General features: G+C 40.3%; 1 protein-coding gene across 8 annotated transcripts; it reads left to right on the top strand.

Moving 5' to 3' along the window:
• The first annotated feature begins 33,430 nt into the window (after positions 1-33,430).
• TRIM9 (tripartite motif containing 9) lies at positions 33,431-141,987 on the top strand. 8 transcript variants are annotated; one of them, XM_032344206.1, is made up of 14 exons: positions 33,501-34,446; positions 94,791-94,886; positions 97,122-97,244; positions 108,659-108,769; positions 109,889-110,042; positions 117,333-117,490; positions 118,935-119,073; positions 131,088-131,276; positions 133,837-133,878; positions 134,301-134,324; positions 135,185-135,488; positions 137,715-137,877; positions 139,624-139,681; positions 139,923-141,987. In XM_032344206.1, exons 1-14 carry the CDS (start codon positions 33,625-33,627, stop codon positions 139,952-139,954), a joined length of 2,415 nt encoding a protein of 804 aa, XP_032200097.1. In that variant the 5' UTR covers positions 33,501-33,624; the 3' UTR covers positions 139,955-141,987. The 8 variants fall into 8 exon arrangements, with proteins under 8 accessions (XP_032200101.1, XP_032200102.1, XP_032200097.1 ...); XM_032344210.1 differs by having other exon boundaries at positions 33,431-34,446; positions 139,624-141,987; XM_032344204.1 differs by having other exon boundaries at positions 117,345-117,490; positions 139,624-141,987.
• The last annotated feature ends 2,192 nt before the right edge of the window (positions 141,988-144,179 follow it).

The following is a 144,179-nucleotide window of genomic DNA, read 5'->3' as shown; positions in this document are numbered from 1 at the left end:
CACCATGACTATAGTTCTCTCTCCAATGTAGGGGTCACACAAGGAAAGAGGAGCAGGTCCCATCCCACCTCGAGGTGCCGTAAGCACCCAGCCCGAAGGGAGCAGCTCAGATCCTCTGAGCAGCACCCGCAGAGAGAGGACGTCAGACCCCAAATAACAACTTTGCTGTGAGCAGCAGAAGCAATGCACAATTCTGCTTATGATATTCAAAGACTGCAACACAGTCTATGAACCTGTGCTTCCAGAGCACTAAAGAGAAGTCACGCTTCAGGGGTCAAGTGCTGGAGGAAGGGCCAAGGCAGAGGCAGTAAGCTCTGGCAGTTGCCATGGTGATGGCAATAGGCCTAGAAAAGGTTTCCAGATACAGGTCTGTCTCAAGAGTGTATGATGCAGTCCCACACTGTCTGTGTTTACCATGTCAGAATGAAGGCAGAGACAGTCCGTTTTCCATCTCCCTTAGTCTGTTTGCATTACGATTATCTGATGAAATTCTGGAGGGGCAAGTGTGATGAGCTGTCTGACCTGGGTCTTTAAGTTAGTGGGCAGTAAAGAAGGCTCGGGCGTTTCTTCCTGGCTTGAGCAGGAAATGTAGCATAAGCCAATCGCTGTGGCAGGTTTAGCCTGGTTTGCTGAAATTTCCAGTTACACTAGAACATTTACCAATCTCCACCTGCAAAATGATTGATCTAATATTAAAACTGACTTGGTCACCGGGCACATGGCTGGCTCAGTCCGTAGAGCTTGACCCTCGATATCAGGGTGGTAAGTTCAAGCCCCATGTTGGGTGTGGAGCCTACTTCAAAACAAAACAAAATAGAAATCTGATTTGGTCACTATGTACTATTATTTGGAAATATTAAGAACTATTCCCAATAGTACAGGCGAATGTTCTTTGAATCTGAATTTATTTCAGAGAAAGCAACAAGGGAATATTTCTTTTTCTCCTTATTCCTTTAAGTGACTTGCAGAGGACAATTAGGCTTTCATTGCAGAGGTCAACTCTTTCCCCGAGACAAGAGGCCAGACCCTGAGATGTGGGTCTATTCTCTAGATAAATTTTATCCTTCCCACACCCCAGAGAAGATCAAGTTACTTTTTTTCTTGTGGTAAAATATATATAACTTAAAATTTACCACTTTAACCATTTTAAGTGTACAATTCAAAGGCATTAGGCACATGCACAATGTTGTGTAACGGACCATCAGTATTACCCATTTCCAGAACTTTTTCATCATCCCAAACAGAAACTCTGTACCCATTAAAAAATAACTCCCCAGGGGCACCTGTTGTGGCTCAGTTGGTTAGGCAGCTGGCTCTTGATTTCGGCTCAGGTCATGATCTCAGGGTCCTGAGGTAGAACCCCGAGACAGGCACTGCGCTCAGCGGGGAGTCTGCTTGAGGATTCTCTCCGTCTCCCCTAGCCTCTCCCCATGCTTAGGTGCATGCTCTCCCTCTCAAATAAATAGATAAATCTCTGAAAATAATCATTCTCCATTACTCCCTCTCCTCAGCCCCTGGCAGCCACTGTTGTACTTTCTGTCTTAGTGAATTTGCTTATTCCAGGTACCTTATATAAGTCATACAATATGTGTCCTTCTATGGCTGGCTGTCAGTATAATGCTTTCAAGATTCTTCCATGTTCTTGCCTGTATCAGAAATTTCCCTCCTTTCAAAGGCTGAATGATATTCCATGGTATGTATGTACAACATAATCCCATTGTATGTGTATTACGCTGATCTCTTCCTCTGTCAATGGACATTTGGTTTGTTTCTACCTTTTGGCTGTTGTGAATAATGCTGTTATGAATTTGGGTGCCAAGTATCTGTTTGAGTCCCTGCATTCAATTATTTGGGGTATATACCCAGACATGGAATATGGTAATTGTGTTTAACTTTGTGAGGAACCACCAGGCTGTTTTCCACAGTTTACATGGTGGGGCAGTGCATGTTGGCATGACCCTGGCTCTACCATTTTACATTACCACCAAATGTCTCCTTTGAATGCCTTTGGGAAGATAAAACCTCTTTGTTACTTTCCCAAATTTCAAAGTGCTGGGGGAAGATGGCCAGTAGAGCCAACTCCATGAGTCAATGGTTAATACATTTCCTTGATGTTACACCGAAACCCTGATAATTTAAAGCCAGTAAACATTTGTTGTGTGCCTGCTATGAGCAAGGCAATGTACCAAGCATTAGAGATAAAAAGAGCTCATAGCTTAGTGAGGATGACAGACATTTATGTGCAAAAGTGTAGTGTGATGAATCCAGTAATAGAAGGATGTGCAAGGCAATAAAAGGGCAGGAGAAACTTTGCAGAAAGGATCACTGCGCTCAGTTTTGAGGGATGAATAGAAGTTTGCCAGGTGGGAGGAAGGAGAATAGCCCAAGTAAGAAATAGTAAGTTCAGAGAAGATCCAAGAGAACATGGGATTCTCAGGGAATGAAGTACATATAGTTCCTTATCGCTGCTCCCTGATACCAGGTTGCTCCCTGGTATCTGACCTATTGGGTGTCCCCTCAGAAACTCTAGATAGGGGAGGAAGATATGTGTATTTGGAGGCATGTGCTCGTATATGGACTTGTATCTCAGGGAAGGAAGCAACGGGACTTCATCAGGCAGTGTCTGTTCTGGTGATCTGTGGTCAAATGTAGGAGCAGAGAGGTACTGAGTTAGGAAGGTGACTGCTGAGTGCTTTCTGACTCCTTGAGGCATTTAAGTGGTTGTTACCAAACCAAACTTTAAAGCACCTAGAGATAGGAAATATGGCCCACTTAGATCTTAAGAAAAATCTACTTGTGATTCATCCCATTTTAGCAATATGGTAGACTGAGAAACCTGAAAAAACTTCACTGCAGCTCCTAGAAAAGGCTTATCAAATACAATAAAAATTCTTATGAAAGCAAAGTCAAATTAACACATACACAACATAGGCACATTTCCTGTGCCAGAAAAGGGGTCACTGGCAGCCAGAGCAGCAACCTGAAACCGTAGGCCATGTAGGTCAGGGACAGGGATGCAGGATGGACTGTGAAGGAAAAGGCAGAGTTTACTGGCTTTTATAAAGCCAGCAGGAGACAAAGAGAAGAATTAGCAAAGGGGTGTTAGCTAATGTAACATAATCATGGGAGTGACATCCCATCACCTTTGCCATATTCTGTTGATTATTAGTAGGTCCTAGGTCTCAATCACACTCAAAGAGGGGGTTGGGATGGCATTTATAAGGCATGAAAACCAGAAAACAGGTATCATTGTGGGTCACTTTAGGGTCTGTCCACCGCCTGGGTACAGACATTCTGTAATGCTACATCCCAGGTGTATCTATTAAGAGATTTCTCCCCAATGTCAGAATATTGACTTCCCATGTCACCTTTGGTGTGCTAGTGACACGATTTGTCCTATAGCCATTGACTCTAAGTATAGAGGAACACAAGATTTACTAGTTTTTTCATTTGTGTATTTTATAAAAGTATTGCATGGTTATGGAAACGTTCCAAACAGGACAGCTAAGTGCAAGTACATAGCAGAGATCCTCCTTCCCCTTCATAAATTTTCCGGTACTACTCCTCCTCAGAAGTAATTTTTGGAAATAGTTTCTGGACATGCAAGTGATTGAGACTATCGCCATTTCAGTAAAACAAGAGCACCAGCTGTCAAGAGAAAATAGGAGTTGTACTGGGCAAGTGTAGCTATTTAGTTTTCTGAGGTACCCAAGGTGAAGGTGAAAGGGTGAGAGATTATTAAGGGGGTCAGGGTTACCGCAGGGCAATGACAAAAGTAGCTTCCATTCTGCCCTGGGGTGCTTTGACTCAAGAATGAAAGTCTAGTAGCAGGTTAACGAGAGGTTAAAACCAAGTATTTAGTTATAGAACAAGAGAATTAAAAATTAAAAGGAACAAAATAATGACATTTACATAGAAAAAAAAAACCAAGCTATTTTTTTAGGAGTAAAAAAGAAAAATAGTAGTATGGAAAGAGTGCAAAGTATAAAAATAAATAAAGGTCAAAATTTCAAAGAAATCACATTGAAAATTAAAAGTTGAGGGGCGCCTGGGTGGCTCAGTGGGTTAAAGCCTCTGCCTTCGGCTCAGGTCATGATCCCAGGGTCCTGGGATCAAGCCCCGCACTGGGGTCTCTGCTCAGCAGGCAGCCTGCTTCCTCCTCTCTCTCTCTCTCTCTCTGCCTGCTTCTCTGCCTACTTGTGATCTCCGTCTGTCAAATTAATAAATAAAATCTTTAAAAAAAAATTTAAAAGTTGAACCAAAGTATCACAAAAGTTAGGCTTAATTCTTTAAAAAAAAAAATGTGGTAAAGAAACATACTGAGAATTTACAAGCACTATAGATGGCCTGTATCTGTGAAAAGAGGGGAGCTTCACTCCATTCAACCAAAACATTTAATAAGAATCATGAGATACTATTTCTCATCTGTTAGATCAGCAAAGATTTAGAAGTTTGATAATGTCCAGTGTAAACTTGAGGAAAACAGTTAGTCTCTTACACCATGCATGGGTGGGAATATAAATTTCTGTGGCCTGTTTAGATGGCAATTTGACAATATCCATAATAACTTATAGAGCTACTTAAATTAATAAATCCAATTTTATGGATATATGTCTTAAGTATGTTTGCATATGGGGTGTGTGTGTGTATGTGAATATGCCATTTATCTTTATATGTTATAAAGATCCCCATTAAATATTATTCATTACCACAATATAGCTTTCTCCCACCTGAAAGTGGGCTTCCTTCCCTTCCTTTTCCTCCTTCAGGAAACCTCAGATTATTCCATATTTTAGTAATGGTTTCTTTAGTAGCTGCTAAGGTATTACCCACAATACCAATTTTCACTCACTTTTACTACCCTCAGGTGGTAGATTGATTGTATTAATGGTATTTAATGTCCCAGTCAGTGACCACTCTATATGCGTGCTCTCTGCCTTATAACTCTGTTGTTCTTGCTCAGTTTAAATCTGAATTTTGTGGCCATGTGACCTGTTTAGATCAATAGGAAAAAAGCAAATCTGAGACACATACACACGCAGACTTGCAACAAGAGTGTGCACATTTCTGCTTCCTCTGTGTACACATTTCTGGTGGATCACTGTGATTGCCAAAAAACATGCCTCAGCTAGACTGCTGAGAATACGTTATGTGGAGTGGAGTCCAGTATCCCGGCTGAAGCCATCATACACATTGCCACTTAATAATTGTCAGGCCAGTGAGTAAAAACAATACCACCCAATCAACATGTAGATTCATGAGAAATAATAAGTGATTGTTGTCTGAAACTACTGAAATTTGGAGTTGTTTGTTATACAGCAATAGCGTACAGCATCGTTTGTTATATAGCAATACACCCGCCAATTAACTTTTTCAAAAATATGTAGGTTTTCCCAAGCTACTCATGCTTCTTAATTAGCGTTCACGATCTTAAAAAATATTCTAAAAATATAATCTACCCTTAAGTTCAGGATACTCTGCTATCTTTATGGTTGTTCAATTATTATATCTTTTACAAACCTAGATGTTTTTTTCTTTTAGAACCTAGCTGTTTATTTCAGTCTTCTTAAATCAACTTCCATTAGTCTTTTTAAATTTTTTTTTCCCTTTTTAAAAAAATTTTTTAAGTAGGCTCTAAGCCTAATGGAGTGCTCAAACTCACAACCATGTGATCAAGAATTGCATGCTCCACTGACTGAGCCAGCCAGGCGCCCCTCCATTAGTCTTTTTTAGAACAAACCACATTATTTTCAATATTGTGGCTATCAAGAGGTTGATGGTTACGAACCAAGTAAAGAGAAAAACCTTTGGAGAGGAGTCCCTAAAGTCACCAGTTTAGGGCCTTCTTTTTTCTCCCATCCTGTCCCCGTTTCCTCAGTAGCTTAGGACTTCAGCCGACACAGAACTGGTTTCAAATACAGGAGAATGATGTTATACCCACAGCCAATCAGCCATGGTAAGAGAAGATTTTTTAAAAGCAGGAGCCGTTTAGATAGAGATGAATATGCTTTTATTTTGATATGGAAAAAAAAATTTAAGCATTTTTTTTTACATTGCTGCATAACACAAATTGATTTAATCCACTTTTATACTTTCAAAAGCCTATAGAAAAAAGACGTTTAAATCCATCAGGTTTTGTTTTGTTTTGTTTTTCCTGCTCAGAATCTTTTCTAAAATCTGTCTTTTCCTTGAATTCTGATTTTTTTTCCCTTAAACAGTCTTCAGCTTTTCAAAACAGAGGAGGATTGATTAGGACCTTCATTCGTACTTCAGGGACTCCATTCTCAGAAGATGAAATGCTTCTTCAAAAATCCTTTGCAAACAAGCTCTCAAGTCAATTACTCTCCTTTTCTGGGATGTAAAACAAATTGTACCATTAGTCATTTAACACAAGCAAAACATCTCCCTCTGTGGAAACCACCAAGTCATTTGGTTTAAAAAACTAAAGGATAAATCACATTTACCTAATGGGTGAAACTTGATAATTTATCCATATGTCATTACTAAAATTGACATGGCAGAAGTTGCCAAGAGGAAGTGATAAACAGTAACTCTTAAGGAAAGAAAAATAGTTATTGAATCCTCATTAAACATATCTTTGTTTTAAAGTTTGTTTCTGTTTCCACCAGGGCATCAATTGACATTTTCACTTACTCTTTTACCTACAACTGAATAACTTTGAGAGAGCTGTTTTCAAAATAACTGTTCCCAAAGCCAGTCTATGGAAAAAGCAATATTCCCAAGTAACTTTTTATGGTCCTTAGGTTATCAATGAATGGCTCATGCCCTTCTTATACAAAAAAAAGTACAAGAAGATGCTCACTTCTGCATCATTTGTTTTTTTAAAATAGTAGACCTGGGAACTGGGTATCACCAGTTAGGCAGGAAACCAGAACCCTCCATAGCAAAATACCTTAAAATTTGCTTTAAGTCTAGCCTTGATCTCCTGAGGCCATTGACAGTACTCAAAAGGTACCCTCACTTCTGGCAATTATGTCGTAAACGAATGGAGTTCCTCTAAGAAGCTGAAAACTCTTATTAATTGACCTTAATCTCTTTTTGCTATTTGGCAATGGTTTCCCAAAAAATTAATTGAGAAGGCTGTAATTTCAGCCCCACATCACTCTTACTCAATGGTAGAATGCCACCATTAAAAATACATTTTTAGGGGGCGCCCGGGTGGCTCAGTGGGTTGGGCCGCTGCCTTCAGCTCGGGTCGTGATCTCGGGGTTCTGGGATCAGGTCCCACGTCAGGCTCTCTGCTCAGCAGGGAGCCTGCTTTCCTTCCTCTCTCTCTGCCTGCCTCTCTGCTTACTTATGATCTCTCTCTGTCAAATGAATAAATAAAGTCTTTAAAAAAAAAAAATTTTTATTTTTTTACCCTCACGAGTCTCCTTTGTTATCATTGTTAAAGTAGATTGTTTGTTTGCTTGTTTGTTTTTTACCCATCTGGGCACATCATGGCAAAATAGTTGTGTTTTTTGTGTGTTTTTTTTAAATAATCGTTTTTTAATAATAAAATCACATTCATTTTGTGGTTCTGCAAGTGGTGGATGAGGTCCCCTTCTATATCCACTAAAGAGAGGTATGATTCAGGGGCTCCTGGCTGGCTCTGTCAGTGGAGCGTGTGATAGTTGATCTCAGGGTTGTGGGTTTGAACCTCACATGGGGTGTAGATTACTTAAAAATAATAATCCTTTAAGAGAGAGGTGTAATTCAAAGAGAGGGAAGTATAAACTAGATTATGGTAACCTGAACCAGGTGCTTTACATATGTTAGCTTATTTAATCCTTGTAACCACTTTGTAATGTAGCTATTATCATTTCTGATTTGTAGTTGAGGAAATTAAGGTTCTCTAATGGATGACATAACATGCCCAAGGCCACATATGGAGCCAGCATTTGATTTCACATGGGTCTGGCCCCAAGGCCAGTGATCTGTTTCTTCTTATTACCCAGATTTTAATATAACCTATTTGAATGGCATTTAGGAGAAACCACCGAGATTTATCTGATATAATTTCTGGATCTAGGATTGTTTTCTCCTCTTTTTTCAATTTAATCCACAATTTGCTTACCTTTGACCCCTTTTAGGTGACCAGAATGTAAGTAACAAAATTAAACAACAGTCCCTTATTACACAACCCAAAACTTCCCATGACTTCCAGGCTAGACAGGCAAGCTCTTTGCCCGCAGCTGGATTTAAATACCTTCATCAAGCAGGCCAATATTCAAATTCTCAGGGGGTTGTTAAGGACTAAAAAAGGTCCTGTATGTAAGCCCCTGATAAATATGAGACAAACAGTAAATCTGACAACTATTTACTGAGTGGCAAACAAAGCTGACCTGACTCCTGCCCCCCATTAGACAGCCTTGGAAGGGGAGAAAAGGAAGGAAAAGTGAAGGTGGGGGAATGACACAAAGGGGAAGGGGCCTCAGGGCCACGTAGTCAAACGCAGCTGGGAGTGTGGAGACCAAACCTCCCACTTTACAAAGTCAAGGGCTGTGGCTTTTAATTGTATCTGGGGCTTGGTAAAGCTTTCTTCTCCATTAGAGAACCTTCCAATTCCCATCTCAGAGGGAAGCAGTCAAGCTTGGCAGATAACAAGCAGCTCTGTGACAACAACAATGCTCAGACATCAAGCCTGTTGACAGAACAAACTGACGGGTTCATACCCTCTATGCGGGATTGCTAATTCTCAAGGGTGTTTTGCCCCCTTCAGGTGTGGACAGATGTATTTGGGGGGAAAATTACTTTATTGCAAGTTGGGTTTTTCATGTGTTGCTCAGTAGCCCCTGTAGTTTTGACAGGTGCAAGAGAGATGGTGGAGGTAGGTTTGCAAATCTAGCCACCATGCCTCAATGCCTCCCCCAGTCACATGACGTGGATAGTCACCAGGATGTGCTGGCGTTTACCCCATCAGGATGTAAGTGACAAGGGATTGCTTGGAAGGAGCCGTCCTAGCTAAACTCTTCCCACCTCCATCTTTCAACCTTTATAGTGAATTCCTCTAGGGAGCTCACCGTGTGCCAAGTACTGTTCAAAGTATATGTAACTAATCACTTTATCTTCACATCAGCCTGTGAAGCAGCCCCTGTGTTTATGCTATGTCACAATCAAGGAAACAGAGACACAGAGCAGTTAAGGATCTTGCCCACGGTCACCCTTGTAAATAAGTGGCAGTACCATGTTTTGAACCTAAGCAGCAAGATGCTGGAGTCCACGCCATATGCAGGACCTTGCACTGAGAGCCTGGGGATGGGGATTCAGCCTTCACTCTGCCACTCTGTCATAGCAAGTGCTACATTCATGGAGCTAATGCTGTGGTCCAGCCCTGTGCTAAGCACCTTCAGTACATTTCTCACTTAATACAACATCTGTAGGAAGTGAATACTATTGTTATCCTTATGAATGGGAAGATTGAGCCTTAGGAGGGTAAAGAATTTGCCCAAGTTTATAAAACTAATGAGAGTTGAAGCCAAAATGAACAGCTCAACCTCTCTGACCCCAGATGTCTTAACTACAGTGTCCTGCCTCTGTCCCATACTTGCTGTCTGGAGTATTTGACCTCTCTAAGCTTCACTTTCCTCATCTGTGAACTGGGCATATTAATTACCATCTCAAAAGACAAATGTGAGGCTGAAGCAAAGGTATGAAGAGGTTCTGTAAACTATAATGTACTAGACAATTCTAGATACTATCATCTTTTCTGAATTGCTCAAGTATTGAACCTTAGCTCTTTCAAATACTTACCTAACCCCAACAAAATGCAAGTTTCTCAAGGGTAGAAATAATGACTTCTCTGCTTGCAATTTTATCTCCCATAGAATTTGGATATATGGTTAGGTACATAGTTAGAGCCCAGTAAATGTTCTTAAATAAGTGTAAGCATGTGGGACAACAATGCCAGAGGTTTTATCTTAGAGGAAGCTTGGTTAACCCATTTGGCAAAGGCTATATCAGGCTTTTAGCCAATAGTTGTCTTATTTATTATAATTCTGAAATACGTATATGTTCTTTTACTTTAAAATGATACATGAACTAATGTAAATCAAATCAATATGGGAAAAAACTAAAAAAAAAAAAAAAAGCCCCATCATTCCACTAAATCCCTTCATTTGAGGTGTCTGTCCCTCCACAGCTGTTCCAAAGGATCATGTAATTAGAAGAAGGAGAGTCCATTTAGTGGGAAATATGTGATTTATGTAGGAGGACTAGTGAAAATGACCTCCCTTTCCTTGGATTTCCTAACCTATTCTCTACAAAGATAAACTCTAAATTGTATTGATTAAGGTATTCTCTCTACTCTAATGTGTGACCATTATATTATCCATACGCGCTTGCTATAAGACACACTGTCATTCACATTCTTCTGCAAGCAAATTAATTCAATCCTTCTCAAAGCCGAAGGCTTGGGCATGTGTGGTCTCACTGATTTATATGAACTGAGACAGCATTCAGAGGGTAGAGGAGGGAAGAGAGAAAAGAGAGGATAGACCACTTGCCTCTGTCTTCCCCACCAGGTGGTTTTGTGCAAGGGAACCCCAGACAGTCCTGTGGCATGGCCATAGCTTTAGTCTTGAACAGGGTAATAGCAAATAACTGAGCCTTTTCCCTTCAAACATGACAACTTCTTTATCTATCAGGGTCTTCACATTTTGTTGCTCCTTCTGTCTGTGGTGCATGTCCCCATATTCCCCCACAGCTCCGTCTTTTCCATCTTTCAGGTTCTTTCTCAAGAGGCCTTCATTCCTGGCTAAAGTAGTCTCCTGCTCCATCCTACCCAGTAAGCCTGTTAAAGCATCTCCCCAACATCTCTCTGGGCCTGAAGATATCTTATTTGCTTATGTGTTTATTACGTAACTCCATCAACTTGGGCATAAGCTCCTGGAGGGCAGGCAGCTCGCATCCCCAGATGCTTGGGACACTGCTGGTGCTTAATAAACATGTGTGGACTTAACTATGGGGAGAAAGGTCCTCCTCCCTGCAAACCTCACCCCTACCCCCTCCCCAGTCTCCATGCTGGAAAGGCCTGGTACTGAAGAGTACATCCAAGGGAGTGGTGCTCCCTGGCCCTTGGCAGTACACTATAGCCTCCTGACTATAGCTTTGTCTGTGGTATAGCCTCAGCTCAAATCCTGATCCACACACCTGGGGCATTGTTTCAGGGAGTCAATGTCATGACTGCCAGGGTACAAATTCCTGTGCCAGCTCTTAGCAGCTGGATGATCTTGGGCTAATTATTTAATCCCACTAGGCCGGAATTTCTTTATCTTGACAAATGGGATATAAAGCACCTTGCCTGCAGAGTTGTGAAAATTCACTGAGATAATGTATGTAGCGGGCTGTGCCCAGGGCCTGCCACAAGGTAAGCTCTGAATAAATTGTAGTTCTGAATTTATTAATGATAGAAGATAATTTATACTCATGCCACTAGTCCCTCTCCCATGGTGGACGCCACTAATTGATTATACCATTCTTTCTCTTAAAAAAAAGAAAGAAAGAAAAGGTTTCTCAATCTTCATGTAACAACACCCTCTCCTAGAGGGTCACTACCAATCAATCATTCAGTGTTGGTGTGCAAATGGAACCCTATTAGCCCGTCCTGACTCAGGAAACTCTTAACAAGCTGTCAGACAGGATTATTAACACTGAGCTTGATGTTCAAAAAGAGATTGGTAAATTTCGCTTCTCGACAAGTGGTATATTCAGCAATATACATCCATGAACAAACCCATTAACATGGAAAAAAGAATAGTAATGGGAGAACCTGTTCTTGATAATTGAGAGTGGAGAGGAAGACCCTGCCTCTTCCCATTCGGTCTGGCTCCCAAGATATTATAAAATCAGGACCTTCAGAAGGCAAGTTGTGAGCAGTGCTCTAATTTACTCTCTGGTATATTCCTTTAGATGTAATCACTCTGACCAAAATTGGAAGAAATTATCCCTCATGATTGGCTCCCTTTGAATTTTCATTAAATATTCCAGATGCCTCCTAACAATTTCTGGATTCCAATCAATATCAATAGAGAACTATAATTTTCATTAACTTATTTTTAAATGATAGAGAGTCCAGCAGATTAATACCTTTTTGGTACCATTTTAGAAGTGACAATGAGATTATTAAGGAGCTTTTCCCATAGCTGAGGAGCCCGATGGTTTGGATGGATAGCAATTTGTTCAGAACAAAAATGTGAAGGAGCTAAAAAGATAAACTATAGAAGTAAAAATTGAAAGTGAGGCTTGTGTTTAATTTACTTCTGTCAAGTCTGACCCTTCCCCCAAAAACAAATTAGGAAATGCCAACTTTCCCACATTCCCACTTTCTTTTCTTATTCCTACTTTCTTTCTTATTCCCATTTTTGGTCAGTTTTATTTCCTGAAGGACCAGTGCCCCAACTTTCTCCTTTAGTTTCATCATCAAATTTTCCCCCAGGAAATTAGTTGGGGTAAAGCTAATTCATACAGAGTAGAAATGTCTCGTGTGTTAATATTTCCTCTTATAAACAATACACAGACTTCATGGCTTAAAGACTTATGGCCTGAATTATGTTCCCACCAAATTCATGTGTTGGAGTCCTATCCCCCAGTAACTCAGAAATTGGTGTTTTGGGAGATAGGGTCTCTAAAGAAGTAATCAAATGAAGTCATTGGAGTGAGCCTTAACCAATATGAGTCATGTCCTTATAAGAAGAGATTAAGACACAGACAAACACAGAGGGCAAACCACTTGAAGATGGAGGGAGAAGATGGCCATCTACCAGCCAAGGAGGAAGTTAACCCAAACTGACACTTTTTTTTGGTTTTATTTTTTGTTCTTTTTATTTGTTTTTTTTTTTTTTTAAGATTTTATTTATTTGAGAGAGAGAACGAGAAAGAGAGAGTACGCATGAGAAGAGGGAGGGTCCGGCAGAGAAGCAGAATCCCTGCCAAGCAGGGAGCCTTATATGGGACTCGATCATGGTACTACAGGATCATGACCTGAGCCAAAGGCAGTCACTTAACCAACTGAGCCACCCAAGTGCCCCAAACTGGCATTTCAATCTTGAACTTCTAGCCTCCTGAACCGCGTGAAAGTAGATACTTGTTGTTTAAGCCACTCAGTCTATTTTGTTATGGCAGCCCTAGCAGACCAATACAAGCAGATTTGGAATCAGCCAAACTTATGTTAGAATCTCAACTCTTCCTGGGGCGCCTGGGTGGCTCAGTGGGTTGAGCCGCTGCCTTCGGCTCGGGTCATGATCTCAGGGTCCTGGGATCGAGTCCCGCATCGGGCTCTCTGCTCAGCAGGGAGCCTGCTTCCTCCTCTCTCTCTCTGCCCGCCTCTCTGCCTACTTGTGATCTCTGTCTGTCAAATAAATAAATAAAATCTTTAAAAAAAAAAATCTCAACTCTTCCATTTAATAACTGTGAAATCTCAGGCAGATAACTCTTGGAGCTTTAGTTTTCTCAACTATAAATGGAGATGACAATGCCTACCTCATGGAGTGCTTATAGGGACTAAATGAGACACTCTACGTTACTGGTAAGCATAGTACCTGCATGGTGTCTGGCACTTAGCAGTTCATCAAGTATTATTATCATCACTATCACTACTTTTATACTGGAATTTTAACTGGATACAGATGGATAAGATTTGTACTTTTATACCATCATTTGTCTTTACACTATTGCAAACACTCACCGAATATTTATGTCCTGGATCACACTGCCCTGGTGGCTTCTCACTTCTAAGTGGCCCTTAATTCCCTTACAAATGACATTGTAAGCTACAGGTGACCTTGATCTTCAAAATGTTGATAAGAATTGTGTAAAAATATAAGCAAAGTCCACCCTGCAATAAAGGAGGTGAGACGAGTCCGCACCAACAAATGAAAATAAATTTTAAATGTATAGAGCTATCAGTGATTATGGTTAGACAAATTGTTTATTAAATGATTAATACTAGTAAGGAAGAAACTTGTTTCTAAATAACTTTCGGAGAAAGCCTCTTAAATGTAGGTTCTCAGATAAATGTCTTGACTTGTAGAATATTTATGTGATAATTATTGTTTCAAGTCAGACACATTAAATTTCTTTTTTTTTTTTTAAGATTTATTTATTTATTTGAGAGAGAGAGTGAGAACATGAGCAGTGTGGAGGGGCAGAGGGAGAGGGAGAAGCAGACTCCCCAGTAAGTGTGGAGCCCATCATGGGGATGATCCAGGACCCTGAGCTCATCACCTGATCCGAAATCAAAAGTCAGATGTTCAACCAACTGACCCACCCAGGTGCTCCCAGACACATTAAATTTCAAAAAAACATTATGAATTTTGACATTTGAAGTACTTTTAGTATATATGGCTTCTCTAGCAATCAAGGGAAGGGAAGACCTCAGTAAAACTAATACCATATCCCTTACCCTACAGTTTCACAAAAAGTTTATAAAACAGATCACTCAAAATATTTACGCACAAAGCATTCTCCATAGTCAATACAAATGTGTCAAGTTGCCTTGCATTATACCAGCAAGCAGGAATAGAACCTCTTTGGACCTCTGGGTTCTAGGATTTTAGAAGCAAGCACAATAGCATCAACTGCATATTTGAATGCTTTCCCCCAAGATTTTAGCAATTAGTGGAAGTAAGGCTGAAATTGAACCAGCCAGGTACAGAACACCAAAATATAAAACTAATATAACCTTCCTTCTGAGTTTCATTCCCCATGTGCACACTCTATCCCAGGCCGTTCCTTGCTAGCATCAGTGAGCTGTCCCCTCTTTGTCTCTCTACCCCAACTGTGGCAAGAAATTTCACCATTCACTTATCTTAAGTCCATGTTACTAGCCCTGCAGCTGTATTTTCTAGTCTGTCCCCCTTGTTCCTGTTGCTAGGCCCTCTCCTCCACTCTCTGGTACCCAAAGCCCACCACACCCTCCTCTTCTCAATTATCTATCTCTTACCTATTTCTGGTGCAATACAGCTGATCACACACTTAAGAAATCCTGAGCAGAAAAGCTGAGAGGAGGGGGGACCTGGGTCCCACTCTTGTATCAAGCCTCTGGGGAGTTCCTGCAGCATAGCTGATAAGAGTATATCATTAGATTGTCAATCAAAACCTCCACGGATCTAGAATTGACCCAAATAAATACACATTAAACTCTTTGGAGAAGTAGCCTAACAAAAGAAAAATAGAAAAAAGTTTGATATTTTTGGACTTCTTTTTAAATATTCATTTATTTATTCATTTATTTATTTTTAGAGAGTATATGCATTGTTGGGGGAGGGAGGGGCAGGGGGAGAGAGAGAATCTTAAGCTCCACGATCAGTGTGGAGCCCAATGTAGGTCTCAATCTCACGACCCTGAGATCATGGCCTGAGCCAAAATCAAGAGTCAGACACTTAACCAACTCAGTCACTCACATGACCCGTGATTTTTGGGGCTTCATTTACAGTTGATTTCCTCTTCACGAAGAATAAGAGCAAAACTTCCTTTGAATTGAAGTGAAATTCTCTGTTGTGAATGGCTATGTACACAAGACTTGCCGAAAACTGTTTCTCAGCATCTCCATCAGCACAGAAATTACCACAGGGACGTGTTCTCTAAGCGTCTGTTAGGGTGGCACCTTCCCATTGTCCAGTAGAGGAGAAAAGAAAGACTGCCTTGTGGTTATTATACATGGTATAATGGAAACGTCTTTGCACATGTATTTTTGCTCACGAAATTGCTGGGCCCAGCAAAGAACTAAATTTTTTATACTTTTCTTAAGTAATGATAAATCAATAGATTTATTCAGCTTAGCTTCTCTGTGTTCACAGCTCATGGTAAATCATGGAGGTGGTAGACAGGGCCACACTTCATCTCCTTTGTGTAGCCTCCTTTCATCTCCAAGCTTTTCTGCCGCTTCAGGTGAACTCACTCCGTAGGCTAGCTTTGTTATTCATGGGTAAACTAGCTTTGCAAGTGCTAGCCACTAATCTTTGATTCAGCAATTCCCCACATCTCTGATTTTGTATCTGACCTGACTCTACTGGCTGTCTCTTTCATCACATTGTAATTTGTCAATCAATTTTATCGACCAGTGTGTTTTATTTTAAAAATTCTTTTAGGCTATACTGATGAGAGAAGACAGAAGCTGATAATGTTGCAATCCTCTGGATTCATGGAGGAATTTGGATTGATACCGCTGGATGTGGCAGCTTCCGTGAGCATCGGGGACATCTCTTGCAGGACCTGGTAAAATCTTCTCATGCTTTCACAGGCAGATCTATTCTATTGTACATGGGAAAGAAACCACTGGAGCATGTAATTTTGACTAGCTTAGTCACAGAATTCCCAGAATAGTAACTAAAGGAATAAAAGCAGAGTTTAAAAATGACATTAAAAGCAGCAAATATAATGCAATGCTCCCCATAAACATGTAGTAGATACTTGTTAACAGATTAAGAGACAAAGAAGGTACCAAAATGTGACTCAGTGCCCACCTTCAGAAAATGCAGTCACTGACCGGCTGCAGATACTCAGGATGCAAGACTTCACCATCCCCTGCCCCAGATGATGGGAAGAACTTGAACGAGGCAAGTGTCACTTAAAAGAGAAAGCTTCTTGGAGCACCTGGGTGGTGCAGTCTGTTAAGCATCCTACTCTTGGTTTTCGGCTCAATTCTTGATCTCAGGGTCTTGAGATCAAGCCCTGTGTCGGGCTCAAGACAGTCTTAAGCCGACTCTGCCCCTCCCCTCACACACACATGTGTGTGCTCTCTCTGTCTCTCTCTAAAATAAATTTTAAAAAATTTTAAAGGGGAAGCTTCTTTCATCTTTAGTAGTGGCAACATCGATGGAACTTCTTTCTATCTGTCTTAAGTTCTCCAAATGAAGCAAATACATACCTATTGTTTGACCTCAAACTCTGCCTTGTCACCATGAACTGGAATGCACATACTTTCAATAGAGATGTTTGGTCTTCTGTTTAACAATGTGTTGACTCGGGGCACCTGGGTGCCTCAGTGGGTTAAAGCCTCTGCCTTCGGCTCGGGTCATGGTCCCAGGTCCTGGGATTGAGCCCCGCATTTGGCTCTCTGCTTAGCAGGGAGCCTGCTTCCTCCTCTCTCTCTCTCTGCCTGCCTCTCTGCCTACTTGTGATCTCTGTCAAATAAATAAACAAAATCTTTTTTTAAAAAATGTGTTGACTCTATTTTTGCCCTTGTAGAAGAAAATGTTTACCTAAGTTTGGCCCTAGACACTACTGTCTTTGAAAAGTTTACTTATTCTAGTACTTTTAAAAAACTAAATAGGCCAGATTTTAGGAAAGATACCATCAACTATTTGGGCTCTCTAGACCTGGGGCCAGAACCTGTGACTGATATTGATTTACTGCTAAGGGGAATAGAGGTTTCCCCTGTCTAACTCTGGGGACAGAAGAGGACAGCCCATTGCCAGTCATCTTTGAACAGGAATACAGATGGGACTTGCAATGAGGATGAGAAAGGAACTTTTCCTTTCTCTTGGGCCAGAGATTGGACTGGCCATCTAGGGTATGGTGGCAGTTGGAGATTTTAATTTTTGAGGTTGAGCCAACCTCTGTGACTCAAACATCTATCCTGCCATGGGCCTAAGAGTAGCCACTTTTGATGGCATAACTAAACTACTCTCAAAAGTCAAGTGATATGCACAAGGCAAAGCTTCACTATATCGTCTTTGTCACTTGCAAATCTTTTTCTGAATCTAAAAGTAGAATTAAGTTTTTTATTCACTTTTGTATCCCTAGCATCTAGCTAGCTCTTAACACACATTTTATTGGATTGAATAGTCATAAAACTCAGTGGAGTTATCAGTATAGGACAATAAAGGCAGCAAGCCCTTAAGTGGCTTACTTCTCACTTGATCTCCACCCATGGAAAAAGTCTGGTTCAACTAGCCTGCTTTCATTTTTGTTAAACTAAGTTGGTTGATCCTGTCACTGAAAACAGATGAACCCACTGGTATTCTCACAGGCCTACAGTGGAGAGAAGCATTGATTCATCCCAATGTCATTCTGAGCATCATCTCCATTTCTCTCAATGTAGTTGCTTGGCTAGGCCAGCAAAAAGCATCAAAGCCAATAAATGGTTTGTTTTCCCAATCCATTTAAAGTCACATTTTCATGATGTTCTTGGACCTACTGAAATTAAGCCACAAATTCGTTTTTTTAAATTTTTTAATTTTTTAAATTTCTTTTCAGTGTACCAGAATTCATTGTTTATGCACCACACTCAGTGCTCCATGCAATACATGCCCTCCATAATACCCACCACCAGGCTGACCCAACTTCCCACCCCCCTTCAAAACACTCAGATTGTTTTTCAGAGTCCATAGTCCTTCATGGTTCATCTCCCCCTCCAATTTCCCTCAACTCCCTTCTCCTCTCCATCTCCCCATGTCCTCCGTGTTATTTCCTGTGCTCCACAAATAAGTGAAACCATATGATAATTGACTCTCTCTGCTTGACTTATTTCACTCAGCATAATCTCTTCCAGTCCCGTCCATGTTGCTACAAAAGTTGGGTATTCATCCTTTCTGATGGAGGCATAATACTCCATAGTGTATATGGACCACATCTTCCTTATCCATTCGTCCGTTGAAGGGCATCTTGGTTCTTTCCACAGTTTGCTGACTGTGACCATTCCTGCTATGAACATTGGGGTACAGATGGCCCTTCTTTTCACTACATCTGTATCTTTGGGGTAAATACCCAGTAGTGCAACTGCAGGATCATAGGGAAGCTCTATTTTTAATTTCTTAAGGAATCTCCACACTGTTCTCCAAATTGTAAGCCACATATTCTTAAAAACCAGTTATATAGTCATAAAAATAAAAAAGGAATTAATTAATGAAAGATATAGTTTGGTGCACCTTGATCTGAGAATGTAAAGAATGTCATGTTTTTAGAAACCTAGTATGTGAGAGGTACTGTACTATTTTCCTTAGCATTTTCTTTTCTTTTTTAGTATACATTTATTTAATTGGTTCTCTTTGGTCAAACATTTATATTTTGAGACTTCTGTGACATACTCCCACACTATTCTTACTTTCTATTTCATCATCAACATTTTACAACAATAAAAGAGGTTAATTTCCTAATGGAGGCCCCACCCCAACTGGGTATTATATAATTTTTTCCTACTACATTGTTATCTCAATTGATGTTAGTAATTTATGTGACCTATTGCACTAGCTTCATAAGTTATCTTTTCTTCCTACACTCACTATCAATAAATTCTCAAAACAGTAACTTTTAAATTTTAAACTATGAAATATTTTTAACAGATTTTAACTTAGATATAAATTACATATAAAATTTTCAATTTAAAGTATATGATTCAGGGGTGCCTAGGTGGCTCAGTGGGTTAAGCCTCTGCCTCTGGCTCAGGCCATGATCTCAGGGTCTGGGATCGAGCCCTGCATTGGGCTTTCTGCTCAGCAAGGACCTTGCTTCCCCCTCTCTCTCTGCCTGCCTCTCTGCCTAGTTGTGATCTCTCTCTCTCTCTGTCAAATAAATAAATAAAAATCTTTAAATAAATAAATAAATAAATAAAGTATATGATCCAATGGTTTTTATCCTTAGCATTTTCCTGTGTAATTTCTCAATACAACTCATAGATTTAGGTATTACATTTTCCACTTGATTGGAAACCTGAGGAAACTGAGGCTCAAAAAGGGTCATTAATTCACTTCACAAATATTTATTTTATTTTATTTTATTTATTTATTTGACAGAGTGGGAGAGAGAGAGAGAGCATAAGTAGGGGGAGCAGGAGACGGAAAAGGAGAAGCAGGCTTCTTGCCGAAAAGGGAACCCGATGTGGGGCTCCATCGCAGGATCCTGGGATCATGACCAGAGCTGAAGGCAGACGCTTAACTGACTGAGCCACCCATGTGGCTTTAGTACTCATTATATTCCAGGCACTGTTCTAGATGCAGGGGATATATAACAGTAAACAAAACAAGGTCCTCATGGCATTTATGCCCATGTCCTTGTGGCTAGTTAGCAGATTTACATACAGATCTGTCACATCCCAATATTCATGCTTTGTTTGCTGCACATGGCAACTGGAATGGAAGAAATCAGAGAGCGAAGACTGCAATATTTGAGTAATCGGAATAAATGTTATATGGTGCTAAGGGAGAGTACCCAAAAAGTAAATTTCGATTCTTGGTTCTAAATTGTGTACTTTTTAAAATAATGAACCTTATTTTTTTCCACTAACAAATATATTCTTAAGTTCCCTTTTCCTGTCTAGACTCTGGGGAATATGAGATTTTCGTTAGAAGGAAGTATTCTGAGTTTTTCAGAAGATGCTAAGAATCATAGACATGTTTCTGCCCTTTTGGAAAAAGTCCAGCTGCTTCCTCCATCCATATGCTGTTCTGTCTTCTACAGTAAAATAATAATTCAGGACTGATTCCCCTTTACTACAAATTGTGTCTTCAAAACCCCACACTCCAACTTCTCTGTTTACTATGTACTCTGCTGAATGTTCTTTCCTACCCTAGCTCTTTCTTTTGAAATCCTACCAGTAGAAGCTTCGTGATCTCACACACACATGCTGCCTCCCTCCTCTGATCCCCCCACCCAGTGACATTCTGGAACACTTTTCTGGTATTTATGGCCTTATACTGTAATCATGAGTGACTTTTGTCTTATTCTCTAACAAAAGATTAACTCTGAGAGGGCAGGGATGCTTTTCTCAAGTCTCTGATAATCAACAAATCAGCAAAAAATACTTTTAATTGATTGTGTTGTTTTTTATCATTAAGCCCATAATTATCTCTACTCAGATTTTTTAAACTGCCATTTTAGAGAACCAGCTACTTTCAAAACCACAAGGAAACATGCCTCTCAAATAAAAGCCCCATGTTATAGTTAATTTGAATCTATAAGAATATAAAAGAGGATTTTTCATTCAATCCATTATCCATAAGTATTTATCATTTACACTGCATAAGGAATTATTGCAGGAGAACTGGAGGTTGCACTGAAGAACTAATGTACACCCAAACTTGTGAAGTCTTATAAAAATAATTTATCAATCAATTAAGAGGTGATTATAAACAATTCAAAGGGATTTGAATCATGGGTTTGGGGCAAGAAGAATGATCTTGCTCATTCAGGTTCTTATCAGAAGTAGTTCAGTAAAATTGAAAAACCTAGGGCTCAAAAACCAGAAATAAAAGAGATTATTCCAAAATCTGCATGAAGGTGTTCTAATACAGTATCCATTGGCAGCATCAAGGAAAAGAAATATGGAGCAATAAGTAATAGCCATTTCATAAAAATTGGTGTCTCATTTTTCTCTGTAACTACCCTATAAATATCATTGAACCTGAGACAACATTGCACAGGAGAATGCTACTTCTACAAATTATGACAAAACGTTCTCTTGTGAGCTGCTTTGGTTACCCACATGTATGACCTGAGTTCTACTCCAATGACACCCGCATGACCAAGGGGACCCACATAATCTCTCAGAGCCTCTGCTTTTGTAAAGATAAAGTCATTTACTCACTAGGATCATGAGACCCTAACAACCTCAAATACATGAAAGTGAAAAATCAGGTTAAACTAATGTGTTTGTTACATTTAACTTTTACTCACAGGCATTAATAGGTATTTTCTGCTTGAGAAATTAAATAAAAATTATTATCGAAGAATAGGAATTAGTAATAAAATGACTAGTAGTAAGTACTACAGCTATCTTGGAGTGGTTTTGCTCTCCCAAATGAGTTTGGGCTTTAATTTATCCTATTTAGATCATGTAGCAAGTGTTTTGACCTTCACATATTACAGGAACTAGTACAGGGTGCTGTAAGTACTATCCTCATTATCATCAGTGTAGGAAAAAATGATCTATAACTTTTTTCCTTGGAGACTACAGAGCAAATTTTCTTCTTTCTCCTTCTCCTCCTATTCCTTCCCCACCTCCTTCTCTTTTCCCTCCTTCTTCCCAGAAATAGAATGTGGATGTTAAAACCAGAATCTTCTAGAGCTTCAAAGGACCCAAGGAACCATTTTGGCATTCTTAAGATTTAGAAACTTAGGATCCACAAGGTAAGGACCTGAACAGGATCCACTCAAGATCATATAACTCATACCGTCTTTAGAAATCTAACTTTGGAACTGGAATCTGGGCTTTCCATCTTCAAGGAGCAATCAGATTGAAAGAATCAGTCCATTCAAGTCTTCACATTCAAGTCCATGATCTTTACAAATTCTCTTACCTTGCCAATATTAAGAAACATATAAATAACAGCATTATTCTTGCTTCTCTTCTAGTTCACCATAGGGAAAAGAGAATTGAACTAGACATCAGAAGTTTGGGCCTGAAAGCCTAGCTCTAATCATTACTTGGTAACCTTAGAGAAGTCAGTAGACTTGGGTCCCAGTTTCTGTACCTGTAAAACTAAGATGCCTGCCTTTTATTTTGCAGACTTTTAATAAAGAAGGTAATAAATGTGAATATTTTCTATTAGTTATACAGTTCTGAATGAACACAGTCATTTTTGTTATATATTCTGTGATCTCCTGAAAGTTTTTTAAAATTTAAAAGAGAAAATTACATTATATGTGTTGGAAACACAATAAACTAAATTCCATTTAAAAATAGAAGATAAGAATAATGTCAGAAGGATAACAGAATTGGAAGCTCCAGCCCTAGTTTCCCACAAAGACACTGACTTAAAAACAATATATGGACCAAAATGCCTTTATGAGAACTCTAGAAGCTGGTTAAGTCATGATACTTTGCGAGTGCAAAGCCAAGAACAGCTTGCGTTAAAATGGGTAAGAAAAGCCATTGCATTCATTCGGTGGGTGCAGAGCCAATAACCACAGGCTTATTTCACTGAAACAATGCTTCTTTCTGTACAATGAGTCTTTCAGTTACCATCTTCTTTCCTTATGCTACCAGTGTTTTGTAAGTTATATGCAGAAGCATAAAGGAATAACTGTAGGCTTAACTCACTGAAAGTACACTGTGTACAATACATCCTGCAACTAACATCTTCTCTCATTAGGTTGTAAGTGTTTCTAAATATGTGTGTAGAAGCATATGAGAATGTGTGCTGAGCTCATTGCAACTACACTTCCTGTATTGTGTTCTTGAGCTAACTTCTGCTTTCAATAAGATACAAGTCTTAGTAAGTGTATGTGTAGAATCATATGGGAATGGCTGAATGCTTCACTCATTGGAACTACACTGTGTCTAAACCTTCTTTTAAATAACATGTTGTTTCAGTAGATATAAGGCTTTTTCCCGAGTTTTCATTTAAATTCCAGCTAGTCCACATATAGTGCAATATTAGTTTCAGGTGTAGAATTTAGTGATTCATAACTTACACACAAGACCCGGTGCTCATCAGAGCAAGTGTCCTCCTTAATACCCGTCACCTGTTTAACCTATCCCTCCACCAACCTCCCCTCCAGTAATCACTAGTTTATTCTGTATAGTTAAGAGTCTAGAAAAGCCTTTGAATTTTTTTAACTTAAATTCAATTAATTAACATATAGTGTATTATTTGTTTAAGAGATAGAGGTCAGTGATTCATTTTATATAACCCAGTGTTCATTATATCATATGCCCTCTTTAATGTCTATCACCCAGTAACCCCATCTCCCCTCCAGCATTCTATCTGTTGTTGCCCCTCTCCGCCCCTAGAGGAGAAAAAGCCCAACTCAGGACTTCACCCTTAGAACAGAGAGAAGAGTAGAATGTGCATGAAATGTTCCAGCTGCCCAAGAGACTGGTTTCTGTCTTGCCTGATTTGGAGTGATGATGAAACCAGCAAACTTTGGATGCAGGGGCCAGAGAAGAAGAGAGGGTACTGGGGCTTGCTACTACCCCAGAGAACCTGCGGTTCCACAAACAGACCAGAAGGAGCAAGAGATTATATACTCCTAAAAAACAAACTAGCAAACCTTTCTAATTGGGAAATTATGTGCACAACAGAAAAGACACATCCCAGAAGAAGTTTCAGAGGTCCCCAGAATCTCTGGCCAGCCTGACTGGGGAAGGTCTTCCTCTACACAGAACTTCCCATAAAGACTTGAAGAGGTGGCAATTTTCAGGGAAACAGGGCCTAATCAAAGGAACAACAACATCAGAAAGCTGTAGAAGTTGACCATAAAGAAATGGATCTGTGAATTACTTGACAGAGAATTCAAAAAAGGTCGCTTTTTTTTTTTTAAATAAGTAGGCTCCATGTCCAGTGTGGACCCCAATGTGGGGCCTGAACTCACGACCCTGAGATCAAAACCTGAGCTGAAATCAAGAGCTGAATGCTTAACCAACTGAGCCACCTAAGTGCTACCAAAATAAGTGTCTTAGAGAAGTTCAAGTGTGCTTAAAACACAGACAACTAAATGAAACAATAAAAATAGGGGCGCCTGGGTGGCTCATTGGATTAAAGCCTCTGCCTTCGGCTCAGGTCATGATCCCAGGGTCCTGGGATAGAGCCCTGCATTGAGCTCTCTGCTCAGCAGGGAGCCTGCTTCCCTTCCTCTCTCTTTGCCTGCCTCTCTGCCTACTTGTGATCTCTGCCTGTCAAATAAATAAATGAATAATCTTAAAAAAAAAAAAAAAAGAAAGAAAGAAAAGAAAAGAAAGAGGCACCTGGGTGGCTCACTGGGTTAAAGCTTCTGTTTTCGGCTCAGGTCATGATCCCAGGGTCCTGGGATCGAGCTCCACATCGGGTTCTCTGCTCAGCGGGGAGACTGCTTCCTCCTCTCTCTCTCTTTGCCTGCCTTTCTGACTACTTGTGATCTCTGTCAAATAAATAAATTTTTTAAAAATCTTTTAAAAAAAAGAAACAACAAAAATATGATGCATGAACAAAATGAAAATACAAACAACTAGATAGAAACTAAAAAGAACAAAGGGCAAATTCTGGAGCTGATATTAGGTGGTATAAAAGGCATAATGGGCAGAGCATCACTAAAAATGGAGGAATAAATGATAATTTCACGAGATGAAGCTTCCCTTCATGGTCTACTTATGCATTCAAAATAGTTATCTTAGTTTGGAGTCCTCTGAGAAACATATCCAGGGACATGAATTTAAGTGTAAATACCTTATTTGGGGGATGATCCCAAGGAACATAATTAAGGAAGTGAATAATGAAAGACAAGAAGCTATAAAGCCATGTTAGGTATCTTGAGCTGATCGCCTGGGGACTCTGGGAAACAAGGTAGGAATATGCCTCAAAATGATCCCAACTAAGAGATGTTAGGAACCTAGGTATTTAAATGCCAAAACCTTCATCTACCCAGCATCGTTTGTTGGGGCAGCTTCCAAGGGCATTGACTCTCTAGCAACTCTGGTTTGCCCTGTGTCTTGACTGAGCATGCTCCCTCAGAGAGATAAAGCCTTCAAAAACCCACAGATTGTTGCACAAAGCTGCCTTCAGCACAAAGAGGTACATACTAGGAGCACCAGCAGCATCTGCCACAGTGAAGATCTGAATATGTAAGCAATTAAAATGTGACTAACTGAATAATTTGATTTTGGTCTTTTGAATGCCAAGAAAACAGGCACCCTTTTACCCAAGAAAAGTTAAGTATATTATAAAGATACTGTTAGGTTTGTGAGCAAAGTAATAAAGAAACCAAAGCAATGCCAGGCCTAATGGGAACTGTAATGAGATAAACAGTGTAGTTGTTTTGTCTCTTTCAAGGGCTGTGTCTCTGCCTGTCTTCCACTCATCTCCCTTTACCATACTGTATCAGTCAGGTTAGGCCATGCTATGGTACAGCAACACACCGCTCTCATACCTCTGGCTTTAAAGTGACAAAAATTAATTTTTCCACCATTGTTTGCCAGGCAGTGAAACAAATCTGATAACTGTTTTCCCATGTGGTGATTCAGTCATCTGGGCAGCTTTGATCTTACAGTTCTGCAAAATCTCAACACATTTTCCATAACAGTGAAAAGCAGGGGCCCTGCTTTATGGGAAGTTCACTGACTCCATCTGGAAGTAACACACATCACCTCTGTACACATTTCTTTGGCCAGAACTGGTTACAAAGTCTTCCCAACACAAAGGGTTGGGATGCAGTGTCTTCCATGTGCCCAGGAAGGATGAGATACCTACAGATTGCTAGGCATTGGCAATATCTACCACACTAGACATGTTCCTTGAAACTTTAGCTTCTGCATAGTCATATTGATGAATTTGGCCTCTAGTACACTTCTCTCCCTTTATGCTTAGCCGCCCCTCCCTCCCAACTAATGTATTCAGTCTTTCCGTTCTCAAATTTCCAAACCATGAAGAGAAGAATTCCTATAGTCAGTGTCTTCTTGCATGACCAAAAGTAGGAACAGCTTAATTTAAAAGAAATTGTGATGGGAATGCAAACTGGTGTAGCCACCTGGAAAACAGTATGGAGGTTCCTCAAAAAGTTAAAAGTGGAACTACCCAGCAATTGATGGAAAAATACTGATTTGAAGGGGCACATACACCCCAATGTTTATAGCAGCAATATCCACGATAGCCAAACTATGGAAAGAGCCCACTGACAGATGAATGGATAAAGAAGATGTGGTGTATATATACAGTGCAATATTACTCAGTCATCAAGAATGAAATCTTGCCATTTGCAGTGCATTGGATCGAACTAGAGGGTGTTAGGCTAAGTATTATAAGTCAGTTAGAGAAAGACAAATATCGTATGATTTCACTCATATGTGGAAATTAAGAAACAAAACAAATGAACATGGGGAAGAGAAAGAAAAATAAAAATAAAATAAGGTGAATATTGAGAGAGAGGCAAACCATAAGAGATTCTGAACTTCAGAAACAGGGGAGGGGTGGTGGGGGGGTAACTGGGTGGTAGGCATGAAGGAGGGCATTAAGGAAGGCACTTGATGTAATGAGGACTGGGTGTTATATGAAACTGATGAATCACTAAATTCTATCCCTGACACTAATTAAACATTTTTTCATAAAATAAAATTTCTTTTGATTTCTTCTTTGAAAAAAGAAATTATGGTGTGAATGACCTGTGCCTCTGAAACTTAAACATCTTCTGGAGCCTAGGGAACTGTTCACTGAGCACCTAAAGAAAGAGGATTCTGCCAGCAACTTTATTTTTCTAGCAAGCTATCTTCTTCTTAAAGTCAGGGAAAAAAAATATTTGAAAACTTACAGAATGTAGGGAAATTCACCTGGAAGACAGCTCCAGAGAACATTATAAAAAACAATGGCATGGAACTGTACTGCAAGGTTTAAAGGGAACGTAGGAGTGATATCTAACAGAGACAGAGTAAGTGGTGTAAAGTCAGGTTAACATCATAATAGCATATGGAAAGTAGAATTCCAAAATACAAGAACAAGAATGTAAGAAGTACTTCCCAAATTCTGATATGTGACAATAAAGATTAGATAGGAGAAAGGGAATCCCTGAGAAGTGCTCACACTCCTTCAGAAATTCATTCAAAACTCTTCTAAAAGTAATTTATTAGATATTTTTTGAATTATAACACATTTGTAACATACGCCTGTTATAAAAATTGAAATAACCCAGTACATAGGTATATAAAGTCTAAGCCAATCATTTCTCTCTTAGCTTCTTTCCCAGCCCCAACTCAGTAGCAGTCCTAACGATAAGGTATTCTGACACTTTCTCCTTGTTCATACATATACCTTTGAGAGAATACATTTATACCTACTGGTGTGTGGGTTGGTTGGTTGGTTGGTTGGGTTTTAACAAAGGAGAATCCTAATGTGCACAATAGCCGATAATTAACTCTTTTTCATTTTACAGGATATTGGGATAACCATATATGTCAGTATCTATACATCTAGGTAATTTTTCTTTAAAAATGTACGTGTGTGCATATAAAATACATAAGACACTCATAAATTTTGTTTACGTTAGTGGAATATCCTCTGTGCTAGGGGAGTAGAATTGGTACATTTTTAATGACTTCCATACTCTCCCTGCAGCTCTACCTACAATCCATCTCCTGACCTCCCCTGGTAACCATAGTTTACAACAGGTGTACATGCTTTAATGAGTTTCTAAGTGTTTATATAATCATATGCAAACATATTTACATAGGTATTTTGAGCAGCGGTCATTGTCAACCTACCAAAAACAAAATCAGCTTGTGTATACTCCTATGTATCTCCCTTTTCTGAAGCAGCAATACTTATTGGAAATCCCTGTAAATCAAGTAAATGCTAACCAGTTCAGCTCTTTTGCCTTTAATTTCTCTCTGGAATGTTTTATAATTCTCAATGTATAGATCTTGCACATATTTTGTTAATTCAATTTCGTGTTTTTTGATGATGTTGTAAATGGTACAGTTTTTAATATAAATTGCTTATCATGTACAGCTAGTATTTATAGATACAATTGATTTTTTAAAAAGATTTTATCTATTTATTTGACAGAGATCACAAGTCGGCAGAGAGGCAGGCAGGGAAAGGAGAGGAAGCAGGCTCCCTGCTGAACAGAGAGCCCGATGCGGGGCTCGATCCGAGGACCCTGAGATCATGATCTGAGCCAAAGGCAGAGGCTTAACCCACTGAGCCACCCAGGCACCCCAATACAAATGATTTTTGTATATCCAGTGAGTGCTCTTCACTCTGGCTGATGGGAATATGAATGACTTCTGGTCCCATGTGTACTCTAAAAATTGTTTGTATTACAATTCCAGTAATCGCTCTTTCCCTGGAAGTTGTTATTGCCCGACCTGGTGGTGGACTTCACCCTATACATACCCACATTGTATTCAATCAGAGACCCAAACAAATCCCTATGCTGAAACTATATCTCGTTCTTTCCTCTTTGCAAAGTCTAGCTTCCTTGACCTTCCCCAAATCCAGTCTGTCTCAACTCAGAGAGATTGGTGGGATTTGTTTGGGTTCCTCTTCCCTGTACCACAGTCTAGCAATTACCACCTGGGAGAAAGCCTGGCTGAAGATAGGACTCACCTCTTTGCCCTCTCTTGGGAATGACAAGGCTACACTGCCTATTATCCAGTGTCTGATAATAGTTGTTTTCAATAGTTAATCCTGTTTTTTATGGAAGGAGGATTATTCCCATATGGTCCAAAGAGAGAATTGTGTTCTTTTGATTTTTCATGTAATAAATGGTGTTGATAGTTTTACTGACATTAGATTCCTGTGAAAATCCCTACTTGGGCATTTTCATTAATCTTTTGCTCCAATGCTGAAATCTGTTGGCTAATACCAACACAAATAAATAAAATAAACACAAAAAATAAACACAAAAAAATAAAATAAACACAAAAGTGTTTAGCACTTTTCCATCTATTACTGTGGTGATTTTGACCTATAGTTTTTTTCATTTTATTGCATTTTCTGTTAACTATATTATCAGATTTTATTGGGTCACTTGGGAGGCTCCATTGGTTAAGCCTCCAGCTCTTGATCTCAGCTCAAGTCTTATTCTCAGGGTCGTGAGTTCAAGCCCCATATTTGGCTCCATGCTGGGTGTAGAGACTACTTAAAAAAATATATTATTTAAGTTATATGGCTTTACAAAGCAGACTGGGTAACATTCTATATTTATCTTTAATTCAGATTATTTCAATAACATTAAAATTACTTGGTTTTTAAAAAAGTTTTTATTTATTTGAGAGAGAAAGAGTGAGCGGGTGAGAGAGAGCGGGGAGGGGGTGATTAGTTTGCAGGAGAAGCAGAGGGAGAGGAAAAAACAGACTCTCCCCCCCATCCCCCCCCACCCCCCCAATGCAGGAAGCCTGACTCAGAGCCCCAGGGCTCCATCCAGGGACTCCAGAATCATGACCTCAGCCAAAGACAGATGCTTAACTGACTGAGCCACCCAGGCATCTCTAAAATTACTTGTTTTTTAAATGTTAACTGTATTTCAGCCATGCAACCATCATATCCTTTACAATGATTAATCTGAAATTATCTTTCAAATTTTTTTTCTGGAAGTTGGTCTACTCAAGCTTTCTACATTGAGAGCATTTGAACATCTTGTTTTGAAGGTTCTTTTTATTTTTGCAACGTCATTCCATATAAGACCAATAAAAACGTAAGAGTCTTAACAAGTTTACAATAGAGTGTAAAATAAAATCTTTTCTACAAAAAACATCATTTGGGTGCATAGTTGAGTAAGTTTTAGAGAATGATAAGACACTTTACACAAATGAGAACATCTGCAGTCACCCCAGGAATGATAAAATTACAGGGCTATCAGTGCTCATGCTTCTGGGCATGGGCTGATCACCAGCTGGAAGAAGGAAGATATATTCCCTACAGTATTTATATAATACCATCAATTACATTCAGATTTTTTTATTTCCCTTTAAATACAACTCCTTGGAGGACTTAAATGTACATTATGGCCATGTAGTGCTACATGAGGGGAAACCTCCCAAAGTTGACAAAAATTTTTTAGAGAAATGAATTCCAGAAAAACCATAAACTCTCAGGGAAGGTAAACGGAATGATATAAAAATTATCAAAGATCATTTTGAGTATTTCTTATACACAGAGCTTGACAGAAAACTAGGCATTTGTTGAATGAATGAAGGAACGAAACAACGAAGGAAGGAACGAATGAACGAAAGAACAGGGAAACAAAATTACATGTGCCTGGATTCAAATCCCAGCTTCACCAGTATTTGACCTTGTGTACTTCATTTATCCTCAGATTACTCATCTTTAATATTAGGATAATTATGCCCACCTCTTTTTGTTATCACAGGGACTGAACTAGGTAATCCATGTAAATAAATAAACCCACTGCCTAAAACAGAATGAGCACTTAACAAATAACAGTCATTTTAAGAGTTCTCCGGGGATTGATTTAGCTAATTCCTAGCCAAATAGCTCTAACTATTAAATCACTTCAATATATTTCATAATAGGTCAATTCTTCATGTATTGATTATATCATAAATCTATATTCCATTAAGTCTCTGTGAAACCAACAGCATATTCCACCACAGACATTCCCTAAAATCATCCTTTATTTTTAACTTAAGATATGTTTTCTGCTAATTAGCAGACCTCTTAGATGGTGGTTTTGGCTTTTTAGGCTGCTAAAACAAAATGTCACAGACTGGGCAGCTTATAAACAATAGAAATTTATTTTTCACATCCTAGAGGCTGGGGATTACAAGATTGAGTTTTCCACAGATTTGCCCTGTGGTGAGGGTTTGCTTTGTCATGGACAGTGGTCTTCTCATGGTAACCTCACACGGTGGAAGGGGGCAAAGAAGCCTTCTTGGGCCTTTTTTATAAGTGCATTAACCCCATTCATGAAGGCTCTACCCTCATGGCCCAATCACCTCCCAAAGGCCCCACCTCCTAATACCATCACCTTGGGGATTAGGATTTCAAGATGAGAATTTTGGGGAGACACATTGAATCTATAGCAGATGGAATTCCATGAAAAGCAAGTTCAAACTCATAAAGGGATATTTGCTGCTCACTTTGAAATGTACATAGCCCTGGCCCAAGGCTACTGTGACTCAGCCAAATGCATACAAAAATCCTGGAAAGGATTTTTATATATTAAATTATGCATGGTACTGACACTCTTTCCTAAATTTCTCAACAATTAACTATTTAGAATTAGCAAATTCTCTTGGGACCCATAAATTGGATACATCCTTCAGATACAGATAATGTTCCAAGTCCCCATGAAGAAACTGTATGGCTGTAAACAGAGTACCTATGCCTTTGGACGCTCTGGATTTAGCTAGTTAAAAACCATATTAAAAAAGAAATCATATAGCATTTATGGTTAGCATAATTTTAAATAAAAATGAGAACCATTCCCCCAAGAATAATCTAGTGCTGTTTTCATTGCAACTGAGGAAGATTTTGGAAAGATAATGTAGTTTAGTGGACTATTTCCCCAAGGGCAGGATTATGGGCCACTTTTTACTGGGCAATAAAATGCTTTTAAATTCTAAATGGTGCTGCATATAATCAAGTTATCTCTTTTTTGGAAGACGAAAAGTGGAAGATTTCTTAGACCTTGGGAAGAGTTTTTGCCATTTATTTATGAATCACTCAGCAAAAGGCAGTACTATTTCAAATAAGATGCTATCTCAGAATGTCACCGTCACTTGACTCAAAGATTTTTCTTTCTTTCTCTGTTTTTTCTTTCTTTTTTTTTTTTTTTTTTGGCGGGTTGGGGGAGGAGCTCCTCCTCCTGCAACATCAAATCAACAGTTCTGTGGGCAAGGGACAGGACCAGATTATCTCCATCAATATTTGGTACGAGGGAGAAGAAGGGTGCTTAATATATAAGGACTAACACTCGATCTCGCCCCCATGCCCCTCTGCACCCCTCCACCAGCACCATCACCCAACGCACTTCACTGGAGCAAACAGAAACAACCCACCATTCTGAAGCTGTGGTAAACGCTCAGGCCACGTGACACTGAATAATGCTGTTTGCATTCAAACACTGAGACTCCGCAGTGACACAGTAATTCATCTGCAGCTAGTTACTGAACTGTGGGCACTGAGAAATAGGCAACCCGTACTGAGCCAAGGGTACCGCTGGCCTCGCGAAAGCTCGGCCGGATGCAGAGAGCGGGGTGACAGCACAGCTTTGGGAGGCAGGGAGAGTGAAGAGGGGAGAGAGGCACGTTCACACCATAAGGTTCACACCGCGCTCTGAGAAGCCTCTGGGCCGAGCCTGAATTTAAAGCGGGAAATGAAGGGGCTGACAGAGATTTTAATATACGGAGCCTTCACATCGGTCGCCTAGCTTCAATCTCACGGCAACACTAAGAAATTGGTATTATTACTAATCCCCTCTTAGACCCTAGGGACTGAGGCTGAAGGAAGCAAAGAGGCTCTTCCTGGGGCTTACGCCCCGCGCGCCAGACTCCCAGGAGGCGGGAGCGCCCGGGACGCGCTGCACCGCTTTTCCGGAGGGGGGAAATGCGGGGCTGCGGCACAAAAACCTAGGCCTGGGTGAGGCGCCAGCCCAAGCTGCCAGCGCCGGAAGGAGAAGGGGGGTCTCGCAGGCGCGCGGCCCTCGCGGGTGGTAGGTCGGCGCGGAGACCAGAGCTGGAAGGCAAACGCAGACAGTTGGCGAGAAGCACTAGCCCCCTCCGCCCGCCTACTCGCTGTGGGGAGGGGTTTCTCACGCCCCCTGCTCCTGGGTGACTGCACCGGAGGTCGGAAGGAAGCGGGGCGAGGGATGAGTCATCCCGCCTGATTCCTCCTTCCCGGTCCCTCGCCTCCGCACGCCTGCCCCCTCCAGAGATGGAGCAGCCGAGAGCGAAGACTCGCTCTTCTTCAGAGTCCGCTACCAAACCCCCTGTGGCCTGCAGAACAGAGGGGAAGGACGGGGCGTGTGGCCAATGAGAGCTTCGCCCTCTCGCCGCCGGCCAATGGGCCGCTGTTTATAGGGTAGGGCGGGACTAGGAGGGGGCGGTCCGGGGCTGGCGCGCGGCGTCGCGGTCCCGTGGCTCACAGAGAGAGTGGCTCGGTGAGAGAGCGCCTCACCGGGAGTCGGCGCCTAAGCGACGCGGGAAGGCGCCACCGCCGCCGCCGCTGGCCAAGGTGCTGGAAACGACAGGCCGGTCGGCCGCTTCGCCAGCTCAAGCACCCGTTGCAGCTGCTGCTGCTTCGCTCCAGCTCCGTCCTCATGGAAGAGATGGAAGAAGAGTTAAAATGCCCTGTGTGCGGCTCCTTCTATCGGGAGCCCATCATTCTGCCCTGCTCTCACAATTTATGTCAAGCGTGCGCCCGCAACATCCTGGTACAGACCCCGGAGTCTGAATCCCCCCAGAGCCGTCGGGCCTCAGGCTCCGGGGTCTCCGACTATGACTATCTGGACCTGGACAAGATGAGCCTATACAGCGAAGCGGACAGCGGCTACGGTTCCTACGGGGGTTTCGCCAGTGCCCCCACTACCCCGTGCCAGAAGTCCCCCAATGGCGTCCGCGTTTTCCCCCCGGCTATGCCGCCACCGGCCACCCACCTGTCACCGGCCTTGGCCCCGGTGCCCCGCAACTCCTGTATCACCTGCCCCCAGTGCCACCGCAGCCTCATCCTGGATGACCGGGGGCTCCGCGGCTTCCCCAAGAACCGCGTCCTGGAAGGGGTAATTGACCGTTACCAGCAGAGCAAAGCCGCAGCCCTCAAGTGCCAGCTCTGCGAGAAGGCGCCTAAGGAGGCCACCGTCATGTGCGAACAGTGCGATGTCTTCTACTGCGATCCGTGCCGCCTGCGCTGCCACCCGCCCCGAGGGCCCCTAGCCAAGCACCGCCTGGTACCCCCGGCCCAGGGCCGCGTGAGCCGGCGTTTGAGCCCGCGCAAGGTCTCCACCTGCACAGACCACGAGCTGGAGAACCACAGCATGTACTGCGTGCAGTGCAAGATGCCTGTGTGCTACCAGTGCTTGGAGGAGGGCAAACACTCCAGCCATGAAGTCAAAGCTCTGGGGGCCATGTGGAAACTGCACAAGGTGAGTCCTAAGAAAACCTACCCCTAACTCCCCTCGCCTCCAGTCCTCGGGTTTTGCAGTCAACCGTCTCCCTTTTGCGCACAGTGCATCCCAGTAGGGGCGCAATGCAGGTTCTCCTGTATCTGCTTCCCCCGTCTGGTGCACTGCAGAAGCGCAGGGGGACCTTACAGCTAGCGCAGGGGAGTTGAATATCCCCAGAGTTGTTGCGGGGATGCCTGAGAACAGGTCTCCCGGGGGGCCCTGCCTAACCCGGGGCGTCCCCTCTCCGCCGCGGAGGCGCACCCTGAGGTGCCCGCCAGAGTACTGGAAAGCGCTGCGTAACTGGGCAGAGGAACGCCAGCGCCCGGGACTGCCAGGAATGCTCCAGGGCAGATCCGGCTGCGGTCCCCAGGGACGGAGTGGGGGCGGTGGGGCGGCGCTACACGCCTAACGCTGGAGCTGCGGGATAGACTGGCGCTGTGATTCGCGGCGGGGGCGGGGAGAACTCCGCGGGTGGAATACTGATGAGCCCGCGCGGGGCCAGACCGGGGGTCCGCGCTGGAGCGGTTGCGGGACCCGGTGCTTTTGCCCCCGGGAGGCGGAGGAGTGGGGAGTGTGTTGCGGGGGGGGGGGGGGAATACTGTGGCTGCCAAGGCAATAAGGCTTGATGGGGGCTAGGGACCTGGGGCTGAAGTAGCAGGACCAAGGTTACTGTGTGGTCTAGGTCTGAAACCTAGGCAGATGCGTCTCCCAGAGTGACCCCATCCTCCCAACCACCACAAACGCATTTGTCCAGGATTCAACCCTTTTTCTCTTTCAGTAGTTGTCTTTGACAGCTTTGAGGCACCTGTTACCACCAGATTTATCTTTCTGGTCTCTTTTGATGTGCCTTTACCAATGTTTAGGTAAGCTTCTCCTCTGCTGGGAATCCTCCAATTGTCCCCGCATTTCTTAGACAGACCCTAGAATGGTCTACCAGGACCTGCTTGACATGTTCACTTTTGGCCTCATCGACCTGACCTCATTTCCTCCCACTCATATCGTTTGTTCCAGCTGCACTGTCCCTCAACCAATAGCAGACGCCTTACAGCTCTGCCCCCCCCCCCACCGCCCCCGGGGCCTTTGCATTCGATGTTCTTTATGCCTGGGACATTCTTACCCAATACCCTGTATTCATTCGCTGGCTCATTCTCTTGCCTTCTTCAGATTGTTGCTCAGATACCACCTTTGCAGTGAGACCCTTCCAAACACAGTTGCTGCCATTAGTCTCAGACACCCCTAACTGGCATGCTGTATGTTTTAATTATCATGTTACTTTTGTTTTTATCTATTGCTCCCCTCCACTTATACTAGAAAATAAGATTCATGAGGAAAAGGATTTTATAATGTTATGCCCACCCTGCTTAGAAGGAAGGGAACAACTCTTGAGGAGATGTGTATAAATTTCAGTTTTAATTTTTAAATAATTTGCTGGATTGGGATGCAAAGGCTAGGGCAGGGATTCAGGATTATTGTAGGGAGATTTTCCTCACCTCATTGAGTTTCAAGCCCAAGGTTCAGGTACGACAGTAAAGATGGTGTTCAGGCCTAGGCTATGCCCCACTAAGGGTTTCCCAGCATTTCTTGGAGACTAGAAAGGCTAGCTTCTGAGAGAGTACATGGAGTTAAGGCTGAAACATTGGTATTTTATTTACAGCAAGAAAAGAAATAAGATATTAGCATTTTCAGCAATCCGGGAGGTTTTCTCAATTCAGTATTAATTGAATGTGATCCATGTTTACAGTTTTTTGTGTTCTCACAAGTAACCTATTAAATCTTATTTGTACTGATGGAAATTTAAGTCAGCACAAATTTGAGCCCTACTAGGCACATGCATCTATTTTTAAGACATTTCAACTTAACTTTTAAAAAAAATGATATTTAATTTTGAAAGGTTTCAAAACTTGAGTTCACAGCCAATCTTTTTCTTCATGTTATGATTTCACTCTTAAACTGCTAACTATAGCCCATGATAAGTTGCCTTCCAAAACTATCCTTGGAATTAAGAAACTAATCACCCTGTCTCAAAAAAGAACGGAAGAGTCACACACTAATTAGGATGGTCAAACCACAGCGTGGCTTTTTCGTGAAGAGTCTGTACTTTATCCATACAAACCAAAAGCAACCCTTTAGTCTTTGTCAAGCCCTGTATAGATTTGAAATTGTTAAATCATTCGTTTTATGGGTAATAGAAATTGTGAGTGGACACTGGTGTGGACTGGGTTGAAATTTGGATGTCTGTTAAAAAAAAACAATCATGTCAAAGCCCTTAAGACATGACATAAGTAAGCTTTTAGAAAAGGAAGGTTGGTTTGTTGAAGAAAAAAAAAAAACATTTCTTATCTGATCTTTTGCACACTTTTTCCAAAATAGTGGATAGGTATAATTTTTGTTCAGTTAATATCAGAATTATTAAACTGCCAAAAAAATGACAGAATGATGACAGATTTTAACATTTGCTTACCATCTTAGGAGAACAATGAACATTTTTCCCCATCTTATCTTCTTAATAAGGTTGTTAATGTGTCAACCCTGGATTTTCTCATATAGTCATTTATGTTCTGTTTCCACAAAATCTCATGGGCCAGAATTACTATGGGCCAGAATTTATATGTCTTTCAAAACATAAGAGAACAAAGAATTACATTAAGTAGTTTTCCCAAAGTTGGGCAATTAGTTTGTCAACACATGTTATTACTAGACCTAAAAGTTTCCATTAATGTTCTACCATATTTATTAGTCATTTCTACTGATAAAAAATTCTGTGAATAAGTATTTCCCTCGAGCACAAAGTCCTCAACTTACACATTCAAGACAAAATGGCTGAAATTTATTTTTAAAGAGGTTATAAAAGCATCTGGTTGAAATTCATTAGTTGTCAATTGACCTAATTAAAATACTTCTTGCACATATATGACTTTCAAAATCCATGAAAAGTAATACTGCATAAAGTAGCTGTATAAGACAAATATCTGGGGCTCCTGGGTGGCTCAGTGGGTTAGAGCCTCTGCCTTCGGCTCAGGTCATGATCCTGGAGTCCTAGGATCGAGCCCCGCAGCGGGCTCTCTGCTTAGCGAGGAGCCTGCTTCCCCCTCTCTCTCTGCCTGCCTCTCTGCCTACTTGTGATCCCTGTCGGTGAAATAAATAAATAAAATCTTAAAAAAAAAAAAGACCAATATCTGATAACAGTTTTCATTTAGTACCAGCACTTGCCATATTCCTTTATACAACTTAGGTTGGTATAAAGAATTGCTACACAAAAAATCATTTTGTAGATACTTTCAAACAGGCAATTGGAACCATTATTACTACTTTGTAATTTTAGCAATTCACATTTCTAAATCTAACTTTATTCTCAAATTCCAGGTGATTTTTTATCAATCACTCAATCAATACATTTGAAACTATTCTGTTGTATTTGTGCCATTGAGCAAAGATTTTCTTTTCTGTATTAAGTACTCTGAATCTTGACTCAAAAGTTATTTTTCTTTTACTTTTTTTAAGTGAAGATTTGCAATTTAAGCAACATTTTATTTTTAAAAAGATTATATTTATTTATTTTAGAGTACCAGTTTGTGGGGGATGGGGCTGGTTTAGAGGGGGAAGGAGAAGGACAAGAAACTCCCGCCCTGAGTGCAGAACCCCTGGCGGGACCCAGTCCCACAACCCTGAGATCATGACCTGAGCTGAAACCAGAGTCACATGCTCAACTGACTGAGGCATCCAGGTATCCCAGCAACAATTTAAAAATTTAATCAGTTATGCTTTAATTTTCAAAGTATTCTGGAAAAAATATCTGCTTTGTGGTATGTTGGTATTTCTTCAAATATTTATGTAGCAAAGTGTGTTATTTAATATAACTAAAATGGTAGTTAACTATCAGCAGTAAACGCAATATAATCTAGATGTTCCTATGATACATATAACAGGTAGCAGATATTCATGTTTTTTATATTTTTAAAATTTATATCTAGTACAATCAGAACACTCTGTGCACAGTGGTACAAATATTAAGGAGAATGAATCAGAGAAGTTGATTGTTCCTCTTTGTACTGAGACATAATAGTAAGAGCTAGATAACAGGGGATCCCATTCCAGACCTGATACTGCCACTTACTTGCTAATAACTTGAAGCAAATCTCATAACTTCCATGCTTTCTACACACATATCTGTATTTGTGGAAGTATTTTGAAAAAAATAATTTAAATGTTTATAACTTACTCATTTCAGTTTGGCACAAGAGAAGAGTTTTATGTAAAGCAAAAGTTATTGTCTCACTAGTCAGTAATTATTTCCTAAAAACCTCATCCCCCAGTTTGGGATATTTTGCTTGTTCCTTTCAGAGTACAGGATGCAGTAAAAAGCTATTCTTGAAGGTGGCCCAAAAGGGTGAACTACACCTTCATGGGTCCAGAGAATACTCAGTTGAAGTAAGCACAAAGAATAAAAACACTACACAAAAATTTATTTATATATTGAACAAAGGCATTTTGTTTTTCAATAACAATGCTAAAATGATAGTTGGTATCACTGTTTTGTCAGATTATCCAAAGAAGACAGTGTTCTCACTCTGAAGTAACAGAACTTGTTCTTCCCATATATACCATAAAACAGTGTTATTAACTGAAATTTCAGGCAAGTCGCAGTTTACATAAAGAGAAAATTATCATAGCTACCTGTTATTGGCTAATAAGAATAATGCACAAGAATTATCCTTACTTTCAGTACAGTATATTCTCTCATCTAAGTATTTCTCAAAGTGTGTGTATGCATATAACTCAACCTTGGCATGGAGGAGGACAGACCCATTACATGGTAAAAATTAAGAACAAAATAATTCTAAATAGTATCATTGTTATCTATTTTACCAGGGACTCTTAGTTATAAGGAACAGAAAACCCACTTAGGTGATCTCAGAGGATTTCCTGGAGAATGAAACAAGTCAACTCTCAAGGAAAGCAGAACTAGAAAGGTAGAAACTAAGTTTATTTTCTGTATCAGACAGGTTGGACCAAGTTATGCTACAGTAACAATTTCCTAATCTCAGTGAATTACAACAATAGTATATAATTTCTCACCCCCCCTCAATGCCCACTGGGAATCAGCTGTGGCCCTTCTCCACATCTTCCTATTCTTGAACTTAAGCTGAAAGAGCATGTTTGGAACATGTCAACCTTATAATACAGGGAGGAGAACAAAGCAGAACTATTCAATAGCACTTCAGTTTTCTACTCAGATGTGGCCCGTCACTTCTGCTTATATTGATTGGCTAAAACAAGTCATGTGGCCACACCTGAAGGCCATACTGTAGCAAATACCCACAGAAGGACACCAGAAAAGGACCCTATAATGGGGGCTGGAGAATATTTAGAACAAATAATATAATATGCCACATATTTAACTCTCTCATCTCTGCTGCTTTCTCTTGCAATGGGCCTCTCTGTCTTGCACAAGCCCTGACAGGACTCCTCCAGCCCCAAGGCAGCATGGCATTTTAGTACAAGTTTCCACTGTCATCTAGCTAGAGTGTCTCTTCACATTTTCAACTTTAGAGAAAGAATCTGATTGGCTCAGCTTGCATCAGGTAATGACTGATGACTATCCAGGCCATGACCCAACCCCTTTGGTGAGGTAGATGTAGAAGCCTAGGCCGAGACAAGTGAGGTACTCACTTCAGCAGCATAACTTAACAGGGCACCAAAACTCAGCAATCAAGATAAAAAAACAGTGTAATGCCATTTCTTAAAAAATAAAAATAGGGGTGCCGGGGTGGCTCAGTGTGTTAAGCTGCTGCCTTCGGCTTAGGTCATGATCCCCAGGGTCCTGGGATCGAGTTCAGCATTGGGCTCTCTGCTCAGCAGGGAGCCTGCTTCCCCTCCCACCCTCCGCCTGCCTCTCTGCCTGCTGTGATCTCTCTCTCTCTCTGTCAAATAAATAAATAAATAAAATCTTAAATAAAATAAAATAAAATAAAAATAAATGCAAGAAATCCATGATCAACAAAATGTCAATATTTTAAATAAGGGCAAGATCAGTAACAGTATGGCCATGCTGAGCCATACTAGACCCTGAGTCAAAAGGAAAAACCAAGATCAGTCCTGTCTTTGTTTCCTATTTTGACTTTTGTTCATCAAAGCATCCTTACATTAATTTTTATTTTTAAAAAATGCCACATTAAAATAGTATTGATGTTGATTCCTGAGGTTTTTGGCACTCCCTTAAATTCTACATCTGAGGAGAGTGCCTCACTGCCCTCCCCCAGCCCTGGCCCTGAGGGACAGAGTCATATGATACAACACCTGTTTTACTGTACACTCAGAGAGAAGCCCCATGCAGAATGCCTCAGAGAGCAGCAGCGGTAGGGAGGCATTGACCAGAATTCTGGTACAGTCTCAGAAGAAGCCATGCTAGGTACAGAAGAAAGCATTTTGCTGTACTTGGATCTTCCACATTTCAGCTACAGCACTAATCTCTTGAGCTGCTTTGACAGTGACGCAATAGAGTTGATGATGATGAAAGGACAGGAAAGTATAGAGAGCACTGAGAGCTGGAGCTCAGTGCTTGCTCTCCACAGCAATGCTCCACCACCAAGTGGTTTGTGTTATCACTGTCCTGTACTCTGGTGAACATGGTCGTATCAGAGCAAAGCAGTCCCTCACTTCGCTTATGTTTGAGAAGAGGAGGAGGACGGAAGATGCCATAACATGATTTTGTACTCACTATGGTTACCTCTTTTAAAGTCTGTGGTTGGACTGGGAGTGGGAGAAAAATAAAACCACGGTTTCCTGTCAGTAATTTTGTCTACTTATTAGAAGGAAAGAAGAGTGTTAGTAACCATGGAGTTCAGTGTTTTGTGTTTTTTTGTCTTTTGGCTTCCTAACAGCAGTACTCTTCTTGCTCTAGTTAAATGCTTCCCCTTACCACCTTATTCCTACCTCTGCCCAGTCCCTGTGGTGGGCTGCTAATCCAGGGCCCTGCCTTACCTGGCCATGTGGAAGGGCATGGGACACAGGCCTGGCCAGTCATCATTTCCTATCCCCCTGGTCAGAGTGATTAATTTAAAAGATTAACACCTACTCAAGCTAGTTCAGTTGGAGTCCTTTTCTGAGGTTTATATATACTGAGTCAGGGACAGAGGAGTCTTGCTTTCCTCTGGACGTGGTGTAGCTGGAATAAAAAAAGCCAGGAGCTGTCTGTGTCCATGCCTCTTCCTCCTACCACTACATCAGTAGAAGAAAATAAGGCAACCCACAGAAATACAGAGCTGAGAAATGGAGAGAGAATTCTGAGAACAGTAATTAAGCCTTTGGAACATGTCACGAGTGCAGCCAGCTACCTCTTCCTGCCTTCTGAGTTACCCAAGTCAGTAAACCTCCCTACCTTTTTTAATTTAGCTAGTTTATTTCAGCTACTTTCAACTGAGAAGTCCTCACTTGTAAAAGCATATGAATTAACACATGTGAACATTTATATTTGAAGATATCCTTATTCATTCTAGATATTGTCTCTAAAATACTATACTTAGAAGGCTGCATTCTGATGCCAAAAACAAAAACAAAAACAAAAATGGAAAGCAGTTTCGATTCAATGAAGCAGAAATCATATGATATTTAATCTAACCCATTCACTAACTGCGTAGCCTGTACTAGCTTATTGGGCAATAGGCTGGACAGAAGAGAGCTTCTGAAATCAGACTTCTGCTAATAATCAGTTTTATTTGTTTTCAAAGGCAGGAAACCTCTGAAGATATACATCTTATTTTGACCTGTTCTTTAGGTCATAATTTCTCAAATTGTGTTCCCGCAAAGTTTCCATACTTAAATAATTTTGAGACTCTCTGCTCAAACATGCTCCTGGTGGTTCATGTTGTACATTATTACATCAGTGTACTGATCCATTCTGCAGCAAAGAAAACTGCTAGAATCTTTTTTTTAAAGATTTTATTTATTTATTTGATAGACAGAGATCAGAAGTAGGCAGAGAAGCAGGCAGAGAGAGAGGAGGAAGCAGGCTCCCTCTGAGCAGAGAGCCTGATGCAGGGCTCAATCCTAGGACTCTGGGATCATGACCCGAGCCGAAGGCAGAGGCTTTAGCCCACTGAGCCATCCAGGCACCCCTAATCTAGAATTTTCTAAACTTATTTGACTTTGGAAACTATTTTTTATTTATTTTCTCATTTTTTTCCCAGCTTCATTGAGATATCACTCATATGATATCTATACATTATAATATAATATATATGTTAATATATGTTAATAATATAATAAATAATATATATGCGTTATATGTATGTATATGTATACATATAACATATATATAACATAGGTAAGTTAAAGATATACAAAGTGATGATTTGATATGTGTATATATCTGAAATGATTGCCACAATAAGGTTTGTTAGCACCTCTATCCCCTCACATAATTACCTTTTTTGTAAGTGTGTAGAGATAACTTTTAAGAATTATACTCTTAACTTTCAAGTATATAATACTGTGTTGTAAATTATAGTCACCATACTGCATATTAGATCCCTAGAACTTATTCATCTTATAGCTGGAAATTTGTACCCTTTGACCAACATCTTCCATTTCTTCAGTCCTCAGCCCCTAGCAACCACCATTCCATTCTCTATTTCTTTGGATTCTGCTTTTTTTAGTTTCCACATGTAAGTGAGAACATACAGTATTGGTCTTTCTCTGACTTATTGCACTTAGCTTAATGGCCTCCAGGTCCATCTATGATGTTGCAAAAGGCAGAATTTAAAGGAAAGTCTTTAAATTCTTTAAAATTTATGGCTGTATAATATTCCTCTCTGTGTGTATGTGTGTACCGCATTTTCTTGATCCATTGATTTATTCATCCGCTGATGGTCACCTTAGCTGTAGAAACCCTTTTTTGGTGCTAAATGAGTTAAGGAAACACTATTCTAGACACTGATTAGCTAATAAGCCAGTAAGAAAGTAAGCATTCTTAATTTCTGCTATATGCAGAATAGACTACTCTAAAACTCCAGCCTGTGGATAAATGTCCCAAATAAGACTAACTTTAAATCAGGCTGCCTGGGTGGCTCAGTGGGTTAAGCCTCTGCCTTCAGCTCAGGTCATGATCTCAGGGTCCTGGGATCGAGTCCCGCATTGGGCTCTCTGCTAGGCAGGGAGCCTGCTTCCTCTTCTCTCTCTCTCTCTCTACTTGTGATCTCTCTCTGTCAAATAAATAAAATCTTAAAAAAAAAAAAAGACTATCTTTAAATCTTATGTTAATCTTTAAAATAAGTATTAAAAGTTAAATTTATGTTACTTTGAACATTAAAACCAAAGATAGAGGTAAAAGCAATTAATATAAGTTTTTTAGTGTTTATATACATATACTCAATATATGTTGCTTCCCTTTTTATTTTAAGTAACTGAAAAAATTAGTTTAGGCATCAGTGATACCAAGGTAACATAATTAGAATTAACTGCTTTGGTCTGTTTTTGCCTATTTTTAGGCATTGTGTACATGATTCCAAGTGACTTATTTGATTGAGTTTGCTGTTAAATTGTGGTAGATAGAAATAGATTATTTTTAAAGTACTCATTAAAACAAAAAAGATGATTTAGCTTGAAGGTTAAAACTCTAAAGGTGCTCCTGGGACAACATATCACAACTTATGAAAGTTAAAAGAGCAGAGCTTTGCTTGGTACATTCCAGGCTTTGCTAATATTTTCAAAATGACATTTGGAGTCAGTTTGTAACCTTGGAAGAAGAGTTAGTGATAAAATGGCCCCCAGCAGTGTACCTAGATTATTAGAGACGATCTAGGTTTTGTCAGCAGCATGTCTATTGTATCCCAAAAGACATTTCAAAGCCAAAAACACTTACTGGGGGTGTTCTTGCAAGCAGTTTCATCACAACCATAAACTGGGCCCTTGTCTTAAACTGAGAACTCTCTCTCAGAGTGACACTATTCAGAAAAACCCAAGCAGAATGTCCAGAATGCACTCGACACATCATCAGGGAAGTCATCACAATTTCACTTCCCCTTAGGATATATTACACACGCTGCTGACAAAACCCAGCCTGTCTGCGAGCCCTGTCCTCCAGCATTTTCTTAAACTAGACCTTCAATCAACTAAGCCAGCCTCACCAGCCTTGCAGCAGACTAGCCTGCTGTTGGGAAGCTAAGTGCTGCTCCCTGTTCCCCAGAGTCACTCCTGCACCAGCAACACTCCCACCCCAGCTGGGTCGAATTAGAGATACTTTTTTCCCTTAACTGTAGAAAGAGAGTTTTTTTCATTTTGACTCACTCATTTTACGCTGACGAAGCAAGAACACTTGTCTTGAGTTTCTCGTCTTGAATAAATAAGCATCACTGACTTCTCTCTTCCTCAGCATGCCTGTCCCTAAAGACACACTTACCCATCATCTCAACTCTTTGCACCTGAATGTCTGAAACAGATCCAGTCATCTCAGTCCCAGTCCCTTTCACAACGTGCTCTCAAACTCTTGTATCTTCTGTCCACCTCAGCTCCCATCTCTGAGTTCCAACACTGAGCGCCCCCCCCCCATATTATAATTTCATGTTAGAATCTCCCACTGGACCCTACAAAGACAGTCATAGATTATTTCTTATATATCTTTGTTTCCTCCATAATGCTTTTAGTAGATGTTTGAAAAGGTTTAATAAAGAAAAGAGTCGGTAAGAAGACTAATGATTAGCAAATACTCTAATATTCTAAATTTCTCATATTAGCCTGGTAATAATAGTGAAATTTGGAGCCATCAAGTGTATACTTTTGTTTAAAACTTACTGAGCACTTATTCATGCCAGGAACTGTTCTAAGCTGTTTCCAGGCACCTTCTCGTTTAATCTTAGGAATTCACACATTCTTCCTATGAGAAAACTGGGGTACAGAGAGATCATAGAGTCATACCAGTTTTAAGTGGCAGAGCCAGGGTTTGAATCCAGGCTGCCTGACTCCAGAGCTCACATATTAAACTGCCATTCTGTCCTACCATCTGATAATCACAGGAAATGCATGACCTAGAAAGTGCTGTTTTATGGTCCTATAAATTACAGTAGTATAACAAATAAACTGAGTTCCTTTAGTTCTCATGCATGCAAATTACTGAAAAATTAAGTCATTTGTCCCCTATGTTTCCTTGTGACAAAATAAATTTAAAGAGGAAAATACAGGGCAGGGGGAAGAGAAAGACAAGTATATTGAGTATTCCCTAGACCAGATCCTGGGAGGCATACGGGCTAGGCCAGATTCCCTTGGGAGGGGTCTGTCAGAACCTGTCAAGGAGCAGCAAATAAACAGTGGGGTTCTATCAGCTCAGCCACTGATTCATTGTCCTCATGTAATAAAATCACCATCTTAAGATTTATAGAAAGAAATTACGTAAAAGTTTAGGTTGAGGGGTGGTTTTTTTGGCATTTTCAGCATCTTTATTTCTGCAGATCTCAAACATTTATAAGTCTATCTTAGAAAACACAAAAATATGTTGAAACCTGCAAGCAAGTATCTGTTCTGTTTCTTTTCCATTTTTTTCTTGGACCTTTTGCTGAGGTGGTTAAAGAAAATACATACATTCCTTTTCAAGAATATGTGCCTGGCCTGCCTTTTCCATAAATACAAAAAGGAGTATATGAATCGGAAAAGCCTATTGTTTAAGAATGAGTTTAAGCACTGCCAAATGAAGTTTGTTTTTCATAAGCCTCGCATAGAACCAGAACTGTGTGTTTTATACTCAGAGCTCTGCTCAAAGAAGAAACTGTTCCTTAAAGAATTAGCTTTGGAAGTAGAATGCTGAACATTGTTCTTTGGTGTGGGAATAGCCACCTTCTGTCATTAGCCAGTACACATAGATGGTTAATTCTCATCTCCTGCTGATTTATTCATGTGAAGCTGACTTTCCAGCCAGATAGCATCAATTCCGCTTTATTGAGATTTTTGTTCATCCTCTCTTTACTCTTACTTTGCTTGCAGCTTGCATTTTAAGAAGCAACTGTTTGACACCAAATACTTACTTCTCTCTCCCCTGCTCCAGGAAAAGCCGGGGAGAGGGCCATGTTGCTCCGACCCATGCTGTACATCAGTTTAAGACATTATTGAATCTCTGAAAAAGCAGGCTGCAGAGGGAAGTAAATGTGAACGGGGGGATCGAACAGTTTTTACTTAAGGCAGCTCTTCTTCACAGGCTTTTTGGTTTTGTAGGGAGCAAATGCTTGGAAGGTCAAATATACATAGGCTCAACTACAATTACAACTCACCTAAAGCCAGAGGGAAATAACTCTATAATAGTATCTACCATTTTTTGTTGTCTGTACTGTAATTTCTTTTCATGACTACAAACAACCAACAGCTGATTTTACTCTGGATATGGGTAATACACAACAGAGTGCTGCTGGGGCTGTTTTCGCCATCACCCAAATATACAAGTTCACGATAACATGGATAACATGATAAAATGGTGTTGCCTCTGCCATTCCCACTCCTGCATCTATGAAATGGGATCCTAAGAGCATAGTCACATAGAATCAAACATGAAGTCAGACTCTTAAACAATCTGATAAATCTTACATGGTACAGATAAATCTGTGGTGCTTTTTACAAGCAGTTGTTATTGATTTCATTGGCCATCAATCATCTGGCCCAGACTTAGCAAGGAAATATGATAAAGAGCTCTCAGAACACAATCAATACTGTGTGAAGAAGCTTAATGTTTACATTCAACTGATGTTATCTGGCTGTCTTCTGACTTATGGAAGCAGATCTGCCATTAGTGGAGCTAAAACATTGTTCCATATTAAATAAAATATTCTCTACTTTCTACTTTGAGAAAAAAGAAATATGGAAATATGGAAATTTGGATAAGCACTCAATTTCCAGGCTGGCCTCAACAAGCATGATAAGCAAAGGTACCGAGTGTAACTACCATTCTGTTAGTGTTCAAAAATGGCACCTTTGCAGCTAGACTTAGGATGTGGACTTCTGATTTCCCTGGTCACTGCATATAAAAGTGTTGTGGAAAAATCTGAATTGGTAGGGAGGTCCTATTATGTACATATAAAACATAATAATAAATATGTGTTGTTCATTGGAAAATCAACACATAAATGTTTTATATTAATTTTTAAAAACCATCAAACCAAAAAGAAAATTCATCCTGCTGGCATCGATAACATCCTTGATTCTTGATTTCCAAAAAGACTGCATCATCTTACATTCCCACCAGCAATATATGAAGGTTCTAATTTCTCCATTTTTTCACCAACACTTGTTATTGTCTGTTTTTTTTTTTTCTAGAGCCATCCTAATGGTTGCAAAGGGATGTCTCATGTGGTTTTGATTAGCAATTCTCTCATGACTGGTGATATTAAACATCTTTATGTGCTTAATGGCTATTTTTGTATCTTTTTTAGAGAAATGTCTATTCAAAGGCTTTGCCATTTTTAGTTGGGTTATTTTTCCTTTATTGTTGGATTTCAGATCTTTTATATATTCTGGACACTTATTCACTCATTTAAAATGGAAAGGACACAGATGTAAACCTCTCTTCTCTCAGAAACACAGAAAATAAAAAGCAGACACATAGTTGAGGGTGAGGAAGAAGTTAAGACTGGCCTACCACAACCTACTGCTTATTTCTTGCCCAGTCACCTCTGTCAACCAGTTCTGAGGCAGAGCTCAGATAAGTTCTAACAGAAGTGGCTCCTGATGACTAGGAAACATGGGAAAGTCCAAAAGTAGGAGGAGGAAATAATCTGGTTATCAAGGTACCTGGATATGGTGGCTGTGTTACCAAGTATAACTTGAGTTATACTTCTGCCAACTTTGGTGATAGAGTGCATTTATATATTTTATATATTATAAACTTCAGTTATAATAAAGTTCCAGTGGTGCTCTGGTTTCTGTTACAGGTTACCATGGTATTTAAAAAAATCACTTCCACGTGTCAAAATGGTAGATTCTTCCCCTATAGTTGAGAGTTATAAATCGATAGAATTGAAATACTGGATATTTGAGACTACTTGCCAACCCTGTCCAAAATCAAAGGAATAAATCCCAGAATACTTTAGTAAATCACAAAAATTACATAGGATGTATCACCGTAAAAACACATTGATTTCTTAGAACTTATATTAAGAAGGCAATATCCAAGGACCCATTTTTCAGTTGCTTCTGTGTGTGTGTGTGTGTGTGTGTGTGTGTGTGTGTTCAGTGAAGCTCAATTAAAACACCTATTCTCTTTTGGAGGTACTCCCATGCCCCCAAACAACCATAATCACAGCTTTTTTTCTCTACTCCATGACCATAGCTATCAAAGTTTACTTGAACCTTGTTGTTCTCTCTTTAGGGGGAAATTATATATGTCTATACTCTTGAATTAATGTTCCTTTATTATATGTATTATTATTTTTTTAACACTGGCCCTCAGTAGACAGTGCCTTTACTCAAAGGATAAATCAATCTCATGTGGGAGTTTCAGCATAAAGGCTGGAAAGGGAAGCATTTGTAGAAAATAGGCTTTGCTTTGTCCCTCGCACAGGGAGAACTGCTGCATTGCAGCATGGCTGTCCCCTTGGATTGGTTGTCTGATTGGCTCCTGCCCTAGCCAAAAGCACGAAAGAAGTTTATAGGATGAAGCAAAAGATAGTCTCCAGTTGCTCCTCTTCCCCTTTTGGTACACTGCTTGCCAACTCTGTTGGCATCTGGCTGACCACCAGCACTCTCTACTCCTCCCCTCCCACAGGGGTCTCCTCTGAATCTTCTGGTTTCTGCCTACTTCTCAGCAAGCCCAGCTTTCCTTCTGATGTATGTGCCTTTGTCTGGTCATCTCCATACTTTGCTTTTGCCACTGTGTGTCCAGTCTGTACATCTAGCTCCATACCCTTGACCAGCCACTTCCAGGGAGTCTCTCTGCCCAGCCCATCTGGATTGTGCACCCTCTCCCTCCCTGGATTGGCTTTCCCCACGCTGGCTTCCTTCCTAGTGAAGGACCCAGTGCTGACAGCTCCTCAAATCATACCTCGTGGGTAGCAGCCCCAGAGCTGGCGCTGATCCCAGCAAGAGATTACTGTCATGTACTTGGCCCATCACCTGTAATGTTAAAATAAGATTATAACATATACATCTGGGTTGTATAAAAATGCACTCACATAACTCTTTTCATAAAATGATTTAGCTAAATACAAACACAGAATCCACTGACATATAGCCACCACTGAAATGAAATACGACAGATATTTAGCTGGACCTAGAAGTTCTACTTATGTTGAAGGCAGAAAGTAAAAAAAAATTTTCAAATTTCATCTGCAAAACAGGGAAGGAATGAATTAGTTAGTAGGAGATTATTACCCAATTTGGAGGCTAGCCAGAGACTGGTCGATTATTGTCTTCTGAGTAGAGCCAAATGGTTCAATTATATTGCAGTCTTACCTCCATAGATCTTCTGTTTACTTACATGAAAACAATGGCATCAATTTACCATTTGTATATTATTTAATTTGTATGTTATAATGGCTTTTAGGCAATGATCAATTATTGAGTGTTCTAAAATTATATGTACAAAAGGTTATTATTGTGAACTATAGGCTCAAAAATTAACCCAGTGGTTTTTTGTTTTTGTTTTTGTTTTTGTTTTTGTTTTTGTTTTAAGATTTTATTTATTTATTTGACAGAGAGAGATCACAAGTAGGCAGAGAGGCAGGCAGAGAGAGAGAGGGGAGGAAGCAGGCTCCCTGCTGAGCAGAGAGCCCGATGCGGGACTCGATCCCAGGACCCTGAGATCATGACCCGAGCCGAAGGCAGCGGCTTAACCCACTGAGCCACCCAGGCGCCCCTTAACCCAGTGTTTTTAGAGAAATTCTTTAACTAGCATATATATCTAAGGAGATTGATATCAAAATTATATAAATATTAGGTTTGAAAATTAATTTAATGTGGTATTTGTTCATATCTCATGATTTTCTTCAGGGATTAAATCATATTTATCAGTAGGGTACTAAAGTCACGCTCTTCCTTCCTGTCCTGTTCTTCTTTAATCTTCCCAGCCATGTTAAGGGATTTAGATGATCAGTATTCAGAGCTCCATCCTCACGTAACGACCACAAGGCCCAGTGTGGGCTGCATGAGGCCCTTCCTTCTGCTGATTCAAGTTCAGGTTACTGGTGGTATAGCATAGAACACTGGCCGTTTAGCTGGCCCTGAGCTCCAGCTTCATTCAGCTGCTGGGGGAAATTCGCACAGTCAGGGAGATTTCCAGTTTGACCACATAAACAAAGCACTTTTATGTGCCCAGAAAGAGGAGTGGATAATGGTTACACAGATAATAGCATGTGACCATGTCAGTTCCCAAGCACCCCTAAGAAGAACTTGTTCTCAAAATGTGTTAAAACCAAGGTCATGGAACAGCTGGTGCTAGAACAGGATTTGCTGTGTGAACTGTGCTGTGAGATGTGATTTTGTATCTGTGTCCTTTCCACCATGATCTCTTTGATTTAATAGCAAGGATCATTAGAACTGGGTTAGGAGGGCTTTGTGCATTTTGAAGCTGAGACCAAGGGCCGAAACTTAAGTCTGACAGCTCATGAACACCTTCCCTCCAAGCTTAAAACACCCTGTCAAGGCTCTCAAGTCTCCTACAGGAAACGTGGACTCCTTCCTCCCTGTTCCTAAAAGTAGTTGATCATGCCCGCCACGGTGAAAGTGCCACATCAGTGCCTGGCTGGCTGAGGGAAAATGGTGACAAGCATTTTGACTTTAAGCTAAGAGACAGCAAGAATTCAGGTAACAGATAAAATAGTCAGAGAAACAGGAAATAGAATGTGCGTGGCAGAAACACAAGAACTAATCTCTGGGTAAGCCCTTTTATAGCAAGTCCTAAAATAAGAATTAGCCAAAGGACTAGAGTCTTGCTGAAAAGGCCTTTTTGTGATAAAGCTATAGTGTGTGTAGCGTGGTATTGTGCAGCTCACTGGTATGGGGGCCCAAAGAGCTGGGGTCTGTTCCTGGGTGCACTATTATCCAGACAACACAAGGAAGGGCTGAGAACACAGGCCTTACATACTACCTATGTTTAACCCCTGGCTTTTAACCCCTTTTAACCCTACCGCTTAGTTGTGTCTGTGCCTCAGTTTTCTCATCTGTAAAATGGAGATGATAATCAGACCATATAGAGTTGTTGAATCACTGTGTACCTGAAACTAATTCAACACTGTATGTTAATAATGCTGGAATTAAAAAAAATTTTTTTTTAATCAGACCAAACCCCAAGGATTGTTGTATGGATGACAGGTATGGTAGATACAAAGTCACTGGAACACAGCCTGGCCAAAACAAGTTCATGATTAATGTGAGCTATTATAACTTATGAAATAGGACTTGAAATTATAGATATAGATTAAACTTATATTTAATTTATAATTATAAAATATAATTTGTGTTATTTATATTAGATATATGGTTTATTATACAAAATTGGCTCATGTAGTTGGATGCTAAACCTGGACAGAAGCAAGTTAGTGGTGTTGTTCAGTCTGAATCTGATGGCCTGAGAACCAGGGAAGATGATGGTGTAATTCCCAAACTCAAGGGAGGAGAAGACTGATGTCCCAGGTCCACAATCAGTTATAGAGAACAAATTCTCCCTTCTTCCACATTTTGTTCTTTTCAGGCCCTCAATACATTAGATGATGCCAGGCACACTGGGAAGGGCAGTCTGCTTTACTCAGTCTATGAATTCAGATGCTAGTGTCATCCAGAAACATCCTCATAGACACACTCAAAAATAATGTGTAGCCAAATATCTGGGCAACCCGTGGTCCAATCAAGTCAACACACAAAATTAACTGTCATATTATTTTAGTCAGAAGTTGGCCAAGAGCAATGAGAAATTGAGATAGATCGGATTCCTCCCTCCAAAGTCTTGAGAGCTAAGGCAGCTCAACAATCTATACTGCCATTTATTTGTTCTTGCCCAGGGCCTCCTCTGAGGCTTCCTCACTCGCAGTCACCTCTCGGTATTTGCAAAGAATTTGGGCAGTGATTTCTAGGAAGGCAGCAAGGATGGAAAAAAAGATTGACAGGCGACAAGTTGCTCCCGAAACACAGCCCCAAATAGGCATGTGCTCCTAAAAACTTGAGTAAGTCAATCCGTATTTTGAATGTACCAAGACATTTTCAATAGAAGGAAGTCTGGTATATATTTTTCAAACATAAATATCTATTATAAAGCCATGATGCCTAGATTCCAGGACATCAGCAAGTTAATAATAGCTTCTTAAATTGTTTTCTAGAAAAAAAAAGAATTTTAAAAAGAATTGGAATGTATATCCCAATTTCAGAAGCATTAACAGGGAGTAAGAGTGGGGTAGGAATCCATCAAGAAACTGAGAATGCTTGTGGCTACATAGAATAGAAAAAACAGGAGACAGGGAGCTAGGGGTCTCTCTGTTTTGATCCTACATATACCTCTTGGGCAACCCACTGGACACCCCTGGGTGTCCAGCTTCTCATGTATAGGACAAGGGTATAGAATCAGATGAGTGCTAAGGTCCCTGTCAGGGGTGAATTTAATTGGGATCTACATTTATTGATGTTTCTCTGGCTCAGTTCCTGAGAAGAGTTTCTTGGATAAAACTGTCTGCTACCTGCTGTTTGTGCCTTTGTGAAGAGATACTTTAATTTTCCTCCTGTTTCAAGTTTCTCAGTTGGGGTTTCAACATTTGGAAATCAAAGGAAGATGGACAAGATAGCAGCAGCATCTTCCATCCCCCTCATTTTACCCAGGCCTTGGCAGCGCTCTGGGGTGCCAGAGCCACGTGGAAGGGGCTGACAGCACAGGCGGAATGGGCAGAGGCAAGCACATGCTGCCCAGCTTTGGCCTCTGCTTCTCCATTTCAGATGGAACAACCCACTGGTGGACCTGTAATGACCTTTGTCCACAGATGATACTCACTATAATGGGGATTTTGAAGATATGAACCTGGCCTAGAGTTCCTTATCTCAGGGGAAGAGCTAGTTTGGTGCCAGACTTTTAGGGGGAGTAAGATATGCTCCAAATTCCTTCTATTTCAAGTGATTATTATTTATGCAGAAGAAGTAGATAGTTGGTTTCTTGTTGTTATCATTGCTGTGATTCAGTGGTGCTGGTAAATATGCAAACCCTTGATTTGCAGCATTTGCCATGGCTGACTTCCAGCTACCCTGACATGAGGGCACTGACCTTGAAGTTGAGAAGGGAGTCAGAACAAGCCAGCTCCGGCACACCACCACTTATCATTAGTTCCTTTGCTTTTTGTCAGACTGGAGGAAGTGCCAGATTGCAAGTTTTCTAAAATTACTTAAGCCTGCAGCTGCAAAAAAAAAAAAAAAGAAAGAAAGAAAGAAAAAAAGTTACAGAAATTTTTAGTGTAGAAATCATTAATGCACAGCTCAGTGAATTTTCACAAATTGATCACACCTGTGTAATTAGCAAAAATCAAGAAACACTATTATGAGACTCCCCCTCCCCTTGCAGAAGCCCTCCCTGTGCTCCCTTTCTGCCAACAGCCCCACTCATCCCTTCCCCGGGTAACCAGTACCCTGCCTTGGAACAGCACGTTAATTTTGTCTGGTTTTTTGTTTCACATGAATTTACGCAGACAGCATGCACTACAGCATGGCGTCTTTTGCTCATCTTTATGTTCATTAGATTCATTCACATTATTGTATGTAGTTTTAGATCATTCCTTCTCATTGTTTTATAGTATTTTATTTAAGGGATATACCACAACTAATCCATTCTACCATTGGCAGGCATTTGGGCAATTTCCAGGTTTGGGCTATGACGAGTGGGGCAGCTGTACACACTATAGAAGATGTCGTTGGGTGCACAAATGTAAGCAGTTCTCTGGGTTACACGTCAAGAAGGGAGATGGGCGGGTCATGGAGTACGTACAAGGTCCACCTTAGAACGTGCCGCCTAACAGTGTTACCCAATGGTGGTGTCATAATAGATTCCCCCAGCAGTGCTCCTCATTGTTCCCAGCATTTGCTATGAATTGTTTTCATGTTAGCTGTCCCAGTGGGTATATGGCAGTGCCACGGTGTTATGGTAACCAGTGGTAGTGAGCACATTTTCATATGTTCTCTGATCCTTTTAGACTTCCTCTTTCATGGGGAGGCTAAGTAATTTGCGCACTTTTTCATTGAGTTGTCTGCATTTTTCTTACTTACTTGTGTTTTAGATCTCTTTTTTCACCCACAAATACTTAAAACAACAACAACAACAACAACAACAGTTTAATTCTGAAATTAAATAAGCTGCTTTTCCTTATGGACCAAAGGTACTACTTAGAAGAGATTTGCCCCATCTGTTTTCTTGTCATTTTTTTCTCAATGTAGAGTTTCTCCTGCTCTTTATATCACTCTTTATCACGTCTCTATCAGATTTTATGCTTATTTCATAGCTTCACTTAGAATATTATAAAGCAAGTTGGGGGGAAACGGTTTTTAAGAACAAACAGTGCAAATGCAAATGCATTTTCGAAAGCGAACAATTCTTTCTTAAATGAAAGTAAGAGCTGTTCAAATAGTTTGTAAGAAAAAAATAATAAATTGAAGTCTTAATTACCTCTAAAAAGTAATTCTAAAAAGTAATTTCATATTGAATATGAATTTTTAAACGTTTCCAGAGGTAGGGCTTCATTTTCCTTTCTCTTGTCTCAATAGATAAACCTTGTTACTTATCTATGTCCTTTTTTAAAAAACCATGTTCACTAAAAATTGAATTTCTCCTATGTATTTTGTGAGCTATCTTATTTTAAAATCCTTATTTAGATATGGAAGTGCAATCTATTCACCCTAAACTGGTTCTATGGCAAGAATATAGAAAATGTTAAAGAATAGTTTACTATTTCAGAAATTAAGGAACTTTCCTTGGATGGCTGAATATGGGTCAAACATACCAAATAGTTTCTTCATAGAAGTCTAATTGCTTTACCACCTTTATTGTTCTTTCTCATATAATGAAATAGAATAAAGTATTAAGATTACTATTTCAGGAGAGTTAAGTCTCCCCATGAAGAAGGGAAAAGAAATCTCCTGAGATGTTCCAGAAAGAACTGGGGATATCTTTAGAACCACCTCAAGGCCTAGGCAGATTGTCCCATAGGCTGGGCCTGACTGGTCCAGCCATGTGTGCCTTTTCACTGCGCATAGCATGGGTAGCCCAGAGCAAAACTGGGAAGAAGGGAAAATTTCCCTTCTGTGCATTCTGCTTCTCTTGTCCCTATGCTGTCCCTTCGTGGTGCTTCCTCACATTGCTGAGACCAGAATTGGCAAATACAAAGCACCTTGCCACTCTTCTGTTCTGGACCCATGACAACTATCATCGTCAGTCATGGTGCTTTTCCCAGTGAGTCCAGATGTAACACAAATGCAGCTGAGAATTCTTAACACAGCACACTGAGAGAGAGACCAATACCAATCTATCAGAGTTGGCATTTAAGATGGTTTCTACTTGGGACATCTGTGTGGTTCAGTTAGTTAAGCAAACAACTCTTGGTTTTGGCTCAGGTCATAATCTTAGGGTCCTGAGATTAAGCCCCATGTGGGGCTCTGCACTGAGTATGGTATCTGCTTAAGTTTAAGGTTCTCTTCCTCCCCCTCCCCCTTTGCTCCTCCCCAACTTGTATGAGCACACACACTCTCTCTCTTTAATAAATAAATAAATAAATAAATAAATAAATAAATAAATAAAATTTTCAAAAAGTTTTTAAAAGATGGTATCTACTTGCCATCATTTATTCCATCTTCTGCAGCGGCCCAAAAGTGTAAATGTTTTACTTTTCCCAAGATTATTTACATTACCTTGTAAGATGGTTCTTATGGTCTGAATCTCTGACCCATCATTTTCTATCCTGGTTCTGGACATCTTCTATCCCAACCGAAAAAAAACATAAAAACCTAGGATTCTGAGTCAAATGTCTACAGGGACAAGTGATACAGTCAAGGTTTTCATATTTATTTAGTCCAGCGCAGTGATAGCCTTCACTTTCAGAAAGAAATACACTGTTCCATTTTTCAAGTAACATGTGACCCTTGTCTACCTTTGATTTATCCACATTTGAAAAAGGTATATAATTTATTCTCATTATTCAAGATATTTATGTTGTACAAAGTTACCAAGAACATTGAATTAGTGAATATTGAACCATTGCTCCTATGGAAATTTAGGGTTAGGTTCCTATGAGTTTTGGTCACATTTTTGACAAGTAAGTGATCAATACATAAACTTGTCTTATGTGCTTTTCTATTTACAGGTCCCTTGTTTAATACATATTGTTAATTGATTATCATTGAACTCATGGCCAAGAGCATTACAACTCATATATGAATGAAGCTTATCTAATGCATACGTTTTCTCCATAAGGCACATCACAGCTTTCTTGTACTTAAGAACATCAGACAGCATTTAAACACTATACTTTGGGGTCATTTGAAATACAAGATCACCAACAAAGCATAGAAATGCAAAAACCATAGCACTAAATATACATGAAAAGGATAGTTGTTTATAGTTTGAGTTGACAGAAGAAGGCAGAGTACCTACCTCAGCTAGTATGTGTGCATTGGACAACTCAGATTTTTTCACTGCTCTGTCCATGTATGACCATGAAAGTACTGTAAGTATTGATTTTCAGGTTACAAGTTAATTTTAGGAAGTAGGCAAATTTACCAATGTGGAATCGGCAAATAATAAGGATCGATTGTATCATTGCACCATGAGGAAAATAATGGTGCGAGCACAAAGACAAATGATGTATGAGTTTGGTCTCAATGAGAAGAGAGAAAATGGGATCCATGAGGCTGGCAAACCAAGGAAGGCACAGTCAGTTATAGTCAGATATCACCCAGGAGAAATTTGGAGCCAGAGTTGGCAGATCTTCCAAGAGAAACCTGCCATCTGGATCATTTTAATGTGAACTCTCCTGGTTTTAGATGTTGATCTAAATTAAAAACAACAGCATAGAACAAACTAAACACATCTCCTTACCTTGTCTGACTTGCCTGAGGGCCTCTGGTTTACAATGTATCCCTGTAGTCCAAGGAGAGTTTCTCAATCTCAGCACTGTAGACATTTTGGACTGGGTATAATGACATTTGGACTGGGTAATTCTTTGTTGGGAGGTAGATGTCCTATGCGTTGTAGGACATTGACAGCATCCCTGGCCTCCACTATTTAGATACCAGTAATGAATCTGTCTCACCACCTACCTCCAAGCTGTGACAACCAAAAATGACTTTAGGTATTGCCATATGGGCTTATGAGAGCCAAAATCACCCCCAGTTGAAAACCACTGGTCTAGACTGAGACAGATAAAGGCACTTCTGACTCAAAATTTCTCTATTCCTAAGACTGCCACTTTCCTGATTATCTAGACCTAAATCCTCCAGATACTTGGATATTTCCCTTCCTCATATGGATTCCATTTCTAAACTTATCAAATCTTACATTCAACTCTCCCTTTATTACTAAAATCATTACCCCAGTCCCCTATATCCTCCCATCTAGACTGCTGAAATAGTCTCCTAATGGAGCACCGCGTACTAGTTTACCCTTTCTTTATTCCATCGGATCATCATTCTGAATTAATACTCTAAGACACTGATTTTTTTTTAAGTTATCATGTTGTTAACTTCATACTATTCCAGCCCTCACTTGAAAATGTTAAACAGTGCTTCTTTTAACAGAAACCATTGCTAAACACCCAACAATTCCTGTAAGAGCTTATCAGAAGAGGCATGGAAGCATGACAATAGAATTAACAGGTGTTCTAGAATGCCAGGAACCCTGGACTATGCCTTGGCTCCATCACAGGCTAGCTTCTTATAATTCCTCCCCTTCTAGTTCTACCCAATTTCCCATCCTTCCTTTTCCCCTCACAACTCACCCATGGTGGTAGAACAGTGACTGGCTAGGTGCTTGGGTTTCAAGATATGCAAACTAAGGTTAAAATTCGCAAGCAATTCCTTAATCTATCTGAGCCTCATTTTTGTCATCTGTAAAATGAAGATTAAACATAATACATATAAGGTTGTTGTGAGACTTAACTGATATTTTCCATGTAAAATACTAGGCCCATTATAGGTACACAAGAAGCTCTTAATAAATGTCATATGGTATTTATTTCTATTGTACTTTCCTCTTGTGAGATCTTATTGCTCTTACCACTTATGCTGCCTATTTGACATCTCACCTATATTGACTTTATTTTATGTACACGTGTGCATGCATGCATGTGCACACACACATATACACATAAATGCTCTTTATTTAATTTATTTTTTTAAGTAGGGTCCACATCCAGAGTGGAGCCCAATGCAGGGCTTGAACTCATGACCTGAGATCAAGACCTGATCTGAGATCAAGTATTGGATCCTTCACTGACTGATTCACCCAGGTGCCCTTAAACTGTCTTTAATTTTTTGTTTAACTAGAGTTGTGCTTACTGGGGGGCCAGACCCTGTGTTTACTTCTTAATCCTCATGATCCTAGCATAGTGCTAAAAAGATAGCTGACAGTCAGTAAATATTAGTCCAGCTCTCAAGGTGTTGTCTTTAGACCATCTGTTGGGAACTTGTTAAAAATACAACCTCTTGGGTGTCACTCCAGACTTATGCTTGAGAAATTCTGGGAGTGGGGCCTAGCAAACTGTTTTAACAAGCCCTCTGGGTGATTTTGATGTACAATAAATTTAGATTACCACATAAACTTTAATTCATTTATTCAGCAAGTATTGAACACGTACTATTGTCAGTAACTTTTAAGAACTAGGGCCACAGCAATAAATAAGAGTATCTCTGCTATCATGAGGCTTACATTCTGTTGGAAGAAATAGACATAACACAAACTCAAATAAATAATGTATTTTTGTATAAGGGCAGGCCTAAGAATAAAATAAATAAAATAGTATGAATAAAATAAAATAGTAAAATGAGATGGAGAGCAATTGGAAAGAGGTAGTGAATAAGGAGTGGTTTGTGCCTGGTTTTGGTTGCTCTCCAATACCTTAAAATACTTTTTTCTTTCCTTTCTTTTTTTTTTTTTTTTAAGATTTTATTTATATATTTAGAGAGGGAGAGAGAAAGTATGTGTGTGTGTGTGTGTGCATGTGAACGAGTGGGGAGAGGAACAGAGGAAGAAGGAGAATCTCAAGCAGCCTCTGTGCTGAGCATGGAGCCTGAAGCAGGGCTTGATCTCAGGACCTTGAGATCATGACCTGAGCCAAAATCCAGAACTGGGTGCTCAACTGACTGAGCTACCCAGGTGCCCCTAAAATACTTTTCAAATACATATTTTTCCTATGGTTTATAACTGATACTTGCGCAAGGGTTATTTCATAAAAACTATTCCACCATTAGCAAAGCTGGCACTTCTCTTGTTTTGTTTATTTGTTTAATGCAATCACTGGCATATGAACAAAAATTATGAGACATATGAAGAATCAAGAAAACATGACCATGGTCAAGACAGGAAGCAATCAACATAGCAGACACAAAGATGGCACAGATACTTATATCATCAGGGATTTCAAAATAAGTATGATAAGTATATGACAAGATTTGGTAGAAAAGCTGAATAACATACACAAACAAATGAGTAATTTCAGCAGAGAGAGGGAAACCATAATATATATATTATATATATATATTTCATATGTATTTATGAAATAGTACTATTGTCATAATGAAGGATTTATTAATTGGGCTTAATAACAGACTGGACATAGTAGAAGAAAGAATTAGTGAACCGGAAGAACTAATTATCTGAACTATAACACTAAGAGGAAAAATAGGGGAAAGCAAACAAACAAAAATCCAGAACAGAGGGTCTGAAATTTGTGAGGTAATACCATATGGCCTAACATACCTATTACTGAGCTCCAGAATAGTGGAGAAGGGGAATGGGACAGAAGAAATATTTGGAGAGATGATGCCTGTGAATTTCCCAAATTTGAAGAGTTGGTTCAACCCATGGATTCAAAAAAGCTAACAGAAACTTAAGTGGATAAATGATGCTAAAACAGCTGGCTACTCTATGCAAAAATATATTAGGTAGATGATAGGTAGATAGATACATAGATAGATTGATAGATAAAAACAATGTAAACCTCAAGTCTTATATCCATCTATATACAAACAACAGTTTGAATTGAATCATAGGCCTAACAGTATACATTAGAATCATAAAACTGCTAGAAAACATAGGATAATGTATATTTGGAAAGAGCAAAAATTTCTTAAAGAGAACATAAGAAGTGTTAACCATAAAGGAAAAAATATATAAATTAACTTCATCAAAATATTGAAATTCCTTGGATAAAGAAGATGTGGATATAGAAGATACTATAGAATACTATGCAGCCATCAAAAGAAATGAAATCTTGCCATTTGCAACGATGTGGATGGAACTAGAGGGTGTTATGTTGAGTGAAAGAAGTCAATCATATGATCTCTCTGATATGAAGAATTTGAGAGGTAGGACTTGGGGTTGTGGGGGCATAGGGAAGGAAAAAAATGAAACAAGATGGGATCGGGAGACAAACCATAAGAGACTCTTAATCTCACAAAACAGACTGAGGGTTGCTGGGTAGGGATAGGGGGGTAGGGATAGGGTGGTTGGGTTATGGACATTGGGGAGGGTATGGGCTATGGTGAGTGCTGTGAAATGTGTAAGCATGATGATTCACAAACCTGTATCCCTGGGGCAAATAATATATGCTAATAAAAATAATATAAAAATTTTTTTTGAAATGCTTACAAATCAAAATTCACTAAGACAGAGACTAGGAAAAAATAAAATTTGTGCCAAATAACTTGAACTTTGCATATATGCAATTGTAATAAAAAACAAACAATCCAATTTAAAAAATGACAAGACTTGAGGGAGATATAGATCTCCAGTTATGGAAGGAATAAGTCATAGTATTAAAAAGCATGGCATAACGAATGCAGCCAATGACACTGTAATAGTGTTGTAAGGGGACAGATGTTAGGTACTTGTGGTGAACATACATAATGTACAAACTTGTTAAATCACAAAGTTGTACACCTGAAACTAGTGTAATATTATGTGTCAACTATACCCAAATAAGAATGATAATACTTGAGCAGACACTTTACAAAAGAAATAGGAATGTCAATTAAATACATGAAAAGGTGTTCAACATCATTAATTATCAAATAAGTGTGAATTACAACCACAGTAAGATACTATTTCATATTATACATCAAATTTTATATCATATTTATGTATTTTTTAATTAAGAAGATTGAAAATACCAAATATTAGCAATGATTGAAAATACCAAATATTCCCTAGAACTTTCATCCACTGCTGTGGAGAAATAAAATGACTTTTGGAAAACTGGCAATTTCTTATAAAGTTAAACATTTATCTATACTATGAATCAACAGTACTACCCAAGAGAAACATATGTCCACAAAAGGCTTGTATAAGAATGTTCATGGTAGTCATACTTATATTAGCTTAAAACTGTAAACAACCCAAATGTCTATAATAAGATCATGGATAGACAAATTGTGGAAAATCTACATAATGGAATACTACTCAGCAATTAAAGGAATGAACCTGTGTTACATATGAACGAATCTCAAAAACTTTATGTTGAGTAGAAGCAGTTGACACAAAAGAACGCATACTGTATGGTTCCATAAGGATAGGAAAAGGATGATGATATGGGCAGAGAATGCTATGATGTTGATCTTGGAGTACTGAGGGCGTAAAGAGGTGAACTAGATCATTACAGGAAGATGGGCCGATGAAGGACTTCGAAGGGTAGGGAGTGAGAATTGACTGAACAAAATAATAATATTTAGATTCTTGATAGATAAATAATATGATAAAAATGTTTCTGAAATATCTTCACAGCCATGTGCAATTTGACTTATAGAAGGAAGAAACAGAAAAGTAGAAAACCCATACCACATTCTGATGTGTTCTAGCTAAGAGATGATTTTTCTGTGTATTCTGCTTTGATGGAATTCTTTTTCAATGAAAGGCCTATAAAAATCTTCAAGTTATGATAAAACATTTCTTTTAAAAAATTTATTTTGTATTTTCCACTTAATGTGTTTTTTGGAACCAGTTTAATGTCCTTGCTAGGAACTGGTAATTTACAGAAGCCACATTGAAGGTTTAGATGTTCAAAACCAAAGAAAAGAATAGGGCTGTATTATTTTTCCCATTTTGTTCTTGTGAATTTTAATTTGAGTATTGGTGAATAAAATTAAAAGTAAATGTTGAAAAATACATCATGTAGGGCGCCTGAGTGGCTCAGTCAGTTAAGCATCTGACTCTTGGTTTTGGCCCGGGTCTTGAACTCATGGGTCAGGATCTCAGCCCACTTGCAGGCTCCGTACTCAGCAGGGAGTCTGCTTGAAGATTCTTTTCCACTTCCCCTCCCCCCACTCCTGCTCTGTCTCTTTTTCTCTTTCTCTGTCTCTCTCTTTCTCCCTCTCGGATAAATACATAAATCTTAAAGAAAAATACATCATGTGTATTTTTAACAGATAGCCCCTATTTTCTATTAATAATGCAGGCACCTGGGTAACTGCTATGCCATGACTGCTGTTTCTGTAGAAATTAATTCAAAAGTCCTGTGGTAACCATGGTAACATGAGGCAAAGTTGTAGAAGTGGTGTTTAGGAAAAATGAAAAATCTCTGCCCTTCCCCTGCTCTCTGATCTTCTAAGCTCCGTTGTTTTTCTCCTTGGAGGAAGGAGTCGATTTCCCAAGAACCACCATGGGGACAAAGTGGGGATTTGTGCTGATATCGGGCTGGTCCTAGGCCTGGACTACTAAACCTCCCGTTCATCAGTTCTTCCTTCATGGACGTGTTCTAACCTGCCCTAGAGAATGCGGAGAACTGTGTAGTCAACCCAAGGGTTCCTGAATCTTTGTTTATTACTACAGTCTCTGAAGAAAAGTGCAAATGATCACAAGAAAATTCTTCCTTATATGTGGAGAGCTAAGAATATAACCTATTTCAGCTTCTGAATCAGCAATATTTTTCTTATTATTCAAACATCTTACAACAAATCCCATCCAGAGTCCTCAGGGCCGTTGTCATTCTGACTTGGTATGATAGAGACACACCACATGGAACTGAATTGAAGGGGCTTCCACAAGACAGAAATTTCTTTCTTTCAGGTGAGCGTCTGAGCTGAGTGTATCTGTTACGCTGAAGCAGTCATTGGGAATGCAGGTGGCTTTGGTCTTGTTGCCATCATCCTTGTGGCTCAGGTTGGCTCACCACCCTACCTGCATTCTTACCACCACAGTGGGAAAAGGCAAAGGTAGGGCATGTTCTGGAGGATGCCTTCCCCTTACATCCAGTGGCCAGAATTTTTCTACGACCACACTCAGCAGCAAGAGAGGCTAAGAAATAGTCTTTATTATAGAGGGTTTATATACAGCTGAATCACTAACCAAACTAATATATACATGATCTCAGTTGGTCTTCCCAACCAATAGCGCTGAAGGAGTAGGCAAAGGCAGAAATAATTCTTTCCTTTCTGTGGGTGCCAGGCACCCCCCAGCACCTGCATATTCACTCAGGGGGCACTCATGTATTAAGTAGTTATGTCTAGCCTAGACTCTGGTTTGAACTCTGAGTTCCCGTGCACGATTGTGTTGTGCTGTAATCTTGGGACATTCTCAGGTTACTGTGCTAACCAAGGCCCCTGGATTCCCTGGAGACTTTTCTTTCTCTCTCTCTCTTTTTTTTTTTTCATTTTCACTTGTTTTTCAGTCTCTTTATTGATAGACTCTCAGCTGTTGTTTCTTCTGTAGTCTTTTTATAGAAGTGTTACTTTCAATAAGTTGTAGACTTAGAAAGTAAATAAATAAGGTTGTTGGAATTTAATTTAAAATTATGGTAAATAGGCTTGGCATGAGAACCCAAAGTTCTGTCCTTCAGGTGTATTATATTTAATCAATTGTTAGTGGATGAGCTTGGATATCACCTTGGCTCCACAGGCATCATTTCCACTCACTTCTTCCTTACCTGAATTCCAAAGAGAAGGTTTAGTCTTATAAAAATGTTTAGGTATCAAAAGAATTTTTAACTGATAGATTTTGTAAGCTTGGCCTATTTTTTAAGTCAATAAAATACATTCCTAGAAAAAAGATGAATAAATCAGATGAAAAGATCATGATTTTGATTTTATAACAAAAATAAAACGTGATTTTCATACCTTCTGAAAATTGCTGAGGTACAATGCTACTCTTCCTGTGGATGTTATATTTGTAGTGTCTCAAACATAAATAAGCAGATTTTAAAGGTGAAAAAAATCTAAGAAAAAATTTCAAAATAACAAAGCAGTCTTTTAAATGGAGTGTTTTATTTTAGCAGATACAGTATTACTATACAAGGGGGCTCTTTTTAATAATCTTAATTGTGATGACTTCCAGAAAACAAATCGTTTCATCCATAAGAGGAAATAGTATGACTTTCATTATAATCATCATCATTGAAGATAACTAAAGGAATATTTAATTTGTAAACATTTGTAAATTTCTTTGGGTTATTTTAGAAGACAGAAACATTTTAATTCTGTAAAAAGAAGAGCACTCCTGATAATTAGGCAGTATTAGAACAATTCATTAGCTAAGTAATTGCTGTCATGGCCACCCAAGCAATTTGCTTCCCATTGAAAATGTGAGCAGCAATTTCTACTGAAGGATGATGGGGTTTTTAGAGTATGGCATCAGTGGTGATGCAGATAGAATATGTCTGAGACCTTATGCTGGCTACCGATATGCTCCAGAAAGTAAAAGGCTCCAGAATGGTTGTGTTAATGAGTAGGAGATGGGTTCATTATTCATTCTCCTATCTGCTAGGCAGAAGCTAAGCCATGCCATGCCAGATGAATATTAACAGGTATAAGACATTGCCTTGAATCTCTATTTCACCTTAATAAATGTTTGCTTCTTGATCCCAGAAGCTGGACACACTGACCTTTGATTTGAAGGAGGTAAGGGAAAAGCTTGGGCAAATTATATTCCATATGACAAGACAGCAATGATAGTGGAAACAAAGAAATGAAAAGAAAATTACTGGTTGCAGAAAAATCAAGATCTTGGACCAGTTGCAATTAAGATCCTAGAATTGTGAAACTGGAAAGGATAATGGCGTAAGAAGGCAAAATACAGAATAGCCTTTTTTGATGGTTTGCTGAGCTGTTGATCCAAACAAACTGCCCGGGTCATCTGTTTTGTATTCAGAGCGCTTTGCCGTCTGATGGATAGCTTGCTGTGCACATGTGAGGTGACATTTCCAAACTGCCTGAAAAATGCTGGACTCATTTGTTTAATGTCAAAGTTTTATATGTGAGATTATGAGATCTGGTGTCTAGAGTGTGGCATGTCTGGTGTTGGGAATTATTTCATGATGAGTTTGTTTATTGTTTTGTTGTTAGAGATTCAGCCTTGGATTTGGGCAGTGTGGTTGAAAACTATTCATTTGTTTAGAATTAATGTACTATGTACTGGGCTGAAGGTTAATAAGAATTTGGTATATTTAAGATATTTAAAACCTAAAAAATGACAATTAATATTTTTCAGTCCATTGCATGATATTCACTAACTATAAAACTAATTTCTGATTAAGAGGTTTTTTTGTTTATTTGTTTGTTTTTTGTTTATTATTTGACAGAAAGACACACAGCAAGAAAGGGAACACAAGCAAGGGGAGTGGGAGAGGGAGAAGCAGGCTTCCTGCTGAGCAGGGAGCCTGATGCGGAGCTCGATCCCAGGACTCTGAGATCATGACCTGAGCCAAAGGCAGACACTTAACGACTGAGCCACCCAGGCACCCCTGATTAGAGAAGTTTTAATACTTCTGGAATCTTCTAACTTCTTAGCTAGATCAAGGACTCTGAATGCATAAACATAATTTTTGTCCCATTGTAAAGATTTGCTTTTACATGTATGCAATAAGTAGAATTGAAGAAAACATCAGAGACATGAAAGGAGTATTGAGTAATGAAGTTGGATTTTGAACATACAATTTATAATTTATAAATCCTAATGTATAATTTATGCATACTAATGAGAGTTATCCCCTAAAGCAGAGGAGTGCCGTAATTAAGCTTTTCAGGATTGTCTAAAACTATTTATTTATGAATAATAGTTGAAGTCTCATGAATTTTATCTACCTAGTGAAAGTTAAATATTACAATTTCAAATTTGTTCAAGTTATATTGTATTCATTGATCCTAAGATGTACATTATACTAGCTTCCTAGCCCTGCTATAACAAATTATACAAACTTAGTGGCTTGAACCAACACAAATGTATTACCTTTTATAGTTCTCTAGGTTAGAAGTCTGATACAGTTCTCTCTGGGTAGAAATCGAGGTAGCAGCAGGGCTGCATTCCTTTCTAAAGGCTATAGGGGAAAATCCATTTCCTCGCCTTTTCTAGCTTCTAAAGGCAAGTTGTATTTCTTGATTCATAGCCCCTTTCTCCATCTTCAAAGCTAGCAATACTGCTTCTTTCTAACCATTCTTCTGTAATCACAGCTCCCTCTCACATTTCTGCCCATCTTCCATTTTAAGGACCCTTGTGATTACATGGTGATTATGATCCAGGATAATCTCTCCATCTGCTGATTAGCTACCTTAAATCCATCTGCAACCTTAATTTCCTTTTGCCATGTAACCTAACATATTCATGCATTCTAGGGATCCAGATATGGATGTGTTTGGGGCCATTATTCTGCCTACCCCATCTTATTTTTCACCTTTTATCATGCCTATGAACAGAATACACCTTACAATCAATGTGATAAGAAAATATTGTTTCTTAGTGTCATTGGCAATTTTTTTCTTTCTTATCAGAACATAAAATAATGGTGCTTTTTACAATTGAATGAAATTCAATTATTAATGAAATAATTTACGGTGGCTTCACAGTAATAAACCAAATGAGTATAAGTAAGATTCAGTTCTTTCTCTTCTGTGTGAGTCATAAATCATATGCTCAGAATGATGTCAAAATGATTTCTAGAAAATGATTAATAAATTCCGTGATCTTCTCTGGATTTCAATTACTGAATTTTAAAATAATGAATCTTTAAAATTCAGATTGGCCATTCATCTATCTTTAGAGAGAGTAGCTGATTAAATTGACAGTTTCCTTTGTTTAAAGATAGTAAGATAGCTGAACCTTATAGGCTTATCCTTGCCTATAAATATTTCCTTTACATTTTTATAGTCTTTATCTTTGGATAATAATGTAACCCGTCCCACCCATAAGAATACCTATTCTGATCAATTCTACAGTTGAACTTGTTTGTCTGAGGCACTCCCAAAGAGCATAAAGTGTGCACTACAAACTGAGTGTTGAGTGAACTCTTCCACATTTGAATTGAAGCATCCCCTGTTGTCAGTGTGCTCTGTGTATCACTTCCCCATCATCAGACACACACACACACCCCTCCACAAAGACTCAAGCCTTTAAAGAAAGTACTAAGAGAAGCAAAGGATTACCCTCAGGACCTTGGGAGCAGATGAGCATTTATTTATTGACTTTAACTCATCCTAGGACTCTTAAGAGCCTGATAAATACTAAGAGAGTGCCTAAAATAAGCTTATCTTATCATTTATAAAACATTTCATAAATATGAAGTAACACTGCTTTGTGCAAGGCATTTTTCAAGATTCTTTTTTTGATTCTGAGTTTTGTTTTCTTTTTTTGCTCTAAAGATACTAAAATGACATGTTCCCTCTGTCAGAGTCAGGAATGAGGTATGAGGCTTTGTACAGTGGTGTGACCTGTCCAACCCAAACCCTCCACACGTAGAGTTTATAGGCAACAATATCTGTATCTGGAGTCTGAAGTGAGGGCAGAAGATATCTGCTTATGTAATAGAGTCTGAGTGCATAGTGGTTGCAGCTAAATGGAGTGTCATAATCTTGGCAACCTCTCTGCCTACATCAGAACTCCTACTTTGAAATGAAGGACTCATATCATTGAAGGGTGATGATATGTCAGTTCAATGGTGTGCTTCAGGCAATCCAAATCATTGTATCCTTCCCATTCAGAATCAAATTTATAGGGATTAAATATAAATTAGCTGTTGCTAATAGCAACAGTAGCCAAAATACTGAGGAATGAGGCTGTTGATGATCACATTTAATTCCCAGAAGAAAAGAAATTCCAGCAGACACACAATAGGAGGTAAAAAGGTTTTGAGGAGTCATTATTAACTAAAAAGTGATTTCTAATCTTATTTACAGACCTTGGCTCTTTTGTGATTTTTCAAGGGTCTCTTCAAGTGTTAGGGAGTCGAAAACTTGCTTTACAGCATTAATAGGCCTTTTTTTTTTTTCACCATATTAATGATTTTGGAAAAATATATGTCAAAAGAACGAATTTAATGCCCAGCCTGAGAAGGATATTAATAGAATTCAGTAGCTGGATCATTGTGATTATCATATAAAAGACACAGTATGGATTGTCTAACTGCCATCTTTTCTTCAGGGAGCCCATGTTTATACCTGACTAACAATCCAAGTTTAGGGCGATTTAGCTATTTGCATTATACTTCTCTGCCAAGTATACCCATACTAGCAAGTTGTGTGAACGCATCTCTTCCTGGGTGCTTTGTGTAAAAATCTCTGATCTCCTAATCCCAATGTGCAACAGGCCTGCCAGGTAAGAGTCAGCTTGCCTGCACCCCACCCAACCCAAATTCCTCTTTGATTTTTTTCTCCACAGTGTTGGTTGGGCTAAGAGAATCATGTCCCTCTGAGTGGCCTTGGGCAGGACACTGAGATAAGAATAACCAAGAGAAGGACAGGGAGCCAAGAGGAGTGAGGGAAGAGATAGAGCTAGAGAGAGAGGCCATTAAAGAGAGAGCAAGGTTAGAAGAGATGAAATAAAGATACAGGAAGAAAAAGAAGAAATATATAAAATATATTTATAAAATATATAAAATTTTTAGGGACAAAGAGAGTTTCCTTTGTTATCTGGTTGTGATGGTTTTATTTTTTTGTAACTGGTAAATCAGAGCGTATCAATTCCTTACTAAAAATACTCCAATGACTTCCATCAAACTTAGAATTAAATTCAAGATCCTTACCATAATCTACAAAGCCTTAAATGATCTAGCTCTTAGGTACCACTTAGTAACTAAAAACAGTTCATTATCTCTCATAGTTTCTGTGGATCAGGAATCAGGAGTGTCTGGTTATTCTGCTGAGAGTCTCTCCTGAGATTGCAGTCAGCTGTTATCTAGTGCCAAAGGCCTTGTATGATTTGAGGAGGTTTGGAGAATCCATTTCTAAGGAGGCTCGTGCATATGGCCAGCAAGTCAGTGCTGGCTGTTTGCAGGAAGCTTCTGTTCCTCTCTACATAGGTCTCTCCAAGTAGGCCAGTCTCCCTTACAAGCTGGCAGCTGGGTTCCAATGGTGAGCATGCAGGGAAAGAAAGAAGGAGGGGAAAAAAGGGAGGGAGAAGGGAGAGAGGGGGGAGGGGAAGATGGAGAGGAAGAGAGAGAACAGGAGGAAGAGAGAGAGAGAGAGATTAAGATTGGAAGCCAGGCAAAAGTTTTATCCTTTTTATGAACTACCCTTGGAAGGTACATAAGATCACCTCTGTCATACTCCAAGAGCCTCTCCAGACTCCACAGATTCTTTCTCTTGGAAGATCATATTGTTAAAAGTACATCTAGGAAGAGATAAATATATAGATATGGCCAACTTCAGAAAATATAGTCTTCCTAAGGGAGAATTTCCTATGGTTAAGTGGTTATAACTCTTTTATATAACTGGTAAATCAGAACATATCAATCTGTTCGATGAGTTCTTATCAATGACTTCCAAAATTTCTACCTATAAAGTCTTACATGGCCTAGTCCTTCACACTGAACCCCTTTCCTACCACACCCCCAGCCCTTCCAATCACTCTCTTTTCACCACTTCTCACACATATCAAGCTCATTCCCTCTGCCTGAATGAGTTTTTCTCCCAGATATTCACATGATTTGTTTGCTTGCTTCATTCAGTTCTCTTATTAAAAGGTGCCTTTTGAGAAAAGCTTTCCCAGTGACGCCACACTACCTAGTGTGCTCATGCACACACTTTCTTTCTCTCTTCCTCCCTTTCCCCTTACCCTGCTCTATTTTTCTTCAAGGCACCTGTCACTAAAGGAAGGAACTCATTTTGTTCAGTGCATGGAACAGTGTCCACCCCAGAGTAAGTGCTCAGTGTGCAAATTGATGATAACTCTTTCTGAAGGCCATTCCCAGGTAGCTCTGACCAGGGGTGGCAGCACTGCAGTGAATGTGTCGGAGAGGATTAGGCAGGGCAGGACTCCAGTGGGAGCACAGATCCTAGCTGCCAAGAAGCATTGACATTATTGCAAGTCATAGTGAGACCTGGTATCCTCTTTTCAATCCTGATGAATGAATAAGAAAGGCCCATAATGGCGCTCACATGAACTATGCTAGTGGAAATAATAAGACTGAGATGGGATGACTTTTAATCCGTGGATTCAGAATCTAACCCAGCAATTTGTTTTTGAATGTGTTCATCATTCATGCCAAAATCAACAGTCTTTGAGGCTTTTTGAAATAGTGGAGTGCTATCTTAATGATGCTATATCAAAGGATTGAAACTTCAGGGTAAATAGGATTCTATAATAGATTTTAAAGCAGGCTTGCCTTGCACATCCCTGGGTACAAGGTAAATTGTACTGCTGATGAGATGATAGGTCAGACCTTTTCTGAAAGCCAGCAGCATAAAATCAAGATTAATGCCCATGCTTGCTAATTTGAGAAATTTAGCAACAACTTGATCAGCAATGTCTGTGCTTCCTATGGTGGCAGAAAAAACATCAAGGCATCTCTGGACTGTGTCTCCTCACTGCCCTGCTACAGCCCTGCTGAACTGCTCACCATTCCTGCCAACCCAGGCCATCTCACACCACCATGCCTTTGTTGACTGGGCTCCCTGTTTGGGAGACACTACAACTATTGAGCATACCTCCTCTGAAGCCTCTCTTAACCCACACCCACTTCAGAGTGGAACTGGATACTTCCTTCTCTTGATTCCATGGTACCCTGTATGCACACTTCTCACAGAAGTGTAACAGTTTTTTACATTTAACATCTTGCATGCCTGCCCTTTCCTGGATCACCGGGATCTCGAAGGCAGAGTCTGGGTCTTATTGGTCTTACTGTATCTCCACCAAGAAGACATTGATTTTTGCATAGGACATTTTCAGCAGGAAGATTTGATGCATAGATAGATAGATAGATAGATAGATAAACATAGAGACAAATGTGTGAACTTTCTTAACAGTGCTCTACTAAGAAGGGTCTTGAAAGTATGAGAGAAGATGTACTCATCCTGATATCCTACTCCCTGGAGGCTCTCTTCCTAGACTGTCATAATGAATACAGCTCCTGTCTAGAAGAGCTGTGAGATGAGAATTCTCAGGACTGGCCTTCAGGGCCAGAGCTGTATGGTATTCAGTACGCCCTCTACATCACAGCCAAAAACTCACAAGGCAAATTTTACCAGAGCAGTGGTTCTTCTGTACGCTGCCAGACAACCATTTTAATTCTGAAAACCTCGGCACTGCACAACCATTCAGGAATTTAATTTGCTAGATAGTCATTGTTCTAAACTTAACAACAGCGTCTTGTGGGAGTAATATTCAGAAAATAGCATCTTGGATCAACTATTAATTAGGAAGGAAAAATGTTACCTTTTGGTGCCCAAGTGAAGACATATACTACATGGTTATAACATTTGCTAAGGGGACTTTTTTAGAGTAATAGATTACATAAGAATATATATACTCAAAATAGAGTATTCTTTTATGTTAGGGGTTTTTAATTAGAATAAAATATAATTTTTGGTTGAAGACTATATATTTCCCTTAAAAATATTTTTTATATAAAATATTGTTAAAAGCTTTTGTTTCCATTGAAAGTGGTGTTCTTGTTCTCTAAGATGTGTTGTGTTAGTCTCACTTGGAAAAAAAAAGGCTCTCTCAGATTCACCCATAGTATTTGATTGTTACCCTTTCTTTTTTTTTTTAAGATTTTATTTATTTAACTGACAGAGAGATAGAGAGCACAAGTAAGCAGAGTGGCAGGCAGAGGGAGAGAGAGAGAAGCAGGCTCTCTGCCAAGCAGGGAGTCCGATGCGGGTCTCCATCCCAGGACCCTGAGAGCATGACCTGAGCTGAAGACAGAGGCTTTAACCAGTGAGCCATGCAGGTGCCCCTGATTGTTACCTTTATTTGGCCATTTTCCTTACCAGACACAGATCCTATGTGCAAGTCTTTCCTATACTAGACCATTCCTCCCTTGAGTATGTGCCTTATCCTGTTTGTCTTTGTACAGCAGGGCCTAGACTAGTGCCTTACACACATTAGGTGCATCATAAATATTTTAATTAATTACCCATCAAATATCTTGCTGCAGAGTATCTGTTGTCCTCTCTTGCTTCCTGACTTCGCAACATCTCTGAAGATAAATCAGTCCCATCATTTCATTATCCTACAGAATGGTTTTCTAAGCATTATGTTTATTTCTCAATAGTCAACCATTGCATAGTGTACCCATTCTTGCCGTCAGAGAGCTCCAGTGAAATAAACAGTCACAGAGGCATGAGTGGATGGACAGATGAAAGTTCTGTCAGAGTGCTGACTGATGGTCTCATCTGGGGCAGGGTAATCAAGGACAGCATCTCACAGGAGGTGTGTTTGAGCTACAGGGCTTGAGAAATAGCACTCTATGCTATTTCTCAATGGCATAGACAAATGGCGATCCCTGTGTGTTCTTGCCCAGGGAATCCCCTTCCCCATTGCCAGAGGTATTTCTGTCCTGAATTTATATTTATCATTTCCATGTGTTTCTTTATAGTCTCACTGTATACATATGGATTCCTATTTTAGTATCACCTATTTTCAAACTTTATATCAGTGGTATCATAGTGTTCAACAACTTACTGGGCACTTAAGATGTGCCAAGCACTGTTGTGGACATTGTACATATCTCAAGTCAGTTTATTCTCACAATAACTCAGTAATGTGGGTATTACTCTTATCCCATTTTACTAAGAAAGAGACTAAGGTTCAGAGTTTAATTTGTCCAAAGTTTCACAATGATAAGTGGGAGAGCAATCTGGTTCCAAAGCCTGAGTTCTTTTCCCCTTGACTTTAAAAGTAATATTATTAGTGAGAATCACACTGTTTTTCTGTGGGGGTGAATTTTAAAATTTTCTATCCTTGAACAGGAGATCAAAAATATTTTCTAGGTTTATCACATTTGAAGCAATGTTTCTTTCTTCCTTTTTAAATTGAGAAAACTGGGGTGCCTGGTTGGCTTAGTCGTTAGGTGTCCGCCTTTGGCTTAGGTCATGATGCCAGGGTCCTGTGATTGAGCCCCACATTGGGCTCCCTGCTCGGCAGGAAGCTGGCTTCTCCCTCTCCCACTCCCCCTGCTTGTGTTCCCTTTCTTGCTGTGTCTTTCTCTGTCAAATAAATTAAAATATCTTAAAAAAAATAAATCGAGAAAACAATGAATTCATATGCAATTGTGGGAAATAATATAGAGAAATCCCTTTTATACTTTTCCCAGTTTCCCTCAGTGGTAATATTTTACAAAACTATAGTACAATATCACAGGGTATTGACATTGAAATGGCCCACCAATTTTTTTTCAGATTTCCCAATTTTACTTTTTACTTACAAATGTGTGTACATTAAGTTTTATACAACTTGAGCACTGTATAAGTTTATATAGATGCCACCATAGTCAAAATGATCAATAGGTCCAACCCCACTAGGATTCCTCACATTGCTCTTTTAAAACCACACCTTCTCTTTCACCCCCTCAACCTGCTCCAACCTCCCCTCCCAACCCCATCCCTAACCCCTGACAACCGCTAAACTATGATCCATTTCTAAAATGTAATCATTGCAAAACCTGAATTTTTAACCCACCCATTATATTGCAATTTGCTTCTTTTCCAATAAGAATTATATTTCCAAAATCGATACTTTATGTTGATGTATATCACTCTATTCATTCTAATTGCTATGTGGGTATTCCCTGACTTCTTTATCTTTTCTTCTGTTGATGGACATTGAGGTTGGTTCAAGATTTTTTCCCACCATTACAAACAGTTCATGAACATATCTCTTTGTACATGATGTTGCTTCTTACACTTGAATTGGGGTCTGCCCTTGATGACCAAAGAAAGATGAATGAGAAAAGTTTATTACCAATGATGGATCTGTTGCTACAATCATGCTCACAAGATGGACCTAATTGCTAAAATCTTGCTCATCATCCTTTATCAGGACTGCTACCCTCTTTCAAATGAACATCCAAATTACTACATCATCCATATTATAGCATATGTCAGTACTTTATTTCTTTTCATTGCTGAGTAGTATTCCATTGTATGGCTATGCTACATCTCATTTATACAGTCATTGGTTGATAGACATTTGGTTTGTTTCCACTTCTGGACTTTTATGAATAATGCTGCTACGAATATTTCTGCACAAATTCTTATGTAGACCTATGTTTTCAGTTCTCTTGGAATTAAAGTGGAATTTCTAGGTCTTTTTGTAACTCTATATTTAACTTTTTGAGGAAGTTGTTTTCCAAAATGGCTGCACCAATTTGCATGCCCACCAACAATGTGGTTCTAATTTCTCCACCTCCTCTAACACTTGTTATTGTCATTTTTATTATCCTCATCCTGGTGGGTGTGAATCAATGGGTTTCAACTCACATTTTGGTTTATTTTTTAAGATTTTATTTATTTATTTGAGGGAGGGAGAGCCTGTGTGTGAGCAAGCAAGAATGGGGGGAGGGGCAATGGGAGAGGGAGAGAGCCAAGCAGACTCCCCACTGAGCATGGAGCCTAACTCAGGGCTTGATCCCAGGACCCTGAGATCACGACCTTAGCCAAAGTCACAGGCTTAATCGACTGAGCCATCCAGGTGTCCCTGGTTTGATCTTTATATGCATAGTGTTCTTGGTCATGAAAAAAGACTTATTTATTCTAGAATTAAATGTCTTCAGAATCCTTCTTACCTTTCTGTATCAGTCAGGGTCCAATCAAAGAAGCAGTACCACTAGGCAATATAGCTGGTTAGTTAGTTCATTAGTTAGGTGGCTTGTTACGAGGATTTGCATTTGCACAATTGTGGGAGGAATGGATTAAGCAGTCTCTGTAAGGCTGTTGTCTTCACATCTGATCCTGGAGCATGAAGTTCACAGGGCAGCACTAGAGAAAGCTAAAGTGCACAAGCATGAGCTGGAGCCCATGAGGTTGACTGAAACCCATGTTGGTTCTTGCTTCTGTCCTTGGAGATGTGATGCAAGTGTCCTATAGAATCTGGGGCCTTTTGTCATTGACCTAAATACACACACACACACACACACACACACACACACCTGGCCCAAGAATTGGAGAAGCTGAAGGAGGACCCCAGAGAAGGTGGAGCAGTTGCTGGTTCAGCTGCTGCCTCATGCCAACAAGCTGAGACAGCAGATGTGACAGTGGATGTGGGCTACAAAATGACTGATAATTCACTTCCCCTTCAAATTCTCCCACAGGAATTTCTCCTGTGGCCCGCCCTAACTATACATGCAGGAAAGGGAATTCTGGGGGATGTACTTCCACCTACTTTGACACATTAGGAAGCTACCACCTCTCTGGTTTCACTGTACAACCATGAGCTAAAAAACATGACTATAATTAGTGAGCTGCCTACTTCTGCAACTCTGGTTGCGCATCATATCTGTAAGTTATATGGTGGGAGAAAAAAGAATCACTAAGTTGAAGTCCTAATATTTGGTTTTGTGTCCAGATTTCATATAACTTCTGTGGCACCGCTGGTCCCTCAAGGTTAGACCCAGTTGACATCACTATGCCTAGCTTTCTGGGTCATCCATGGAATTGAGCAAGAGTGCTCTGGAGATCACAGGCATTTCCCTGCCATCCCAGATGATCTGATATTTGATCCTAACCTGTTCCCCATCTTCCCTCTGTCTATCTCTTTACCTTTCTCTTCTTTCCATTGTTCCTACCATTCCCTGTTTCCTTCCTTTGGCTAACATTCCTTCCCCTAGCTTGACGTATCAGTTGTACTCTGCTCATGAAACCACATATTCTACACACTCTCATTTTACCTTCCCCAGTCCTCACCTCTTGCCACACCTAACTCTCATTGATTAGTCGCTTGCATATCTGAGTTCTGTCATTTTAAATATATAAGTAGAAATAGACAAAGGTGATAGTCTAAATATAAGACATTCAGGAAGATGCAGTCTATAAAATGAAATAAAATTGATGCCCTCCAGTAACAACATTCTTTATTAGAAATTCAGACGTAGAAACACAAGAGGAAACAAAATGTATGCATTTTCAGACCTCCTGTAAGTAAGTTATGCCATTGCCATTATTAACTATCAGCTTAGATCATGTTTTATGCCAACACCTATAGCAGAGGAGGCCACCCCATTGTTTACCCAGGGAAGGTTGAGGAGAGATCTGTCTGTACCAGGTTAGGCTTGGCTCCTGGGAAAAGCTCCTAAGGAAGGGATCAGTTCCTCTACTCGTACCTTCTGATAGAACTAGGCCTCCAATGACTCAAAGGGTTGCTCTTACCTTAGGGAGAAGATGCCCAATAGGAAGGGTGGGAGGAGAGAGACTTCATTCTAAAAAGATGATATCAGGATTGCCTTTGTGGCCAGCAAGGTAAAATTAATGTAATTTCAAGGTCCCCTTTCCTAAGCAAAATCGTTCCCATTTTTCTCAAAATTACTAAAAATTTCCTTAACTGCAAAGTCTTTCATTTGACAACTAGAAATGAAAAATGTAAAAGGGAAATCTTTGGTTTAGATAAAAATTTAATATGCATGAATTTCAATGAAAGGTTAATGGGCTACTTGGTCCATCATTCTTAAGTGAGTGGTATTAGATCCTTCCTAAGCTTTGAGCGGAGGAAGAAAAAGGAGAGTTAGCATCAGGGGACAGCCTGAGGAAACAAGGAAGGTGTACAACATGGAAATGCAGATTTTACCAGACTTAGCCATAATTACCTTCTGCTGAGTGAGGATAGCGACAGGCTGGGTACTAAGGGATTTCTGTTGCATGTTTGAAATGGCTTTTAAAAACGAGCTCACTGGGCGCCTGGGTGGCTCAGTGGGTTAAGCCGCTGCCTTCGGCTCAGGTCATGATCTCAGAGTCCTGGGATCGAGTCCCGCATCGGGCTCTCTGCTCAGCAGAGAGCCTGCTTCCCTCTCTCTCTCTCTCTGGCTGCCTCTCCGTCTACTTGTGATTTCTCTCTGTCAAATTAATAAATAAAATCTTTAAAAAAAAAAAAAAAAAAAAAAAAAAAAAACGAGCTCACTGAGCAAAATGCATCAACGAGCTGGGGTGGGAGGGAGTTGATTTAGCTACTGAGTTTGCACTTTGGGAGCAGTCTCATCACAGTTCTGAATATTTGCATCCTTATTCAAAGCCGCACATTCTTCTCTGCTGAGGATACCATCTCCTGCAGCACAAGTTCCTACTTCAGCAGTGAGTCCCACTGTTCAGAAGGAAACCTGGCTTACTGGATCCAGGAATGGAACTAATTGAAATCACTTTAACTATATACCACGAGATTGATAGCAATTATTTTCTTTTTTTTTTTTTTTAAAGATTTTATTTATTTATTTGACAGAGAGAAATTACAAGTACACTGAGAGGCAGGCAGAGAGAGAGAGAGAGAAGGAAGCAGGCTCCCTGCTGAGCAGAGAGCCCGATGCAGGACTCGATCCCAGGACCCTGAGATCATGACCCGAGCCGAAGGCAGCGGCTTAACCCACTGAGCCACCCAGGCGCCCCGATAGCAATTATTTTCTTATGGATCAGAATTAACTGTTATAATTTCTATAAAATGTTATTAGGAAAATATGTTTGTAAACCATTATTTGAAACACTTAGCATCATGTTACGTTTTAAAATGAAAATTAGGGGCATCTGGGTGGCTCAGTGGCTTAAGCCTCTGCCTTCCGCTCAGGTCATGGTCTCAGGGTCCTGGGATCCAGCCCCACATCGGGCTCTCTGCTCAGTGGGGAGCATACTTTCCCCTCTTTCTGCCTGCCTCTGCCTTCTTGTGATCTCTCTCTCTCTGTCAAATAAATAAATAAAATCTTTAAAAAAGAAAATTAAAAATCTGCAAGTATTTCTATATATTTTTAATTAATAAATACGACAGATTATTAAAATAAGGGGAAATGATAGTGAAGAGACAAGAGTATTCTTATACGATAGCAGCACCTAATTTAACAGAGAAATAGACAATAAGCAATTAAATTCATATCATACCGGATGCCTGAAGCACAGCTCTGAGAACTGTGTCCTTTCAAGGAACAACAGTTTCTGGAAATAAGACAAAAGACTTTCAGGGATGAACACTTACTATGTCATTTGCTATGAGGTGCTCTAGAATCTATTCCCTCCACCTGGAATTAAAGCATCATTGAAATTCATAAGAGACCAAGCTATGCAGCCCACACATGATGGCTGCAGAACTGAGCAAGCTGCAGCTCAAAACAAGCACTTCCCTGCACATCGCCCCATCTGTGTGAGGTTAGCAGCAGATTCAGCAGTCACCTCGCATAACCTACCCTTGCTCAGGCAAGCTTCTAACAGGCTTTTCTTTGGAAATGATTGCACAGTTATTTAGTCGTTTACAGAATCAACCAATTCCCATGATGAGATTTATTTCTGTGGGAGTCAAATTGTAGATTCTAACTAGCAGAGCGAAAATCTGTTGTCATGGAAACCATTCCCTTTTCACTAGGCTGGCACTGCAATTGACTTGCATAGAGATGGATTGACAGAGATGCAGAGGGAAAGGGTGAAACGAAATCAGACATGGCTTAGATCCATTTTCCTGAACGATATTGATGATCACTATTAATTTTATGTTGAATGGAAATTGACCTATAGGTACTGGATCTTAACAAATCTTTCAGTACTGCAGGGAGAAAAAACAAAATATGTTTTAGAAGCCATTTAAGATATCCCCAAGAGTTTCTCTTTCGGCAAAGAGGATCATTTATTAGACAAAGATTGTGTTTTACTTTGTTCTCAGAGTAACAGAAGCAATGGTAGTGAAAAGGAGAGTAATATTAAGGCTAATTTAATTTCCTTATGCTTTGGACTTTATAAATGAAATGTTAGGACTCTCAGAGAGGAACAATGTGGATTTATCAGCAAAATGAGAGGATTCATGCCTCTCAAACTCGTAGTCAAACTAAAGGAACCAAGAACATCTGAACACAAGTTCTTCCTACAACTTATGGCATCATAAGTTGACCAAAAAGGGTACATTTGCATTGTGAGTCTTATGGCATCTGTGCCTTCCCGAAGGATAGGACATCTCTGAGGGTGGGCGAAGATTCTGGCAGAGGTGGTGAGTGGCCTCCCATTTCTTACTGAATGGCGCCCATTATTCCTGCTCCCTCTGAGGAATTGCCACTTTTCAAATTAGGCCTATATTTCCACCTAAATGACCTTTACCAGATTCATCTTTTTTTTTTTTTTTAATTTAATTTTTTTTTCAGTGTTCCAAAATTCATTGTTTATGCACCACACCCAGTGCTCCATGTAATATGTGCCCTCCATAACAGATTGATCTTTAATATTAAAATCATGTCATTGAGAGGACATGCAGACCAGTTAGCAGTGGCCAGGTAACTCGATTCCAGGGGCTGCTAGGTATCTGCAACAGAAGAAAAGAGTCAACACAACCAGGGCAAAGGCATGAAATCATCCAAGGCAGTAACACCCTGTGAGTGGAGGTCTCCCAGTATCCAGTTTTCGGTGTCAAATCCAAAAAAACATTGCCAAGACTGATGTCAGGGAGCTTATCCCCTGGGTTTTCTTCTAAGTGTTTTATGGTTTCAGGTCTTATGTTCAAGTCTTTGAATCCATTTTGAGTTAATTTTTGCATATGGTGTAAGATAGTGGTCCAGTTTTCTCAACACCATTTATTGAAGATATTCTCCTTTCCCCTAGTATATTGTTGGCTCCTTTGTCATAAATTAATTGGCTATATATATGTGGGTTTATTTCTGGGCTCTCTATTCTGTTCCATTAATCCATGTGTCTGTTTTTATGTTATTACCATACTGTTTTGATTACTATAGCTTTGGAGGCGTATGATGCCTCCAACTTCATTCTTTATTCTTAAGATTGCTTTGGCTTTTCAGGATCAAAGATATCTATTTTTTAAAAGCATGAATTATCTATAGTAGAATATACAGATTTTAAATTTATAGCTCAATAAACTTTAACATATATATGTGTGAGTATATATTTACATACATACATACATGTATGTATATACATATGTGTATATACATGTGTATGTACATATATGTATACATGTATATGCCTATATACACACATATGCATGTATATACATATGTGTGTACATACATAATGTATATACATATATATATATATATACACACACACACACACACACACACATATATAATTACCACCCAAATCAAGATATAGAATATACCCCTACCTCCAAGACTTTCTTTACAATACCTTCCGGTTAATCTCCCCATTTTCCTGACTTCTCTCATTGTAGATTAGTTCTTTAAATCGCCTCTTCTTGAAATTTACATAAAAACAATACGTACTTTCTTGTGCTTGACTTCTTTTACTCAATATGATTTTTTAAATTTCATGTATGTTTTGCATATATCATTAGCTTGCATTTTTTAATTGCTTAATAGTGTTCCATTATATGAATATACAAAATCTATTCATATTACCATTGAGAGTCATATGCAATGTTTCCAGCTTTGGGGCTATTACAAATAAAGCTGCTATGAACATTTTATCCAAGTCTTTTGGGACATAGGCTGTCATGTAGGGTAGGTATACATTTAACTTTATTAGAAAGAACCAGTTTTCCCAAGTGGTTGTACCATTTTAACTCCTGCTATCATTGTGTGAGTCTCCCCATTCTCACCAGCACTCAGTGTGGTCAGTCTGGTGGTCTCTCCTTGTGTGCCTTTTGTTTTTAAAGACTCTGTGGGGGTACTTGCCTGACTCAGTTGATAGAATATGCAACTCTAATGCTTGATCTCTGAGTTGTGAGTTTGAACTCCATGTTGAGTGTGGAGTTTGCTTAAATAAATTTTAAAATCTTTTAAAAAAAGAAAAAGAATCTGTGCTAATATCTGCATCGATAGTGTAGTGAGGTCTGGAGGTCGGAATTAAAATAAAGATATTGCAATTAATGTTTCCCAATCTGCTAATGACCCCCATACTTTTGAAAAATCTAGCTTTTTTAAGATAAGTTCAAGTAAGCTGAGATTTCATTAAAAAATATTCTGAAATTATTGAATGCTTAGATCTTAAGAACATTTGTCAGAGTCATCCTGGATATAAGCACTTAAGTGCAAAAAAGCCACCTCTGTCTTTTATGATCCATTCCTTTTTTTTTTTTTTTTAAGATAGGGAAAGGGACAAAGGGAGACAATGGAGAACCTTAAGTAGGCTCCAAACCCAGCATGGACCTCTATCCAGAGCCTGATCTCACAACCTTGAGGTCATGACATGAGCAAAAATCAAGAGTCGGACACTTAACCAACTGAGTCACCCAGGCACCCCTGATCCATTTCTTCTATGTGCTATCTAAGAACAGTATTTCTAGAGGGATCAGTGTTATAGTATTTGAGTTGCCTAGCTAGCCCCAAAAAATCATATTAAAAAAGCAATATATTTTCATAAACTGATTCTCCTCATTATATATAGAAAATTTGTAAATGCAGTTTTAATTTCCTGTTTGATCTAGGAATTGTTTAAAATAGTATTTCTTAATTTGCAAGAGATTAGTAAACATTAAGCGAAGCATTTGGGGAAATGTTGAGAGTTAGGACAATCAAAGTTACTAGTTAATGTTGACTTAGCAATAGAAAAATGAAGGTTTACCTAAGATGAAAGATACGATGTTAACAGCTTGCAAAATAGAAAAACATAGCAAAATATCCAGATTAATTGGTGAACAGTTTAAGATATTAAAAGAAATGTGATAATGCCACAAAAATTTTTAAAGGAAAATGGATTGTAATAGAAATATATACAATAAAGACGGAATAAAGCCAACTATATCAATTAACACATTGTTAATTGATATAAATAGCCCAAATTTCCCTATGATAAGGTAAAAAATCATCAGATTGAGTTAAAACAAATGTAGTTTAAAAAAAAAAAAAGATGAGCAGGGGCGGGGTGGCTCAGTTGGTTAACCATCTCACTATCTTGGTTTTGCCTCAGGTCACAATCTCATGGGTCATGAGATCAAGCCCTGCATTGGGCTCCATGCTGTAGGAAATCTGCTTGAAGATTCTCTCCCTCTGCCCTTCTCCCCACTATTTGTCTCCCTCAAACTTTCTGTCTCAAATAAATAAGTCTAAGTAAAAAAAAAAAAAAAAAAAAAAGGATAGGCAAAGTTATTTGAGAAGGAGAATGAGGAGAGGATGTACATAATAGTATCAGAAAAAATGAAGTTCAAGGCCAAAAGAATTAAGTGAAACATCTAAGGAGATGATCTATTGTTAAAAGGTATAATGAATGCACAAGAAGAACAAACAGCAAAACCATAGATTACATAAGACAAAAATTCGTAGAAGTAAAGAACATGATCAAAGTATTATCTTTGTGGGAAATTTATGAGACTGATGCACTACCTACTGCGCTAATGAGGCACCTTCTTTGTGGGAAATTTAATCACCTTTTAATTTTAGAATGTTATAGGCCAAAGAGACAAATAATAAGAAAAAATGTAGGGTGTCTGAACAACCCCGTTAACAAGTTTAATTATGTTTACACGTGTGTTATAAAAATTTATATTATGCATATTATCTTTATATTATATAAATGTATATATATTCTCTCCTAGAACATATTCTTCTCTTATGCCCACTGAATGTTTACCAGACACATTATTATGTGTCCACAAAATAATAACTATAAGTTCTAAAGAGTAGAGATTTTGTGAACCAGACGTGCTGACCAAATTCTACTGAAACTGTTAAGCCATAACTTTTCACTTCTCTGGCAGGCCACCTAAATTTTCCATGTTGTTTTTCAGTTTTTGGTCCCTAAGGCTTTCTTGATAAGCAAACAAGTGTCCTCAGGCCGGCCTTATTCACAGATAGTCATCAACAATGAGAAGAAACTAATTTCCTTGACAAACACTTAAGTAGTCCAAGTAGCACTCTGCTGGCTAGGACTTCTCCTAAGTGCTTTATAAATAATACCAGTGGGAATTTCCACCTTAACTAGGAAAATATCAATAATAAGCTTTTGAAAAAAGTCTCCCTCTCCTCACCTTGGTAATGTAAAAATGCAAATTTTAGAAATGAGATTCCATTCTTTGCCTCTCTGATCTTAAAAAATAATACAAATGATAATATTTGCAGGTATTACTTACATCACCTTTATCAGGAATATAAATTAAATGACCACTCAGGGACATTTTGATAAGATGATAACATTTAATGTGAGTAAATACAAAATTTCATTTCTGAAAATGAGAATAATCAAGAATGTGTTTAAGATTTACTCCATGAAATTCATGTCAGTTGTTTGCAAAAAATGGAAGCAAATTGAATGTCCTAAAATAGGAGATTAGTTAAATAAATGATGCTGCATCAACATAGTGGGTTACCCTTCCGCTTAGTGGTTACCAGAATAGATTCTGGTCACACACTTTTGTGAATTTGGATTCTGCTCTGCCTGACAGTTTTAAGACTTTGGACCATATAACCTCTCTTGCTTAATTCTACCACTTTTAAAAATTTTGAATATTAATAGTACCCACCTTGCTGGGTTGTTGTGTGAAAAAAATGAGTTATTATGTATAAAGCATTACAGGCAGTGCTTGCCACAGAGTAAATGTTATCAAATATAGCTATTACACAAAAGGAGGAAGTAGCGTATTTTTAGTCAGATGGGAAAATATTTATAGCATATTAAGTGAAAAGAGATTATTATTTTTTTTCAACTACTAAGTCTTTTATTTTCTGATTTTCCTGAAAGAAGCATGTTCTGTTTTTGAAATATAGGGGGAAAGTTATTTCTTAAAACGTCTTGCTCCCACTAGTTATTTTGTCATTCCAGCTTTAGCACTTAACACTTGAGTCTCTGAAAGAGCACAGGAAAAGCATTTCTGTATGAAAAGTAGTTCGGTGATTTCTTTCACTTCATATATATTTCTTAGAGCATGTTTTTATTATTTAGAGAAAAGTCCTCATTTGAAAAATGAAACTTTCTATCTGGGACACTTAAATATTATAGAGAACTGAATATGTATTGATCTCAAATCTGTTCTGCTTATCTTAAAACTGTGCCTGGGCAGTATCAGACAATATGGAATGCTATACCACCTGGAAGGACATGGCAGACCAAAAGGAAGGACATGGCATGACCTAAAGGAAGCCAAAGGGATCTGCAGAGAAGACAGCTTTCTGGGAAAGGATTCAGTCTGCTGACTAGGGCCTTAGAATTATCCACAGAAAAAAGGCAGCACACACACAAAGGAGATGTATCCTGTAGTCCATCTCTGGGATGTAAAATCCAATATTTACACAAAGGCTTAGCCCAAGGAAAGCATATTTTTGATCCTCAGCTGTAAATGCTTAGTAACTGCCTAACAACACACGTGTAGTGGTTTTAAATATCCATAGAAAGGCATGCTCTCTGACAGAGCCTTGGGCCCAGTGGTGTTGACCTTGCAGCCTATATGCTTGCCGCTTTATTAAAGTTTCATGCCTTCCATCACAACAATTGCTGCATGAATTCTTTCACGGCTTCCAGCACCCTGCAAAAGCCATAGAGACATGGCAAATTGATTTTCCCCCAAGAAACTATGAACATTGGGTGAGGCAACAGTTTTTCTTTTTTCTTTTCTTTTTCCCTTGCTCTCTCTTTCTCTCTCTCTCTCTCTCTTTTTTTTTCCTGTGCCTTGAGGCAAAAAGTGACTTCTATCTCCATGAAAAAAACTCCATGTTGATTTGCATCTCCAGCTTGAGAGTTTCCTATCTATGGCAGGAACTACTTTAAGTTTAGTAGATAAAGGCCTTGCAGAGTATATCTAGAATTCAAACTCTAGCCAGAATTGGCTGTGTCTGGTGAGGAAGCAGATACTTCTCATTTGCCCTGAGAGGTGGAGAAGCTTCATTTCTGTTGTTAGTTGTTGGAATAGTCTAGTCTGCTTCCTCTTCATTAGAGAGTCCATAAGAGAGAACTTTCAAATGGACATTATAAAGCTCAGAATGGTGGTGGCTTCTGAGGAATGATGGTTCCTTGAAGGAAGGGATTGTGTTTACTTTCTTTATCATATAATTATATATGTAAATAAAATATATAAGTATATATTTTATTTAAAATATATAAAAATCAAATAAATAAATAAAATATATATAATTATATAATTATATAGTTGATTATATAATTATATAATTAATTATATTAATTATAATTGTATTCGTCAATTTTGCTAGAGTAACCAACAGTCCCTAAAATCTTGGTGACAAAGATGTATTTCTTTTTCTTTTTTAAGATTTTATTTATTTATTTATTTGACAGACAGAGATCACAAGTAGGCAGAGAGGCAGGTAGAGAGAGGTAGAAGCCCAGGCTCCCTGATGAGCAGAGAGCCCAATGCAGGGCTGGATCCCAGGACCCTGAGATCACTACCTGTGCCGAAAGCAGAGGCTTAACCTACTGAGCCACCCAGACGCCCGCAAAGATGTATTTCTTGCTCATGTTCTATCACAGGAGGTAGTCTGAAGTTCCATTCCACCTGTGTTCTTTCTGGAAGTCCATAGCCACTATGTGGGATATGCCCAGTGGTATGCAAGTATGCTGATCAGCTCATACCCACTCACTGTGAAGAGCTGATAGTATACGTCTTTTCTAACTCCACATTCAGTGATGTATGTTGGTAGCCTAAAATCAACCTTGGAAATTGGCAAACACTACAAATTAGAATTGGGGCTTTTCGAGAGCCAGTTTATCAGCACACCGCTGGATTCATGTGATAAAGAAGAAAAGCCAATGAGCTGGCAGAAAATCACAGTGTTGTTTTGGGCTAAAGCAAAGCACATGGCCAAGAATGACAATGGGGTAGGGACGGATGCTCCACCTGCAGGAGGCACCACAAGTCTTATGGCAAAAATGGGGAGGGAGCAAATAGTTGTGAACAATACTATAACCTAGTGCAGTATCTGTATAATCATCAGTGGTCAAACCCCAAATTGGGACCTGTGGTGTGACAAAATGTTTTAGTGATTTATGTATTTTTTTACATAATTCTTATTATAAATGCTTGCAATATTTACTAAATGCTTACAATATGCCGGATGTTGCATAGATGAACTTTATATATATGATTTCAAATAATCCTCACTACAGTCCTCTGACGCAGGTACTATTGTTATCTCCATGCTGCAGACCCAGGAAGTTTAGTGTTTTAGACTGGGGCTCCTGGACACAGACTCAGAGAGTTGTGAAGGGATGGTTAGCTGCTGAGTTATCTTAGTAGAAGAAGTGAGAAGGCCAGGAATGAGCAGACCTGACTGGCCCCAGCCCCGTCTGCTGGGAGTTCTGGAGCTAGGATAGCCCTTCGGGTTGTTCTCAAGTCCTGACAAGGAAGCCCTAGCCAGTCACTTATGGGACACCCTGTCCCCATAGACAAAAAGACTCCTAGTGTAATCAGTTTATCAACAGTGGTATTCCCAGCAGCTAGAAGGACGCAACAGCCTTTTTTTTTTTAAGATTTTATTTACTTATTTGACAGAGAGAGAGAGATTACAAGTAGGCAGAGAAGGAGGCAGAGGGAGAGGGGGAAGCAGACTCCCCGCCGAGCAGAGAGCTTGACACGGGCCTTGATCCCAGGACCCTGAGACCATGATCCGAACTGAAGGCAGAGGCTTAACCCACTGAGTCACCCAGGCGCCCCAACACAACAGCCTTTAAAAGAGAACTTGGACAGAGCACCACAGTATCCCCTACATTAGGTAATATGCCCATGCATGGTTCCACAGCAAGTGAAAGGCTGGATTTAAACCCAAGTCTGTCTGACTGGAAAGCCTGTCTTCTTAATCCCAATGCCAGGTTACTGCCCATTGCCCTCTCTATCTCAGTCAGTTGCTACTACCTGGTGAAAAAAATAGCATTGCTGGAGCGCCTGGGTGGCTCAGTGGGTTACGCCGCTACCTTCGGCTCTGGTCATGATCTCAGGGTCCTGGGATCGAGTCCCGCATCGGGCTCTCTGCTCGGAGGGAGCCTGCTTCCTCCTCCCTCTCTGCCTGCCTCTCTGCTTACTTGTGATCTCTCTCTGTCAAATAAATACATAAAATCTTTAAAAAAAAAAATAGCATTGCTGGCCCATGTTTATGGTTTCAAGAATGACTGAAACAGTATTGGGTTTGAATTGTTATTAAAAAGAAGGTCAGTGGCATTACACATTAGCTTTTAGTGTGGATGTTTGTGTACTTGTCTGTGCAGATCTAGCCCTGTGGAATGGGAAAGGAAATTATATGGAACAGTGTGTTAGGGACAAAATGTCTTCTTCCTTTTTCTTCTGCACAGCTTATAGCTCACATTCACAGTCAAAATGGTAAGATTGGTTTAGTATATGAGAGATGTGCCTGTTCAGGCAGGGGAATTTGGACGTGCTTCCTTCCCTACCCTTAAAGTTAACCTGGGCCGGCTGAAGGGTCAGCTCATTGCCCAAGATTACCACAGCTTTCCCTAGGCCAGAGCCAGGGTAGCCACTATCAAAGATAAACAGAGTGGACACCAGTTACAGTGGTAAGGACAGATTTCAATCAGTAATACACTATTGCAGTAGGGAAAGGAGTCCAGGGTAACTGAACTCAACTTCAATTTGTACGGAAGTGATTGGGTGTTTTGGAGAGGGTTTTTGTTTTGGGGGTTTTGGGGGTACAAAATGGTAGTTTATTAAAGCACGTGGACAAAACGGGGGTGGGGGCAGAAAGAGCTGCTGCACTGGGGTTGTGACAGGTAGCTGATTATATACTATGGGGTTGGGGGAGGTAGAGAAAAAGGGAGATTTCAAAGGCCTTGGCAATCAAGTTAAGGTTGTTTTTCCCCTCTAGCAAGTCATTAACATTAAGATAGTTGGGAGATTCCTGGAAGGCAGTCACACGCAGTCCCACCCAGAAGTGGGGGTTGGGGGGAGGCTGGGGCTTTGTCTTCTGCTTGCCTTTGTGACTGGGCTTTTTAAAGGAAGATTGGAAGAATGGGGAGGGGATGAGCTGAGGCTCAGGAGAGTCCCGGAAGTGAGAAATTACAGAAAGTGAAAAGGGGTTGGCCCATGTGGAATGCATCTGGGTTTGCTAACTGGTGTTTATGGAGTTTGGACTCTTAACCTCCTACAGAGACTAGGAGACAAGGGCTCTATCTTCACGTGTTGGCTGAAATAACCAGTAAATTCTTTTGGCAGCCTTGAATTTCCTCAGACTGACACTTCAAGGGGGCTAGGGTCATCCCAGGGATGTGGCCATGACCCATTAGAAACTATGTTAGAATTTTGTTCAAGCCTTTGTGGGCCAAAGTTGAGAAGAGGGCTCAGAGGAACCTGAGTGCGTTTGGCCACAGAGAGGATCTTGGTCAGAACCAATTAGCAGTAAGCAGCAACTGAGTGGACCCAAATCAGCTGCCCATAAGACCCCTCTGATACCCGCCTTATCCAAAGCCAAGAGCTTCCTGGTGCTCCACTGATGTCTCATACACACATGTACTCTGGCACACATTCTTATACACTCACATTCTCTGTGCTCATACTTGCTCACACATATACATTCACTTACACACACACACATGCCAAGATTACTGTTCACAGATCACAACCTGTTTACTACCCCTGCTCTGCTGCTGGCCCTCATCTCCAGGCAGGCCAGCCTGTGGGGCTTCCTGCCCATCTAACTAGTGAGCTGGGCCTGGGCTAGATCCAGAGTCTTACACCATCAGAGAAACCAGAGGAGAGATCCCTTTGTGGAAGAAAGGAAAGGTGCAAGGAAAGGTATAGACCAGAAACAGAAGTTTAGCCAGAAAGAGAATCAGTCCCCCTGGGAGTTCAGCTCAAAGGTTCTCCAAGTTCTAGTTATTCAGTGACTTCTCATTCCTTTACCTGATTCCATCCTCAGCCCAGTCCCTCCCAAGGTCTCAGGTCAGTGCATGATAAAGCCAATGGTGGACCTCAGTCCAAACCTTTTGGCCCTCTCCCATGAGACCCATGGATCTCATTGACAGGTCCTTTTCAAATTCACAAAAAAACTTTATGCAGGAAAAATCTAGGTTTGACTAGCTATGCTATGGATTACATATTATCTGCCTGTTGAGCATAATCAGATTTCCTCATAATCAATCATAGCCCCCACCACCTCACCTTCCTTGGTTTTGCATGCTCTCACCATGGCTGGTTTTTATTTCTTCCTGCATGAGTGAGAGACTTCTCTTCTTTGGACCATGGAAGCAAAGAGCACAACTTTGGAGTTAGACGAGGGTTTGTGTTCCTGCTCTTTTATATGTGAGTTGTAAAACCTAAACTCGAGTATCCTCTCTGAGCCTCTGCAAAATGGCAGGGTGGTGATTGGGATTAAATGGAGTCCCATTAAAAGCACCCAGCAGTCCCTTGCTAATAAGAAATGACCAGTATCTCTTAACTATTAGAATTTCTTGCCTTTACTTTTTAATTAGAGAATGACAGTAATGTAGTAAGACTTAGAAACCAGCACTCCTTCCAGAAAAAAATTGTTCTTATTCTAAGTTCTTCCTTCAAAATTACATCACATCAATTGTCACTTTGCTCCTGTATTTTGTGTTGACCCTGGTACTTGGGAAGGAGGGGGCCTGGGCATGGTCCCCAAGTGGAGTGTGCTGTGACAGAGTCACAGGGGCCATTAAGCCAGTGTTGCTTCATCTATTTTGTACTAATTCTTTAGGGTTGACCCTTTTGGACCTGTCCCATAGCTGTAACTTAAGATCATAGACAGCCAGGAAGCTCTCCTTCCTTTGTCCCAATTGCCTCCATCCAATATTCATAGTAAACTAAGGGAGAAAATGACACACAGATCATGTTCACGGCAGAGCGAGGAGAGGAGACACCATCCTCCGTGTGGGCATCCTCTGCAGCTAGGCAGATGCTGAGCCAAGGGAGGAGCTAGTTGAGAGGGACTGAATCCCATACCCATCTACTGAACCTACGTCATAATGGGTTGCAAACTGCCCTCCCATGGCTTCCAGGTTGAGCTCCTGATCCCTTATAACCTCAGTCCTTTGGAAGGTGAGGGGAATCTGGTGGAAATTGGAGGGAAAAAGCAGAACATGGAGGAAGGAGGAGGGGGAGTGTTTTGTTTCCCTCCTTACAGCTCTGAGCAACTTGCTGCCTTTCTGGGCCATCTTGGTGATTCAGAGCATGCTCTGAGCTCTGGCGTCTTCGGCTACATTAATTCCCCACTCTCATTCACTTTCTGGTCATGACACCTTTTCAGAAAATTGGAAGACAACTATTCAGGAAATCAGAACGTCATTGCTTAGGCATTATAAACCGCTTCTGATGGCTACTGGTACAGCCGAAGGTGCTGTAAAGAAAACATGCACTAAGTATTTGCATCTTTGGTGGTCTGCTATACATTCGAAGGGCTGCTCCGTGGTCCTGAATGCAGACAGAACATTTCTGTTAGCTCACAGCAGAAATTTAAATGCTCCTGGGAAACAAAATCAATCAATAATAATGTTCTTCTGTGTCAGATGTAGCTTATAAATGTGATCAAAAGACTATCCTATAAAAGCACATAAATCCTTATAATAAGGGCATTTTCTAGTAATAAATGGTTTCCAAGATTTTTCATTGTCTCCTGCTCAGTTTCCACAAGCTGGCAAAGCTTAAGAGAAAAGGTTTTTAGATCTTTATCTTATAATACAGTTGTTTATCAAATACCAGAACCATTAGCCAGGTAGAAGGTATTCTTGGGATTGAAAATAGACACAAAGGGAGGTAATCCGCAAATGAATTGATTTTTTCAGTTTGCTTACAGCTTTCCCACATGAAAACCTGGAATGGATGAGGCCAGTACTCTTTGTATCCTACGAAATAGTTTCTTTTCTAAGGAGCTAATGGTATCTTGTTGAAAATTCTTTATGGGTGTCAGGTCTAATTAACTTACATTATATATTAAGTACCAGGTGGGGACACAAGAAATCAGGTAGCTTCAGTTCTCTATAGCTGAATGAACTTGACTTCTATATTCCAACATCCAAGTGTGGTTACTAAGGCAGATGTTATAATAAAAGGGGGATGAAAACTGTAGTAGCCAGCAAACTTTTGCTCATTCTGAAAAAGAAAGATGTGAATTCTAAGGTAATAATGAAAAATGTCTCCTTTAGAATATGTCTGTCATTGTATTGTCTGCTTCTCTAAATGAGATCCTCCTATCCTTTTTCGTTCCCTGGGCTCTTAGAAAAAGTTCTTAAGGAGAAAACTTTTATTACAAATAATAGGTGCAGCTGGGACCTGGTAATAAATAATTGGGTAGCCCTTCCAGCATCGTAGGCTCACTTTGTGCTTTTTCTTACGTAGCTGTGTTGGTTTAGCCTCCCTGAGTCTGAGTACATAGATCAGAGTAAAAGTGATGAAGTATATTCTCCAACAGATCCTCTTCTAAGAATCTGTTCTGCAAATCTCCCCAGTCAGTCTGCAGGTGTTTGTGAGCAGGAAGGAAGAAGGTGAAAAGAGTTAATAATAACTAGGGCATCTGGGTGGCTCAGGTCATGATCTTGGAGTCTCAGGATCAAGTCTAGCATGGGGCTCTCTGTTCAGCGGGGAGTCTGCTTCTCCCTCTCCCTCTGCTCCTCTACCCCCCGCCACCTCATTCATGCACACTCTTTGTATCTCCCTCTCAAATAAATAAAATCTTTTTTTAATTAGTAATAACTAACATTTATTAAGCATGTACCATACAACAGAGGGGTTCTGGCCTTTAAATTTCATTTCATGCAATGCCCATGACACCCAAGAATAGTAATATTCTTCTTATTTTATGGAGGAGGTAAAACTGTGTATAAAAGTTGGCACTACCAGTAACTGGTAGCATTTATGAATTCAGAGTAGTTCCCTTATCCATTATACATAGCTAGCAGGAGCTTTTTCATTGGTGAATGCACTAAACCCTCACAATGACCCAACTATAAAACATTATTATGCTTCCCATTTTTTACACTGGAGTAACCCAGGCACAGATAACTTTCCCAAGGTCACATTTAGTAAAGGACAAAGGCAGAATTTGAACGTTTCCAAGGCCTGTGTTCTTTCTACTACCCCACATTGCTTCTATCAAGCATTTGGTGTGCATATTTTTAAAGAGATCCAGTGCCCAACTTTATATTTAATAAGGCAAATATAAGAAGAAAAACATTCACTTAGCCTTATACACTCTAGCTCCATGTGGTTGCAAATGGCAAGATTTTGTTCTTTTCTATAGCTGAGTAATATTCCATTGTACACACACACACACACACACACACCCCACATCTTCTTTATCCTTTCATCTATTAATGGACAGTTGTGCTGCTTCCATACCTTGGCTATTGTATATAATGCTACAATTAACATAGGTGTTTGTGTATCTTTTCAAATTAGAGTTTTTTATTCTTTGGGTGAATACCCAGTAGTGGAATTACTGGATCATATAGTAAGGTGAAGGGGATTAAAAGTACCCTTAACTTCATAAGCACTGAATAATGTATAGAATTTTTGAATCGCTCTCTTGTACACCTGAAACAAATAAAGCACTGTATGTTAACTATACTGGATTTACATTTTTTTAAAAAGAGGCAGAGAAACATTCATTAGACCAAGAGATATAATCTTAAGATTCTGCCCTTTTACTTGAAAGAGGAGAGTGGTTGTGGTATTGTCTTGGCAAGGAGGGGAGTAGGCTTTAGTTTTCAAAGAAGGTGTTGTGGGAAAGGAGTTTGTCTTTGTAATCTCCTGGAGAGATGGGCAGTTATGCCCAGGCTTGTAGGAGAAGAACTTTTGCATCAAGTTCAATGGTAGTGGCTGCAAGTAATGGAAACCCCAGTATGGGATCTTAACTAAGTCAATTAACTAATTAATTGATTAATTGATAATTAGTTAATTAACTAATTGAATTAACTACTTAATTTAAGTTAATATTCCCCATAGACAAGAAGCCTAGTTGTAGGAGACTTCAAGTGTTGTTTGGCTGCTCAAAGCTGCCCCTGGAACCCAGGCTGTTTCTTCTTCTACCCTTCCTCGCTTACTATGCTGGTCTTCTCAAGGAGAATCATAAGACATCTGCCATAAAGTTGGGAACACAAGGGCAGAGGCTGCACCAGCCACACTGGTCTCAAGTGAACAGAAAACCAAGAGCTTCCTCAGACTACTCTCCACCCCCAGCCAAGCTCCACTCCAGTCTCATCAATTAGCAATGTGTCTCTTTGCCACCCCAACAGGCAGGGAGGCCGGAGAAAAAGCAAGGTCTTACCTGCACCCTTGGCCCCCCAGCAGAATTGCATCCCATGTGGACAGGACAGTGTGCGAAATTGGGAAGAGAGCCTGCCTTGGTTTGGGAGTGGAGAGGAGTTAGGGCAACAGGGCTGTAATTGGAAGCCAAAAGGTGACCTTGGAGAGGAGGAATGTGATCGTGGCTTTTGTATCTGTCATTACACTGAAGTGGCCCCAGAGCATCACACCAGTGCTCTAACCCTTCCTTCCCTCCTGCTGTTCTTGACTCTCTATTCTTCCAGCCCCAGGCCCAAAACAAGAACACTTAAACCTAAATCATTTTGACAATTACCAAATCATCTAACTCACAGTTTTCTCTTAATTTCAAGTTAAATAAATTATTGCTGAATTAATCAACAAATTAATGAGATGAGGGAATTCCAAGCAGATACAGCTGGTGAGGGCCTCCGCAATGGCCAGGAGTTGACCCTGCTTCAGAGGAGAAAGTTCTCAGGGGCCTGTGGAAGGGGTCTGGATGCTGTTAATACCAGAATCCTCATGTACAAATGTTGGCTAACTGTCCCAGGCTCTGACAAAAAGAATCTGAGGAGGCTGAGGACCCTTGGGTCTTGGATTGAAATGACTCTGTACAACCTCGTTGCTACTTCCTGTGATTACAGCTCCATGGTTTCCTTCTTTATCTTTGCAGAGCCAGCTCTCCCAGGCGCTGAACGGGCTGTCAGACAGGGCCAAAGAAGCCAAGGAGTTTCTGGTGCAGCTCCGCAACATGGTCCAGCAGATCCAGGTATCGGCAGCACCTGAGACAGAAAGCAAACCCCATGGGTTCAGATATTGCTTCATCATGGGGAAGTTTGTTTGTTTCTTCTACTTATCTGTGTTGTGGGGGAAATTCCAATTATTTTTCTGCTCTGTCTCTTCGAAAACAAGCAAATGTACAGACCAATTTCAAATGTACTCCCTTCTTAAGGTGGTTATATTTTGCCAACAAGCCAGCTACAACAACCTGGTTTTCCAAATAGTTCCTGTCCTTGGCACTGAGGTCCTAATTCTCTACTACTCTGGATTTAGAAAGAGGCCTTTTTGTGAAGTTGGAGTCATAATTGCTTAGTTTTTTAAACTCTCCAGGCTCCCAAAACATCTTGCCGTAAGTGTATCTTGTCCGATGGTTTCCCTTTCCTTTCTTCCCTTCCCTCCTTCTGTCTGTCCTTCCTTCCTGCTTGTAGTAATGCTTCTTCTCCACTTAGATGCTTAAATATTTTCCAAACAAGATCCCCCCTGGTAGCTATAATTTCAGATTGCTCTACTTGGACATGACCCACAGATCAGCTGGCATTTGAGAGTTTGTGAATTCTCCACTATTGCTAAAGCAAAGAAGCCATAAACTACATGAGATGCTTAAATAATGACCTTCTGCTCTGTTTACTGTTCTTATGTTTTGAGGTTGCCTCACAGAAATAACCTTCGCTCTGGCCTCTAGTAAATTGCTTTCTGAGTTAATGTTTAACCCATGTCAAGGTAGAAATATCTTTTTAAATGTAAGCTAGTCTTTCAAAGCATCTCACACTGATTTCCTCACCCTTTTTTGCATGCATGCTCATGTTAAAACTTTGATTGCCTAACAACCTAATACCCATACACTTCCTTCTGTTTTCCAGAGCAACAGAGGTTATCAGTCAGTCCCTCCTTTGCTTTTGCCTCTGCACCCCACCTCTTCATCAGAGCAAAGCTTTCTTTCTGCTCTACATCAGAACCTGCAAGAAGGCTGCACTTATCCTCCCAATGTTATCCTGCATGGGACATGGAGAGCTCTTAAATGATGTTTTCTATAGGACTTCTTTGAGTACTCAAAAGCAATTGTCATGAAAGCTGAAATTTCATATGTAGATGTCATTGCTGTAGCAATTACTAATGCACACTTTAAATGAAAAAGGACTTGCATTTGAGAAGTTATCAGATACCTATCAGTATGTCCTCATATTAAGAGACACAGTTCTTTTTGACTTTGGGAATAAATTAAAATTTGATAGGCTAAGCTGTTCTTTCCTTGCCAGCAAAAGCTTACAGTTGACCCAGTTGGATGCTATTTTTTCAGTGCTATTTGTGTATATGTGAGTATTCATCTTTCATTTGCTATAAATTACAATTGTTTTGCAGATTATGGTTTCACTCTCAAAATTACATATGTAACTTATTGAAAGGATGATTGTTCATGAATGCTTATGAATTGGGAGAGAACTGCTTGAAAAAAATGTCTACAGCTTGTATAGGTTTAAATAAAAAATAGTGAGATCTGGCATTCAATTTAAACATCATGAAGAAGCCATAATTCATTTAGAACATGGTTTACTTTCTCCAAAAAGCGGTTGGTTCATGGCTTGACTTTTACAGCTGGGTGATGCCTGTTATATATACTCATTGTTCTTGACGCCCTATGTGCATTAACTATTTGCCTTCTTTAATGAAAGGAGCAAGTACTTTTGGCCATGATTATTCTTTAAACTTCTACTGTCATTGGACTACTGTTTAATATTGAAGACCACTGCTGTCCTCTTTCTTCTCTCTCCTCTTGAATTTAATAGTTCTTTAACTCTCATGCCTCCACCATACCCAACACGTTCAGGCAGCCAACCTCTCCAAATGCCACCTTCCACCATCCATAAGTGGACATACGCCAGCTCTCAGAAGGATTTATGTTCAACTCTAACTTTATGTTCAACAAACTAAGCTTTATTTTACACGATATAATGTGAACCATGAAGATGATTTCCTTTTGATAAAAATAAATTTATTAAGTACTATTTATACTTTTCAATGTAAAATTCAAGGGAACACTACCACTGTGGAGTGAAATTTATCCAGTTACTTAAAAAAATGCCAAATGTGCATTGTAGACAGAGTTCCTTTCCGTCTCCTTCGGCAGGGATTTCCATCACACAAATGGACAGGGGAGCTCTGTTTTTTTCTGGCAGCCCAAGGAGCCCAGGTACTCTGGGACTAAGACATGTGCTCTCTCACACAGGAGAACAGTGTGGAGTTTGAGGCTTGCCTGGTGGCCCAATGTGATGCCCTCATTGACGCCCTCAACAGAAGGAAAGCCCAGCTGCTTGCACGTGTCAACAAGGAGCATGAGCACAAGCTGAAGGTAAGTGCTGTGCTGGGGGGAGGGCAGAAAGCTGAGGAGCCCAAGCTCCCAGGGCCAGGCTGGACAGGCCAGATGAGTAGGCCAGATACCCACAGTCTTGGGTGGCCAGTGGCCCGGAGGGCAGGCAGCCAGCAACCCTTTATTCACCATGAACACCCTTATTTACCTCACTGATGTTTATTGAGTGACTCCCCAAGAATTGCTCTGGGTATAGACATAATTAGGTAAATAAAAATTACTGCCCTCATGAGGCTTATATTCCACCAGAAGGGATAAACATTAAGCAAGAAAGTAAAATATGCAGTATTTAGTAACAGGCACTGAGAAAAATAATAAGGAATAGAGAAAGGGAAAGTGCAACTGGACAGCTGCTTGGATTTTTGTCATCACTCTGTGAAATCAATTGATTACAAGTCTTCCCCCATTGGCAAAAACATTGGTCCTCTTAGAGACATCTGATACCCCATCCATTGCCTCTTTAGAGCAGGGCAACAAGATGTGAGAGCAGGCTGAAGAAATGGGAAGGACCCAGCAGGAGGGAGCTCAGAAGCAGGCAGTCAGAGAGGTCCACATGCTCTGCCATAAGCCCCAGGGTAGCTACCAGTAGGAGGGGGATAAGGGGTATGCAGTGCTGGTCTGATGAGGGCAGAGGGAGAGGTGAGGTCTGACTATAGCCTCTCTAGTGCAGTTAGGCAGTCAACATCAGAGAGCTTAGATAGTGGGCAGCAGAGAACATATACAACCTCAGGGGAGCTTGTGAAAGGCCCCATAAGCATCAGGAGATTTGAACAGGCTGTAGTCGCTGAAGAACAGGGAAAGGCCCCATTTCTAAACGAATGGGATTCCAGTAGGAGGACCAAAGAAGAGTTTCAAAATGAAGAAATAAGAGAACACAGCTTATAAGATTTGAGGCTCAAGGTTGGTGGCGGGGAAGCTTCAGGTTGGGCCAGTACCCATTTTGTGGTAACCAGAAACAAGACAATAAACTAGTTGCTAACTAGGGCACGAGTCCTGGGCAAGACCCATGGTAAGACTGGCAATGCTGGGCCCTGAGCGGCAGAATCACCAACCTTCAAACTTTACTCTGTGCTTCAGCCACACACCAGGACCGCAAGCTCTGGGGTGGGTGTGGGGGAGGTCGCTGCCAGAAGGCAGGGGGCCAAATGGCCAGATACAGAACAACCGCTCCCCAGGGAAGCTTAACAGTTTTCTCCAACAGTTAGAAAACCCCAATTTAGCTTCCTCTTCTATGAGGCTCCCTCTTCCACAGCCCACCTGCTGCAAAATACAGAGCATGTGGCTGGAATAGAAACCTTTCTCCCCTGCCTCAGGTGTCCCTCTGAAAGGACCTGTGGAACTGCACCAGGCAGGAGGCAGAGCTGGGATAACAAGGTCCAAGCCTGGAAGAACTCCTGGGGGCTATGCCACGTGATGAAGCTTATTGGCCTGACACCCTCTGGGGCTCGATCAGGGCCACGGCTCTCTGAACGGTCCTGACAAGGCAGCTGCAGTGCCCTTTTATCAAGGAGAGGCACAGCAGATGCCTTGATAAAGAAAATGGCATGGCTTGAAGTTAAATCTGAAGCAGGAGTTGGGAAAGGAAAGTGCACAGGGCTCTAACGTTCCTAGAACATCAGCCTGTTGGTTGGACAGGAAGCCAAGGCCGGCAATGGTGACACTCCTTCTAGAGACGCCATTACTGTTTCTTAGTGGTGCGTCTAATTGGAAGATCCTCTTAGGCTCATGTTAGAACAAACTCAAACCTGTTTCCATCACCTGCTCTAACATTACTAAGCCCTTCATTTCATACCCTTCAGAAACCTAGATCCTTTTTGGTTATGGTAGAGCTCAAATATCACTTGAATCCCATAGAGCTCTCTAAAGGAAAACCCCAGCTGTCTGCAGGAAATGAGCTGGATGGCTGGATTTTCCCTCTAAATAGTAGACCAACCATTTTTGATGTAGTCACCAAGTGTTAACTTTTCCTCAGTAGAAATCTCTTTTTTAAGTTGTTGCAGGCACTTTCTTGGTATCTTTAAACCATTTGTGATCAATCTCACAGGGCCTATGGTGGCCACTGCAGGTTTTCTACCTGGGAGAGCCAGAAGGGCAGTGATCTGGACCGAAAAGGGAATCACAGATTGAGAAAGCATCATTTATGCATATCAAGCAGCAGAGGGGCACGAGAGCCCCCTGAGCCCCTGCTGCCCCTGTGGGATGGGACTGTATGAAAATCCGTTGAGGGTTGTGCCGGGGACACAGAGAGAGAGAGATCCCTCAGGAACAGCTGCTGCTCATTGCCCAGGCTCCACGTGGGGCGACAGTCTGTCCGTCCAGGTGACCCGCCCCAGCGGGACACATGGATGCACCCGGGGCCGCTGAGCAGAGGCAGCTGCCTGCTCTCATGTCGCCCTGCCCTGCGTGGAGTGCGCTGCCCCAAGTGGAGTGTCCTGCCCCAGATCCCGAAGGGCCGAGGAAACAAGAGGCAGGTGGCTGGTTGTCCCCCACGGCAGCAAAGCTGTTCTGTTTTCTGTCGTGAGCAATTTGTTTCTCCGCCGCTTTCAGCAGATTGTATGTCACTGCTAAAAACCGCCAGCAGCGCCGACACCGGGACCGTGGACGCCAGCCTCCGAATCTCCCTCCCTCTGCTTTTCTCTTCCTGCCATTCCCCTTTCTTGTCATTTCTGTTGCTACTCAGATCTGTGAGAAAAGACTGGCCTTTTATAGACAGCCCTCGCCAAGCACAGTACTTCTTTCTGTCTTTGTTGGCCGACCCATCACTCACACTTGGGCAGGGATAATCTTATGGTCTTCCGCTCCCCTTTGGCAGAGTTCTCTAGGGGCCTGCTTTTCACTGACAAAGAGGAGAGTTGTGTGTGTACTTTTCTGGCAACTTTCTCTTCTTGAGCAATCCAAAAGGCCTGGGAGGCTGGAAAGGGAGTATGTATAAAGAGTCTTTATGATCTCCTCAGGCCCCTCTCTGAAAGCACTCATTGCTGGAGCAGATTGGATGGTTCTGGTTCTGAGACAAGCCAGAGCTGAGAGGTGAAGAGCCCAGCTTCTGTGTCACAGAGAAGGGGGTGGGAGGACACACTTCCTCACTTACTAGGTCTCCAACTGTGAGCAAGTCTCTGGCTCAGTTACTTTCACCTGCGGGTAAAATCAGGCCAGGAGCAGTGGTCACCTCACAGAGCATTGCCCAGCACTTCCGGCAGTCCTTGGGAAATGTTGTTAGACCTGAGAGGATGCCTAGAAATGTGCTGGCACCCAGCATATTAAAAAAGTGCTCCTAGGGACTTAAGGTCCATAATACCAGAGTATGTCATGTAGAAATCGTCTATACACAGGTGTGATTGTCTCTGAAACTATGAAAGTAGCTTGTGTTTTTAACTGATCATCCTATGAAATGGTTCATGAAGTTTGGTGAGCTCTTTTTAAAATAGTAAAAACAAAACAAAACAAAACAAAAGGCTTGGAGACATATGTATGCAGCTGTGACCATATTTTAGGAATATTTGAAATATAAATTTTGTTTAATATTATTCTGTGGTTTGAAAAAAAAAACACTGGGAGACAAATATCTAGTTTTGGGATGTGGTAAACTAATCAAATGTCAGAAAGCTACTGAAGGGGAAGAAATGCTTTCGAGCTTTGAAGAAATACTACTGATTCGTGTTTGGGACAACATGGGCAAAATCCCCATAATAAGCACTGTAAACCCAATCCCCTGGTGTCTTGTTTGAACTGTATGGTTTGTGACCATTCTTCCTGAGCCTTTCTGACCTGAGTAAGGCCTTAAAATATCCTCATAGGGTATTTGTGACAACACTTAAATGTGCCATTAATGAGATCCGTGTTTTTCTCACGAAACTTACAAACTTACAAATGAAAAGAATGATTTTTATTTATGTAACACTCAGAATTTGAAATAATTCTACAACCATCTTAAATGTATATTTGTTCCAGTATTTTAGAGTAAATTCATATGTTGAATTGTACAAGGTGACAGGTGTCTTCTTGGTTACCTTTCAATTCTAAGATTTTCTGGAAGAAAAAGTTATAGTTATTTAAAAACTTCTGAAAAAATTTAATCTTTGATTTCCACATGTGGGTGGCCAATGAGTGTACCAACAAAATTATCCAGTGAGAATGCTAAAAGAAAATGATAAAGTTTGCTGTTTCTTACAACATTTCATTTTTACAGATGACCTCCACATCCAGTTGTAACCATATACAAAATGTTTGACTTTGAATCCAAGTATATTGTTGGGTTTTGTTAGAATTGTTATCATTATTAGCATCATTGTCTTTATTATTATTATTTACCATGTATTGCCTGTCGTGTTTCCATTATGTTTATTTAGAAAAACGAATTATATGGTCATTTCATTCAGAGTACAGATTTGCACTAGGGACGTTATTGGCTTGTCAAATTGCTTCCTTAGGCTATTTTGCCATTGCTTCAAAACAGGCTAGTAATCCTTTGACTTAGATTGGGCTGGGAGATGGGAAAGAAAGAAAGAAAGAGAAAAGAAAGAAAGAAAGAAAAGAAAGAAAGAGGAAAGAGAGAAAAGAAAGGAAAGGAAGGAACAAAGAAAAAGAAAGGGGGAGGGAGGAAGACAGGAAAGGAAGGGAGGGAGGGAGGAAAGAGGGAAGGAAGGAGAAAAGAGGAAGGGAAGAAGGAAGGCAAAGAAAGGGAAAGGAAAGGGAAAGAGAAGGAAAGGAAAGAAAATGAAAAAAAGGAAGAAAGATGGATGGAGAAAGGGTGGAAGACAGACCTACCCAAGCTCACAAAACTTTTGTAAGTAATTAGATAGGATTTGACAGGCTACAGCCCTTACTAGAAAGAATAAGCAACAAATTTATGCCAATAATCAGCTCAATCCCAATAAAACAACTGGCAACAAACTCTGTAAGTCCATTACAATGAAGACATTTGGAAATATTAAGCACACTGGAACACTTGAAACTTTGACTGCCCTTGGGGGGACCAACTCTAAAATTTGAACCACAATTATTATTGATTATAAGGCTATATCATTAATGGGGAATTCATTTAGCAAATGCTGTGATTCCCTGCTACTTACCACATAGGAAGAAAAGTCATAGAGAACTGTACACAAGGATCCTATGGGATCACCAGGATGTCACCACACACAGCTGGAGTTCACCAAAGTTAGGGGACACTCTTCTGAACACTCATTACCCACTTTGGCAATGTCAATGGAGGGGAGTCACAGATCTTGAACACCTTAACTCAGACATGAGTGACATTCCTTACCTCCAGAGGGCACTAAACACACACTTTGAATATGGGCGAGTCATCTACTGTGTCTCCCTGCACCTCACAGCCTACAAAATACCGTGCTGTATGCATCACTTTAACCGCAGCCCTCCATAAACAGTAAATGTTCTCCTGTGTGGGTGGGACCCACCAATATGTGTATCTTTCCAAGCGACTTGTATTCCTTCATTAACTTCTTTGTACAGGGATGTAGTATTCTACATACTAAGAGTGGGTTTTGCATATTCCACTCAAAGTTTATTGATAAGGCTATGGGTGGCATTCACACTTTTGAAATAGAAAGTTCAGTTTTTCTGTTAAAAACTCAAGCCTTCCTCAAAACAGGTACATATTTTATTTATTTAATAGAGCTAAATTATCCTTTTCTTGATTAAAAACTCAAAGCCTCAAAACTGGTCTTTGAAATGAGTAGTTGCTATGTGGGTAAATTAATGACATTAGCACAGAGAGTGGTATCAAGAGAAGGGGGAAATATTTTTTATAATCATGTGGGAGAATGGTGGCATGTGAGAAATTAAAGATGCTATTCCTTAATTTAAATGCCTCTAAGTTTCAGTGAATATAATGATAATATAGGAGATAATATCCTAATCTAGGGGGGAAAAAAGAAAATTTGTTATTTTACGAGACAAATCTCACGGACAAAGCACTTCACTTGTAGTTACAAGTGAGTCCATTCCAAGTATTAGTTGGTCATCTTGCTTTAGGAATGATGCTACATGTAGAAACTCCTCCCACTGATCAAAAGAACCTGTGAAGAATAAATTCTTCAGGCTTGCATCTTGAGATTACTTGTACCTTACATATAAAAAAAGGATTACCTTATATTTAGGAGAAACTGTTTTAAGCTGTGATGGGAAGTTGTATATTATACTTAGGAAAGAATTTCTCAGAATAGAAAAGAGAGAAGTGTTTACTTAGACTAAAAATTCATTAGTGGTATCCCTGCAGACCCCATGATGAGTGAAAAAATAGTATGAGTGAAAGTATTTATTAAAAAGAATAAACAGAAAATATTTTAAAGAGCCACACACACGTAAGATAGAGAGGTGAATGGAGGCAGAGAAAGGGTGTCAAAGTCAAATTGGATAAAATAATGAAATTCACTTTAATTAACTTAAGTTCTCACTGCTGGTTGTGTTACATGAGCTGTGCCAGAGGGAAGAGATTGGTCTACTAGAGATGGGATGGGAAATGTAGTTGTGGACAGAAAGAACAAAATTTTACACATAAGCTATCATGGGTTACTCTATGCTACTGAAAAAATTTGAGCACTCAGAGGAACACGCCAGTCTATTCTCAAATTCATTTTTTCTGAATAGGTGTCTGTGACACATCTTGACCCAAAGAATAACCTTAATAAATTTGCCACTTAACAAAATAAAAACATTCAAGTGATCAATAGGACTTGCCATCCTGAACAGATGGGGACTGCTAATAAGATTGTGAAAGCCTTCTCTGAAACTATAAACTAAAGATTAATTCATTGTCCCCAGAGAGCTGGTTCAGGCCATAATGCAGATGAAAGCAGGGAGATTTTTTTTTTCCCAGTCCCTATTTGTGTCACTCTTGCAACTTGCACATTTCCTTCCTAAGAAAAGGAAGTCATCACTAGCCAGCTGCAAACATGGTGCCAACCGTTTCTCCGGAGCATCAGAGCAACTGCAGAGAAATGTAGACCTCAAAGGAAAAGTGACCTGGCCTAGCTTCCTAGGAATTGTTTTCCATAGAAAATATAGCATGAGATAAATAATAATAGTAGTAGAAATAACACAGAATGAAGAAGGGAACAAGTTAGAGAGCTGATGCAAACATTAAACTAGAGAAAATATATTTATACTCTTAAAAGATCTAATTATTTGGCTGATTTCATAGGATGGGAAATCTTGCCAAATTAATTCAGAAACTAGATGTCAATTACAATACACCCAAAAGTGCTGCTTCTGGGAACCCTGTATTTTAATTTTTAGTAGTGATTTTTATCACAGGCTAATGGGATCATTGTGAAATGGTTGATTAAAATGTAAAAAGATGGGCCAAATGCATTGTTGTAACAGTGGGAGTTGAGAGCCAGGAACTCAGGGATATTGAGTTATCCCAAGAAGATTGAACCATGGAATACAGGAGCCAATGGCAAACCCCCACTGAAATGCACCAACTCTTCACTACAGTGAAACTTCTTAAGATTAGCTGGAGAGCCCTGACATTGAAGACAGCTCCTTCAGCATCAAATAAATCTTGCTTTAGAAGGAAATGTATAGAGGCAGATGTAGAATTTTATGAGGCCTGATTATCATATGTATTTCAGTACATTTAGGTCATAAAATTATCATTGATCTGTATGCTCTGGAAAATAAACACAACAATTCAAGTCTATTTGGCCTCAGCAGACTCACTTTGGGTTACAATGCCCAGTGCAGACTTGCACACCACTCAGTTAGGTATGCACAGTCTTAGGACAGATGCCCTTTGGATAGTGATTGGCCACTGCTGAGGCTTCTGCTGTCTAGAAGCATTCATGCACTGGCTACCAAAATGTCAACACATTTTCTGGGAACAATTTAGTTACACCTAAAATGGCAGACAGAAGTAGCATATTAGCAGTAGGTCACCTGTCCTGGATTTTTTTTTTTTTTAATACTTTTGGGTGTTTTGTGTTTTTTCTCCCTGTAAGAAGCAAAAACTTAATCTTCCTGCTTGTTTTTTATTAAAAAAATAAAACAAAATAATTTGCATTCCATGAGCCCAGACCAACAGATAGGGTGATGGTTTGACAGAATACTAGATGCCAGAAGAAAATAAGTCTATCACTGAATTTTAAATTTGGTCTCGCCTCTCCCCGGCAAAATCTCAGAAATGATCTTCACATCAAAGTTGATTTCTTTCACCAGTTCTGATATGCAGATTTTAAACCCTACACTTTATTTTTATTTTTATTTTTATTTTATTAAAAGTGAAAAAGTGGGAACAAATCATCTGTCAAAAAATTAGGAAACTCTATAGAGCAAAAACAATCATGTAAAAGGACAAAACTAGAGTTCTCATACTTCCTGATTATATAACTTACTGCAAATCTACAATAATGAAAACAGTATGATTTTGACAAGGGTGGCAAGACTAGGCAATGGGGAAAGACAGTTTTACAACAAATGACAGCAGAAAAACTGGCTATCCACATGCCAAAGAAAGAAGTTGGACCATTACCTAACACCATACACAAAAATTAACTCAAAATGGACCAAAGACCTAAATGTAAGAACTGAAAATATAAAACTCTTAGATGAAAACACTAATGTTTCAAATGGGCAAATGCTTCCCAACACTGGATTTGGCAATGATTGCTTGGATATTGCACCAGAGGCACAGGCAACAAAGGAAAAGGTAGACAAATTGGACTTCATGCAAATTTATAAATTTTGTGCGTCAAAAGCAAAAAAACAACCCAGTTAAAAAATAGGCAAAGGACTTGAATAGACATTTCTCCATGGGAGATATACAAATGGCCAATAAGCATATGAAAAGATGCTCAGCATCATTAGTCATTAGGGAAATGCAAATCAAAACCACAATGAGATACCACTTCACATCCATTAGGGTGGCTATTATTATTTTTTTAAAAGATAGTAATAAGTGTTGGTAAGAATATGGAGAAATTGGAACCCTTGTGCATTGCTAATGAGAATATTAAATGGTACAGCTGCTATGGAAAACAGTATGATGATTCTCAAAAAACTAAAATAGAATTAGCATATGATCCAGCAATTCTACTTCAGGATATATACCCAAAATAAGTGAAACAGGGACTTTCGGATATTTGTATACCCATGGTCATAACAGCTTTGTTCACAAGAGCCAAAGGTAGAAGTAACCCAAGCATCCATCAATGATTGAATGGATAAACAAAATGTGGTATGTACCTACAATGAAATATTATTCAGGAAATTCAGGATGTCTGGGTGGCTCAGTCAGTTTAAGTGTCCAACTCTTGGTTTCAGCTTGGGTTGCCATCACAGACCCTGCATTGAGCTCTGTGCTGAGCATGGAGTCTGCTTGAGTTTCACTCTCCCTCCTCCTATGCCCTTCCCCCTTGTGCTCGCTCACTAAAATAAATAAATCTTAAGGAAACAAAAAAAAAGGAAGGAAATTTTGACATCAGCTACAGTGTGGATAAACACCATAAAGATATGATGCTAAATGAAATGAGCCAGTCACAAAAGAACAAACATTGTATGATTCCGCTTACATGAGAATCCTGGAGTAGTCGAATCCATAATGACAGAAAATAGAATGGTGGTGTTGCCAGGGGCCAGCGGGGAGGGGAGAATAGAGAGTTACTGTTTAATAGGTACAAAGTTTTAGTTCGGAAAGATAAAAACAATTCTGAAAATGGATGGTGATGAGAGTTGCACAACAATATGAATGTATTTAATGCCACAGAATTATCTGATTAAAAATAGCTGAGATGGCTCAGTCAGTTAAGCATCTGCCTTCAGTTCCGGTCGTGGTCCCGGGGTCCTGGATCGAGTCCCATGTTAGACTTCCTGCTCAGTGGGGAGTGTGCTTCTCCCTGTCCTCCCTGCTTGTTCTCTCTCACTATCTCTGTCACTATCTCTGTCTCTCTTTCAAATAAATGAATAAACTTGTTTTTAAAAAATAGCTAAAATTGTAACAATTTTGTATGTACGTTTTACCACAAGAAAAAAAATTAGAAAGACATCAGCAATAATAAATAGATGAACTGTCAAAAAAATTAGGAGGAACTTAAATGTCCAAAAATAGAGGAACAGGAATGTTTAATTAATTATGATAACCCACTCAGTGGGATATTTATGGAGCCAGTAACATTTATTGATGGTGGCAACATGTGAAATGGTATATGGTATAGTGTTAAGTGGGAAGGAGGTAAAATTATCACATATTATGATTGCAACTATAAAAGTATCTAGCTCAAGGATAAAACCTAAAAAAAAACAAACAAAATGTTTTAAAAATTTGCATGAGAGTGATGAGATAACTGCTTTTTTGGGGTCTATTTTCCAATTGTTTTCAAAAGTAGATATAATAATCTTTGATGAAAAATGTATAATCAAAACTTAAAAGAAGAAATGAAGAAAAAGCTTTTTAATAATTATTATTAAAATTTCTTTTAGTTATTATTTATAAAATCAAGAAAGCTGGATATTTTTGAGGATTTTGTAAAGTAGTATAAACGTAAGTAATTGAGTTTCCTAGAAAACTCTTGTTCAACTCTAGCTTCAGAAACCACTTCAGGATTTGGGTCACTGAGCAGAGGACATGGAAAATGAATCTTTGAAGAAAGAAACTTTTCAAGGACTGTCATGTGTTTGACACTGGGCAAAGACAACTTCCCAGAGGCAGAAACTGCATGTTCAGAGAAATGCCTTTCTAGGTTAAAGCAGGCTCACAGCATGGTAACTAGAGAGAGACTTTAAAACTGCTCTCCCAGGGGCGGCTCAGGGGCTCAGTCAGTTAAGCATCCTACTTGGGCTCAAGTCATGATCCCAGGGTCCTAGGATCAAACCCCACATCAGACTCCCTGTTCAAGGGGGGAGTCTGCTTCTCCCTCTCCTTCTGCCACTCCTCTGTTCATTCTGTCTCTTTCTCTCTCATTGTCTAAATAAATAAATAAATAAAACAGCTGCTCTCCTAATGAGGCAGTGACTGCTTCTAAGTGGGTTATACTCCAAACTTAACTCTGCATTCATCTTTGTCTGGCTTCCTTGTTGTCATTAGCTCACTGTCTTTCAGCAAGTTTCACCTCTAACTCCATCCCACCACCCACTCAAGAAGAAGAATCAGAATGAGAAGGAATTGGGTTCAGATGAGGACGTTTGCTTTTTACAAGAGAGGCACAGGGTGGGCGCGGGTGGGTGACGTTTCACAGAACAGAAGCTGCAACCACACCTCGGGTTACTCAGCTCCTTCATAAACTCTCCACGACCTCCCACTTAGAGCAGCTCACAGTATCAGCTTCCTGGAAGATTGGGGAGCAAGGGGAACCTGAGGAAGATGTCCCTTCAAGCACCACAGTTTGCTTCTTTTTCAGCCTGTTCCACTTTGGACCATTCTGTTCTCACATCAATCCTAGGTGGTTCGAGATCAGATCTCTCACTGCACAGTGAAATTGCGCCAGACCACAGGTCTCATGGAGTACTGCCTAGAGGTCATTAAGGAAAATGATCCCAGTGGCTTTTTGCAGGTAAGTGTTAACTAGTTTCTACTTCAGATTCTCAGTGTCCCGTGAAACTCAGTCCACCAATGTTGCAGCTGGACTCTCGGCAGCCCTTGCTGACCATGTTCCCTCCACAGTGGGACCCACCTTTAGACAGCCACGCACATGTGGGCGCCAGCAGAACGCCACTGACTTCCTGAAAGTCTCTGCCACCATGTGCTCCAAGATTGAGATGTACCTGGGCTTCTTAAAATTTGTTTCTGTTCATGTTTAACCATGAAAATGTAAGTCCCTGTAATTTCCTCTGAAGCAGGGCTACTGTTTCGCCTAAGAATTGGGTCCCTTTCCACTAATATCTTGGACAGTATTGTCAGCTAGAAATGTTTAAACATGCAAGGCTTCTACCTTCTTGACAGTTTCTACTGGCTAGTTAAATCAGTGATTTTCCAGGAGTTTTTTCATTCCTTGGATTTCTCATAATTTTTTTCGGTGTTGATTGTTTTAATGAGATGTAATGATGTCAGCTGAATTTTGCTTAGGTTTTGAGCTCAATGATTAAGGGAGCTTTTATTAAGGAACTCATAGATTCCTTCCAATTCACATTTTATCAAACTGGCCAAGAGTGACAATGGGAGATTAAATATAAGAAATGGAAGAGTTCTCTATCAAAGAATGAAGTGATAGAGAAGATGACAGGCTTAAAGTGTAAGAAATTCCACATTATAGATTACCATCTGCAGCCTCTCAAACTATTTTATAAAACTCATTCCAAGTGTTTACATAATATCCACACATCCTATTAGAAACTTAGGGTTGTTAGTTCTGCTAGGATTAACAGATCACCAACATGTTATCAAATGTTGCTGGCATTTAGTTGATCAGTCATAAATAGCAATAGCATATATCTGGGTTTGTCTACAAAGCAATTTACAGCTGCTAATTATTTATAGTGGCTCCCTCCAACTCATGAAAGCACCCAGGTTTGCATGGGTGACCCTGGTCATAATAGGCTTCTCACTGCCTACATGGAGACAGGAAAGGTGTGAGTCCCAGACTGTTTCTGTGTGCTCCTGGAGAGTGGAAGAGCAGTGTTCTGTGTCCAGTGTGGTATTATATCTCTTAGGCTGTGGTCTTTGATGTGATTAGATTTCCGACGCCCTCATAAGGAGGGTGCACCTGACTGAGGACCAGTGGGGGAAAGGCACACTCACTCCCAGGATGACCACGGACTTCGACCTGAGTCTGGACAACAGCCCTCTGCTGCAATCCATTCACCAGCTCGACTTTGTGCAGATGAAAGGTGCGTGCCTGCAGCCCCTGAAATAGAGCAACACCCCAAGTGGATACTGGTACTTGAAGCAGGATTGAGGCTTTGTGCCAGACAGTAGCAAACAAAATGCAGCTGGCAGGTTTATAAATCACCTACGAGGTGGGGAAGTAAACATACACACACACACCTCTGGGTAACAGTACAAAAGTCTGGAGTGGCTCCCAGCTTACCACATATGGGAAATGTACCACTGTAGCCCTGTGACCTACCTTTCAGAAAGCCAGATAACATTCAGATAAACTCAATGCTTGCCTCCTTAAGAGTCTTAGAGCTGTCACAAGCCCAGCATCAGGGAATAGCTGACATAAAAAAAGATAAGGAGATAGAGACCATATCACTGTACATAAATAAAATCTTGTTACAGAAAGTAACCCAGAAATATTGGTATAAATCAAGGCAGTTGAGAATTGAAATGACTACTGCCACATGGGTAGGTGGTGAGCAAATGGTTGAGCATAAATTAGTGGGAATTTGAGAGGATCAGTGTTGACTTGCCAATACTGGTCAGGAAAATGCCAGCCTGGTTACAGAAGGAAAATGAAGTTCTGAAATAAATTTTAACTTTTTAAACTTTTGGCTTATATGATTTAGGGGTTTGCAAGATGTCTTTGAGATTTTTTTGGTGGCTGGGGGGATGTGCAAGTACCTAAAATTATCTTAAGGAAAGTAACTCTTTCAAAGAAAAATAAAAAGCCAACCATGCAATGGTATTTTTATGCAGTATAAGTAATATCCATTAAAAAGATTCTTTTTTTAACTTTCATTTTGAAATATTTATACACTCACAGGAAGTTGCAAAAAATAGTAAGGAAAGGTCCTGTGTACCCTTAGCCTAGTTTCCATCAATGGTTGCATCTTGTAGAACTATCATCTTATATCAAAACCAGGAAATTAGGGGCACCTGGGTGGCCTGGCCCAGTTGGTTAAGCATCCAACTCTTGATCTCAGCTCAGGTCTTGATCTCAGGGTTGTGAGTTCAAGCCCCGCATTGGGCTCTATACCCTGTGTGGAGTCCACTTTAAAAAAAAAAAAAAAAAAAAAAACCAACAACACAGGAATTAACATTGGTACAATGAATATGTATCACTCTGGGTCATTTGTCAGGTGTTTAGAGTCATCTAACTGCTCCTGCAATTAAGCTACCACCATAAAGACCTCCCTCATGCTACTCCATTATGGTCATATAATTATACCCACACCCCTCCCCTCTGCTGTCATCAATCCCTGGAAATCACCTATCTGTTCTTCATCTCTGTAATTGTGTCACTTTCTAGTCTTTTTCCTAAAACTGAAGAAATTGATTTGCTCTTTGCTTCTCCCAATTTGAGCAGCCACATAATAAAGGACTTAGAAGTTAGTGATTTAAGATTTTCATTTTTTAAGAAAAATCTGCATGCTTCCTTTTATCAGAGAAAAAGACCTAACCAGCAAGTCTTAGGGCTCTGCACTTGTAACTCACATCACACAGCTAAACTCATCTGTGTACCTGGTACAGGTAACTCTCTCATTCTTTTAATGGATTTTTGCTCTTTTATTTTCAGTTTTCTCATTTTTTGTTTATTATCTATTGCTTTGGGATGATGCCTTAACTGATTTTTGGAGTAAATAGCATATAGATTGTTAATAAAAGTACTTTGTTGCCATAACAAAAATGTTTAGCATTTCCTGACTATTTACCAAACCAGAAACTCTCCTAAGTACTTCATGTGGATTAATTCAATTTATTCTTACAGCCCTAGTAGGCATCCAAGGAAACTGAGGCACAGGTAGACTGGGTAGCTTGACTGAATTCACACAGCTAGTGAATGTCAGGCAAGCACTCAAAGCCAGAGGGATACGTTCCAGACCCTGCACCTACAACTTCCAGTTTGTGTTTTAACATTAGTGCCTTATAAACTGGCTTCTTCAAGCAATAACCAAATTCTTCTCTTAAACTTAAGAAATTTAACTTTTTGTTGCAACACAACTTTCTTGCTATTTAGAATGTCTTCTTTAACACCCACATGTGGTCTATAGAATACAGCCATCTGAGTAATACATGGATCCCCAGGTAAATCCCCCTCAATCAGCCTCTCCCTGGATCCCATCCTCTCAATGAGGTCAAATCATTGAAAGTTATGTCACAAATAGCTCAGAGGAGAAAATATGTCGCAGAAAGGCAGTGGAAGGCTTTCAGTGGAAGGAAAAAAGGAGCCAACCCAATTAGATTTGGTGATGGAGCAGGTAGAGGGGGAGAGCCTCAGGGCTTTGAACTGCTTTCAGCAGCTGACAGAGCCCTCCCCTCCCTTATTTGCTGTCCTTCTGAATTATGTCCATCTGCCCAGAGAGAAGTCCAGGCCAGTTGGCAGGATGGTAACAATTGTGTTGGAATGAACAGGCCCTTCATCTGGTATGGGAACTGCAGCCTCATGTGCTGTGCCTCACAGACCCCAATCCTAAAGCACAGGCACTTGGCCCCTTAAGGCTGCCTGCAGACATATGCATGAAAAATGGCTATGTGTCCACTCCACCAAAGTCTGCACGTGCGGCAGAGAGTGCCACGCACTCTCAAGGCCAAAATGCAGAACACACAAAAATTCACCCGGGACACAAAATGATCTCAGTTATTTACAAGGTTCCTCTAACAGGCTATTTGGGATGAGACTGGATTATTCCATTTTCCTTTTCTTTTTCATACTTCACATCAATTTAATTTACTGCTGATTAGTATCCTTCTGCAGAGTTAATTTATATGCTTTGCTTTGTGCTTGTGAAGTTTAATTAATTCGGTGAGAGCCAAGTCCTCGTTAGACTCGAAATAATTTTTATCTGTCAGATGTTTTCGATGGAAAGGAGAAGCCAAAAGGTCATGACGCAATAGAATTTGACTGGCTGTGGTTAAGACTACTCCTACTGGCCTCTTTGATAGCTGTTAACATACACAGCTGTGCTAGGTGTAGTAGTGTTTTTTGGTAGGATAGCTTGGTCAGTTTAATACACTGCATGTTCCCAGCTTGTCAGTAAAAATATCTCAAGAAACTGTACCCCCAAATCCGTGTAAGAAGGGTCAAAATTTAAATAGCATTGAGAACAGTGCTAAAGTAATCTGACCATTAATACAGTATACAATATGTGTACTTCAATATATGTTTCCTAATTATGCTAAGCAGATTACAGTAGAAAGTTAAAATATTTTCAGAGCTACTTAAAGTATGCATTTAAAGTTTGACTCAAACTAACAACAAAAGTATCTGTTCATTTCTTAACTGGAAATTCTAGCATCTCTCTGGTTTTGGAATTTCATCTCAGAAGTCTTTTTTTTCCCTTGATATCAAAAAAGATAGGTCTGTTGCTGTTTTTTTTTGTTTCAGTTAGGGCAGCTACTAATCAGCAAGAAAATTATTCTCCTATGAGCCAAGGATTTAACTCATCTGCTCTTCCTGATTCTGCATCTGAAATCTAAGTGGAGAATGCTGGTACCTTCTTTGTTCAAACATCCTCAGAAAAATATTATCCCAGAATTGTTTTAAGTATAGAAAGTGTCCCAAGATTCATGAGTCAGTGCTGGAAAGAAATGCCAACATGTTCATTCTGAACCAGGATATGAAACAGTGACCTAATTAATGCTCCCCTAAGCCTTTTTAGTACCAATGGCTGTTAATCCCTTAAGTGCCTCTACTCAACCTAAGAACACATTTATCTTTATGAACTCATGTCACATGTAAGAGCCGAGTATGCACCAAAGTCATGGGCAAGGTCAGTGTGATGTGAACCGACCTTTTTATAAATCATGGAGAAAGAGCACCCAGAGGTTTGACAGGGATGCGGATGGGCACACACACTGACTCACATGTCTTCTGTTCATGCATGTGATCCATTCATGGTTTGGAGTCCTGCAATGCATGTCCTCAAAACCCACGTTCGCATTTCTCTGTACCAGTGTACTAATGAGAGTTTTGCAGAAATGGCTTGTTGTTCCTCTAAAGTAGAAACTTTCCTGAGATGCTACTTGTGTTGTTCAGCCACTATAAAGGAGAGAAAGTCCCCCAAGGAACATTCAGATAGGATGACTCAGGAGAATTGCATTTCCAGCTACCATAGCTCTCATGGTGAAATATTTCTTTCTTTTTCTTTCTGCAATTTTTAAAGTATGGTTGACACCCAATGTCACACTCGTTTCAGGTGGACAACACAGTGATTCGATAAATTGATACATTATGCTATGTATGGTGAAATATTTCATTAATCTATGCCAACAATTCTTGGGGAACTTTGTCACTCACATTACAGAAGCAAAAGGAAATATTCCTCTTGGAATCAGGTGTGGGGACTTCCCTCTAGTACACTATTACTACACATGAGTCTGGAGAGGCAATGTGGTGTAATTAAGCATACAGCCCCTGGGGCCAGCCTGCTGGGACTCGGACCCCAGCTCTGCCACTTAATAGCCATGAAAATTGTGTTTCTTTTTCCTCATCTATCAACTAGAGATAATAACAACACCTGTTCTTGTGGGGTTACTGTGAAAAACACCTGGGTGACACTTGTGAAGACACCGTTGCAGAATTTAATTTTGAGCCAAAACTCCAAGGAAGTCAGTAGGAAGAGAGTAAGAATGGTTGCCTCTTGCAACTAAGAAAAGTATTTTTAGCCCAAAGCTTGATATTATGGGCCAAAAGAATACAAGCAATAGACTTCTGATCAGTCAGTTTCTCCTGAAACTGGAAAAACAAAACATCCAAGAATTATGGTGAAAGCATTAAGATTAAGACAGCTGCAACAGCCCAATGACAGAAGTTTCAGTAAAATAAAAATTTCTTAGAGTTCAGCCCAGGAACTGTGATGCTATCCATTTCCAAAGCACAAATAATAATTTGAAAATACTTTGGATTCTTATACATCATTTATTTTATACCTAATAAAGTGAAATAGGGTAATAAAATACCCACTATAAAATCTGTTTTTCTAAAATGTCAGCCTTAGTCTTTGCTAATGAGGCTGTAATTTTGGCACATTTGCCTTTTATATGCAACATCACTTTGGGGTAAATAAGGACATAGAAAAAATAATTCTGAGCACATCGAGAAATAGATTTAGATATGCAAATGTCTCTATGTTCCTTCATTTTCATTTCTCTCTTTCTCTCCCTCTTTCCCTCCCTTTATCTCACTCTCCGTCCCTCATTTCGCTTTTTTTTTTTTTTTTTGATTCATTTGTTTAAGGTCTGGACAATATTAAAATCTGAAGATTAGTGAGTGATTAGAGTTTTTATTATCTTTTTGGTCTTTTAAAGCGTATCCACTGAGGACTTAAAAATGAAGCTCTCATGCTTTAATTACCCATGACATCATGTATTTCAATTAATCTATTAATTATACCTATGTCTATACAAGGAAATTTGAGTTTCTTATTGGAGACATTGCAAGCATTTACATGATTCAAGTTGAAACCATCTTGTGAGCTTATTCTTTGATTTTAAAATGTTGACTTGCCTGAAACATGAACAAAGGGAAAATGAAGATTGATAGGGGAACTAATGAAATAAAGAGAGTCCAAGAAATAGGTTGTTTTATGATAGGCTCTGATCTGTAAGGACAGCTCAGAGCAGATATCCCCAAGGAGAATCATTCCATGTCTCTAGAAGCCATTCGAAGAACAGTTTGCTTAAACTTATCATAATTTACTCCACAGTTAATATGTTAAAATTTATTATTTTTATTATTTTATTATTATGACCAGGTGGTTTCCTAACACATGATTACCTGAAGTTAACCCTCCAATTACAACTGTTAGGCGATGCCTGTTTATGGGCAGAGGATCATTAGGTGTTACATCTTCTCTCTCCTCCCCTTCCCATCCAGTCCTGTAGTCTATTTCTTGAACAAGGCAATGAATCCATCTCCTTTTCTCCAATTCCAGATGTTTGAGGATCTCTTTCTCATAAGACCAACTGAATTCTATGCCATTGAAACCTGAAACATGATTTCCCTTCCTAAACTCACTACCTCCAATCAACTGGTCATAATTTTGATTTCATTATGTTTGTTCTAGTAACTCAGGCATGGTTTTCTTGTATCAAAGTCTTTTCTTAAGTATAATTGACCTGCCTCACCTTCATATCTCTTGTGTTATGAGCACTGCTGTTATTTCCTAGGTTATCCACCATAGAACCCATTTCCTAAATGGCTGTTAAATAAACCATCTTTGGGGTGAGATGATGGCAGGGAGCAGATAATTTGATTCATGACACGGAGTCCAATTTTGGTACAGCATACCAGGTGTTCCATAATTAACATTTGTTCATTTAAATGTCCCTGGATGCCATCCAAACTGTTCTCTCCTATTGTTAAAGTGCTACAAAAACAATTAATGGTTTGGTGCTAAACAAAATTTTTTTAAATAGTTGGTAAAAACATTATTCCCAAATATATACATTGAGTTCATATGTTAGGAACTGGAATTGTTTGTTACCTAACAATTCTATGTCTGTGTGTCTGAAGGTTCAACCCCTCTGCAGTTTGAAGTAATAGAAAAGACTCCCAGCACAAAATGGGGACAGGGGTATGTTGTAACTCATAGTACTGTGGCAGATTCTCACAAAGTCACAAGGACACCTTGACCCTCCCCTGCCAGGCCCCTTCTGCTGCCATGCTACTCTCCAGGCTCACAGTTGGCTGTTCTGCACCTCAGAGAATGGACCTGAACTAGCCTGGCTACTGTGGAAAAATGGGGTCAAGTTCCTCAGAAGTCTAGAAATGGAGAAATCACTGTTTTTATGTCACTTACAACTAAGTTTTCAAAAATCCACTGTTGCAGCTACTTATATGTACAACACCTTGAGTAGAATCACTGGTAAAACAAACAAACTCCTCAGAATAGGCAGTTCCAAGTTTATACACTGGGGGCCAAGGCTCAGGATAAATTTTATGATATGTTTTTCACCCATATTATGGGTTACATGGACTTTAGTGGGCCGGGCTGGAAACCCATCTCCCATTAAAGTAGTTCCCTTAGCGATGGGGTCTTCAGTGCTCAAGGGGGTGAGAACAGAGCAATTGTCTCCCCACGGTTAAGGTAAGAAGTACCACAAGTTTGGGAAAGGGCATCACAGCAGCTCAGGACCCAGTCCAGTCCTAGAGACTCTGGAAGAGATCCAGTTCAGGTCCCCCGTGGGCTAGTACTGAGTCAAGCCTCATGTTGATCCGGGGGATGTTTCCCATTCCAAGATCCTGAAATGTTTGTACCTCAGCAGAAGCCAGGGTTACATTAATTTCTGTTTAGCTTCCTCTCCAGTCCCAGCAACCCCCATCCTGCAGCTGGAGGAGTGTTGTACCCACAACAACAGCGCCACGCTGTCCTGGAAACAGCCACCTCTGTCCACGGTGCCTGCTGAAGGCTACATTCTGGAGCTGGATGATGGCAATGGTGGTCAGTTCCGGGTAAGTAGAGCATCTGCTACTTGTTAACCAAAGCCAGGGACCACCTCAGAGGACCCATTGTGGGGTCTCAGGCCAAGCTTCCCCACCTCTCCTGAGACCAGATCATCCTGGCAGGGTCTGCCGGCCCTTCAACGGAGACCTGCATTCACCTTGAACCATCAAAGATGGACAGAGGAGTCTCTGAAGAGAAACTGCCCTCCCCTTCTGAAGAGAAAGCTCTTGTAGGCGACAAGCTCTGGAGTCCAACTGCTTGCTCTCGATCTGAACTCCACCATTTAGCCGTGGGATTGTGCCCACTTCTCACTTCTTTGAGCCTTCATGACCTCACTTGTAAAATGGGAGGTGATAATATTAACACATACCTCACGTATTGTGGTTAAGAGTCCATTAGATAATCCATCATATAAAATTCTTAGCATGCCAGGATCCCAGACCCCAATCTGCTTAGCATCCCACCAGAGAGTTATCATTTTAAGGCTGTACTTTGAATACAAATTATTTTTACTCATTACATCAGCATAGTGTTGCAGAAGCCTACAGCTAAAGAGGGAGGCACATGCCTAACCTATGCTAAAGATGCATTATGCTACGATTTATTTTAAGCCTTTGAAATGTCATTCTTCCTCCCGCCCTGTTTCCTCCCCCTTCCCTCTGCACCACGATAAAACCTATACTTCTGTGCCTTTGAGTGTAATCTTGGTGACAGTTCCTCAAGTTACCAGTGGAGTTACAGACAGAACACAGAGACCACCCTCATGTTTTCAAACCAATTTTGACAAATCACACTGATGGATAGAGAGCTTGGTAGGTATACTATGTGGGTAAATGCCAAGTTAATAATAATAAGCATGACACTAACTATAAGCACCCAATTTTAATTTTTTAAGCCCTAACTGCTAGTAATTACCACTCATTAAGGTGCCAGGCCCACGCTAAATATAAGGCATTACATTTGTCAGTTTGCACACATGACTTCCTTACCAGATCGTCTTAGCAGCCTCATGAACTAGGTATTATTGTCCCCATTTTACAGATGTCAAAACTGAGACTTGAAAAGGCCAATTAGGGACACCTTGGTGGCTCAGTTGATTGAGTGTCCAGCTCTTGGTTTTGGCTCAGGTCATAATCTCAGGGTCCTGAGATCAACCCTGTGTTAGGCCCCATGCTCATCAGGGAGTTTGCTTGAGATTCTCTCTCTCCCTCTCCCTAAACTCCTCCCCTTCCCCTACTCATGCTTGTGTTCTCTCTCTCTCTCTCAAACAATAAGTAATAAAATCTTAAATAAGTAAATAAGGTCAATTAAATGGCTTAGTATCTCACAGAACTTGAATCCAGATCAGGCTGCCACCAAAATGTTTGCTCCTGACAGTGCTCCTGACACTGCCTTCCTCATCCCTCACAAGGGTTGTCATTAAATTGTGGCCTGTTCTTTGTTGACCCTCAGGAAGTATATGTTGGGAAGGAGACGATGTGCACCGTGGATGGTCTTCACTTCAACAGCACATACAACGCTCGCATCAAGGCCTTCAACAAAACAGGAGTCAGCCAGTACAGCAAGACCCTGGTCCTCCAAACGTCTGAGGGTAAGGCCCTTCAGCAGTATCCCTCAGAGCGAGAACTGCGAGGCATCTAAAGTGGCTGGCAAGCCCGGAGGTAACCCCACCACTGCCCACATTCTGAAGTGTTTCCATGACTTGCTCTGCATTCTGGCACAAAGCCGCTGTTCCTCTCCTGCCGTTAGAGAGAGCCTATGGTATGTGGATGTGATCAAACCAAAGAGTCCACAGCGGCAGTTCAAATGGCCTGGGGCGACGGCTTCCTTTGATAACACTCTAAATAAGCTGCAGTTGAAGAAGCTGAAAAAATGAAGGCCTGAATGTCCCCCCGGTGTGTGAAACAAATGTATCTAGGTTCTAGGGTAGGCTCCCATTCTCCACGACACACGTCACTTGCCAATTTTATCCAGATGATTCTAAATTGCTTTGTAGTCCTTACCTGTTTCTGAGGGTGGGGCCGAGGTTCTTTCCAGCTGTGGATATGTGTGACTGAACATGTTTCCAATGGGTGTGGGATGCTAGAGCTGTTCAGAGAGGGCCTGTCGGCCAGCGCGGACCGCCTTCCATCTCACGCCCAAAGCCGAGGCCAGCGGCACCAGGACTGAGGCTTCCTGTGGGCACCAAACAGGAAATGACCAGCAGCTCCGCATTACCTCGCCATTTTCACCTTTGCCCATCCCTCTAGGCTGGGTTAGGCCACCCAGGGCCACTCTACAATGTCATGCCCCAGAGAACTTTGGCTTCTTGGCCATACTATAAATATGTTGGTCATCAGAGTCAAGCCATTCCTCTCAGAAGAGGGGCTTGCTTGTGTTTGATGACCAGGTATAACCTCTGAGGCTTTTAACATTTTCATTCTAAAAGCAATCACAGCACATGAAATTAAACCTATGAAGAGGTATTTGTGGTCAGTGCCAAAGCATTTTCAGACCTTCTGGGTCTCATTTTAATCACAGAAGTCACCCCCGCTGGCATTCCCCATAACCTCCCTCTGCAGAACTAATTGTGTTGATTTTGTTCAAATTCAAGATGTTAGCTCAAAGAACTGTGGTGGTGTTTTTTTTTTTTTCCCACTTCCCACAAACTTTGGCATGCGCCAATCATACTTAAAATGGTTCACATGGTTAAAAACAAGCACAACTTCAAATCCCACAGCAAGGTTGACAGGCCCCTAGCCATAAAGACCGGGCCTGGGGAGCAGTGGTAAGTCTGTGAGGGTTGCTGTTCAAGGAGAAGGATTCGCTGAAGGAAACATGCCCGCACGACCCATTCCCATCGGGTTCTAGGGATGGGATAGCTACAGCCCCCCGAATGACCGTTTTAGCAACTTCTCTCTGGGATGACCTCTCTGCTTGAGAGCAGTTGTCTCTTTCCCCAAGTACCCTGCTAAATGCTAAAACCCTCCAAGAATTGCCTACGTGCAAAGCAGAAGGCCCCTCGTGATGATGGCCTCGTTTCCCACGTGCGTACAAGGTGGTTTGATTGAAGAGTGAAGTGCATGTCATCAGAGCAGGGAGACAGTTCGCAGCAATGTTGCTAATATGTATCATGAGACCTACTACTTCTATTCATAATACATCATGGAACTCATATTCTTCCGCTAAAATCAGTTACTAGCATAGCAGCTTGAGCATTCATGTTTCTCTTTTCATCCTGCAGGAGGATGTAGTTTCTCAGTTTCTCTTACTGTTCATAAGATTATGGTGTCTAATAAATTACAGGATTGGAACTGCGATCCCTCGTACCACAGTCACAGAACTGGGGGTCATTTTCTAAACGAAACTAACGGAACAAGTCCTCTTCCAACAAAGAAACTGTACTGTAGAAATTAATTTCCTCCATGAATTTTATATATTGTGTACAAAATATAAGGTATGTATCTAAATACAAAGAAAACCTTATCATCGTGTAGATATATCAGTATTCTCTGTTACTGCACAGAAGTGATTTTCTCATGATGAAATAAAGTTCACACACATACTTTCTCCATAACTTTGGTTTGTTCTATTTGTTTCTCCCTCATTCTAACTCATTCACATGGTAAGACAAGGTTTAGAAAGCAAGAAAAAAAAATAATGATAGCTAATTTTTAAAAAGTTGATTAAGAAGATCAAAGAGATTTGTAACAATAGAGAAAGCCTATAGAATTAAAGAACTATGTATATATTTTTTGGTTTTCTTGTTTTTGTTTTTGTTTTTAGAAATCAGTGAGAAAAATGCCATTGACAGGGTTCAATATATTAACTGAACTTATATTGTATTCTATTAATCTTCCTTCCTACAGTTCCTGGAAAGGTTTGCTTTGGAAGTTTATTTTCTTTGCTGCTCTTGGGAATGGCATGGCGGTTTGTTTCGGCTTTCTACTGTAACAAGATGTTTTGCGGTCTTCTTAGCAACAACTAAGCCTTTCCCCAAGTTCAAAACAAAAATCCGTATTACAGAAGGGTCCAATTCATATATGATAGCAAGTCTCATTTGTATGTACCTGCATTTAGTCCAAGGTTTAAGCCACTTGTCACTTATATTCTTTGAAGGATCATAAAACCATCTGCTGACTTACAGGTAACATTATGCAAGGGAGATCAGAGGTCTACGTTTTTATAAATGCTGATCATTTTCTCCAGAAGCAGTTCTGCTTATATATCTATTTATTGGGCTGTGCTTGGTAAAGACTCACTGTATGCTACACTGTGGGCATAGAGGGATGAGGAGGTGTCCCCCCTGCTTGTATGAGCTCACAGTCTAGGAAGAGAGACAGGCTTAAAAGACATGTGACTAGTTACATACTTGCAAGTTATTATTATCACTGGGGGGGAAGGAAAGGGGACTAGCAGGAAGACATAATTTGTATCTGGGAATCAGGAAAACAATGAAAAATAATTTAATTCAATGGAAATTATAAAGAAAGTGTTATTAAAAGGGAAAAGGAAAGGAAAATGCATCATTAGGTGAGTTCAAGTGTGATTCCTTCCCTGAAAGCAGAGTTCTTGGAGTGCACCTAAGACAGCCACGCACATAAGCCAGCTGCAGATCTCAACCCAATTACCCTGACTTAAGAAGAAATAGAACTGTCAACAATTAAGAATCTTGATGAAATTTTAAAATGAGGCCCACAACCCCAGTTGTATATATTTTTTAAGTAATCCACTTAATAGCTGTCATGGCTGTGTCACGGTCTTTGAAACCATTGGCAAAAGAATACCTGTTATGTAACAAGGCCTTCTTCCCACGTAGTTCTGGGGCTTATTCTGTCTGGGAGACTCTACTCCTGAAAGAGATTTTTTTTTAGATGAGGCTGAGAACAGAATCGGTAATTTTCCCATTTATTTTTCCCTCTGCCTATCTAAACAGACTAACCTTTTTCTTTTTCTTTAATCTGGAAAGAAAATAAAATAGACCACAGGTAACATTCCTGGGGCTCAAATAACTCAAGACTATTAGCTGACTGAAAAGGGAGGGTTTCTCTCTGACCCCCTCTCAGTGGGGAGAATTGCCAGGGAATGGCTTCATTCAGTCTTACTGGAGGAGGGAATCCTTCAGGGAAGTAAGAACAGGAAGGGTGTCACCCTTGAGTCTGTCAATACTCTCTCACACAAATCTTGCTATCTTCCTTGGACAAATTCTTAGAATTGGAGTTACCAGACCAAGGAGCATGAACACTTTTGAGGCCCTTGATCTGTGTTTCTCAGTTGCTTTCCAGATAGATTTTACACCAGAAATGTTTGAACCGTTCCATTTTTAAAAATCACCTCAATTCTGCTATTTAGTTTAATTTTGCCTAAGAAGCAGCCCCCTAAAAGTGGAAGTGTACCCAAAACAGGACTTTTTAAATTTATGTTTTCGTAGAAATAATATTCTGATTGTTTAACACACAAGAGCTACATGAAGTTGCAACATATTGCAAAGAAAGTGAATATGATCCAAAAAAGAGGGAAGACTTCCCAGAGTATAGAGAGACAGTCAGACAGAAATCCAAACACAAGGAATAACTGTATACAAGGCAAAAGCTTCAAAATCTGCCTTGAGCTGACTATGATAACAAAATCTCATTCATTCAAAAAACATTAATGGAGCATCTCAGCTGTGTCAGGCACTGTGCTGGGCCCAGGATCAAGATGCATGAGGCATGGCCCCTGCCACCAGAGTTTATGGGCTTCATTCGTCCTTCTCCCTGAACTCCATGGCATCTGACTTGGAACACCTAAAAACTATGCTCCCTCACCTCTCTAGAGCTAAGATATCCACCCGGCAATCTAGATAGTCATCTTACAATCAAGAAGTGATAATAACCTCTGATTGGTCAAAAAAAAAAGAAGAAAAAAAGTCAAAGTTAGCTGTAGACACTCCTGTGCTATCCTTACAGCAGGGCCCCGATCTCCTCAGTTCTTGCTATTCTTTCTTTATGCGCAAGTCCACTGAGTTCATGACCCACTCAGGAAGACCACAGCAGACTAGGAACATCACATTAGAAGAGAGAAGAGGTACTGGTGAGGAGGGAAGGTAACTGGGAAAACCGAGAACGACCCCTCCACCCCCAAAAAAGTCAAAAGACGGCATTCTGTGGCTTGTGTTCTTAATAAGAAAGTTAGAAAGTATATTATGAATTGTAAAAATATTTCCATTTAACATTTAAAAGTCAGCATATTCCCTGGAACCCTTGGTAATGGATATTTAGGTATATCTCAGAAGGCTTTATAGAATCATAATACAAAATACCGTGAGAAAACTATTGCAATAAACTCTATCTCATTTTGTGTCAAGCTTCTAAGAACTTTCTTCACTGCCCACTAAAAGATTCCATGAAAAAGTGACAGCCAGCAAGTATTTTTAAGGATACTGAAATCCAGTAGAAGAACTATAGGAAAAAAATCAATTCTATGTTTCAGTTCTATAAGATCCTAAGGGAAAACTAGGAGTTTTTTCTGTTCACTCTAAAACAGCTATAAAGACTCTAGACTACACCTCTGTGCCCACAAATGCAGACCCCTCTCCTGTTCAGATATCTTAATATTCCAGATTTACCCTGTGTATTAATTTCCTATTGCTGCTGTAACAAATTACTACAAACTCAGTAGCTTAAAATAATGCAAATTTATTACCTTACAGTTCTTTAGGTCAGACTCCTAGATGGATTTCACTAGGCAAACAGTGTGGTGTTGATGCGGCTGCATTCCTTCAGGTAGTTCTAGAGGAGAATCTGTTCTCTTTCCTTCTCCTGCTTCTAAAAGCCACCTGTGTTCCTTGGCTCACAGCCGCTTCCTCCATCTGCAACGCTAGAAGTGTAGCAGCTTCCAATCTCTTTCTGACTCTGCACCTCCTGTTTCCCTTTTATAAGGACCCTTGTGATTACCTTGGGGCCATCTGGATAATCTCTCCTTCTCAAAATCCTTACCCTAATTACATTTGCAAAGTACCTTTTGTCATGTAAGGTAAGAGATTGCAAGGATTATATGACAAGGACATTTTTGGACAAGCCATTATTCCACCTCCCACACTCCAGGAGAAAGTATTATAATTATTACCTCGTCCTCCATATGGGAAGACTGAGCCTTTGAGAGGTTAAGTGACATGTCAGACCCTGACCTTCTAGCCTGCACTGCCCAGCGCAGTGCCCTTCAGTGCTGACATTAGAACAGCACTATTTGCACTCAACTAAAAGGAAGGAAATAGGGAAATCTATCTTAAATCTGTTTGTTAAGTGTGTGAAAACATCTTCCAAATGAAGCAGCATTATGTAGCTGCCTCATGTGAGCATCCAGAATCCCAGCAAGAAATGGACTCTAACACTTTCCAAGAGTCATGTTAGAATTTGGGTGGAAAAAATAACATTCTTCCTTTAAGAAGGAGGTGAGAAGAGGCTGTCCTTTCCAACATCAAATCCAAACTCCTACTCAGGTCCTGTCCTTTTCTACTGTCTGTGCATCTCCACTTTCTCACCCACCCACCCTCCCTCCCCAGGATAAGTGTTCACGTAGAGAGGCCCTTCTCCCCTGCTGGGATCAGAAACTGCTTTTGGCTGGCAGTGACAGGTGGCTGCTTGGGAAAGAAAAGGAATTTTGGAGCCAGATCTGTAAGGTCCTTAAAAGACCCTACCAAATGAGGTCTGGGTCTTGAAGCTCTGTTCTGGTTGAAACCACAGAGCCATTTATTGGCAAAAGCTCTCAGCCCTCCAGATCTCAAAAGTGAGGAAACTGGAGAGAAGGTAAACAGTGATAAATGTAGAATCAGGCTTTAGACAAGATGCTCTCAAGCATCTTCTTAGTTGAACGTCCACAGGAATCCTCTCCCTAACACTTTTCAGGATTGTCTTCTCTAATGACAATAAGAGGGTTAGAATTCTTGAAATTATGTCTTAGAAGATGCTTTCTAAAAGGGGGCATAGAAGATGTTGTTCATAAAATTAAAATGCCTATTTTCCCCTATTAGACTATTACTGTCACATTACCCCTTCCAATGTGATAGCTCCTTCTCCCACACATTGAAAGAAATAACCAAAAGAATATTCTGTGGTATAAGCAGAATATGACCCCAGAATAGCCCCAGATGCAAAATCTCTTTGCAGATATCTTATAGTGATTTTGGAGAAACGTAAGTACGGTATTCTTAAACCCTAGTGTACTAAACCTGCCCCACCCCCAGAGAAGTTGTAACCTTGGGGTGGGGAAGATGATCCTTTGCCTTGCAGTCCTTAACCGCCCTAGTCCATAGAACTGCTCCATTTAGAGAAGAAAGATTTACCCTCACTCAATATGGTACAGGATTGAAAAAATGATATTGGGTTCATCTGCACAAATCTTGGTCACCCCAAGACCACTGGAATGTGTCCATGGCCCATGGCCTAAAGTTTACCTTTTGTACATTTCCAAGGCACAAAAGAGAAGCAATGGCCTTGTCACTCCCAAAATTTTATCCCCCTGGAATTGATCCTGCCTGGGTCCCTATCCTGTCCTACCACAGTGGGCAGTGTGACTTGGGATGTGTCCCTTAACCTCTCTGGGTGTTTTGTTGTTGTGTTTGGGGAGGGGAGTGTTGGGAGGGGTTTCTTGGTTTGGAGGGCGGTTTGTTTTGTTTTTGTCTCTTAAACTATGGACTTAGAACATATAACCTCGGAGTTCTTTATAATTTGTACCTCTGGCTTTCTTGTATGGTTTATTTCTTCAAAACTACTGCTGAAATCTGTCAACTGTTTATGAAAATGTGATGAACAGGCATAGACACCTCCTGCCTCTTGCAAGGATCATAATAGGTCTTAAAGATCTGCCTGTGATACTGAGAATTCAACACTAGTAGAAAACAGTTGATAAAGGATCATATAGGGGAGAGTATATTGTCCACCAGAGATCATCTTTCCTATGCCTCTGCTTTATTTTTCCCTGTTCAGACCCTCAGAGCTCCCAAAACATTAGTTAGAAGAATGTGCATTTCCAAAACAAAATCCTCAAGGTAGGTAAATCATACCTGAACAAATTTGGGTAGGTTTTACAAAATCCAAAGTAAGAGGCATGCTAGTTTTCAGAGCCCAGAAAAGAGAAATACTCTGTTCCTTTTAATTTTGACAACATGCATGACATCCCAGGGAATTTCCTCAATTTTTCCATAGAACTAAATTGGATCCAGACCCTGTCTTTGGTTCTGGGCAATATGCTTTGCAGTTGACACTCTGGGGAGCAGATGAGTCCTTTGGAATCTGTTGTATCTATTTGAAATGCAGGAATTTTTAGTTCTTTTGATGGCAGTTACTTAGAAATAATGCTATGGTATTCTAAACTGGAGTGGAGGATTTGGTGACAGAGCATGCAGCTGTCCCAGGGGTGTTTGAGAGACTATTTCTTCTCTTAAAAGGAATTTTTTTCAAAACAAATTTGTTTCTTACTTCTCAACTGCAGTTAATGCCACACTTAAGAGAGCTTAAAATACCACGTTTCATTGTAACTCATGTACCAGTTGGACATAATGATACCTTCAGATGCTTATTAGATCATTTAAGGAGACTCAGCCTCCTTCATTCATTTGTCTCTTTAAAATCTTCCCCCAAAAAGCAAATTATTTTACAGCTGGTTTATAATTGAACTGAAACTCAACTTTACTGCTGCTTGTGCAGTTCTTACTGACATATCTTGTCTTACTGGGTTTTGAAATACAACTGTCTTGCTGGACCAGCACTCACGGGCTGCCTGAGATATGAAGCTGTACCCGACCAGACAAAGAGATAACCAAGAATTCTACCAGTCACAAAGAAAGCTGCATTAGCATACACTGTCAGAAGGAAGCCCTGTTGGTTTGCTTTTCCTCTTTGAATTCCAAAAATAACACCTCACAGACTGGTGAGGAATATTTCCAAAATATTCTACCACACTACAGAAATCTTTCGTATTCAGTACATGTTGAAATCAGTCAAGAAATTCTGCCCCTAGAAGATTTTGTCTAAATTATTCTCTTTCTTGTGGTCAGCTCTCCTTCCAAGTTCATGTTTCCCAGCTGCTCAGTTTTAATACAATGTCTGGCACATGGTAAGTGTTTAATAAATGTTAACTAATGAATAAGTAAAAGAAGTATGTACCTTTAGCCAAACAGGAGTATATCACCTAGACATTCTTTTTTCACGTTGAACCCAAAAGTCAGTAAGTAATACGTGTGATGTTCAGCGGGTCTTCACTTTGATAGTTCTTGATGGCTTCTTTTAAGCATAGGCCTCAACTCCAGAATCCAGCCAGTCCTGGGTGGGAAGGGAAAGCAGTCTAGTCAAGGACAAGAGGAAAATGGTGGCCATTAATAGAGGTGATGCAAAGTATGTCTTGACATATTTCCATTATGAGGACTGTTCCCACCGCGCAATTACAGCTGTGCCTAGAGTCACCATGCCAGTGTTCAGCCAGCATCTTACTGCTCTTCCCATTGGTCTTCCCTGATCAGCTGCTTTTACTCAACAAAACTATTCAGCAGACTGGATCACTGCATATCATCAAACAAGACATTTAGAATCTTTTAAAGTACAACTTGTCTTTCTCTAGTGATCTGTACATTAAAAAAATTAATAACAGTGATCCTGGATATTAGCTATGACCTGGAACATAGCTTTTGTATCATGTATTTGGTAGGAGGACGGGAGGGAATGGGGAGGTGTGAGAGACAAACCCCACTCCTATTTGTCTTGGCTAAGAGCATTAATGGCTGAGAAGTCTTCTCCAGATCTCCAGATCTCAATAGTGGTGCTTTCAAGAGGAGGTGACAAAGTGGGATGTAGTCTTCCTGCATCCCATGGGTATAACATAGAATATACCCTTGGGTGGTTCTGTGTATGTTCATTAGTTAAATCACACAGCAATGTGTGATCACATTGTTTAACTAAACCAGGGAGTGGTAATACTATACCCAATATTGTCTTAGTGTCTTTGGTTCATGTTTTTGAATATGTCGAGTGGGGCAAGACAAGAAGAGTTAAGATTGTAAATTCAGAGCATAGAAAAAGGGCAGGAAATAGATTCTTTTTAGCCCAGAAAAGGGAAGATTTAAAGGGGATTGGTGAGTAGGGTCTTCCTCTGCTGAGACTCCTGTAATCTAAGATAGTATCAAGTGACATAGATGACTTACAGGCAACTGACCAAATATTTGCACTGTGTGCATAAAGGGACACTGCTTGTTTAGTATGGCTGAGATCGGGTGGAAAAGAGTCTCCCTCTTGTAATTCATTCACGAAGTTTTCATGATGAGTTAAGAAATTTTTTTAGGAACTCCTTAAAGAAAATGGGGTAAGAGCCCAGCTGAAGGGTATGGGAGGCCATAGGTGTGGGGAAAAAAAGATGAAAATGGAGATGGTTGGATAAAGTGGGTATTAAATAAGCTTGCCTAAAAAGAGGGCATAGTTCAAAATGAGAGGAGTGAAGGAATATTGGGTCATCGGTAATTAATGGATCCACATAAAAGGCTAGAAAAACAATAACTATTTTAGTGTCAAGTTATTAATTCCATGAATAACCACAACTACTCTCAGGCCCCGTCCCACAGAATGGTGCCATTACCAACTCGGTACTCAGAGTAGGAAAGGTGAGTATGTTTCATGATGGCTCAGATATGCTCCCCAGGGTCTGGATTCGGTATACATCTCTTCATTGGTTTTCAGATGATGACTTGGAGGTTCAATAAACTCTAGAATTCAATAAACTATGTACGTCCTTTCCCTTCATTTTTAAAGCAACAATTATTTTCAATATAATGAATTGATTGCTACCACCTGGAAAAAAATACACTTCCAAGCAAATTCTTGTTAATAAAAAAATCTTTTAGGGGTGCCTGGGTGGCTCAGTGGGTTAAAGCCTTTGCCTTCAGCTCAGGTCATGGTCCCAGGGTCCTGGGATCAAGCCCCGAGTTGGGATCTTTGCTCAGCAGGGAGCCTGCTTCCTCCTCTCTCTCTCTGCCTGCCTCTCTGCCTCCTTACGATCTCTGTCAAATAAATAAATAAAATCTTTAAAAAATAAAATAAAATAAAAAATAATTAAAAAATCGTTTACTAACATAAATATGGCCTCCTCTCCCTAAATGAAGCCCACGTCAGTTTGTGGTGCTCTGCTGGATTTCAAATTCCCCATTAAACTAAAAGATTAATTCCCCCTTGAGAGAATTATAATAGGAATCAATTCTGATTTACTATTTTTGAAGAAAGAAATGGCCATATATGTCATGTCATCCAAATTATATGAAGTTTAGATAGAAGAAACTTTGAATATATTATTATTGGGAATACCACACCTTAACTCCGTGAGTAGCAGTTCCTTTTCTCTGAGATCTTTGTATAATTTTCTTTAAAAAAAAATTCTCCAAGGATAAGAGTAAAGCCTGAAGAGTTAACTTTAATATTGTAAATGCAGAAACTAAAATGGGGCTGACTCTCAGCAGTATTCAATTAAAACTAGCCAGTGGCCATGTTCTGAGCTTTTCAAATAGGATCATGTAACACACACACACTCCAGTAGCTTGAACATGCCCACAATAGCATTTTGATAGGACAAGGATATGTTTAACAGGAAGAAGCATGCTGACAGACTCAAACCAGACAAATATTCCCAGGAATATCCTCTGGCCACCAAGACAGAATTATTTTTTTCAGTGAAAAGATAATTCTTTAGTTTTGGACATAGAATATTATCATCACGCCATCTCTCTTAAAGTATTATTGTTACACTGTGTTCTAAGAAGGTCCTGACTGGTGAAACATCTACCTCTGACCAGACCACCCTACTGCCTAGAACCACCTATTGTTTGACAAAAGAGAAAGGAGTGATTTTAGTCATTTAGTGATGTATACGCCAGACCCAAGTATCTGAAAATAAAGACATTTGTGCCACCCACACACCTCATCATGGCCCCACAGACTATTATTAGAAAACCAAAGCTGCTCAAGGGGCATCCCTGGGGTCTGATCCTAATTCAGAAACAAAGGTAAGGCTTCTTCCCTGATTCCGTTTTCAGCCCCATCTTCCTCTCCTATCCAAAGAGCAAGTGTTGAGTGTGTTAGGATAGAAAAACCATCTTGTCCATTCGGAAATGGAAAAATGTATATAAGAAAGAAAAGGGAAAAGTATGAAAAGCAAAGAATTGGTTAAAAAAAAAAAAAAAGATGATCATCTCCTAAATAGAAACTCTTTAAGAAGCTGTAAGTCATACAGGTAATAACTTCCAAGGTAGCCGAAGGGGTTGAAGTATCACTCTTGGTCCTCACTGGGTAAAACCTACCCTAAAGTTTCTAAATTCGATCTAAAAAATTGAATGAAAAGGAAACCTTCTAAATTACCTTCTCTACCACTAAAAACTGGGGGAAATGAGAGCAACCGTCTATGATGCTTGAGGTGTACTCTGGTCTTGAGTCCTGGCCTGCTGAGAATGCCCTCCCAGCCTCAAGCCACTTTGGTTTTTGTTAATGCTTTGTGGCACCTGTGGGAGGGATGAGGCTTTGTGCAAATGCCTTGCTAAGGCAGGTCTTGGGGAACCGTGCTTGGGCAGGTAGCAGATTTCTGATCTCTAGTTTGCATTGATCTTACATCTAGACACCGATTCAGAAGAACAGACACTCCCTTTTCCAGTGCCTTCGGAAAGATTGCCGCTCCGTAGAATGAGTCCTTTCTCCTCCACCCTTAATCTACAACCCAGCTTTCCCGGGAGATCCTACTTTGATATCCGATCCTCACCCCACCAGCTGAGCTTGCATTCCTCTTTGCAGTCTCTCAATGCACCGGGTGAGCCGAGCTCGTCTGACCTTTCCCCTTGATCTCTCTGTGCCTCGATGGCATCTCCAAAATACTTGTTTTGTTCTTGCCATTCATGTGCATGGAGAGGGCAATGAGCTGATCTCTATGTCTGTGGCCTGCTTCTGGTATGAGAAGAGTTTGGATGCTGGAGCTGTGTGGCATTCTTGTTTGTGTGGTGTAAGGCCCAACTATCTAGCTGTGGTCAATGTATAATGGCATTGGAAAGTGGCGAGTGAAGTTGTTCTTTTTGCACCAGCTGGTACCGCCATGGATGACCTGCTCTGTCATCACATGCAGTGACATAGCACGGCATAGGCGCTGGCTGAGTGGAGGCTGTGGCCTTAGTCTGGGAGTTGCAACCCTGCTGTATCCAGGAAACCAGCTGTGTCTGGGAGACTGGATCAGTGCATCCAGCCCGTAGTGGTCTGATTAAACATAGACTCAAGAGATCTTTATCGAAAAATAAAGTAAAAACACACCAACAGCAGACAGCATCCCCCAAAGCAGCCAAAGCAGACAGCAGAACATGAAAGTATTTTCTGCAAAAGCCTGGGCTTGCTGGTAGGACAGTCCCTCTCATGGCAGATTTTTCCTAGCAATGGGGAGGGAACATCACTAGCCAAATTAGAAACCCTTAACTGGCCTAATGCCCAGGGATCCAAGTCATGGCCAAAGCTGGCTTCCCCCAAGTTTCCCACAGCCAAGCAGGTTGGGAGAGGGCTTTAGATTGATTTCAGGGAAGCTAGACATGCATTATTGCGCAATCAACTCTGTCTAGCCAACAGAATCCTAAAACATCTATGATGCAGACCTATTTGATCTCTTCAGGACTATATTGTAATCGTGAATACACGTGATGCACATTTCACATTTCCAAAGGTTTCTTTTGTTTTTTATTTTATTCTTTTTGCTCATCCCACATCCCGGAATGAAGAAGGCCACAGCATGACAGTGCAAAAAGGATGCAGGGACTTCAAGCTCTCTTTAAAATGACATTTTTCTTTGTGCTTTTATGTTTCTTATTGTTTTTCTGTGCACTACTGGCTTTCAAACATGCTTTGTTATGGAACTCTTTTCACTTTGTGTCCAATGTACTAAAATACTGTTATAGTCTTTGTAATGTATATTGTCTCAAGAATAAAATGAAATGTGGGTCTGGGGATGCAAGATGGCTGTGTTTAACAGCATTGTTCTAGTTGTATCATTGACTCTTAAATGTATGGTGGTATGTTTTCAATAGTGTAACAAGATTTTGGAACACGTGTTTTGAAAAAGACTTGCAGAAGGCATGATTCATTTAAAATTTTTAAAGCCTTGTTCAGATTCTATAAATTCATTTCCGAAGTGGGATATGAGATTCAGCTTTAAAACTCCTTGTTTTCCAGTTCTCACTATGCTCTAACCTGTGAATAGGAATTTTAAAGTGATCACTGGTAGAAGCTAGGCATAAAATTCAGCCATCGGTTGGAAGGAAATGATTCTTTTGTATGTGAATTCATCCCAGAGTAAAATAAAGTAACCAAAAGTAAGGACATATTTTACAGTTTTGTTTTTGACTCAATCATTAGTCCTTTTTTTTTTAATAGTAAGTTGCTGTATTCCTTCTAAAATTCTTTTGATTCAGTGTATTATCCTTCGATTGTTTTAGAAGTTATGTATAAACCTTTCTGAGTTAAAAAAATTAAATGATTTTCTCTAGGGGATACCCGAGTGCTCATCAAAAATACATTTGCCAGTTTAGTTCCAACACCACTTGAAACTAGAGGTCATACACCTTGGAATATTTTAAGACCACACTTCTTCCTCCACCCAATCCAGCTTCTCATGGGATCCAAATCTTGAGGAAGGAGGGTTGGGAAATTTTCACGGGTGATTCTAGTATCCACCCCCACTTAGGTGAGAAGAATCGATGTAGTAAAATGATCTAAGAAGATGAAGTCATTTGTTTCACTACATTTAGTTCATGCCATTATTAAAAATTATCAGATGTTTTATTAACATACAGGTTACATCCTAGGTTCAGTCCCACATATGTGTATCATTTAACTTAGGCTCAAGTCACAACAAACACCTTCTAGTTACCACCAGAGTTAGAGGTGCATGAAGTAGTGTTACAGAACAGAGTTTTTATCAAGATCCAGTGATATCTCCTCACTTCTCACATTTTTCTTCTTTATTTATTTATTTTGCTTCCCTCCAGGCCTGCATATTTCCCCTTTCTAAACAGTAAGCCTTCTGTTTAGTACAGAAACTTTAGTGGAAAAGATTGAGCTTGGGGACTGAGAAAAATTTAAGCTGCCTAGTTTAGAATCAATTGAAAGAGGATTTATTAAATTGGGGGGATGAGGTATATACTTTTCATTTGGGAAAGGGCAAGAGAAAAACCTTTGTATACCCAGCAAAGTTAACTAATATAAAACGGGCTTTGGTTTTTCATGAATCAGGCCTCTGGTGACTCATTTCAGCTGGTGTTTTTTAAGTGTGTACAAATACTGTTTATCCTCCTGGTTGCTGCTTCATAGCTTTGATGTGTAGTATCTCTTTATAGGATGCAGCTTTGAGCCTCAGTCGGCACCTTACTCTCAGTTAGGCAAGTACACCTATATCGTGATTGTCATCTTTGACTTGTGTGGTTGGCATGCTCAATTTCCTCCACCAAATAAATGGCGGCAGCTTATTGTATGTCAATAAAATTGTCTGATTGTCATGAAAATCCCCCATTAGAACACTCTCCCCTATACTTAGAAAAGTGTATTTTTAAATCTTATACCTAAAAGAGGATTGCATCCCCCCCCCCCCCGCAGTTTTCTTATATATACATTAATGCAGAGCACTCTTTATGAGTGCTAATGTGGGTTAAGGTACAAGTCAGACTGACAATTGTAGTGTTTGTAGTGTTTGAAATCAAGCCCTTTTTTGGTATGAGTCTATCAAAAGAGACATGTTTTCTTATCAATGTCAATTTTGCTTCCTGTTTCTCTCTCCCATGCCTTTCACTTGGAATGACAACAGTTGACATTAAAAAGCTGTTGGCAGGTATGGAATAACCTTATTCTTTTACAAATAGCAAAGACCAAAGTGCATGTGAGATGGCTCACAGGTTCAATAAATCAGCAATGACATCTCTCCGGAGTGTGTTATTGGTAGGCGGCATTTAGAACTTGAGTCAGAACGATGCGTGCAAAGATGTCATTCTCTCTTCACCTAATGTCCAAAATACCTACTGCTCCAGCAAAATAGTTTACATGTTAGTGTTAGGAGTAACATGCAAACTGTTATTTTTAAGGTACGATGGAAGCGACCCGTCTCACGTCCAAAGTCACACTCATGAAAATTATTTCATGTTGCCGATAGCTTTGCAGCCTTTGAGCTTCCACTAGCACTGAGGACGTTTTCAAAAACGATTAGATGTCAGCACTTCTGCCGAAGGGACATTTCCTGGTTTCACTCAGTGTGTTTTATCCCTCCTCCATCTAGGACTGTAGATCCTAGCCTCCCCGCCTCAGGGTAACACAGGCATCTTAGCGCACCCTCTCCCTTTATGTCTCCGGTGTACTGTTGTCCCAGTCACCGGGTGAAGGGACTTGCACCTTCCAAAATCGATGCCACTTCACTCCCGGATCACCTGGTTGGGAGTGCAGTCTGAGTCAGGTAACCCCTGCTGAATCGGTCTTGTGTCCTCCGTCTGCTTCTGGGTGCAGAGAGTACCACCTCCCAGGATGTGGCCCCTGTCTGCTCACTCACAGCCCCCTGTGGCCCCGGACACCTCGGCACTCCTTCCTGCATGGCAGCATGAAAACGGGACACGACACTCCTCCCCCGTGCAGGGGCGTGTTGCACTGCACAGAGCTCTTCGGGTCAGCCTCGGTAACCCCACTCCCTTCTCTTGTTCCCAGTGGCCTGGTTTGCTTTCGACCCTGGCTCGGCACACGCTGACATCATCTTCTCCAATGACAACCTGACAGTGACCTGCAGCAGCTATGATGACCGGGTGGTGCTGGGGAAGACCGGCTTCTCCAAGGGCGTCCACTACTGGGAGCTAACCGTGGATCGCTATGACAACCACCCTGACCCTGCCTTCGGCGTGGCTCGCATGGACGTGATGAAGGATGTGATGTTAGGGAAGGATGACAAAGCTTGGGCAATGTATGTGGACAATCACCGGAGCTGGTTCATGCACAACAACTCGCACACCAACAGGTACCCAGCAGCCCCCAGACTGAGCCTTCTTCATGCTGGCTTCTGGTAAAAAATGAGAGCCCAAGTTCAGAGTCCTATTAAATTAACAACATCCGGGCAGCCAGGCAGGTGGTCTCCAGTAAGTGACGCAGGAGTTCTACTACTCTTACCTGAGTCCTTCTCAGGGGTTAATTGATGGATTGATGGATTGATTGATTTTACGTTTGCATAATGCCAGAGATATGAGCCCTTTCCTAGGTCCTTCACCATGGCTAGTAACTAAGACTCCCCATGCATATCTATTCCAGGAAAATATCCTAGGATCATAAAATCCAGACCTACAACTTAACAGGAGAGCCTTTTAGTTTTTCTGAACCTTTGTCTCCAAATCTGTCCAATTAGGCTAATTATATTTTTCCAGATGGGAGTGTTCTCCAGATTAAATGAGATATGTGAGAATGCCTCACATCGGAGGCAGCGGAAAACAGAAGCCATTGTTCTTCTTGTTAGGATTATTATCAATACCACTGCCCAGAATAGAAACCATGCATTAAACTTAAATCTTACGGATACCAGTTTAGATAGCTTTACAATTTGTAGGACTCTCCTATTACCATATAAATTCAGAACGCCCAGTTTTCTGGGGAAGGAGAATGTAGTCATCTCCTTAGGTTTGCCTCTAACACCAAAATATAGGCAATTATCATTTAACCCGAACTCTATTTTTTTCCCTAGACTTCCTTTATCATTTGGTTTGTGTCAGTAGAGAGGCAGAGGAAAGCAAGTCTGGCAGTAGTACCCTGGTGGACTCCACTGTCTCAGGTTTTTCTGGAAGGTCATCACTGCTCCTTCTCTAGTCAGTAGGATTCCTAGGACCTCCACTTCCCATTCCCTTGGACATTTTCTATACACACCCATCTGGGTGTCTGTTGTTTGCTCATAATCCCTTACAGTGAACACACATACCACTTCAGCCTAATATCAAATCCATCTGGGTGTCGATAAGTGGGCATCTTTGGAGGTTTACTTTTGGGGGAGCCCTCAGTCACTAGAGTCATCATACCATTCCCCCCTGTACCCACTTACTTTTCCCTTCTAGCTTCTTTATGTTGGAGTAAAGGAGTAAATAATAACACAAGGGTCACACTATGCAAAGAAATACATTCTTAAAGTTGAACGTGTCTGCTTGCGTGCAAACTGTGCTCTCATTGTTGAAGTTGTGAATTAACAAGATGCGATTTATAAACCTGTCCTTTGATGATTATGTACAGTCTGTATTGTACATGCTGGGGGGAAAGAACAACACTTAACCTGTTTCTGTGCTCTGCTGAGATGAGGATGAAGTTCAGTATTGGCAGACCTCAAAGATCAGGGTGTAAGACAAATCTGACCATCCACGTTGATGACTTTTGTGAAAACATCTGTTGAAACATTGGACATAATTTGCTTTAAAATGATATTTCAATGAAGGTTCTTTAAAACCACTCCTCCGTTTTCCACAATATAATTGTTTCACTTTGCAGGGGAGAATCCTCTCCAATGTTGTCATTTTTTAGAGAGCCTTCTCAATTTAAACTCAACATGCCCAGAGCTAACATCTTTCTGGAATGAGTTTTTTCTGTTAAATCGGTAGCATACGGCCCCACATCCCATTTTTCATGCATATGCTTTCGATTCAGCTTAAGTGCTTCTTTATTTTGACTTTCAAATTAAGGCATTTTGGAGTTGATGTTTAATTCACACCATTTGTGCCAAGTGCACGACATCGCTGCAGACGGAGCTCTGATAGCCCAAAGCCGGCTTTTTCTCTTAGACTTGATCGATTTGTTTTCTGCTGAGGAGGCTCAGATGTAGAGGCCCTCTGGGAATGAGTTCACTCTCAGCTACCCGAGAGCAGCATTGTTCAAACTATATTCTCTGCAGGGGGCGCTATCTCCCCCAAGGGAGAGAAACTTGGTGTGGGTGGGGGGGGAGTTAAGCAAAAAATCTTACTTTTTGTTTACAAAGCACAGATATACACACAACACATAAACAAATACCCAATGTATCTCTGGTATTAAAACAATGTGTGAGGAAGGTGACAAGGGGAAAAAAAAATATTTAAAAACACTCCTGGGGTGTGGGGAACAACATTTTTAAACAGGTTGAGAAATACTGGTTAGTACAAAAGGGTTTGTATAGTTAGTACAAAGAGGGGAGCTTCTAGAATGATGACAAGTGAAACCCAGTTGTTTTCTTTTCCTCCAGAACGGAGGGAGGGATCACCAAGGGGGCCACAATCGGGGTCCTCCTCGACTTGAACAGGAAAACCTTGACCTTTTTTATCAACGACGAACAGCAGGGTCCCATAGCCTTCGAGAACGTGGAAGGCCTGTTCTTCCCGGCGGTCAGCCTGAACAGGAACGTGCAGGTAAGCGCCGTGCCCCCGCGCCTCCCAGCAGCTTCTGCCCGCTCTGCTTCAAAGGCTGCCCGCGGGTGGTACGTTAGCCCCTGAGAGAGGGAAGCCAACCGTGTAAGGCCCAGACCGAGACCCGGAGGAAAGGAGAGGGGAAAGGGATCAACGGTGACAACAGAGATGATTCCAGATCAGCATCAGCCCCTTCGTTAAGCTTGGACACAGTCTAATTCACAGCAAGTGGGCGATTGGAACTCAGTTCACGGTTTGCTCTTGACTGGCCCTGAGGCCTAGTTTCATCCCTAGTAGGAAAGAAACTCTTGAACCAGCTGGTTTGAAAACAGATGGAATGACTTATGCAAAGCTCCATGAGTGCCCAAGAGGTGAAGGTATGAGACGGAAGTATTAGCACCATTATCAGAAATCCTGAGCATCTTCTCTGCACTGTTCCTCTGCTCCGTTAGGTGCCACGGGGATTAGAAAACAGTCCCTGCCTTCGGGTTACTTACTTATGATTTACTGCAAATGGCCAACAGGTTCTTCTCATACATGCATTCAACAAATAACTACTGAGTGCCTTTAATATGTCAGGCACTGCAATTACTAGAAGTATTGTTGTTTATCAGTGAGAACAAAACAAAAATCTTGCCCTCGTAGAGCTCACATTTGAGTTATGGGTAATAGAACAAATAATAAGCACAATGACCATGTTAATGATATATGAGCTAGAAGACAGTAAGTGCAAGGGAGGTGAGGCCAAGGGCAGGGCGAGGGGCTTGGGGGTGGTAGGGAGGAGAGGGCAGCTGCCATCTCAGCCAGCGTGCTCACTGTGGGGTGGGCCTTACCACAGCCCCCACGTGAGCTGTGCCCTGGAGGGAGTGAGCTGTGTGGAGCTTCCCAGGCAGAGGGAACAGCCGGCACAAAGTTTCTGAGGCATGAGGGGCCTCGTGGGAGCAAGGCAGGGCCAAGGGGCCAGGGCTGGGGTGAAGATCAGAGTCATGGGGTGCCCGGTTGCTAGGCTGGGCTTTTCCTGCCCCTCTCAGCTGGAGCTCTCATTATCAGCTGCTCTAAGATGGCTAGGTCGTGGGAATCAAAACCCTCCAGGTGATTTTTGCTCTGTTCAAAACCATAGTCTTGGGAGCTTAAAAAAAAAAAAGAAAAAGAAAAGAAAACGATTGTTGTTTATCAGTGTGTGCAGTAAAAGTGATTGCAACCCAGTGACCTTTGCCCTTCTCTCTTCCTGCGACTAGATGGGGTTTTCTGGGAGGCTGAAATCTAATCTCTCAGAGTTCAGCCTCTACATTGGAAGAAAGGAAACCATAAATTGCCCTAGACGTGAGTCTTAGAAAAACCTCCTTCAAAGATTTCCACACATTGCAGCTGTTTCCCCTTCCAACGGATGTTGTACTCAGTGGTTTTCAGTGTTTTCCAGGGTGTTCTGAGTATGTTTAGAGAAAGACTCTGGGGCTCGGGAGACAGGGACGAGATGGGAAGGAGAACAGTAGAGCCTGAGATGCTTCTGGCCTCGTCCATGCCGCTGTCCATCAAGATGCGAGGCTGCTCCGGATCCAGGGAAACCGTACCCCTGCCCCTGTTTCTTAGACCTGGGAATCACCTATTCGTTCCCCAAACGAAAGGCTCATCCTAATCGGAGTTACTAGTGGACACGTGATAAGAGAAGGGTTCTCCGCTCACCGGTTCTCTATCCGTGGATTCGGCCTTTTCACTGCGCCCTCACCAACAGGCTTTTGCTACCTGCAGATCAATGCCTGTGTCTTCAGTCAGAAGGAACACAGCCTTCCCAGGATCCTTAAAAGAGGCAGGTGGATAATAACCACATTATCAAGTGTCTCCAAGATTTGGGAACCCCCAATCGTGGCCAGGCTCTTAGCGCAGGCAGAATTCTACTAGAATTCTTCTTTAACGTCTACTAGGATAGACGTTAAAGAAAGGGAACAGGTCCCCCATTGAACTAGGAACACAGCCGCTGTGCCCCGGGGAGGGGCTGATGCAGGGAGGGTTCCCGCGGTGCTTCCAGGACTCACAGTCTCGTCCCCCAGGTCACGCTTCACACCGGGCTCCCAGTCCCTGACTTCTACTCCAGCAGAGCATCAATAGCCTAAGGATGGGCCGTTGGAGGCGCCAGCTGCCGGTCCTACCCTCCGTCCTTACCTCCGCCTGGGAGAGCGACAGCACCTGATGGGATGCTGGAGAGCTGGAAGCAGAGGGGGAGGAGCAGAGAAAAGCTGGTCCCCACGCGTTCACACCCCACAGCTCCGCTCCGCCCCTACCTTTCTGACCTCTCTCCGGCTCTGATGCCTGCGTTCACTTCCGCCTCCCGCAACTCTAACCAACGAAGGACCTAGGCTGCCCACCATGTCACTTAGTTTCCAATCCCAGGTTTTGCTCTTATTTTACATAATTTTTTAAATGTAGGTGAGTTATATTTTGTTTCTTTTCTGATCATGTTCTTGGTGACTTACTGAACTGTTACTGCCAAGAGAATATTCCCCTGATAACCTTTTTCTTAAGCTTTCTGACAAAGAGGTTGTAGAGAGGGGTGGGGAAGAATGCGTTGAATTTGGAGTTTGCAGTTTGCCTCCTAGAAGGTTCTTGCTGTTACCTCTCGTGCAGTGCTAGCCCTGCATAGCTAAACTTCAAGAGGTGGGCAGAGTGAATGCAGCATTGAGAAGTCTGACTATCCATTGAAGCACAAAAATAATAGCCATATGGCTACACAAAGGTTCACAGCCCTCAGGATCCTTAAGATAGCTGGGTTTCTGGGAGAGGCCAGAAACCCTGGTCATTGAATCAAACTAGGAAGTCTCTAGACTGGGGCAGACCAGGGGGTTTATGATTTGGTTCATTTATTTAATACAAGTTTTTAACTGAGAACCTACTATGGCCTAGGCACTGTTGTAGACAATGGAGACACAGTGGTGAACACACAGGTGTGGTTACTGCCCTTCTGGAGCTTAAATTCTCATAGGAGAGCAAACCAAAAATATGACAATTACAAATTCTTTTACAAGTACTAGAAAGGAAATAAGGAGCAATGAGGCTCATTGGCAAGATCTCTCAGTTTCCCAGGAATGATGCTAAAAATCTACCCATTCTGGCCATGGCACCAGAAACATACCAACTCAATGCCTTTTCTGCTACATTATTTTAATTATGGTACCTGCTGCCATTCATCATAATTATGGCAGAAATGATGTCAGCATTCTTATTTGTTAATGCTGCAATGACACTAAGCCTTAAAAATGAATGTGAAAAAAAAAAAAACCGCGACCAGAGAGAGAACCCATTTTCAGTAATGGGGGATCTTAATTTGCAGTCCATGGCATCCCCATTCTCAGGATAAACTCACGTGTCTCCATGTATATCTGTGCCTGTTACAAATGACAAATCCATCCACTCTGCTGCCATTCACAACCTAACTTTCTGGAGTAGTTCCAGTAATGTGTGGAAGAAAATGAAATTGTATGTCATTGCTCTGACTGATAGCAGAATGATAATTCTTATTACTTCTCTATAGAGACAGACTTACACGGTTACCCTTCTGATTCTTTCGTTTGACATGCAGTTTTAGAAAACGTAGAACATGGAAAGAGGTTCTGATTAGTTGTCTAAATATTTGCCAGTGAGCCAAGAAATTCCGCATGAAAAAACAAGAATAACAGATAAAAGAGAAGTGGTAGGATGGGAAAGCTAACAAACTAAAGTTTTGGCATAAAGTAAGATATGTAAATAGCTAATTATTTCCTTTTGTGCTTTATTTAGCTCATCTCTATCAGTTACAGTGTTTCTCTGGTTACATGTACCTAATTTATTGGATGGGTGCTATCCTGTATACGTCCATCTTGGTTTCTTGGCTACAGAAAAACTCTGTTGCAGGACAACACTAGTTTGATATTTGATTTACTCTCCAATGAGACTCGATGGCTGGGCCGCTGTAGACTCATAGTTCCTCTTGTTCTTTATTAAATTCATCCTGCTGAGTAGATTTCTAGTGACTTGTAACACCTAGTTTACACAGAATTACCATTGTAGATGCATACAGCTATTGTACTAGAAAAATGGATATTTCTGGTGTGCCAATAAAAGATTTTTATGAGAGAACATCATACGTCTCTTTAAAATTCTTGGGTTTTGCCTGTTTGGGATGATGATTCACCTTTGTCCAAGAGACAGGTTATCAGGCAAGTTTGACTGGAAAGTCCCCTAGAGTTTATGAAAGTTCTTGGTCCTCACCTGATTTCCCTGGGAGCACAGACACTGTCTCCCGGTGGTACCTACCTCATGAATCTTGGCTAAGTGTGAAACATCTGTAGTTTAGATGCTGTTTGGGTATTTTTCCAAATCTTGGGAACTTACTTTCACAAACCTCCTCCTGAAAAACCCGTAAACTTGTACTACAAAGTATAATGTCACTGCCTTTTTCAAACCTGGTTCCTTTGGCATTTCTTTGAATGGCTGAACAATGTACTTGTTTTTAAGTAATCACACTGGGGATGTCTGGGTGGCTCAGTCAGTTAAACATCTGCCTTTGGCTTAGGTCATGATCCCAAGGTCCTAGGACCCTGCTCCCTGCTTAGCAGGGGGGCTGCTTTTCACTCTGCCCTTCCCACCTGTTTAAGTATTCTGTCTCTGTCTCCGATAAATAAATAAAATCTCTAAAAAATAAGTAAATAGTCACAACAGTACTGATCACCTTTATATTACCATTACCCCTTATCTATTTTTTTTTGCTGACTTTTATTTATTTATGTCTGTAAATTTTTATTATTTTCTTTTTATTTAAATTCAATTAATTAACATATAATATATTATTAGTTTCAGATGTAGAGTTCAGTAATTCATCAATCTTATATATTACCCAGTGCTCATTACATCATGTGCCCTCCTTAATGTCCATCACCAGTTACCACATCCCCCCACACCCCTTCCGCCCAGCAACCCTCAGTTTATTTCCTATGATTAAGAGTCTCTTATGGTTTGTTTCCCTCTCTGATTTGATCTTCTTTTATTTTTCCCTATTTCCTCTATGATCCTCTGTTTTCTCTGTTTTATTTTTTTATTTAAATTCAATTAACTACCATGTCATATATTATTGATTTCAGAGGTAGAGGTCAGTGATTCATCAGTCTTATATAACATCCAGTGCATATGACATTATGTGTCTTCCTTAATGCCCATCATCCAATTACCCAATTCCCTTACTCCGTCCCCTCCAGCTACCTTCAGATTGTTTCCTATGAGTAAGAGTCTCTTATGGTTTGTCTCCCTCTCTGATTTCATCTTATTTTATTTTTTTCTTATATGATCTTCTGTTTTGTTTCTTAAATTCCACATATGAATGAGATCATACGATAAATGCCTCTCTCTGATTCATATATTTTGCTTAACATAATATCCTCTAGTTCTGTCCAAGTCATTGCAAATGGAGAGATTTCATTTTTGATGGCTGAGTAATATTCCATTGTAAATATATACACCACATCTTCTTTGTCCATCATCTGTCAAAGGGCTTTTTCCATAGTTTGGTTATTGTGGACATTGCTGCTATAAACATAGGGGTGCAGGTGCCCCTTTGAACCACTATGTTTGTATAATTCAGAAAAATACCTAGTAGTGTAATTGCTGCATCACAGAGTAGCTCTATTTTCAACTTTTTGAGGAACCTCTATACTGTTTTCCAGAGTAACTACACCAGCTTGCATTCCCATCAACAGTGTAAGAAGGTTTCCCTTTCTCTACATCCTCACCAACATTTTTCATTTCCTGACTTGTTAATTTTAGCCATTCTGACTTATGAGTTAGTATTGCTTTGTATTTCCCTGATGCTGAGTGATGTTGAGCAGTTTTTGTTGTTGTTGTATCTGTTGGCCATTTGGATGTCTTCCCTGGAGAAATATCTGTTCATGTCTTCTGCCCATTTCTTGATTGCATTATTTGTGCTTTGGGTGTTGAGTTTGATAAGTTCTTTATAGATTTTGGACACTAACCCTTTATCTGTTAGGACATCTGCAAATATCTTTTCCCATTCTTCGGTTGTCTTTTGGTTTTGTTGACTGTTTCCTTTGCTGTGCAGAAGCTTTTTATCTTTATGATGCCCCAATAGTTCAGTTTTGCCTTTGTTTTCCTTCCTTTGGAGACGTGTCCATCAAGAAGCTGCTATGGCCGAGGTCACAGAGGTTGCTGCCTGTGTTCTCCCCTAGGATTTTGATGGATTCCTACTCACATTTAGGTCTTTCATCCATTTTGAGTCTATTTTTGTGTATGGTGTAAGACAATGGTCCAGTTTCATTCTTCTG

This window comes from Mustela erminea, chromosome 5 (assembly GCF_009829155.1).
Source record: "Mustela erminea isolate mMusErm1 chromosome 5, mMusErm1.Pri, whole genome shotgun sequence".
Classification (NCBI taxonomy): domain Eukaryota; kingdom Metazoa; phylum Chordata; class Mammalia; order Carnivora; family Mustelidae; genus Mustela; species Mustela erminea.
Note: the sequence above shows the minus strand (reverse complement) of the source record. Positions and strands in the feature narration are given on the sequence as shown.

What these genes read in the sequence shown, in the direction of transcription:
- TRIM9 (XM_032344210.1), top strand. Translation starts at nt 33,625, where the DNA reads ATGGAAGAGATGGAAGAAGAGTTAAAATGCCCTGTGTGCGGCTCCTTC. An exon ending in CATTAAAAAGCTGTTGGCAG is followed by an intron (nt 134,325 to 135,184) that starts GTATGGAATAAC and finishes TCTTGTTCCCAG; the next exon opens with TGGCCTGGTTTGCTTTCGAC. An exon ending in AACAACTCGCACACCAACAG is followed by an intron (nt 135,489 to 137,714) that starts GTACCCAGCAGC and finishes CTTTTCCTCCAG; the next exon opens with AACGGAGGGAGGGATCACCA.